This window comes from Amblyomma maculatum, chromosome 3 (genome assembly GCF_055883805.1).
Source record: "Amblyomma maculatum isolate TAMU_Amacu chromosome 3, ASM5588380v1, whole genome shotgun sequence".
Taxonomy (NCBI): domain Eukaryota; kingdom Metazoa; phylum Arthropoda; class Arachnida; order Ixodida; family Ixodidae; genus Amblyomma; species Amblyomma maculatum.
In genome coordinates, this window is record NC_139346.1 from 15,288,621 (window position 1) to 15,432,799 (window position 144,179).

The following is a 144,179-nucleotide window of genomic DNA, read 5'->3' on the forward strand; positions in this document are numbered from 1 at the left end:
ATGTGGGCATAATATGAACAAATGAATCTGCACAAATGAAATGAAACATTTTTTTCTGTATAGATAATAGCTTGCCCCTGAAGGGAATAGAAAATATATTAAGTTACATATTCAAAATATGCATTGCCACAATGCATGCAGGCATAATATGCACTATTGAAGCAGTTGACGTGACAAGCTAGGGAACAAAATGGCCACCAGGATCACAAAAATAAACATCATCAGCACATCTCCACTAATGATTCTGCAGGAAGGTGGCAGATCCGGCATTTTGTCAGATCCGACAAGTCTCATACACAATGAACTTTATTGTGCAGGAAGGTTCATCTGATCACCTGCTAAGACAAAATATGTTGTAACCTTGCGGGCAAACTTTAGCCCCACTGTGCGCTCCGAAACTTTAATGTTTTTAATGCCTTCAAACATCTTAGTGCCTAAAACCTACTTCTGTCCCCATTCGGATTCTGTTTACATACCAGTTTTTTCTAACTGCCTTCATACATTTTATTGAGAACATTTTCCTTGCTACCAGCAAGGAAAATGTTCTCTCGGTGTGTTATAATCAGCGTTCTCCTCATGGTGGGCGGCAGCGGTATCGCTGCCCATCTCCCAGGTCAACCACCCACCTCTTAAAACATCTGCCCAACACTGCCCACATGAGGCTGTTTGCTATAGTCGGGGTTGGGGAGGGTGCAACTTTTTATAACGATGTGGCGCGTCATGCCGTTTCAGACAGCGCGCAGCACTGACCTGACAGACAGACAGACAGACAGACAGACAGACAGACAGACAGACAGACAGACAGACAGACAGACAGACAGACGGACGGACGGACGGACGGACGGACGGACGGACGGACGGACGGACGGACGGACAGACAGACAGACAGACAGACAGACAGACAGACAGACAGACAGACAGACAGACAGACAGACAGACAGACAGACAGACAGACAGACAGACAGACAGACAGACAGACAGACGGACGGACGGACGGACGGACGGACGGACGGACGGACGGACGGACGGACGGACGGACGGACGGACGGACAGACAGACAGACAGACAGACAGACAGACAGACAGACAGACAGACAGACAGACAGACAGACAGACAGACGGACGGACGGACGGACGGACGGACGGACGGACGGGCGGGCGGGCGGGCGGGCGGGCGGGCGGATGGACGGACGGACGGACGGACGGACGGACGGACGGACGGACGGACGGACGGACGGACGGACGGACGGACGGAAGGACGGACGGACGGACGGACGGACGGACGGACGGACGGACGGACAGACAGACAGACAGACAGACAGACAGACAGACAGACAGACAGACAGACAGACAGACAGACAGACAGACAGACAGACAGACAGACAGACAGACAGACAGACAGACAGACAGACAGACAGACAGACAGACAGACGGACGGACGGACGGACGGACGGACGGACGGACGGACGGACGGACGGACGGACGGACGGACGATATGAGGATGGAAGGCAGGGATGTTTACCAGAAAGGCCTCCGGTTGGCTGCCCTACTTTGGGGAAAAAGGATAAGAAGATTGCACATTGGCCAACAGCAGGACACTGATGTCCGCTGCTACAACCATTGCCACCGACAGGTCGACTACAATCATGGGGATCAAGTCTGGGTGTGGACACCTGCCCGTCGGCAAAACGTGTCCGAGAAGCTGCTTTGCCGTTACTTCGGCCCCTATAAAGTGCTGCGACTCGTCATTGCTGTTAACTATGAAGTTCTTCCTAATGGTGCTACGCAATCGCGATGTCGTCGGAACCTAAGCTCAGATATTGTGCAGGTTGCGCGGCTGGCCTTTCATTTGGGGACAGCAACAGGAAACTGAAATGCCTACCAATATTTTTCGCTCTTGCATGCAGGTGCTTCCTCCGCTTTTGAGTACACCAAGTTTAGCGGAACCGTTTCATATTGAGGATGCGTCCTCACACTGGATCCTCAAAATAAAGCAGGGCCACTTGTTAACGAGGCATCACTGCTACTGGGTCGCACTGCGAAGAGGGCCGTGGTGGAACATGCGATTTTGAATGAATTTTCAACGCCCTCGATAGGGCGAGGAAAACAAAGCACTTGAAAAAAACCTTGAAAAGCGTAGTTTTCAATTAGCTTTCATCTCCGATATAAAGAAAACCATGTTCTGGGTGTTAAATTAAAATAGCTGCTATGCAAACTGTTTTTGGCACTGCTTCAAGACCATCAATACCTTGAACTTTTGAATAATTCAATTATTTTTCTTGAAGGTATAATTAACGAGATTTTACTTTATTCACAATATGGCAGCTGGTTTCTTTTTTTAGTTGACGTCATTATTGTTCGTTTTTGAAAAGCTGCATTTATCACTTTATGCAATATATTAACAATAGTGCAGTGCCCTCTTATGTGCCACATTTACACTTTCAGAACGTTTTATTTTCACCATGGTGTAGTGCTACTGAACGACGCGTGCTTGGGTAAGGCCAGCATAAACCTCATGCCCTCTTGCGAATCATTGATGTGTAAACAAAGCAAACACATGATTCGTTACATTGCAGTGAGCTGGAGATAGATATTGAAAGAAAAGCTGTGTAGCCATCTGGTGTGTAGTAATTCGGTTTAATCCTCCCCTCTTCCTGTTTTCAAATGTTCACCTCTCAAATTTGTCTTCAGAGAACCCTGGTTATAATAGCATACAAAGACTTTCAAGAGAGAAAGCAAAATATGCATTTAGTTCCCCCAGTAATGTTGTTAGTGACTTTCAAACAAGCAGCTTTAAGGTGACCAGGCAAAACGCTGCCATTTTCTAAGTGGTTCTTATTGCCTGCAAGCCTTTTGTTGATGCCAATGACAGCAAATTATCCCCGTTCTTGGTCAGCTTGCACGAGCAACAAATCTTTTGTTCCAAAAGCAGTTATATGATTGTCCACAAGCAGTATAGCCCTGTCGTGAGGTATGCGTTGCAGGAGCACTATGGAGGACAGCTGACCACTTTGATATTCTGAAATTTCAGTCACACTATCAGTTTAGACGAGACGCATCACAAGCGTTTTGAAAAATACCTTTGACAGACTTGAACAGTTATCGAGTATAGAAAACTGGGCCAGTTGGATTGGATTCATCTTACAGCAAAAGAACAGGAGACGACACAAGCGCTTGTGTCGTCTTCTGTTATTTTGGTCTTGTTTTGCGCTTCTGTAAGACGAGCAGTTATGTTGCTCGGTGAGTTGGTTGCTTGTTAATACGATTTTGATGTTTTAACCACAAAATCAATATCGAAAGCCGCGGCACAGTCTACCCTTTTAGTTGAAAAACATGGGATAATCTGTGCAACCACAATTTTAACAGAAATGTAACAATGCTTTAAAGTGAGCCCCTTTAAAGTGAAATGCTGTCTTGAACCAGCATCTTTCCCCACATCCTCTGTCTACGATTGAATTGTCCTCGTTCTTGGCTTCAGAACAGCTAGTGTTGATGTGTTCCACTGAGCCCTGTTTCCGAGCATCTGACATTCTGGCCTCACTCCAGTCTGACATACCAGGGGTTCGCCGGCAAGTGCACACCTTGCTGTCGATGAGCCTAGACAAGAAATACAGCATACGAACTTCAAGGAACTAAATACATGCTCACAGTTCATATTTAAGAACAATGAATAGTGCTTTAGGCAGTCATCTACAAAATATGCGCAGGTAATTTTTGCGGCGTTACACAATTTTCTGAACACAAGTTCTGTCTTTTTCTTCACATAGTTCAGGGACAAACCATCCCACCGAAACTGTCTGTGAACAACTACATATTGCGGTGTCGCTTTCATTTCTGTTTTTGTATAAAGCCACAAGCAGTAGGAAAAAAATTATTTCCCTTTTTTTTTAAGTTTTTCGTTTTTCCTGAAGTTTTTGTCTAACGTTTACGCTTGTTGTTGTTTCTCTTGTTTTTCGATGTTAGTACTTTTTACTCTGCTTTTGCTGTGATGGTAACTCAGAACTACTGGTTCTCTTATTTTATTGTTAATTGGCTCCCTCTGACCTTCCTGGGTTGATGACTGTTGTACTGGCAATGATTATTATTGTGTTACTTGTTTCCTGATTACTGGTGTTGTGTGAATTGGAGTATAAAATATGGCCTGTCTTCCAATAAAAATTCAGTTGGTATAGTCTGCCCTATTCCTGCTTTTCCGTGTTTCCTTTGCGCTGTTCATCTCCATGTTTCCTGAATTATTTGACTAGCCTTCCTAATTATTCCAGATAAATGTCTGATGCCTTCCGATTCGACTCACTGCCGCAATATAAGCTGTTTACCAAAAACTTTAGAATGCGTAACCAACAGGTTCCACGGGCCCTTGCGAAAAGTTAGTAAAGTGAACGTCCGTTGCTCGCCGAGTGGCAGATGCATACGTCGAGTCGTACACCTGCACTGAAAGCGCTTCAAACGCGCAGCGCTCACAGAGTGAAATCCAGCACAGGGCTCTAAACCTAGGCCACCTCCTAGCGAGAACGCTGGAGAATAAGGCCCAAAAACTTGGCGTCGTAGACCTCTGTTCAACCAACTGCGGCTCGACGCAATGGGCGGACGAAGCAAGAGATGTGTGCGCATCAACACACGCCTGCAAAATGTAATGAAAAACAAACGCTCGAGGCGCGATGCTTCGTCGGAGCATAGCCACGTGGAGAATAAAAAAAAAGTACAGGGCTTCAGCAGCATACGTGACTTCATGCCTAACTTGGCCTGGCATGCCGGGCTCCAAATGTAACAGTCGTTCGCAAAGTGAAGAGAGCTTATAAAACTGTAATTCCCCGACAGCCAGTCAGTCGATCCGGAGAGCACAGCGTACGAAGTCAGTCTGTGCCTACCGGTGATGAGCGTCACTGTGGGAGAGGTGAAGCGCTACACCGCCTCCTCGGCCTCCATCGGCGCTTTGGCAGAAGTCCACTTCACAGTAATGCGGCATTGCTGATGGGTGGGCACAAGTAGCAACCAAATCAAACGACGAAGTGCGTCCACGCGACAGGAGGCCGACCAACACGCTGTATCGTCACTAGGCTGATAAGGCAACGCAACGCTATCGTCGCGCGTTTCACTTCTACCCCGGCGCCCCTGCAGCGGCCCAGTGAGCATACTACGTCATAGACGCAAGGTGACGTCACGACTTGCATCGTGATGATCATCTCGGTGCCGATGAGTGCGGTACACTGAACATTTCTCCAGGCATGTCAATAAAATCAAATTAAAATAGGTTCCACGTAAAGCCCGCGGATGAAACCCGCAGCAAGCTACCTCGGTTCATTCAGAAGTCGAGTCGCATCGCTACCTCAGCTTCAGTTTGGTGCCTCTATCCTTTTAATAGGTACCGAAATTGCATAACACCACAAGCAGTGCTATTTGAAGTAGGTTGCTTCACAATTTCGACACGCCGGAAAATCTTCCGCCTCACTGAGCTTCGTTGGTTGCGCCGAACGAGGATGGATGGATGGAATTAACTTTGATAGTCTAACAGTACAGAATAATATGAAGCTTAGAACACAAGTGAAGGAAAAAGACTTTGGAAAAAGACTCTCGTGCCGGACGCGCTGCCGTTGACCAGCTGAGTGAGCTCCCTGCCCTATCGTATTGTTGTTCAGAGCTCCGACGTCTTACTCCCGTCGTAACAAATTGGTGGAGGTGCTGGGTGCGACTACCCTCAAGACGCATCCTCAACCGCTGGAGCTTCGTCGGAGCCATCGCCTCGCTGGTCTCCCACCCTTTTCAACAAGAATGCAGCAGACTACCGAGCAGCCCCGAACATCAACACGGGACCCTCTAACACCGTCTCGCGATGTGCCGCCGACCATCACGAATGCGACGCTACCGTTTCGCGAGCCTCGTTCCTTTGCCGGCCAAGCAGGGGAAGATGTTGATGACTAGCTCATTCATTATGAACGTGTGAGCCGCTATAACCGCTGGGATTCAGTGGCTAAACTAGCCAATGTTGTCTTTTTTTGACGCAGACCGTCTTGATGTGGTATGAGAACAACGAGGACTCCCTGACAACTTGGGCAAGTTTTGTCGAAGCAATCAAGGAATGTTTCGGTGACCTGACTCCAAAGAAGAAGCAAGCCGAGCAGACGCTTGCTCAGAGAAACCAGGCAGCCGGAGAAACTTGCACCACCTACACAGAGGCCATACTCAAGTTGTGCAAGACCGTCGACAGCAGGATTACTGAAGACGATAAAGTAGGCCATCTGCTCAAGGGCATTGCGGAAGATGTCTACCACTTCCTCATTGCCAAGGAAAACCTGAGTTCGGTCTCTGACGTTATCCGGCACTGCCGAACATTCGAGGCCCTAAAGACTCCCCGCATTACACCAAAATTTGGACGGCTCGCAAATGTGACTACAGTGGCTAGTATTGAAGAATCGCCATCTCAAAGCCTTCTGTGCGCCATCCGTGAAATTGTTCGAGATGAGATGTCACGACGTGAGCAGCTCGCCTGGCCCAATGGCTTCGGGGGGGGGCGGGGACGTATATGCTCTTCCAACCTATGGGGGTGCGTGCCCGCCGATGTCTGCGAACGTCACTGACGTTTCCTGCCGCCAAGACCTATACACTCCGCGACCAAGACCGGGAGAGAGTTTCCAACAATTCTCTTTCCATCACCGTAAAGATCCTCAGCTTTACACCAATCGTACATCGCGCCCACCGCCGGACAACTACATCGTGCCGGAACCACCATCTAGATATTCGTCGCAGCCTACCATGCAGGAACCAGCCGACACGCCACTTTTTGACCGACCTCTTCCGGTGTGCTACCGGTGTGGATCGCGGGTCACATTTCCCGCTACTGCAATCGGCGCGCAGCGTTTCAGAATTCCCTGACGGCATCGAACCGACGCACCGTCCAGCCCTACATCGACAGCTAACGGCCAGAACCCCCCCCCCCCCCCCCCCCCCCCGGAGGGGCCGCTTTCAAAACGAAGGGCTCCGCAGCCATTCGCCAGCGTGTGACCGTAGTGTGACACCACCGCCGTCATTTCGTGTGCGCCGCTCCCCTTCTCCACGGCGCCGATCTCCTCTACCAATGACGGAAAACTAGCCAGCGCGGGCAATGGATCGGGATGGAGGTCGCTGGACAATGTGGGCTGATACCTATTATTCCTTCGTCTGTGTGTACGTTAAAGAACAAGATCAATGTGATTGTTGATGGTTTGCCAACGATGGCGTTGGTAGACACTGGTGCTACAGTTTCAGTAATGATTTTAGATTTTACGAACTTTTTGAAAAACAAAGTTATGTTTGTTTGTGACAAAGCAGCAAGTTTTTATAGAGTAAGTGGAGAGTTATTGTATCCGGTTGGGATAACCGGCGTTAAAGTTTCTTTGGGGGCACAGTATTTCCGGCGGAGTTTGCAGTACTACACCAATCTACACACGACGTAATCTTTGGAATTGACTTCCTGCGTATGTGCGGCGCTACAGTTGATTGTCGAACGGGAGGGCTACGTGTTAGTGGTTCTCTTCCTCGTGAACGTTTGGAAGAGACGTCAAGTTATAAAGACGCTTTCTGTGTTTGTGATGAAGTCATCATACCGCCACATTCTGCAGTGTGTGTCCAGGTGTCCTGCTCCCGTGCTATTAACGACTCTTTTGAGGCTACTGTGGCGCCACTTAGTTTACAGTGCGTAAAGAAAAATACGTTAGTGTCGCATTGTTTGGTTCGCGTGAAGGAGGGCCGTACCAGACTGTGGACTATAAATTATTCATCGGTAACGGTTATTTTTCCAGCGGGCTCCAAACTATAGCTTCATGTAGCGCAACTCCCCCGAATTGTGTAGCTGTCGTTACTCCTTCCTAGGCAACCCCGCTACTAACTCACCTGCTGACGAAAAGCTTCTTCCGATGATCATGCATTGTTGAACACCTCACAACGACAGATATTAAAGAACCTCTTGTCCCAGCAGCTATTCGTCTTTAATTTCGCGCAGTCCGATGGCTCGCAACGTTTTCCGCTGTCGCGCGCACGCCACAGGATTGACACGGGATCTGCCCATCCGATCCGTTAAAAGCCGTACCGTGTGTCGCCATCAGAGCGTAAGATCATCACCGAGCGAGTCCAAGACATGTTGAACAGGGGCGCAATACAGGAATCCTCCAGTCCTTGGGCTGCTCTCGTGATATTGGTAAATAAAAACGACGGAACATGGAGGTTCTGCCTTGACTATCGTCGCCTCAACTCCATCACTAAATAGGATGTGTATCCTCTCCCGCGCATCGACTATGCCATAGATTGCCTTTTCTCCGCGTCTTATTTCTCTTCAGTTGATTTGCGATCGGGGTACTGGCCGATTCCGACGGACCCTGCTGACAAGGAAAAAACTGCATTTGTTACGCCGGACGGCCTGTTTGAATTTAACGTGATGCCCATCGGCCTACGCAATGCGCCGGCCAAATTTGAAACATTTATGGACACAATACTTTGTGGCCCCTAGTGGGAAATCTGCATGTGCTATTTAGACGATGTTGTTATTTTTGGCCGGACTTTTACTGAACATAACACGTGACTCGCCATTGTTTTAGATTGCCTACAGAAGGCTCGCCTTGTACTGAATTCCAAAAAGTGCCGTTTTGGTGAACGTCAAGCGCTGGTACTCGGACATCTCGTCGACCGCGATGGAGTTCGGCCAGATCCACAGAAGACTGCAGCAGTTGCAGCATTCCAACGACCATAGACGCAAAAGGAGCTCCGCAGTTTTCTGGGGCTGCGTGCCTACTTTCGACTATTCATCCCAAGGTTTGCCAACGTCGCCTAACCTCTGACATCCCCTCTGCAAAAGCACCTCCCTTTCGACTGGACATTCTGACACGTCTTTCCGCCAACTAAAGTTTATGCTTACGTCACATCCCATACAACGGCACTTCAACCCCTCCGCTCCGACTGAAGTCCACACTGATGCAAGTGGGATTGGTGTTGGCGCTGTGCTTGTGCAACGTTCGACAACAGGAGAGCATGTAATTGCGTATGCAAGCCGTTCCCTCAGCAAACCTGAGCGTAACTACACTGTTACGGAGCAGGAGTGCCTCGCTGAGGTTTTCGCTGTTCAACGGTTTCGGTGCTACCTATCTGGACGCCATTTTACGGTTGTGTCGGAGCATCATGCCCTGTGTTGGCCCGTCAACCTTCGTGATCCATCTGGTCGTCTGGCACGCTGGGCCCTTCGTCTGCAGGAGTACGACTTCACTGTTTCGTACAAGAGTGGCCGCAAACACTCCGATGCAGACTGTCTTTCACGTCTTCCTCTTCCTATGACCGAATGTGACTATAGTGATTTGGATCATTACATCGCCTTCGCCGTGCCCGAGTTTCCCGACGCTTCGGCTATGCAGACTGCGCAAGGGACCGATATAAGCCTCGAGCCACTGCTTGCGGAGGCGCGGGAGTCCACAGCTTCCAGCCCATTTTGTCTCCGTGATGGCTTTTTGTACAAAAAGGCCTACTCAAGCACCGGCACGATTTTTCTGCTTGCGGTTCCCGAGAGCTACCGCTCGTGCATCTTACGTGCCATGCACGAAGACCCCACTTCTGATCACCTGGGCTCTGCACGAACGCTCCATTATGCCCGCGGCCGGTTTCATTGGATAAAGATGCGCCAGACGACTGAGCGATATGTGGCGAGCTGCACTGAGTGCCAACGACACAAACGTCCTACGTCCACGCCACAGGGACTGCTGCATCCTGTGACTCCACCACGTGGCGCATTTGAGAAAATCGGAATCGACCTAATGGGTCCCTTCCCGAAGTCATCCGACGGAAATCGTTGGATCGTGGTTTGTGCCGACTATCTTACCCGCGGTACTGCGAAACGGCAGCTCTTCCTTCAGCCACCGCTCACCATGTGTCCCTGTTCTTGCTTCGTTCTGTGATTCTCCGCCATGCACCTGCCCGAGTGATCATCAGTGACCGAGGTCGCCAGTTTATGGCAGATGTTGTGGACGAGCTTCTTCGTTTGTGTGCGTCGCATTTTCAGCATTCCACACCATATCACCTTCAAACCAACGGCTTGACGGAGCGCACAAACCGCGCACTCACAAACATGCTATCTATGCACATCGTATCTGACCACAAGAATTGGGATACTGTACTGTCATTTATAACGTTTGCATTCAACACTGCAGCACATGAGACGACTGGCTACAACCCGTTCTTCCTGCTATATGCCCGTCCACCTCGGTATTTTCTAGACACCATTCTTCCTTACTGCGTCCATGACAAACCGTGCATCGCTGAAACTCTTTGTCGAGCCGAAAAAGCTCGCCGTCTCGCCCGTTTGCGAATTCTCGCATCGCAAGAGCGTTCAAAAGCTCGGTACGACAGCCGGCATAGCCATGTGTCTTACGCCCCTGGAGATTTAGTATGGCTTTGGTGACCTCTCCGAAAGCGTAGTTTAGCCCAGAAAATGTTGGCGCACTACGCTGGCCCTTACGTTGTGCTTGAATGCGTCAGTGAAGTGAACTACCAAATAGCACGTATGACAGCAAGTGGTCGTCGTTCAGTCAGAACAGAAGTTGCCCATGTCGCCCCGGATGAAGCCGTGTCCCTCTCGTGGAAACGAATAACTACCTCGCCCGGGGGCTTCGTCTGCCCAGGGGGAAAATGTAACAGTACAGAAGAAGATGAGCCTTAGAACACAAGTGAAGCAAAACGACGTTGGAAAAAGAATCTCGTGCCGGACGCGCTGCCGTTGACCAGCTGAGCTCCCTGCCCTATCGTATTGTTGTTCAGCGCTCCGTCGTCTTACCCCCGTCGTAACAATAGATAAACAAATGTCTTCTAGGGTGCTTTTCTACTATTCCAGGAGTCCACGGGCTTGTTATTCGCATAGATCCCGATCGACAAGCTCTTTCTGGCGAAAATCAGCAGTGGGGGCCCTATTTTTGACAATTCGCAATTTTGTTCAAATTGTTACGTATGCATGACGTGTGCAGTAGACGGTGCCAGGTTAAGTAGGCACACAATCGGGTTACACATTGTGATGAAACAGAGAAATAAAGTGGTAGAAAAAGCAAGTTGTCATCTGCTGTATATATTGGCGCCAAGTATGAAAAACGACGATGCTCTTGCAGGAACCGATAAGCTGCAGTGCAATCCATGATTCGGAAGCCTCGGGTTGCAGTGAGCCGAGTGATTTTCTTCCGTTGCAGTATCAGTGTGTTATGACATACTTACAGTCGAACATTAGGCATTAACTACGCATGGAAAGGCTGCGCGAGTTTAAGCTGAAGAGCAAGAACGGCAACGGAATATTCGCAGTGGGTTGGTGCGAAATTGCAGCGGAAAGTAGCATTGCTGTTCATAAGCGTCGATGATATCTCACGTTCACTTATCAGCGGCTTTTAAATGCAGGAACTAAAACATTTAAGGACTTGGTGGTAAGCAGTGGAATCGACAGATTTCCAAAGTAGCTCCAGCACTGACGAAGAGGAGCCGGCGAAAAGGACAACGCTCGCAGTCTCTAAGTATCAATTACTGTTAGGTACTGGCTGTGCTATCCACTTTTTTTTGAAAAGCCGCGTTATGACCAGCTACCATCTGGTCACCAAGTCTGCTTATGCTCCTAACACATTGTGTCGGCTCGAGTTGCGTAGAGCGCGGAAAGCAGTGCAGAGAGAGAGATGGAGGGAGAGTTTTCCACACCCACACACATGAAGTGGAAGGCATACGGTAGGCCTTACACCTAGTCGGTAAAAATTTCATGCGCTGGCGTGCGAAAAGCTCTTGCAAAACGCAAAAGGAGTCCTAGCAACAAAAACAGAAGAACGGAATAGCAGGAAGGTTAATTAGACGATGCCCAGGCTTCCATGAAGCTAGGGCATTCGTGGTATGAAGCTAGGGCGGCGCACGCGTATTCCTTACGGTCGAAACTGTAAAATGCAAATAAAAAAATAGAGATTATATTCTTGCTGTATCAGGCAAAGCAATGAACACAAAATGTCGCTAAACTACATCATATGATTAGAGCGTACCGTCATAACGTTCTCCGGAGTACTTATTTTTTCTAAAAAATAAGCAAATGGTGAGCCCGCATGCATATTAAGACAAAGCTTTGTATACAAAACAGATCACATGTTGCAAGCAAACATGTGCCATGTACATGGAACATACATTCCTTTATTTAATAGAAGCTGTGAGAATTTTTGCTTGCTTTTTTCGTCGTGGAAAGGCTGTTCAATTCATTAACGTGGCAGTGAGTGTATAGTGCGAGGAAAAAAAGTCAGTCTTTAGGGCCGACGTTTAAGACAGTCTTTGATGATCCCTCGCGAAGTTCCTGCACAGCCGTCAAACATATGACTCCGTCATGTTGTACTCAGGAACCGACTAGACAAATAATTAGAAAGCATCGTGGTGCTCTCTGAAATTCAAGATGGTTTGGTGGGCGCTGTTTAACACTGAGACAAAGAGAAGAAAACACGGCACTGGCGAATTTATTTCTCTTCTTTTCTCTGTCTCTGCGTTAAAGAGCGCCCACCAAACCATCATGAACAACCTACAACTCGCCCAACTTTCCCTTCTGTTGCTCTCTGAAATGGCTCGTACCGTCTTAACGTGCTCCGGAGTACTTATTTTTTCTAAAATATAAGGAAATGGTGAGCCCGCATGCATATTAAGGCGGAACTATATACGAAATAGATCACATGTGGCAAACAAACTTGTGCCCTGTACATGGAACATACATTCCTTTATTTAATAGAAGCTGTGAGTATTTTTGATTGCTTTTTCCATCGTGGAAAGGATGTTTAATTCACTAACGTTGCATTGAGTGTATAGTGCTAGGAAAAAAAAATAAGTGTTTAGGGCCGACGTTTAAGACAGTCTTTGGTGATCCCTCGCGAAGTTCCTGCCCAGCCCTCAAACATATGACCCCGTCAGGTTGTACTCAGGAACCGATTAGACAGATAATTAGAAAGCATCGTGGTGCTCTCTGAAATTCGAGATGGTTTGGTGGGCGCTGTTTAACACTGAGACAAAGAGAAGAAAACACGGCACTGGGGAATTTATTTCTCTTCTTTTCTCTGTCTCTGTGTTAAAGAGCGCCCACCAAACCGTCATGAACAACCTACAACTCGCCCAACTTTTCCTTCTGTTGTTCTCTGAAATGCCTCGTCTCGCGCAGATTAAAGCGCTTGAGTTAGTAGGCCGCATTGCTGCGCATGGCAACGACGGCGCGGATCGATGGGTTCTTTATGAGAGCAAAGCATTTGCAACGGAAGGGTAGCTACGACCCTCGTGCGGCTGTAAGTTGCTGTAAGATGGCGCAGCTGAAAAGCTCCCTCACGGCGTCGTTTAAGTGCTTTCTGAAATTACACCAAGATGTGTCAGCCTACTTCACTACCCACCAAACTGTCTACCAAGCTGCGGTGAGCTAACAGCCGCCTACACTGCATGTCGAATTCGCCAAATGCGGCGCCCAACTGTGGTCATTTACAGCAATGGCAGAATATCTTTTACGTAATGAAACGTCATTTCGACGCCATCATTATATTTTTATGCATGACGTATTTCCCTGCAGACAACGTCAGCCAATCAGATTTCAGGAGTCGGCACTTGGCAGTGGGCAGTTCATTTCAGCCCATTCGTAATACAAGCTTAATTGCTAACCTTTCTATCATATATACCTCTGTTTGTCCTCCACAATTACTTATAAATACCATCCAGACATCATGAATACCGCTGCTAAAAATCAGTTTTCCCGTTCACGTCATTTTTATGCCACCGCAAAAAGCCATTTCAACAGACCGCTTAGCCCTGCAATAGCTGCTCTGATATCCGCTATCGTATTGTACGCGTTCAGCTCTTCATTTTCCGCTCCTCCATATTCTCGGCCCCTGGCCCGGATAAAATGTCCAATGTCATACTTAGGAACCTAGACGATGACTCGATAGAGGCGATTGCACGATGCATGAACAAAGTATGGAAGGAAGGTAAATTGCCAGAGTAAGGGAAACAGGCAAAGATGGTTCTCATCCCCAAGCCGGGGAAGGAACCAAAATTGGAATATCTAAGACCGATCTCGCTGACGTCGGGCGGGGGGAAAATTATGGAGCACGTAGTGCAGACGAGGTTAACGGAAGATGGAAGATGGAAAAAAGTGGCCGCACGAGATGGTGGGATTTAGACCTAGCTCAGCATGCAGGATGTAATGCTCAGACTAAAACATGACATTATAGAGAAGAAAGGATTAGATGCCAAGGCGATCCTAGGTCTCGACCTGACGAAGGCCTTCGACAACGTCCGACACGAGGTGGTGCTCAGAGGTCTGGAGGAGGTAGACGTCGGCAAGAGAGCATACGAGTATATCAAGGACTTCCTCCGAGATAGGTAGGCGGTGATTAAATTCTAGGACGCAGAGTCCCCCAGCATAAGGCTGGGCAGCGAAGGTACCCCGCCAGGAGCCATCTTATCCCCTTTCCTATTTAACATAGCGATGAGAGGTCTCCCGGCCATGCTAAACAAGATCCCTGATATAAAAATTAGCATGTACGCCTACGACATAAACATTTGGATGAATAGCTGAAGCGACGCGGAAATTGAGTGGAGTCTGCAAAGGGCAGCAGACGTTGTGGTGAAGTATGCGGCCGAAAGAGGCCTGGCGTGTTCACCGCAAATATCAGAGCTTTTTGTATATAATAGCGGCGACAGGAACAAGAGAGAAGTAGAAATTAAAGTGGTTTTGGAAGGCCTTGAAGCGTCCAGGGACGAGGAAATGGGGATCCTAGGCGTGTTTATTAACAAGAAAGGCAACAACACCAACACCATGAAGAAATTACCCACATGTGCAGACCAAGTAGTAGGCACATTCAGGACGGTAGCAGTAAAGAGGACAGGACTAAAAGAAAGGAATCTCCTGAAAATATCACAGGCGTACCAATCACGCTGGATCTGCTACGCGACGCAGTACCTAAACATGAAAAAGATAAAAATAGAGAAGATAGAATATTGAGGAAATGCGTCAAGCCAGGTCTAGCACTACCCATATCCACGTCGATGGAGCGGCTTGAGAAAATGGGAGTTCACAACAGATGAGTTCAGCTTATAGGGAGGTCAGAATATCCAAATTGGAACGGCTCGGCCAGTCTGAAACGGGCAGGACAATATTCGAATGGGTAGGAATCCGGCCAAAAAGTATCACGCACAAGATGGTAAACATCCCGACAGGAATCAGGGCCAGGATACGCGTCCCACCTATGCCGCGAAACATGAACCTTGAGTACAACAAAGAAAGGCGAGAGCATAGGGCTAAAGCCTGCGAGAGGAAGCTAAAGCGCCCGGCAGACCAGGTGGCTTATGTAAACGCGCTGGCGGCTGTATCCGCAGTTGTCGACGGAGCAGGAGCTTCAATGGCAGCGGCTCCGAGCCGAAAAAGAGATGCCAGCGCGGCGGAAGAGCTGGCGATAGCGCTCGCTTGCGTCGGTACCAAGGCCAGGACAATTTTATGTGACAGCAAAAAGGCAGTGAAGAACTTTAGGAAAGGAAGAATCTCGAAAGAGGCCAAACACGTCCTCGAGGTGAGGCCGATAAAACGTAATATAGAAATAATATGGATTCCAGCGCACGAGTCTATTGCAGAAAATGAGGCTGTACACCAGCTTGCCCGAGCTCTCTATCACCCGGCGGCCGTAGAGCAGCCCTCTCGCATAGGCATGAAAGATAGCTTGATTTCATACAACGAGGTCACGGAACATTACAAGCTGAGGAGAAGGGTCTATTCGCCGCCTGACGTTCCCTCGGAAACGAGGAGGCAATGGCGGGGAGTAGATTCATCATCATCATCTTCAGCCTGACTATACCCACTGCAGGGCGAAGGCCTCTCCCATATTTCTCCACTTAACCCGGTTCTGTGCTAGCTGCATCCACTTGACCCCTGCGAACTTCTTAACCTCATCCGCCCGCCTAACTTTCTACCGCCCCTGCTACGTTTTCCTTCGCTTGGAATCCAGTTTTTTACCCTAAGCGACCATCGGTTATCCTCTCTTCGCACTACATGTCGTGCCCATGCCCATTTCTTCTTCTTAATTTCCACTAGTATGTCGGTAACCTGAGTTATTTCTCTGACCCACTCTGCACGCTTCCTATCTCTTAATGTTACCCCTACCAATTTTCGTTCCATAGCCCTCTGGGTTGTCCTCAACTTAAGTATAACACTCTTGGTTAGCCTCCACGTTTCAGACCCATAGGTGAGTACGGTAAGATGCAACTGTTATATACTTTCCTCGTTAGTGATACCGGCAAGCTGCTAGTCATAATCTGTGAATGCTTGCCAAATGCGCTCCAACCCGGTCTGATTCTTCTTGTTTTTTCCTTTTCATGGTCAGGATCTGCGGTTACTACCTGTCCTAAGTAGACATATTCGCCTACTACTACCAGTACTTCGCTACCTAATGTAAACTGCTGTTCCTTTCCGAGGCTGTTGAACATTCCCTTAGTCTTCTGCATATTGATTTTCAAGCCTACCTATGCGCGCGAAAGAAGTGTGCTAGCGGCTTCCTTGAAGCGTTTAGACAAGAGGCCTCTGTCGGAGGAACTGCTGCTGGGCGCTTGGCAGGACAAGGGGAAGGGTGTCCAGGCAGTGCGTGCTCTTTGCCGTTTTTTGTGCTCCACCGGACTTGATTCGCGCTTGTAAAACAAGCTGCCGTGACTGCATATATCTCCATATGCCTTCTCCTACATCGTCACCCATCACGACCTTCTTTCTTCTCTCCTTCCCCTTCCCTGGTGCAGAGTAGCAGGCCAAATTTGAATTATTCTGGCCAACCTCTCTGCCTTTTCCTTTCAATAAACATCTATCTATTTCTACTTTTCCTGTCTAGGTCATCAATCATTATTTGCAGTTCATCCCACGAGTTGCTTAGCAAGGCAATGTCATCAGCAAATCGCAGATTACTGAGGTATTCTCCATCTACCCTTATCCCTAACTGCTCCCATTCCAAGTCTCTGAATACTTCCTCTAAGCAAGCTGTGAATATTACTGAGGAGATCGTGTCTCCTAGCCTAACACCTTTCTTTATGGGAATTTTGTTACTTTCTTTATGCAGAACTATGGTTGCTGTGCAGCCACTATCTATATCTTCCAGCACTTTCAGGTACGGCTCGTCTACCCCCTGATTTCACAATGCCTGCATCACCGCCAAGGTTTCAACTGAGTCAAATGCTTTTTCGTAATCAATGAATGCTATCTATAAGGCCTGGTTATATTCCGAGCATTTTTCTGTCACCTGATTGATGGTATGGCTATGATCGATAGTAGAATACCGTTTCCGAAAACCTGCTTGATATTTTGCTTGATTGCTGTCTAAGGTTGTCCTGATTCTATTAGCGATTACCTTAGTAAATACCTTATACGTAACAGACAGTAAGCTGATTGGTCTGCAATTTTTAAGGTCCTTAGAGTCTCCTTTCTTATGAATGAGGATAACGTTTGCATTCTTACATGGTTCCGGTACCGTCGATGACACCAGGCACTACCTATACAGGGTGGCCAGCTTTTCTAACACGATATCCCCTCCGTCCTTCAGCAAATCTGTAGTTATCTGATTCTCTCCCGCTGATTTCCCCCTTTTCATAGTTTCTAATGCTTTCTTGACCTCGTCCTTCGTAACTGGTGGAACGTCTGACTGTTTTTTCCTACCGTCAATCTCCTTATGGTCCTGACTACTTTGGCTACTGTAGAGATCTGTATAGAACTCCTCGGCTGCTTTGACTATCTTGTCCATATTCGTGATGACGTTGCCCTCCTTGTCTCTTATGGCAAACATCTGGTTTTTGCCTACGCTCAATTTCTTCTTTACCGCTTTAAGGCTTCCCCGTTCTTTACAGCATGCTCATTTTTCTCCATGTTATACTTCGGTATATCGGCCACCTTGCGCTTATTGATTAGCTTTGATATCTCGGCCAATTCAATCTGGTCTGTTGGATTGGAAGCTTTCATACTCTGGCGTTCCTTAATAAAATCTTTCGTCTCCTTAGACAGCTTACCGGTATCCTCTCTAACTCTCCTACCGCCTACTTCTAGTGCACATTCAGTAATGATATCTCTGAAATTATTGTTTATTGCTTCTAGGGTAATGTCGCATATCTCGTTTAGAGCTGAATATCTATTCTGTAGCGAGATCCTGAACTCTTCTGCCCTCCCCCTCACGGCTAATTCGTTGATGGGTTTCTTTGTTACTAATTTGTAGCGTTCCTTCTTCAGATTTAGGCTAATACAAAGGGGAAATCATATAAGCCCCTTCTGGGTATATATGACAATTTCTGAAGAGGAGAAAGACCAGTATTACATAACATGCGGGGAGAGGGGCCCTCTAGACCAGGAGGAGGAGGAAAAACTTTACTTAAAAAAATGTAAACACTCCCAGGAGGACCTCTTAGTCCAGGAGCCCTCTGGCTATCCCTTCTAGCTTAGCCCGCTCGACCAGTCGTAACTGATCTGCAGGCTGCGTGGCTAGAAGGGCAGCCTCCCAGGAGGTGGGGGTGGGGTGTTTGACAGGAGCAACGCGGATGGGATGTGGGCATTCCCATAAGTAATGGTAGAGGGTGGGTGGGGTGGCGTTGCAGGTGGTGCAGTATGGTGGGATGTCCGTGGGGTGAAATATGTGGGCAAATTGATTAGATGGAAACGAATGTTTCTGGAGTTGTCGCCAGTACGTGCTGTCGATGTGAGAAAGCGTGTGATGTGGTGGCGGGTACGTGGCACGGCAACGACGATAGTAGAGAACAATTGTATTTTAGTCAAGAGGTTCGATGGGGATGTATAATGATGGTTTGGGGAGGACATGCACCGGCGCCCGGAAGCTTAGTTCTCGGGCAAACGCATGAGCGCGCTCATTTCCGAGGATGTCCTCGTGCCCAGGAATCCATGTCATGGTAATGGGATCGGGAGGGGTAGGTAGAGTGGATAATATTTTAGCAGATGAGTGTGGGACGGTTCCTCGCACACTCATCTGCTCTGGCCCACGTAATATGGAAATGTGCTGGCAGCCCGGGCGCCGAGCAAAATATAGATAGAGAAGCCTGGAAGACCTTGCTGCGGAGCAAGAACCGCGCTCAGCAGCAACAAGCCATTCGCCTGGTGGCTGAGGCCGTGAAGAAACAATGTGTCTTCGCCAGACCTCAGTTTGCGAGGCTCCTGAGTAGGGCTCCCTTAGGCCTGCGTGGTGGGGGGTCCAAAAAGGAGTCTCTTTTGGGTGAAAATAAAATGTTTCGACGATGATGATGATGATTTCAATAGACCGCAAAATCCCGCCGTAAATTTGAAACACGTGACTTTGCTGACAACTAATAAGAGAAACAACATGGCGCCGAACGGTGGGCCATGTGTATCGAAAATGGGGCCCATGGTTGAGGCCCTGCCATGGTATAATGGTCCACTTCCTACTCGGCGCTCCGACTGCAAAACAATGCCTATTTCATGGTCTAAAAGAACTGGCTCCTTGGCGAGTTGGTTACATAATATTTTTAATATTAAAAGGCGCGAATAATATGGGAGAAACAGTGAATACAACAGTACGAAGCGCCTCCCGCTTGGCACTTCGTCGCATTGTCTTCACTGTGTCCCGTGAATATTAAGTATTTTATGGTAATCTTTATAGGTACAACCGATTGATCGCCTTAAAAAAAACCGGGGTGCTTAATTCAGGATATCGCCTCTTGCTCGCGAGGAATAAATTTAGATATATCCACTTTTCAAATATTTTCTAATTGACAAATATATTTTTCCGCAAATAAATCTATCTTGTAGTAGTTAGATAACAGACTCACTCTTGCCCCTCTGCTTCAATAAAGAGGAACAAAAAGAATTGTAAAACGTCTTATTTCCGGTGCAGGCTGAGAGTACCAGCAGAAAATGCTGCAGTGCAACCTCACAATTATTAGAACAAAAATTGGCAGTCGTTTAGGCCGGCTACGCTAAGATATCGTAGCAAGAGCTACTTTCTTCTGGTTTCGGCATGTTGCCGAGTCTATTATCGAGCTTATTAGAAATGAAGAGACATGATCGCGTCACACTTCATTTTGTTTATTTCACTCAGAGAACGACGACCCGGTAATCAGTATAGTAACACTCAGCCGTTTAAGTTAAATATCTGCAGAATTTTGTACGTACTGACTGGCTGTTTATATTTTGAGAGGGTAACCTTCTCAGCTAGTTGGTTTTCTGACATAATAAGTGGTTTTTCGCGCAACGGGGACACAACACAAGAAAGAGGACAACACGGGCGCTTGTTGTTTTCTTCTTGTGTTGTGTCCCAGATGCGCTAAAAACTTTCGTCATGTCTCTTTCTAATAGCTGGGCGGGTGAGCTGGTGCTGCAAAGTAAACATCTACTTGGGAAAGAAGAGGTGTGCGAGTGCGATTTATGCTATGGGTAGTAGCAGAAGAAGGTGTGGCTGAATGTTGAAGAGGAAGTTCGTGTTCAGATTCATATTACAGTTTGTAGTGTGCGCTTGTGTCCTGCCTCTTTCTTCGTGTTTGTGTAAGTTGTCTCGAAGATCTGGGTAGATTCTGATATATGACATCAGTGGCAGTCTTGTTGAGACGTTGGAATTTGATGCGAAATTAAACGTTCTGTTTCACATGATGACTAAACGAGTCCTCTTCACTGTTGACGCCCCCCAAAGTCACGCACCACTCTGAAACCGTGCCATAGGCTGGGAGACAATTGGCAACCACACTAATCGCATGTTGGCCAGACATCTGCGGCGCACCGTAAACCGCTTGTATGACAATGCCGCTCTCCACAAGTCTAACACAGCACGCTTCTCCATTGTTTACTGCCATCGAAGGCAGATGTGAGACAGCAGTGGCACCTCTTATCAAGCAGATGCAGTTTCACGACGGGTCTTAACATTCTCTTCTGTCGTTGTTGTCGGTTCCCCTTGATCTTCCGAAGACTCCATCGGAGCCTGTTACGCGCTGCATCCTGACGTTTCCGCTTAGCGAGACATTTATCTCTCTGTTCAGGCGTCTCAGCTGCTCGCTTGCCTTTTCCGTGATTATTATCCATCTGCGGATCCTTGGAATTGATCCTATCTTTTCGATACCGCCGCTGAACAGCGGCCCAACTCTACTTCACGCGAAATGACTGCGATGCGGCCGCCGTGTCTGTCCTCCGTTTATACGCGCAGTTGCGCCTGTTCAGTTATGCGCATAACTAGCAAGTGGCACCGGTGTGACAGCGCACCCGGCAGCGATGCTCTTATCTCAAGCCCCTCGCACCTGCTCTTTCTCTCCGCGGCTCATTACACACATTCCAGAGCGATTCCACAGCAAAATGCTCGACTGGCAGCTGATTGTAGCGCTCGCTACAATATTTCTGGATCACAGCGATATCCTGTTAAGTGAAACGTAGCTTGCATATTCTGATCAATGGCCACGTGTTGATTGTAAGGTGAAATCATTAGACAAGTTGAAGCTGTTCTGTCTACGCTTATAGTCGCCTTTATATCTTATTTTCGCAATAAATGAGTACGTTGCAATACGTTCGTTGTTGCTGATAAAATTTCAACCGGATCTTTATGATGAAACGACTTGTAATCGAAGGTATTTTAATGTGTCGCCATTTCGGATTTGAAGGATATTTGCTATAATTTTCTTCTAGTCCCGATGGCGGCAGAAAGGAGTTTCAGGCTACAGAAACAGTGGCTACAGTAAGCTTTCCAATCACTGAAATCATCATCATCATCATCCTGACTATACCCACTGCAGGGCGAAGGCCTCTCCCATATTTCTCCACTTAACCCGGTTCTGTGCTAGCTGCATCCACTTGACCCCTGCGAACTTCTTAACCTCATCCGTCCAGCTAACTTTCTGCCGCCCCCTGCTACGCTTTCCTTCCCATGGTATCCAGTTTGTTACCCTAAGCGACCCCGATTATCCTCTCTTCGCACTACATGTCCTGCCCATGCCCATTTCTTCTTCTTAATTTCCACTAGAATGTTGGAAACTTGAGATATTTCTCTGACCCACTCTGCACGCTTCCTATCTCTTAATGTTACCCCTACCATTTTTCGTTCCATAGCCCTCTGGGGTGTCCTCAACTTATGTAGGACTCTCTTGGTTAGCCTCCACGTTTCAGCCCCATAGGTGAGTACAGGTAAGGTGCAACTGTTGTATACTTTCCTCTTCAGCGGTATCGTTAAGCTGCTAGTCATAATCTTCGAGTGCTTGCCAAATGCGCTCCATCCCAATCTTATTCTTCTTGTTATTTCCTTTTCATGGTCCGGATCTGCGGTTACTACCTGTCCAAAGTAGACATATTCGCCTACTACTTCCAGGGATGCGTAAAAGACGACTGATGTCCAGGCCCCTTTTAGCAGCCTTGACTTTCGAGCTAGCCTGCAAATGCTTGAAGCGCATACAGGACAGAAGAATAAAACAATACGTAATAAGCTCGTGTGCCCTTACGGGCTGCGTGTCATGCTATTCACGAACAGATTTATTTTTCCTTTCATGTTACAGAACGATGAACCGGAGTGATGGTGATGCGTAGCAAAAGTACCGAGAAAAAAGGTAGCAAAACAAAACTGCATTAGGAGGGCCTAAAAGTGTCGTAATGAATTCTGCCCATGACAGCGAAGTATTCTGGCATATCCATATCCACGAAGTGCTGTGACGAATTTGATCATTTGGGAAAGTTTGACAGTCAACCTGTAAAATGTGTTTGTTTTGCGGGGAATAATGTCCTAAAGCGACTCAGGCTACGCGAGACGCCGCAGCGGAGCACTCCGGAAATTTCGACCACCTGGAGTTCTGTAACGTGCACTGACATCGCACACCACACGGGCGCCTTGGTTTTCGCCACCATCGAAAGGCGGCTGCCGAGGCCCGCATTCGATCCCGCACCCTTGGGAACCGGAGTCGAGTGCCCTATCCACTGGGCCATCGCGGCGGGGTATGAATGCGTAAGTACTAAATGTGAGCAGATGGGAGTAAGTAATGCCCGGAAAACTTATTTCGCCTCTGGTAAATGATAGAAGTGGAACTTCCCGCTGCCTTCACACACATGTGTCATTGCCGTAAGTTGTGTGCACTGCGTGTGCGGCTTCGGTTCCCTCAAAGCAATAGCGTTCGTGCGTAGCAAGAACGAAACTGTTTTGTGTGCAGTTCCTCGGAAAGTGGTGGTTCGTGCGAGCAACAGCCGACGTTTTCCACCAGGGAGAGGAGTGCGCTCATTTCGTCGTTAGCCGAAAAACCGAGCGTCTTTTCAACATCACCGCCGAATACGACGTGCTCGGGTGAGTGTCATCTTCTGTCATATTTTCACTCATTGGTGAACCGATAAAGTGCAAATTTGGTTCTAGGGAACGTGGCCCCATTTTCCCCTCTTCCCTTCTCTGTGGACCCTCAGTTTTAGCGCGTGGTTGCAGGACACTGCTCGAAACACTTTTTGGAGGAGGTGTGAAGAACGGCAGTCGCAAATGGGGATTACCACAGGTACCACACACCTGAAACATTCTGCTTACCGACCTTGCTTTATAGAAAAGAGCGGGAGATAACGCGCACTGGAAGAATATGTCTATAGCACTATAGTTTAGGACAGCAGTGACAAAACAACGTTGATACCACATCGGTCATGACCGCTACAGTCAAGGGGTGGGCAGGCCGCTGTGAAGTTCCCACGTACCGCCCTGTGACTGGTGTGAGCCATTGCAACGTGTACGGAGACAGCAGCTGTTCTGCCCGGCTCAGTCTGCTGCTGTATTGCCGTAGTGTTAAATACTTACTGACACCGCCATGTGGGCAAGCTAGGGGGCCACCGCCGATATCTTGACAAGGCCAGCGCATATCAGTAGTCTACGTCACGACTGCGGATGGGAGATGGAGTGCTAGCCAATGGAGCTGCGAGCGCAGACCTGAGTAAAGTCACGTGGTATTCCGTCACTACTTTACCCATGCCCATGCACGCAGATTCATTTAGCGACCCGTTATCACCAATACGCTGCCCTAAACTTTGCTATTGGGAGAGAAGGCCATGCACCGGCCTTGTTAGATTCTCGGTGGTGACGGCTCGGGAGATGCACGCGCGCGTCAAATTCCTTCTGGAGCTCGCTCAAAAGTAGGTTAGCTTAGCCGTATCTACTTTCGCAAGTCATTGTGTGTTGGTGCCCAGTAAAGCTGCTTTATCAGCTATACCGCCCCCAACCTTGCCCTTTCAACAAATTGGGATGGATCTCCTCGGAGCCTTTCCATCTTCATTTGTGGGTAACAAGTGGATCATCGTGGCCACCGACTATCGTACCCGCTCAGTTAAGTTCAGTCGTTCAGTCGTGTCCGACTCTTCGTGACCCTATGGACCATGTCATGCCACGCTTTCCGGTCTCTCACTGTCTTCCTAACATCGCATAACTTCATCTGCAGTGCCTCGAGGACGCCATCTAATCATCGCGTTCGCTGCCTACCCCTTCTCCGGCGACCGTCAAACGCCGAAGCAAAAGCATTGCCCACTGGTACTGCGACAGAAGTCGCTAAGTTTTTTGTCGAGCAATTTCTCTTGCGACACGGCACCGCAGAAGTGTCCATAAAGGACAAGGGTAACGGCGTTTACGGCCGAGTTGACGCAAGTCATCCTGGAATACAGTCATACCAGCCATCGACGAACAAATATCAGGCAAACGGACTTACGGAGTGCGTGAACAAAAATTATCGCGGACATGATCGCCATGTACGTTGACTCTGAACACAAGACCTGGGACGCCATCTTGCCGAACGAGATCTTCGCGTATAACACGGCAGTCCAGGAGACGACCAGAGCGACCCCGTTCAAGCTTGTGTACGGCAGGAAGGCCACGATGACGCTCGATGCTATTTTACCGGCACGTAACCAACGAGGACAACTTTGACGTCGCCGCCTACCTGCAGCGTACAGAGGAAGCCAGACGACTTGCGCGGCTGCGTATTGAAGACCAACAGCGTACCGACGCCCGACGAAACAACTTACGACGACGCACGCAGAGTACAATCTAGGAGACAAAATGTGGATCTGGACTCCAAATCGCCGCCGTGCACTAAGTGAAAGAAATGTTACGGCGTCGATACTTTGGGCCATACAAAATCCTTCGCCGCATAGGACAACTCGACTATGAAGTCATTCCCGATGATACGACAGCATCACAACGGCGGCACGCGCACCTAGAAATCGTTCATGTTGTTCGTCTAAAGACGTATTACTCGCGTTAAAGACTCCGTAGTATTTAACTTTGCAATGTTTATATTTAAGTTGCTTTGTTTATTTAGGAACATCAAGACGATGTTTTTTAAAGGGAGAGTAATTCCGTGAAACCTTCAAAACTGTATTTGTTGTTTTTAGCAGCCGCCGGCATGCGGCCTTATCACTGTGATTCTGGCACGCATGTCAATTCTGTATTCTTTGTTTGTTAATGCTCGATGTCGCGAGACGTACCGTTATCAGTTTCTTTATCGCGCAATATGCGCAGAGATCTGTCTCGAAGATTCCGGCCACTCGCATATGTTTCTACTTTCTACAATGTTCCAGGTTGTGATAGTAACAGCTTGCGACGTTATCTAGATGACTCTTAACCGCCTTAAATTGAGCGTTAACGTGGGCGACAGGTATTCTTTCTGAATAAACAGCGCGAAGGACGAGGATGAAGATGAGAAGGACTCCAACCTTTCGTCCTCGTCCTTCGTGCTGTTATTCCAAATGAGCAACCAACTAGCGCGCAGTTCAGCGCAAGGCATTCTTTTTTCGACGACCGCCGAGCACGCTTGTTGCTATCGCCGCCGCCGAATCACTTAGTTCTTTTGCGGGCGCAAGTCACCCCAATAAAGACTTTCTTCAGTGCACTCATAAACTCTTTATTTGTGTTGTCGACCTTGTCACCACTACGAGACAATCGCATCCATATTACGAAGGTAAATGACTAGGATCTCCAGAAACAAATTTATTATTTTGAATTCTAGAACACTTATGGATATATTCACGTAAGTTTGTGCGAATGAAGTGCCCATGCTGAATTCCAATATGGGCAGATAATCGGACGAATCAAACTCGGAATAATTTAAAGTTAGGATTAGTTCAAGGCGAGGTAGATAAACTTCAGACGCATGCGGGTTGGGGTTGCTGATTAATACCTCAGAGAGGGTATGAATACCTTGGTCAATGGGAGTGCTAGTGCAGAGTATGGTGACGAGAAGTGGTACAAGTATGCATTTATCTGAAAGGTTGGTCATGTTATTAATAAGCTCAATTCGGAGAAAGTGGGATGTGTCCTGCACAAACGAAAGAAGCTGAGCCGGAAGGTCTGCTAGGTGGTTATTTAGGAATATTTCAAGTTTTCTGTTGCCGTATTTTTTTAGAAACAATTAGCCTTCCTTGTATGTCTGTGGTGAACAATGCTTCTGCGGAAACCTTGTAAATCTTAGGCCGTAGGCATAATCGACCTGCTTGTTTGTTTGATGGCTTGAGAAACTTCTAATCAATATCGGCAAATCTTTCCCTGGCGAAGAGATCTTCTATTTTACTCTGGTTGACTCCCCTTAGCTGTTCTGTTGGATTGGTGTTTAAGTCATCATAGTGGCAAGAGTCGTTAACCTATCTGTGAGCTTCGTTTCCGCAATTTTCAATTGGGAGAAAAAGTAGGCTGCCACTACCGCAGTATCTTGACATCTATATCAATTCCAGCGGTTAGGCGTCAAGGGTGGGTCTTTCAGCTGTAGAGAAGGTTTTGGGATTTATAAATAGCTTTGCTGTTTCAATCATTTCTTTTCAGACGGATAAAATATATAGATCCAATTCGCAACTCCCCTTTGCATCGGGAAACCAAGTGCTGGAGGCTCTGAGTAGGTTGGAGGCATCCGGTGCATTATTTGGGTTTTCGGTGAACAATTCCAAACACACATTTTTCTCGCGAATTCAGTCATATCGCGGTGAAGTTCATAATTATTAAAGCTATTGTTCGTTGGATAGAAGACTAGACCTAGTCTTAGAATCTGTTTATCACTACCGTTTATAGATTTAGAAATTTTATTGACGTTGCATTAATCTATGTCCTGTCTAGTAGGAGAAACATGTCGCTGTTTTAGAACTGTAGGAGGTATGCCTGGCTTTCGAGGGGTATCTTTAACTACCGGTAGCTTATCTCTTATCAACTTACTTTGTTTTATAACAAGAACTTTTTGTTTTTCCGTTCTCACAAAATCTTTTATTGCTTGATGCTCGTGCGCGTTTAGCGTTATCTGATCGAATTGGTCGAAGGGCATCTATTTGATCTTGAAAGTGTTGTTTTAAAAATAATTTCAAAGCTAGTGAGGCGTAATTGTAAATTATTTTCAATCGAATGAATAGTCAGAATGTGCGTACAGACAGCGCACAATATAATATTCCTTAGTTCTTTTTGTATCATTGTTTTTGTTAAATAATGCTTGTAAGTATGAATATGCGACATATAGTTAGTGGGTTTTGTAGCTAATTTTCTCGCAACAATAATGTGACAACCTATTTGGTGGCAGATTTCGGTTCTAGTTCTCGGTCATTTCCTCTTGTGTTGACTGGACTTCCTGACAGGTGTTGAGGGTTGTTATGACCGCGCATGGTCCGCACTTGCTCGCTCTATTGTTCGCCTGTGGGCATGGATATGTGCTGTGGATATGTGCTGTTGGTGCAAGGGCTCTAAGTGAGCCTGTTTCCGTGAATCCTTTTGTGTGAGCCTGCTTTGCTTTGTCGAGACCCTGCCAATGCCAAATTGGCCCTGTCAAGGGAACCTCAAGAAAAGTACAAAGAAATGATGCCCTGTGGGAAATAGCCGGAAGTGCTTTGTTCAACTTTTCAACCTTCTCGTCGAGAGGCGCTTTTGTCAAGTGAGGAATGCCTATTGTCCAAAGGAGACGACAGAGTGACACGTCTGCTGACGTACAGGACAAGAAAGGAGCATGACGAATACGGCCATTAGAGGAATTCCCGGGAATGCAGTAAAAGATTTGCAATTGCCGAAAAGGGACAATGCTGGGAGCAGTATGTGGCGCGCACGTGCACTTGGGTTTCTGAGAAGGAAATCCACTTGCCGGAACCACCATATCGGATCTTTGCAGAAGAATAGAAATGTACCTCCTCGCCGTTCCCAAGCTCTACCCGCCAACTTGTGACCACGCCCAACGAAACAATACCGGACCAGTCAGTGCATCAGACCATCAGTGCAGTGATGTGTTCGATTGGATGCCGATATCTGAGGGGCGTGCCCTGGAACTGGTTGGTCAGCATCTTCAGAGAGGGGCTGGACATAGGGGGTTTTAAGGACGTTACAGAGCACGAAATGACGCTCTGAGCCCTGGGTAAACGGCTCATCCAGACGCTTCTCGCTATGAACTCTTAACGCTTGCCATTTTGCTGATATACCCTTCTTTTTCATGTAAATACGTTTTCTAAAAGTGCCATTAAACCTGCTTGTATATATTTTACCAACTTCGAAGATTCAATCCTTCATCAACCCGGAGTCTCTGCACGCTACCAAGTGAAGGCCGGGTCGACTTAGCCCCAGCGTCACGACAACTGGTGACCAGCGTTGGGATCTGAATCTGGTGATTGGCGCTGGATCTGAAGCTACAAGCCACATCTGGTGATCGGAGGTGGCATCTCAAGCAACAAGCAGGAGCAACAATCGGCCAACAAGAAAGCAGCTCGGAACATCGATCGCATGTGTGGGTGAGTGCTTGGCTTTTCTTCTGATGTGGACCAGGTTATAGAACAGGGTTAGATTTTAGAACTGGTAAAGAGTGTTGAAACGCCTTTAGGTTTGGTAGTTTGCACAGTTGTTTTGGAAGTAGCCGACACTCGGAGCGATCATGGACCTACAAAAGCTGCAGAAACCGGAACTGTTGCTATTGTGTGAGGAATTGGGAATTGATGCAAGTGGTTTGGCACGAAAACCCTTGATTTTAAAGGCAATCACTGATTTGGGAACCGATGATGAGGAGCTCAGTGAAGCATGGAACCTCATCGGACAAAAAAAGGAGGAGCAACTCAGACAGCTGAAAGAGCGGGAAAAAGAGGAAAAGAGGCGTGAAATTGAGAACGAAGCAAAAAGGCTGCAGCAAGAAATTGAGCTCCGGAAATTAGAACTAGAGTTGAGCAAGAGGTCGGGCAATTGTCCCCAGCTAGCGGTACCTCTTCTCAACAAGGAGGCAGATTTCATGATGTCAAAGTACATGCAGCCATATGTGATAACAGGGGATATCGGTCTGTATCTGGCTAACTTTGAGCGAACCTGCGCAAAACTGTCCTTCCAGCGAGACACTTGGTCTCAGAGATTATTGACGGTTCTGCCCTGTGAGGCAGCAGAGGTTGTCGCGCGGCTAAGCAAGGAGGAAGCGGACAACTACGAGACGGTCAAAGCTTGCCTTCTGAGAAAGTATAGGCTTAGCGCCGAGGCTTTCAGACAACGTTTTCGGAACGCTACTAAGTCCAGGGACGAGAGTTACCCTGAATTCCTGTACAATTTAAGAGTCAATTTGGGCGAGTGGCTGAAGAGCACAGATTCCTACAGTGATAGGGACGCTGTAGTCGAGCGAATTCTTTTGGAGCAGTTTTATAACTGCCTCCCAGAAAAAGAAAGAAATTGGTTACAGGACCGAGGCGACATTGAGTCGGCAACTGAAGCTGCCGAACTCATTGAGGAGTATGCTTCGCGCCGACAATTCAGCAACCCAGCAGTGGATAGGTCCCGCAATCCCAAGTTGAGTGTGAATAACCGTCAGGAAAGGCATTTTGCTAGAGTTGCAAACGAAGAAGGGAAGGCTTCTTCAGGCAAACGCCCTAGAAAGGACGGCAGTGAGAAAATTGGGGAAGTGACCAACGCGCAGAACACAAAGAACAAGCTTGAGGCTAGGAAGCCGCTCACATGCTTTGGGTGTAATGAGCAGGGTCACATTGCCATCAACTGCCGGAAAGAAAAGATTGCTTTCTCGTATGTCAGTGACTGCGATGAAAATGTGCAGCTTTTGGAACCCTACCTGCATGACCTACTAGTTAACGGGAAGCCTTGCAAGATTCGGCCGCAACGATGGATGTTGTCCATCCGGCGTATGTGTCGCCTTCCGACTATACAGGACAGTGTGCATGGATCCGTCAGGTAGTGGAGGAACAGAGTGTGTGCTTGCCAATCGCGAACGTGGTCCTCGAGGGCCCTTTTGGCGAGTTAACAACCGAGGCTGCCGTTTCAGGAAAGCTTCCTAAGTGCTATCCGTATTTGTTTTCCAACAAATCGGACATGCTACTGCGAAAGAGGGGCATCCTTTTCGGAGACAGAGTTGTGCAAGCCTTAACACGTTCAAAGGCGCCAGAACTAGCTACACTGCTCATTCCAGAAAAATCCACAGCGGAGGAAACGGCAGTTACAACAGTTGTCGATGCGGAAGATAGCGGGTCAGAAAACTTTGAGAGCGAGGCATCTCAGATAAGTCAACTTGAAAGTGAGCTTGATGAGACGCGGAATGAGGACGTTCTTGAGAGTAACCTCTTGCCGCCAGTGTCTAGTAATCTCACGAGACTTCTAAGTGGAACCCGAGAGGACTTAACTATGGAGCAAGCCAATGATCCCAAGATACGGGAGATAAAGGAGCGCCACCGCGACACTAAGACAGCAAAGAATATTTCTTTAGAGATGAGAAAGGGAGTGCTGTATCGCTTATTCAAGGATAAGCGCGGAGTAGAGCGGGACCAATTAGTCGTTCCCTAAAAGTACCGCGAAGACTTACTGCGACTTTCCCATGGCAGCTCGTGGTCATGTCACCTTGGAATAAGGAAAACAAAGCAGAGGCTGTTGCAAGAATACTATTGGCCTGGATGTTTTAAGGACACGGAAAATTTTGTACGGTCATGCGACACGTGCCAGCGGGTTGGAAAGGCGCAAGATAAGTGGAAAGCTCCGATGGTGTTAGTGCCAATCATTACCGAGCCGTTTCACCGGTTAGTAATAGATGTAGTTGGGCCACTTCCTGTGACAGAGTCAGGGTACCGTTATATCCTCACTATGTTATGCCCAGCCACAAAGTTTCCAGAAGCTGTTCCGCTGCGCGAGGTGACGTCCGAGAGTGTGGTGGATTCGCTGCTGTCAGTGTTTGCACGAGTTGGATTCCCTTCCGAGGTCCAAAGTGATCAGGGTAGCGTTTTCACAAGTGTCCTCACCACCTCATTTCTCGAGCGATGCGGCATTAAGGTAGTGCATAGCTCGATCCACCATCCGCAGAGCAACAGCGTAGAAAGATGGCATTCTGTTCTCAAACGAGTCCTGAGGGGACTGTGCTAAGAAAACAAGCGCGAATGGGATACCTGCCTGCCTGCAGCACTTTTCGCTTTGCGGTCAATGCCGCACGAATCCACTGGATTGTACGGAAGGTCACTGCGCTCACCTTTGCGAATGGTGCACGAAGCCTGGGAGGGGCGCGGAGAAGACCCAACAGTAGTAGAATTCATTCTGAACCTCTTGAATCGCTTACATAACACTAAGGAACTCGTTGAGGCCAGCATGAAGTCAGCCCAGGCTCGTTCCAAAGTGTACTATGATAAGTCAGCCCGTCAAAGGACGTTTCGTATCGGGGACCAGGTGATGTTGCTGAGAGGTCCAAGGCAGAATAAGCTCGAAGTACAGTGGGAAGGACCTGCTGAGGTTGTTGCAAAGCTTTCTAACACTAACTACGCAGTGAAAATCCCCGGTAGGTGTAAAGAAGTGCGCATTTATCATTGCAATTTTATGAAGCCTTATGTGCAGAGGGAAGCCGTGGTAAATCTAACGTTAAACCTTCCCGAGGAGATGGGGGACAACTTGATTTGCCTCAGCGGAAAAGTAAGCAACGCTCAGGAGCTTCTCAAAAAGACGGAGCAGAGAGGAGAACTAAAGAAATCCCAGCTGTCCGATCTGTGCGAGATAATAACAGAGTTTGAGGCCTGCTTCGTGGACAGGCCAGGCAGGACTGATTTGACTGAGCACGATATTGAGCTGACTTCAGACGTGCCAGTGCGATCAAGGTGCTACCGATTTTCTCCAAGGCAAAGAGAAATTCTGGATAGGGAAGTAACTCGGGAACAAAGATGTCCCTTTCCCGCACATAGTTGTACAATTTCACAACCGGTCTAAACGCGATGCAGTGTTGGAAAAGGCGCGGAAAATGCGTCTATCTGCTACCGATGTCGGCCTGTCGGAAAAAACGCCCATATACGTTAACGAGCATCTCTGTCCACAACTGAAAAAGCTACTAGGAATGACAGTGGCAAGAAAGAAAGAGATGAGCTGGCGGTATGCCTGGACGAAAGACGGAAAAATATTTGCCCGCAAAACCGAAAAATCCGGAGTGCTTCAGATAACGAGCAGCAGTGATCTTGAAAAGATTGTTTACAGGTTTGTGTGACGCCCTAATCGTTTTGATATATAGTCTGATACCAGATGGCGCCACAAGCATCGCCCTTGCCCCTTGTTCGAGAAAAGTACAACATTTCTTTCTTGCATATAAATGCTCAGTCAGCAAGAAACAAAGAAGACGAAATAACTACACTTTTTGACTGTTTTAGTTTTAAGTTTGATGTAGTGATGGTAACTGAAACGTGGTACCAGGATGATTCAGAAGCACTTCGTGTGCACGGCTATCAAACCTTCCACTTGAATCGCAATGGGAGGATAGGGGGTGGTGTAATGCTGTTAGTGAAAGATGCATTTCAATGCGACATTGTTGACTCTTTTTCTGTTATAGCTGATGATTACGAAATGCTAACTTTGAGATGTAATATGACCATTTTTTCTGTGGCATACCGTCCGCCTAAAGGTAGAAATAGTGTTTTTTTTCCGTTTCTTGAAGCATTTCTAAGTTGGGTTAACGAAAACGACTGCAAACTAATTCTCGGCGGAGACTTGAACATTGACCTTCTGCATTCGTCCCCATAGAGTGAAGAATTGTGCTGCACTTTAGAAACTTATGCGTTCACTAATATCATAGAGCAACCCACTCGTATACAGCATGGTACATCCACACTCATAGACATTTTTATCACAAACACTATAAATGTGCCTATCAGTTCAGGAGTTCTTCAAACACATATTAGTGACCACTTACCTATATATTTAGTGCTTAGTCATAAAAAGTTCCAATTAAAAGACGCGAAGCGGAGTGTTAATACATATCGGCAGATAAATGAAAGCACCCTGGAGGTTTTTTATAACTTACTTTCTAAGATATCCTGGGAGAGCGTTCTTTCGAGCACTGATGCGGAGGGGGCTTACAACACCTTCATACACAAATTTATAAATATTTATAATGATTGCTTTCCCTTCAGAACCCACAAACGGCCACGCAAAGCACGCAAACCCTGGATTACTGCAGAATGTATCAAAGCTATAAAGCTGAAAAATATTCTTTATCAAAAGTTTTTGAAATACAGAAACAAAACCGATTTAGATGAATTCAAAAAGCACAGAAACAGAACAAACAGTCTCTTACGGAAAACTAAAAGAGAGTACTTTGAAAACCTTTTCGTCCAGGACACGAAGCAAACTCCAGAATTCATTTGGAAAAAATTAAATACGCTCCTAAATCGCCACCCTGATTCAAATGATAACCCCAACGAGATAACTGTAAATGGTACAACTCTTACTGGAGAAAACTTAGCTGTAGCTTTTAATGATTTTTTCACATCAGTAGGAAATAGCCATCATGACCCCAGATGTACAGATTTTATGCCCCAACGAACAGAAGATAGTGCATTTTTATCTCCAGTGACTGCAGATAAGGTCGTGTCTACAATCATGTCTTTAAACAATTCTAATTGTACTGATATAGATGGCTTACAGATTCGGCCACTTAAGTATGTTACTATTATTATAGCTCCAGTTTTAGAGTATATCATTAATCAAATATTTTCATGCGGTCAGTTTCCTCGCCGACTCCAAGTGGCTAAAGTTACTACCATTTTTAAAGGTGGTGAGAAATGCAACATGTCTAATTACAGGCCCATTTCAATACTCCCTGTTTTCTCCAAAGTCGTTGAAAAACTGATACACGTTCGAATGAGCTCATTCCTAACCAAGCATCACATCATGACACAATATCAGTTTGGGTTTACAAAAAAACGATCCACAGAAAGCGCCTTGCTGGCGCAAAAAGAAATCATTCTTAATGCTTTTGAGCGTGAATTTTATACACTTGGAATATTTGTAGGCTATTCAAAAGCATTTGAGAAAATCAATCACACCACGTTATTAAAAAAATTGGAATATTATGGTTTCAGAGGCTGTTTTCTATCTCGCATTAAGTCTTACCTACAACACCGCCAACAAAGGGTACACATAAATAAATCTTGCTCCAGTTTCAAACCATTATTACACGGCGTTCCGCAGGGAAGTATTCTCGGGCCGCTGCTTTTCAACCTATATATTAACGACCTTGTTAACATAGATTTAAACACTTCTTTGTTATTTATGCCGACGATACAAGCCTATTTTTCTCACATCACAGTTTACCCCTGCTTGTTAAGAAAGCGAATGAAGTGCTTGATGTACTAAACACTTGGAGTCAAACTAATTCTTTAACTATAAACGTCTCGAAGACAAAATCAGTTCTTTTTCGCCCTAAAAATAAGCCAGTTAATTCCAATATTGTCCTTCGACTAGGTCTTTCGGTCATAGAGTTGGTACCAGTTATAAAAACGTTAGGTGTTCTTTTTCAAGAGAATATGCAGTGGAGCGCGCATGCTGACCTTGTTCACTCCAAACTTTCGCGAACAGTAGGTATTCTTGCACGCTTTCGTTGTTTTTTGCCAAAGCACATTAAATTGCTCTTATACAATTCCCTTTTCATGTCCACGCTATCGTATGGTTATTTGGTATGGGGAACAATGACCTACACAAACCTGTCCAAAATCTATCGACTACAGAAAAAAGCTGTAAGAATCATTTCTAATGAACCTTATGACGCACACACAGAACCTATATTTCATAACCTTAGATTAGAACCATTACCGAACCTGTTCAACGCAGTTCTGCTAAAACGTTATCATACTTATCGCATAAATAGTGACCCTTTCCTTGAAACACTTGCAACGCTGACTCCAGTTGAAAAAACGTATGGCACACGAAGCAGTGAGGTTTGGAAGATTCCCCATACCCGTACCAACTATGGCCGCCAAATGTTGATGTACATGCTACCACAGGCTCTTAATTCCTCTGTTAACAAGTCCAGCTAATCTATACAACAGTATATGTCCTCAAATCAAAATATTGTTAACACACGCAGTTCTGTACCACCCAATATTAGTCCTATCCTCTAAATGTACTTTGTAATATATAAAGCCGTCGTTATGTTTATAAGGGCTTTTTCTTGTTTTGTTGTGTTTTGTCCGCTGCTGTATTGCACTGTAAGCGGGGTGCTAGCCTTTGTCAAGCCATCGCAGGCTTTTTGCTAGCACCCTGCAGCATCACGAGTACTGTATAATCAGTGTTGATGCTAAATAAAGTTATTTGTATTTGTATTTGTATGCTGGAATTGGGAGTAATAAAACCCTCGGAAAGCGATTATGCTTCGCCTATGATCTTAGTAGAAGCTCCAGGTAAAGACCCTAGGCCTGTGGTAGACTACCGAAAGCTAAATGTTCTCACCGGGGATCAAGTGTATCCTATTCCAAATATCGAGGAGAGAGTAGAACAGGTCAGTAGAGCGGCATATGTGACTACGCTGGACCTTACTCGAGGATACTGGCAAGTACCGCTCACTGAACGCGCCAGCAGACACCGGCTTTCGTCACTCCGACGGGCAGCTACCAGCCAACAATGATGAGTTTCGGGCTCAAAAATGCTCCATTTTGTTTTTCCCGACTCATGGATAGGGTTTTAAAGGGGTGTGAAGCATTCGCGGTGTCTTATTTAGATGACATTGCGGTTTTTTCCGACTCATGGGCGGACCATATGGTACATCTAAGAGCTGTACTGAGCCTTTTGCGTCAGGCTGGGCTAACCGTAAAGGCCGAGAAATGTTGCCTGGCAAGGGCGACCGTGGACTACTTGGGTCACAATGTAGGTCAAGGTTTTAGGAAACCCAACGAGATTAAGATTTCTGCGGTAGCAGACTACCCGCGGCCGAGCACGAAGACGGAAATTCGGGCATTCCTGGGGCTGACGGGATACTACAATCACTACATCCCTAACTATTCAGCTTTGGCTAGCCCTCTGACCGACGCTCTCCGCAGGACAGAACCGACAAATGTAGTCAGGGACGAACAAAAGGAAGCCTCCTTCGTAAACCTGAAGGCTGTGCTGATTAGCCGTCCGGTATTGCGAGCTCCAGACTATGACTGAGAACTCACGGTCCAGTGTGATGCAAGTGATCGAGGGCTAGGTGCTGTTCTCTGCCAGAGAGATGACGACGGTGATGAGCACCCCGTCTACTTGAGCAGAAAACTAAGTTCTAGAGAGAGGGCTTATTGCGCGTCAGAGAAAGAGTGCGCTTGCATTGTATGGGCCAGTCAAAAATTGCAGTGCTATCTTGGAGGGGCCAAATTCACCGTAGAGACGGACCATTGTCCCCTGGCTTGGCTGCAAACTGCGACATCGAAGAACAGTCGCCTTCTGAGGTGGAGCTTGATTTTACAGCAGTACAACTTTGAAATAACATACAAAAAAGGAAAGTTAAATGGGAATGCGGACGCACTTAGCCGCTGTTTATAAGCGGTCCGAGGTGCTCCTCACCATGTATCCAAATTGATACTCAGGTTCCTTTTTTTTCCTTGCGCTTGTACAGGGACTTGAATATTTGGGGGCTGGGATTTAAAACATTCCTATGCAAAATCTACTGCTCCCTTCGAGCTGAAATACCGTTCACAAAGTAGCAAAATATAGTCTACGTTATCTGATAAGTCAGTCAACATCGGTACTTGGCTAGATTTTCCGAAATCGAAAAAAAAAACTGCTCTCGGTGGCGTGCACAATTTTCGCAGAAGAGAGTCGAAAAGCTATTTTGACATGGTGCGTCATCTGTCGGGCAGCGAGGCAAGCGCGCCAACGGCCGGGATGGAGCTTGCCTCACTGCTCGACAGATGACGCACCATGTCAAAGCAGCGTTTCGACTCTCTTCTGCGAAAATTGTGCACGCCACCGAGAGCGGTTTTTCCTCGATTTCGGAAAATCTAGGCAAGTAACGATGTTGAATCACTTATCAGATAACGTAGACGATATTTTGATACTTTGTGAACGTTATTTCAGCTCGAATGGGGTAGTAGATTTTGCATAGAATTTTTTTAAATCCCAGCCCCCAAATATTCAAGACGCAGTATATGTGTGACTATGTAAAGCAGCACGTTTGGTTTTCTAGGCATACGTGGGTCCTAAACGTCTTGAGTGCGGGCTTTTCTCGGAAAACGATGGCAGTTTTCCTTTCACCTGTTCTCTGATCTTCAGACGGAAGCCGAGTGCTTGCTTAGACATGTGGTTGTGTTTCAGAGACAGCTCAAGCAATTTGGTCTACGACAATCAAGACAACGCGACAAGCAACAGCGAACTTCAAGCGTTCATGTGCAGGCCATTAAGTCGTTTCTTCATGCAGCAGCTGCTACTGCTGCCCTCCGTGACTCTTCTGGCGGGAGAGGAGGCTGTTATGACCGTGCATGGTCCGCACTTGCGCGCTGTATTGTTCGCCTGTGGGCATGGATATGTGCTGTGGATATGGGCTGTTGGTGCAAGGGCTCTAAGTGAGCCTGTTTCCGTGAATCCTTTTGTGTGAGCCTGCTTTGCTTTGTCGAGACCCTGCAAATGCCAAATTGGCCCTGTCAAGGGAACCTTAAGAAAAGTACAAAGAAATGTTGCCCTGTGGGAAATAGCCGGAAGTGCTTTGTTCAACTCTTCAACCTTCCCGTCGAGAGGCGCTTTTGTCAAGTGAGGAATGCCTATTGTCCAAAGGAGACGACAGAGTGACACGTCCGCTGACGTACAGGACAAGAAAGGAGCATGACGAATACGGCCATTAGAGGAATTCCCGGGAATGCAGTAAAAGATTTGCAATTGCCGAAAAGGGACAATGCTGGGAGCAGTATGTGGCGCGCACGTGCACTTGGGTTTCTGAGAAGGAAATCCACTTGCCGGAACCACCATATCGGATCTTTGCAGAAGAATAGAAATGTACCTCCTCGCCGTTCCCAAGCTCTACCCGCCAACTTGTGACCACGCCCAACGAAACAATACCGGACCCGTCAGTGCATCAGACCATCAGTGCAGTGATGTGTTCGAGTGGATGCCGATATCTGAGGGGCGTGCCCTGGAACTGGTTGGTCAGCATCTTCAGAGAGGGGCTGGACATAGGGGGTTTTAAGGACGTTACAGAGCACGAAATGACGCTCTGAGCCCTGGGTAAACGGCTCATCCAGACGCTTCTCGCTATGAACTCTTAACGCTTGCCATTTTGCTGATATACCCTTCTTTTTCATGTAAATACGTTTTCTCAAAGTGCCATTAAACCTGCTTGTATATATTTTACCAACTTCGAAGATTCAATCCTTCATCAACCCGGAGTCTCTGCACGCTACCAAGTGAGGGCCGGGTCGACTTAGCCCCAGCGTCACGACAGGGTTTAGAGGTGGTTTACTTAGGGCAGGTGTTCGCAGTGAATTCCACGTCGGTGTCCACCTGGCAGCTGATGTTTTTCCTAGAACTTGTGTCTGTGTGAAGGTACTGCGTTGTTTCTTCGGGCGCCTGGGTGCGGGTTGCTCCATTGGTGTTAGTTCCCTGGCCTCAGTTTGTGCCCACATATCGCTGGTCCTGCCAATGGGAGGTCATGGAAGCTCTGGTTCGTTGTCACTTTCGTGTGTGGTCAGTTGTTCTGTGCTGGCCAGAGAGGTGCGTGCGATAGGCTCACATGGTTGCGTCCACCTAAATAAGTCACTCGTTCATACCTGTGCCCCTCATTTTATTTTTCCTGCTTATGAACCAATCCTCACACGATATTTCCCTTATTTAGCGATGTCTACGAGGTATGCCAAATTGAATTATATTTGATTTTCACTCACTTCATTAACCATTTCAGCCCTGGCATCGTCAATTGACACCACAGCACAAATGTTCCACTATCGAATCAGCAACAATCGAAACACTAATGATAATTACAGTAATAATTCCTTCAGGATGCCTATTTTTATCGGTTTACTATTGTCGCATTTGTGCAAACCGGTCCGGTGTGAAGAAGAGGAAGCAACAGAGAGAGCCATTACTAAGGAAGCAACAGTATAGCAAATTAGTAAATTTATATTTCGTTAGAACTATTTATTTTGCACTACTCTCAAAATATTTAGCTCGATACGATCTTAAGCATGCATCCATATCTTAAATATGATTGAATATTTATAGGTCTCGTTAGAAGATGCATAGAACATGTACGATTTCGACACCATCAGGGCACAATGTTTGTCACTGAGGGCCATTGAGTGACGAGGGTTGACAGAAGAGGGGCTTCCTTTGGTTTTTGTGCAGATATTGCAACGAACTATTTAAATCTTTATTTGTCCCTGTTCGACAGCCGCTGGCATGCGGCATGCGGCCATTGTGATTCTGGCGCGCTTATCAAGTCTTTATTCCGTGTCTGTTCATGCTCGTTTTCGCGATATGACGCATTATAATTTCCTTTGTCACGAACGATGCGCCGAGATCTGTCTTGAAGATTCCGATCACTCGCGTGTTTCTAAAATGTTCCAGGTTGTGCTAGTAGCAGTTTGCAGCGTTATCTAGATTGTTCTGAACAGCCTCTAAATTGAGCGCTGACGAGCGCGACGGGAATCCTTTGTTTGACAATCGGCGCGCACGTTTCTTGCTATCGCCGCCGCCGAGTTGCTTAGTTCTTTTGCGGGCGCAAGTCATCCCAATAAAGAGTTTCTTCTGTGCAATCACCAACTCTTCATTTGTGTCACCGATCTTGTCACCACCACATGTTAATCAGGCGTTTGAACGCTTACATCAGTTATAGTTTGCGGTAATCAGAGAACATTGTAAAGTTGCTTTTCAGATATTAAAAAGTAAAATGAGCCAACTATGGTACTGATGGCGCTTCCGATGACCGTCCCTGCGCGGTGTGCAATAATTTTGATAATAATGACGGACACCGTAGGACGGCACTCGTCGACACGGTGCAAACAGACTGACACACTGCTCTTGTTTAGATTAACGGCCTCACGGGCTCAGTCACCTTCGTTGTAATACCAGATTGTTCTCGAGACATTATTCGCGGAATGGATTTTTTGAGCGATTGTGGCGCCGCTTCGTCAACCTCGCATCACCCCGGAGCACCCGAAGTCCTGTACACAGCAGGCGGCTTAGGGGAGCTCGGGACTTTGTCGAGCGTGCTCCTGAGTGTCTGGTCCGACCATGTTGCTTCATAGACGTTCTACTGGAAGGAAATGTTCAGCTGCTCTTGAACGGGCCGTAGCGTTTCTCGAGGCATCACGATGCTAAATATATGTTGTGCGTGCATCCTTGTCACGAGCTTTCGCATCGTTGCCTAGCTCCGTACCACCTTTCTAAAGGTATACCATCGAACATTCCACCGCTCCAGTTGACATTATGACTCTGTCCGATTGTGATTTTTCTCCGTCCACTACCCAGCAAAGAGCTTAGCCATGGGATGCAGGCATAGCACCAATTCTCTGTACGAACTGGTAGCATTGCTTGCAGAATTCGCCGACTGCTTCTCCATGTCATCCGTGTTAGTCAGATGACCATTGCCAACTATAGAATACCGACGACTCTGCTCACCATATTCGTCAGCCACATTACAGGGCTTCTTTCAATGAGCGCGAAGTTGTTCAGAGCCCACTGCCCGGAACACTGGCCGACGATATAGCTTAGACCTCGCACAGCCCGTGGGCAGCTCTGGTGATGCTAGTGAAAAACAAAAAACATTAGTTGTGGCTTAGTTCTGCTTAACCAGAGTTGAATTGCGAAAGCAACGACAGAAGCCTTTCTTGCCTGCTACATTAATCCCCTATCACGCCCTATCAGTGTAAGGTGGTCATCCTTTAAAGGTATGACGCGAGAGCGTAAGCTACCAGCCCACATATAAAGTCACCCAAGCCGTATGAACGTGCCTGCCGTATGTCGTAGTGGTAATGAGAATGCAAACGGTTTCGGCCCTCTGATTGTGATGCCACCCGCCCATATGAAAGCAGCGACCAGAGTTGGCAGCTCCTGACCATGACATAGGGATAACGTGAATTAAAATGTCATAGCAGGCTGTTTTTTTTTTTATGAGGAGACCGTATCTGCGCCTCTTCACGGCATAGCTGCGGCCACCAGACGTCTCGCTTTGGCTGTCGTATTATTGCTTTCGCAATAAAATATGTTACTCGGCGGTTCTCTGTTGGCTATAGGTGCATCAATAACATCACCAACAAGGATGTCTATTCGCTTCGCGCATCGATGATGCGCTTGACCGTCTACTACACGCTCGATAATTTTCGTTCATCGATCTCAAAGGTCGGACAAATAGAGGTCGATGAGTGAGGCCATGAGAGGACAGCGTTTATCACCCGTGATACCCTCTATAAGTTTAAGGTTATGCCTTCCGGCCTCTGAATCACCCCAGAAATCTTTCAGTGCATCATGACGCCGTGCTGGCCGGCCTTAATTGGCAAACATGTCTGGTTTATGGTGGCGATGTCGTGGCGTTCTCAGGCATGTTTACCGACTTTCTTGTCCGCCTGAAAGCAGTCCTAGAGGCTATCAGAAGCACAGGCTTTGCTCTCAAGCCGAAAAAGGGCAAATCAATATACGACGAACTGAAATTTTCATGACCTAATATTTCTGAAAATTTGGTTTTGTGGGTGTCTTTAATTTGACATGTCATGTTATTAAGCTCAGCACTGATCTGTCGCAAGGCTATTATCATAAACAAAATGCAGCTTTTATTGCCGACTTCGACTTAAAACGAACTTAAACCGTTCTTTATACAATACTCCGCGTTTTGCTACGGCGTCCTAATATGGGGAACAACAACAAACTGAAATTACAATAAGCTATTGTTACTTCAAAAAAGAACTTTACGTGTGTGTGAAAACTATCATGGACACTTCAGCAACTTATGCATCAAACCGCTTTTCATTAACTATGCCATGCTCAGGGCCTATCAGCTGTATTATTATAAGTTGCTCCAATTGATCCAGAAATACAGTATTTACAGAGCAGTCTGATATAACTCATAGTAAGGACAAAGATGGAGGAACAGGTAAGACGCACAGGCGCTGAGGCTCAGCGCCCGTGCTTCTTACCTGTTCCTCCATCTTTGTCCTTGTCCGGCTACGCGCTGCAAAAACTATGGATAACCAACTAGCCCGGCAGCTTGTCCTCTTCACGATATAACTCACCTCCATATACAATCAGAAATCCATCACTTAGACAATCACCAATAAGCACCAGGTATAGACGTCATACTTTGAATTTTCGAACAATCAAGATACTGAATAGATCAGACATGAATGTTTGTTTCAACCAGGGGCTTGCTGGTTTCAAAAAAGAGTGCAAAACGTTCTTTCTTTCTAGCCGCGTTTTGTCGCACTTTTGATTTCGCTGTCGTTTCACTTTTAGCGCTTCGTGTGCCCCCCCCCCCTCCCCCCAGACAATGTCTAGAAGATAAAATTAAAAAAAAAAGTTTCTTGGCTGCGTCATCAGTAACAAAGGCGTCCACCCAAATTCTCATAAAACCGCTGCCATCGCGTCCTTCCCCAAGCTATCGGAAAAGAACGCTGAGCGGAGATTCTTAGGCCTTCGTGCATGCTTATTATCCAGGCTTTGTTCATAATTTCTCTCATGTTCCTGCCCACGCACTCTTCTCACCAAGGGGAACGTCGCCTTTCTGTGGTCTGATGAATAGCAGCCAGCATTGAATATTCTTAAACCGATCCATGCAGCCCTCCCCTGTACTTGGCCACTTTGACCAAGACGCCGATAATAAAGTCCACACAGACGCTAGCAACACGTCCACAGAGACGCTAGCTTCTTCATTAACAGAACGGCTCAAAGCTTGTCATTGAGTGCGTGAGGCGGGCGTTATCAAAGGCCGAGACCCACAGTTCGACAACTGAAAAAGAACGATTGGATGTAATTCAGGAATTTACTACGTTCAGACTCTACTTCTAAGGAGATCCATTTCAGATATAGTTAACTAGAATAAAGGAGAGTGTGTTGTCTCCGGGCGTGGAGTGTATCGTTATAGCGATGAAAGCTGTGAGGGGGAGCTGCGTGTAAGACGAGTGTTATGTGTTGAATTCAATTTATGTTCGGTTCTTCATTACAGCGCAGTATTTGGTATGGGTATGAAGACGCTTATTTGAGCATTTTGCGTCTTATATAGGTACCATCCATGAACTTCACCTAATATAACACATTGTGATGGTACGCGCCGAATTATCTATAATTCCTTAGAAGAGTGGTTATTGATACGAAATATGAAGGGCGCGCATTCAGGAAGACAACTGTGACCCGCGTAGTAATATGGAATAGGGGTAAGCTTTTTCTAAATGTATTCTAGGAATTCGATTACTAGCCCAATTTTGGTTGCCGAACATGTTTACCCGAGCGTTTCGCTGACAGGGTAGCTACCTGCGCGTAGGAACCATGTCGGCGTAATTCGTATACTTTGCTTGCTGACACCGCTATGCAAAGAGCATTTTAAGATAAGAAGTAAACCAGCAATCTTTGACAGCTTATATTACAATGAAAAGTTATGAAAATTATGACAAATCAGCGCCCGAATTTATTATGACCAACTATACCACCTAATATTTAGAGTGTATTGAAAAACAAAAGGTGTAATAAGCAGCATAAGCAAGAACCGGCACCGCAATGAATAAAATGTCTTTAAAAAAAGAAAGTAGTAACGAAATACTCAGCTTAAACATAGATGACTGCAAGACTTCTGCACTAAACAGCCTTTCATTGACCCAGTGGTTATATTATATTGCCGCATAGAAGACGACGCCAAAGATGATGACTGGGCCCCACAAGCGCGAGCCTGGAAGAGAAGGAAGTTGGAGCGCAAGACTCGTCCAGGTTGATTTATTAAACCCGTCCTATCTTTGGGTCCTCCTTGGCGTTCAATCGAGACGTGACACTGGTGGAGCGCGCTGGGGTATGCATAAGACTCCTTCCGGCAGTCCACAGCGAATCCCAGACATCGACACGCCTGTACATCGCGCTAGCCGCCGCCTTCTAGGCCTAGCCCCGGAGTACAACCATCTGCCAAGCTACTCTTCAAACGACCAAGTCCATCAGGTCTCCAAAGCCATGGCACATCCCAACCCTACGCCGGTGACTCTTCAGAACACCAAGGTGCCAGAGTGCTTTCGCGGGGAAGCGTTTGAAGATGTCGAGGACTGGCTTGACCAGTTTGAGCGAGTGGCCAAGATTAATCAGTGGAGCGAAGATCACAAGCTTTGCAATGTTTATTTTGCCCTTCAGGATAATGCTAGAACGTGGTTTGAAAACCACGAGGCCAGCTTATCCACATGGAACGACTTCCGCCGCCAGCTTGTAGACACCTTTGCGAGAACTGATCGACGCGACAATGCGCTGCGCCTGCTTGAAGTGCGTGTCCAGAAGCCGAATGAGAGCGTGGCTATGTTTGCGGAAGACATGGCTCGCCTTTTTCGCCGTGCCGACCCTGATATGAGTGAGCCAAAGAAGTTACGGCATCTCATGCACGGTATCAAAGAACAGGTGTTTGCCGGCTTAGTACGCAACCCACCTAAAACCGTGAGTGAGTTCATTAAGGACGCTACGGCTATAGAGCGAGCCCTCCAAGATCGGTGCCGCCAGTACAACCGACCAGCCGGCTGTGCCCCGACGACTGCGGCGGCGCTGACTGCAACAGATCAGACCACTCTTCGAGACATGATTAGAGAAATTGTCCTTGAGGAGTTGCAGCGAATTTCGGTTACGAAAGCTCAGTCGTCAGAGGCCCTCGTGCAGGCTGTAAGGAATGAAATTCGGTGCTCCCTAACACCGTCTGCCCAGTGCAACGAATTTCATCCAGTCGACAACGCGGCAGTCATTTCCGAACCACCATACCGCGTTCCACAACCGGTCAACTACCCGGCCAACATTCCTGCACCTTATCACGAGCCGCAATCTGAGAGCTACGCCGCGGTCCTACGTCGCCCGCCTCCAGACCACGCCTCACCGAGCGCACCAAGCCGTCAGGAGACGCGATTCTTCCAGGGGCCTCAGTGGGCGCCTTCCAGGTGCTCTCAACTACGCCGAACGGACAGGTGGCGCAGTTATGACAGTCGGCCACTCTGTTTCTACTGCGGACAACCTGGCCACGTATATCGGTACTGCCGTTACCGCGAAGAGGGGCAGGCCTTACCGTCTGCTTCTGCTCGCCGCCGCTTCGACGCTGACACTGCCCAAACCGACGACGGCCTTCCGGTCAGCAGGGAAACCGAATCCCCGGGCTTCCGCCGCCGCTCCTCCCCATCGCCACAGCGTTATTCTCCGCCGATGCGTCGTGGCAATGCTGACGTTGGCGGACGGCGGTCCCCTAGCCCTCACCGGGGAAACTAACAGCCGCAACCTCACGAGGGGAGGTTGCACACAGTCTAAAAGTGTCAAAACCCTCACCACCGCCGCAACATCCGACAGCCCGTGCTTCTGACGCTGCCGTTAGTATTGACATTGCCGCACTACCGCCGAAAATGCCGCCTACATTACCACCGAAAATGCCGCATCAGATGAGCAGCCCCGACGACGAAGCTGATACCGCTGACCTTGCCGCACTTCCGCCGAAAATGCCGAAAGAGACGAGCAACCCAGATAACGTTGTTAGCGCTGACCTCGCCGTTTCCATTGATGGGCTGGAGGTACATGCTCTGGTGGATACCGGGGCGGATTTTTCAATTATTAGCCAGAAACTGGCTGACACGCTGCGCAAAGTAAAAACCGAATGGACTGGGCCAGTAATAAGAAGTGCTGGGGGCCAGCTACTGGCACCGACAGGGAAGTGCACTGCCCGGATAGGAATAGGAAACGCGGTGTTTGTTGGCAGCTTCGTTATTCTCCCTGACTGTTGCAAAGATCTCATCTTGGGCATGGACTTTCTGCGTCTTCATGGGGCTGTAATCAGCATTCGTGACAGCGTCGTTGCCTTCACCAACAATCATGAAGACCTTGGTTGTGCGGAAGTACCACTGATGCCCTTACGCGTCGCCAATGAGACAGTGACATTACCTCCGCGATCATGCTCTCTTGTTGAAGTGAAGTGCGACATGGCGCATACCGGCGATGGTATCGCCGAAAGGGCAGTCGCCCTGGTACTAAGCCGAGGTGTATCTATAGCTCGAGGGCTAGTCAACTTGACCAATGGACAGACCGAAGTGCTGCTGACAAACTTCAGCGACGAGCGTCAGCAAATTCCGAAAGGCACAACTGTGGCCTTTTTCGACAGCATCCCAAAGGCGCAGCACTGCTTCTCACTGCAACAGGAAGGATCAATGTGCAAGACGCCCGTAACCATCGTCGATGTGAGTAAAAATTTGTCTTCTTCAGAACGGGACCGTCTTTTGGATCTCATAGATCAATTTCGAGACTGCTTTGCTTCCGAATCGCGGATCGGCCAAACGCCTTTGACAAAACATCGAATCATCACGGATGACTCGATTCGCCCGATTCGACAAAACCCTTACCGTGTAGCTCCGAAAGAACGTGCAGCCATTCAGCGCCAGGTGGCCGAAATGCTTAGAGACGACGTTATCCAGCCGTCACAGAGCCCCTGGGCTTCCCCCGTGGTACTTGTTAAAAAGAAGGACGGCAGCTTACGATTTTGCATAGATTACCGCAAGCTCAACCAAGTAACTAAAAAAGACGTGTACCCTCTTCCTCGCATCGACGATTCCCTTGATCGCCTACGAAATGCACGTTACTTCTCATCAATGGACTTGAAAAGTGGATATTGGCAGATAGAAGTAGACGAGAGAGATCGGGAGAAGACAGCATTCGTCACTCCCGATGGATTGTACGAGTTTAAGGTCCTTCCGTTCGGTTTATGCTCAGCACCAGCAACATTTCAGAGGTTGATGGATACTGTGCTCTCGGGACTTAAGTGGCAAACATGCCTGGTGTATCTTGACGACGTGATTGTGTTTTCTGCCACATTTGAAGAGCATCTACGCCGTCTGCTAGCTGTATTTCAGGCCATACAATCTGCGGGCCTCACACTAAAACCCGAGAAGTGCCACTTCGGGTACGAGGAGCTGCAATTCTTAGGTCACGTCGTTAGCCAAGAAGGTGTCCGGCCTGATCCTGAAAAGCTCTCCGCAGTCGCCAAGTTCCCGACACCTACGGACAAAAAGACATTGCGGCGTTTCCTGGGTCTTTGCGCCTATTACCGCCGGTTTATTGCTGGTTTCTCACGAATTGCCTGGCCATTAACTTCGCTGACGCGTGACAATGCTGTCTTTCACTGGGGTGAAGAACAGGAACAAGCGTTTAATGAGCTGCGGAGACGTTTACAGACACCACCTGTCCTGGCGCACTTTGATGACGACGCCCCTACACTGCTTCATACGGATGCCAGCAACGTGGGCTTAGGTGCTGTGCTGGTGCAGCGCCAGGGTGGTGTAGAAAAAGTAATTGCTTACGCCAGCAGGACCCTATCTAAAGCAGAAGCGAACTACTCGGCAACCGAAAAAGAATGCCTTGCAGTGGTATGGGCGGTTATGAAGTTCCGCCCTTATTTGTACGCTCGCCCCTTTCAAGTCGTTAGCGACCATCACTCGCTCTGTTGGCTGACGAATCTAAAGGACCCTTCAGGGAGACTCGCGCGTTGGAGCCTTCGATTACAAGAATTCGACATGGCAGTTATTTACAAATCTGGGAAAAAGCACGCGGATGCTGACTGCCTTTCGCGAGCGCCGGTCGAACCTTTCACTATGACCGATGAAGACACTGCATTTTTAGGTGTCATAGATGACGCAACGCTTTCCCAACAGCAGCGAGAAGACCAGGAATTGCTCCCTCTTATTGATTTCTTGGAAAAACGAACTACCGTTGTGCCTAAGATTTTCACCCGAGTAATCTCTTCATTCTTTATTCGCAACAACGTGCTTTACAAGAAGAACTTCCGCCCTGGGGGAAACAGTCATCTACTCGTCGTCCCATCTGTTCTCCGCCGTGAAGTTCTGCAAGCGTGTCACGACGAGCCAACCGCCGGTCACCTAGGCTACACCCGCACGTTGGCTAGAGTCCAGCACGGATACTACTGGCCAAAACTGCCTGCGACAGTGAAACACTATGTACGTACGTGCATAGACTGCCAGCGCCGTAAGTCACCCCCTGTAAAACCAGCTGGCCTACTCCATCCTCTTCAAGTGCCAACAACACCTTTTAAGCAAATCGGCATGGACCTCCTGGGACCATTTCCGACGTCGACAGCCGGAAATAAATGGATAATTGTCGCCACCGATTATCTAACCCGCTACGCGGAGACCAAGGCTCTGCCAAGGGGTACCGCCGCCGAAGCAGCTCGGTTCTTCGTGGAGAACATTGTCCTGAGGCATGGCGCTCCGGCGCTCATTATAACTGACCGAGGAACTGCATTTACGGCCGAACTTTTGGAGACCGTTCTCCGCCTCAGTGGTACCAGTCACCGTAAAACTACAGCCTATCACCCCCAAACCAATGGGTTGACGGAACGCCTCAATAAAACCATTGCAGACATGCTTTGCATGTACGTTGACGTGAACCACAAGAATTGGGACGAAATTCTTCCCTACGTCACGTTCGCCTACAATACGGCACGCCAAGACACCACTCGTATGACACCATTCAGCCTCCTTCACGGGCGACCAGTAACAACTATGCTGGATGCAATGTTGCTCCCGAATGCCGACACCGACGATCTCGATCAGGACGCCGAGGAAATCGCTCAGCGTGCAGAGGAAGCCCGCCAACTAGCGCGTGTGCGGATCAAGAATCAGCAAGAGCATGATGCACGACGCTACAATCATAGACGCCGACATGTCATGTACGAACCTGGCGACAAAGTGTGGGTCTGGACGCCTATTCGCCGCCGTGGACTCTCCGAAAAACTATTGCGGCGATATTTCGGGCCATATGTTGTTCAGCGACGTTTAACCGACGTCACTTATGAGGTGGTGCCAGACGGGGTGTCGACCTCGAAGCGACGCCAGCAACAAGCCGACGTCGTCCACGTTGTACGCATGAAGCCGTACAACTCGGACAGACCTTGACCCCCTACTCCCTTTTATGCTCATCGGGACGATGCTTCCTGAGGAGGGGGGCAAATGCCGCATAGAAGACGACGCCAAAGATGATGACTGGGCCCCACAAGCGCGAGCCTGGAAGAGAAGGAAGTTGGAGCGCAAGACTCGTCCAGGTTGATTTATTAAACCCGTCCTATCTTTGGGTCCTCCTTGGCGTTCAATCGAGACGTGACAATATTGAACTACGAATTGCAGACGCACGAAGGTACAACGTACATATAATGCACGTAGTTGGAAACATGGTAAGACAACACACACACACACAATCATATAGACACTTGTAAGGCGAGGGCTATAAACAAAAAAAGAACATTCAACGTTATAAAGCTGATATATAACACGTGCATAAATCGTGGCACCTCAAAAGAGAATCTTGCACCTTTATTTTTCTGTTTTAGAACTCTGCTGTCGGCCCCTTGGTTTTAAAATTTTTTAACAACTTCAATTTTCCAGGAGTGAGGCAACGAATAAAACAGCTAGTGCCATTGGACAACGACAAAAAGGGCACGGACAGGCGATTAAGAGGACTAAAGGCACTGCAATACAACACGCAAAGCTCCTGCAGGAAATTGTAGCTAACGCGGCGTCAGCATTAAAGGAACAGAACACTGGAATTTAGCCACAGAATTTGTTTCTGAGCAGAGAAAAGATTTTTGTCTAAAAGGTTGATTTTTATAGTGGTTTTTCTAGAAACGCTGTAGAAAATGTTTACAGAGAAATTTACGACCAGGGCATGAGCCCGTTTTCATGCAATCCAATTCTGGAAACCATGAGCAGCGACCGCGATGACGACTGGTAGTCGTCAAAAAAGACTCACCAAAAATAAAAATAAATTTCGCTCGCCAGACAGTAATTATACATTTATAGCATAGAGTAGTCTCCTTTCAGTTTTAACACTCAAGGCTGTTGCGGCCCAGTAAAGTGTGTTTGGTCTACGCAAGTTTCAATGGGCACTATCATCGCTTCATCCACGGAATTCAAAGCCAGCGACGCCATCTAGTGGCAAAAGTGGAACGCATGTCTCTAACAATGTAGTAAGAGGGGTGGTTTTTATTTAAGGACGCACTAGACAGAGCTCAAAATATAATAAATTATGACAAGCACGCAAAAAGTAAAAAAGAACAGTATGCACTTAGGAAAATCAGCGATATTTTACTGAGATGTCACATTGAACACTACAGTGAAACTAATGGGCTTTCTGCGCCTCAGTTGTTCGTATCGAAATATCTAGAGTGGAAAATAGACCTTTGTGTTTGTCCTTCTTGGACATAAACGGGGCGTACGACAACGTAAACAGGGAACACCTTTCAAGTATATTAAAAGAATAAGATATCGGTCATGAGAACACAGAGTTTCTACAGGAAATATACCGGGATAAAAAAATTACCGACGATTACGTTACTTCCTAATGCGAAATTTGAGCGCAGCAAATAAGCTGTTTCACCTTTTCGATAGATTGAGGCGTCTCGCTCATGGCTCAGAAAGAACTGGCAGATAATTTCGCAGTGGCGAACGGCAGCGGCAATTTCGGCTCGGGCGGTGCACATATACAGATCCGCCGCCACCGATCTGGCTCTCTGATTGCCACCGCACAGGGGTTGCATTGGAGGAGGAGCGAAGAAAGGAATTAAGTTCGAGCCGGCGCTTTGACAACCGGAGACTCGCAGGAAGAGGGGGGCGGCGTGTACACCCAGCGGCAAACGATGGGGGCAGAAGCGCGCGCAGCAAGCGGACAACGCGATAAAGGGAGGAGGGAAGAGATAGCAGCGACTGACTGATGCTCCTGACGCCGATAGTGAGTCAACCCCAGCTGCGGAGTTGGTTTCAGGGACAACGCCGCCGATGCCGACGCAAACAATATGTTACCCTCGCTTCCGCAGCGCCAAGAACCAGGTCTAGCCATGGGAAGGTGGTCACGTATTCGTCGACGTGCCGGGGCCTACGTAAAATAACCGGCGCGTCGGCAACTGAAGAGCACCCTATCCGCCACACAGAAACAGGGGGGGGGGGGGAACCTCCCCTCCTCTTTCTGCATGGCGGCGACGGTCACGTTATCTTGACTCTCTGGCGGCGTCAGCGGCATCCAGCGGTATCAGTCGGTCGCTGCTAGCGCTGGGGGGATGAATGGGGGGCGGAGCTGGTTACGAGGCCGACGCCGACGCGAAACCCAGGAACGGACGCCAAAGAGCTGCGCTCTAAAAAGTAGAAATTACATGGGAGGGGATAAGAAGTACGGAAGATGTCAAAGTATGCAAAGGATTAAGACAAGGTTGCCCTGCAGCTGTTCATGCTTTATATGATAAATATGAAACGGAGGCTACAAGAACGTAACCTAGGTTTTAACCTGTCGTATAGATTAGGCGGAAAGGTGGTAGAGCAGCGCCTCCCCGATTTAATATATGCAGACGATATTGTGCTGCTAGCAGAGAGTCAGGAAGAACTGCAAACACTAGTTTAGTGTTGCGGAAACAAAGAGGACGCTCTAGGCTACAGGTTTAGAGCAGTTAATTCGGTTCTGAGCATTTTCAACGGCTGAACTCATCAGAGTCTTAATATACAAGGCCACGGAATACCCACAGTGGCAGAATATAAATATCCCAGGGTATGGGCAAACAAAGAATTAGCATACATTGAAAAGCATGAGCAAGCATCTAAGGCAAAAGGGCGAAGAAAATGCCGGGATAATGAAGCATAAGGCATTGAGGGGACCCAACAGGTATGAGGTTTTGAGGGGTATTTGGAAAGGAATTATGGTGCCCGGACTTAATTTCGGAATTGCTGTTTTGTGCCTACAATCAGAGGTACAGTCGACATTGGAAATAAATCAGAGAGACGTTGGACGATTAGCACTGGGCGTCCCCGGCAAAAACCACAAATGAGGCGGTACAGTGAATGAGGCGGTACAGTCAGTGAGCATCTTTCAAATACGGAAAGCTCAGGGTAAAATATTATATGAGGAACGTCTGCGGAAATTGGACAGTAACAGATGGGCAGCTAAAGTATTTAAATACCAATACCTAAAAAGTGTTGACTGACAATGGAGGAAAGAAACTAGGAAACTAACCAGTAAGTACGCTGGTCACAAGGTCGAAGAAATAAAGAGCGTTAAGCAACAGGTGAAAATCGTAGAAGGTAAATATTGAATACAATCGATGGAAAAGATACAGAGTGTGGAATTATACCGGAAGTGGAAAATGCGCATCAGGAAGGAAGCTTTCTTTGATAATTCAAGAGGCAGTGCCCTACTTTTTGAAGCTAGATCAGGGTGCCTTGGAACACGCAGCTACAAAAAGAAATTTAACAGTGTAGATGACACGCGTACACTACAAGCGGCGTCACCACGAGCCCTTTTGCTGTCATATCCGCGCACCGTAACAAGGATTTCGGATTTGTGTAGGATGGTAGCAATGACACGACTCATAAAGCAAAAACCAGCGACGTTGTGTGATAGTTGTCGACGACGAACGGTATCTCAGAGGAAAGGAGCTCATCGTTCACAACGTGTGCCGTATCTTAGGTCGTCGGAGTGGCAGGTCGTTCAGAGAGTAGCATTAAGGCGTCGAAGGAAAGCTTCTGTGATAACCAGGAGGTCGTGGGACTGGTGGACAGCTTCACAGAAGACGTCACAGACAGACATCTCCGAAGACGTCAGAGGACAGCTTCTGTGATCATCGGAAGGCGGTCGGACTGCTGGTGGGAGCATAAGGACACAGGTTGGACTTTCATCGAATCGACGAGCGGAGGATGCTGGTCGTTATTCTTATCGACAGCGGTATGCTTCGAGAGCATCGTCCTCAGTTTTCCCAGCGCGGACTTTGGTATTAACTGAAGAAAGATCGGCGGCTGAGGAAGAGAAGTGTTGAGGGGATAGTGACCTGGACTGACATCGTGGTACAGCTGGGGCGTTGTCGCAGAGATATTGGTCGATGTCCCGTGGTCGTTCGCTATAGCGCGGCTGAGGGGCATCCGGTAATAATCCGTGCAAGCCCATCCGACGGTACGTGCAGTGGCGCCGTACTTGACTGGCTTCGGTCACAGGGGTAGATAGTTCGACGTGCGCCGCGCGTGTGCTTTCCTAACGGGCGGCCGAGCGTCAGGCACTCGAAAATGGATATCGGTGCGGGGCTGCATAATAAGCGAGGCTGTAGGACACCGGTGGTGCCGGGACAGGGGTGTGTAATGTGTCGCTGTAGGTATTGACATACGGCGGAGTCGGATGGGGGGATGGCATTGCAGGCATTGCTTGGCGGAGTTCCTCAAGCACAACATACGAGGTACCTCCAACACGAAGGTGTTCTTCGAGAGAAGGCAGGTTTAGCTGATCTCCGCGCACGATACTTCGGATAAGTTCAGGAAGAGCTTTTTTCTCGTTTCCGGACACCGACGAGTGAAGGTCCAAGAGTGACATACGCAGGACGATCAAGATGCAAAAATCGCTGCAATATTGTAAGCTCCATGTTGGTCACTTGCATCGTAAAATAAGCCACCGTACAAAGAGGTTTAAGTACAAGGCAGATGAACAGCAACTCCTTTACGCCTCGCATAAAAGATACGCACGTTCCTTGCCTCCGAAATGGATTTATCAGTGCGGTTAAACAGCCAAACCATCTCTGCTATGAACATGGCGAGCTCTCATTACGCTGCTACGCTCAGGACTGTAGAAGCAGTTCAGCCAGGTCTTTTATTTTGTTGTTGCCGAAAGTTCCGAGAAGCCGCCGCTAGAAATCTTGCTAGGTGGGGATGGTAGCCTCATGGTTTTCGTACCATATCTTAGTAGCGTCGTCAAGTGCAAAATAAAACTTACCCAGCTTTCGCTACTCGTCGTATGTATTAAACGCAGCTACCCGGTCGCAGCTGGTCAGCTAGTCCTCAATGTCCTCAAATTCATTGCCATATAACGGCTTGGGCATACCCGAAAGTTTGAAGAGCAGCGGCTGGGTACTCACAAGAATTCGTCATGATTCGCCATAGGGAGACAAGGATCCACAGTGGGGATCTTAGTCCCTCAAGCGGCGGCCTGCCGTCTGCGTAGATATCGTGTTCACTGTATGTAGCTGGGCGTTGGAGGTACCCAGAAGCTCTTCGTACATCGGATGACCCAGACCCTCCACCAATATGTCACAGAAGCCACTTGGGCTAGGTAAGTAGATTTACTGGAACCAGCACACAGGCATTAGCGAAAGAACACATGGCTTGGCTAATAGACTCGCGATGGAGCTCCCAGGGTGAATAAAATGAGATTGTGCTAGTCTACTGAACTCAACCAACTGGCGGCACTAGTAAGTATTTAACAAGTCATTTTTGGGAAAGCCTAAAGCGCAAAACCGACAGGGACGCACGTCCCATCTTTGTGCTTCAGGCTTCGTCAAAAATGAACAAAATCTACCATCTAGCCCAAGAAACAGCCTAACAGCTTTACCGAAGTATTTAACAATATCGAGCTCAGTTTTCTTGGAGCATTCAATACATCATACTACTCCTTTGAAAGTTGTTCATGTCCCAATGACGCCTTTCAATCAGCTGCACAGCGCACGAACTTAGTTTGACCTTTGACATGGCGCACTCATTTTCCACGCCAGATGTTGGGTTTAAGTGAACCTGACAACTTAAGAATAGGGCGGCACTAATCCAGTGACTTCCGAACCGCGTTCACCAGTGAAACCAAATTTATCTTAACGATAATGATATAAAGAAAATCAGCAAACTAAAAAAAAAAAAATTTCTGGCTTTGGTCATTGAACAGCCAGCAATGCCAGCAGTTTTTCGATTGGAAAACTATTTAGGAAGTAGCAGGATTATTAGCCACACGCTGCCGATTGGTTCTCAACAGCCATGACACGTTCGAAAGGTCAACACTGCCACTAAATTCCCCGATTGACATAGGTAACGTCACAGCCTGCCTTGACATGCAAGAGCGCTGTTTATTCAGCGGAATGTGTGACTTCAAGTGACCACGTAAACTTTCTCGACTAATGGCGATTTTTTATGGAAAGGGTAAACGGCGCATTTTCTTTCAAGCAAGATCTTTGATGTTTTCTCATTTGTGTTCTGTGTAGGCAAACTTTCGGTAGACTGTGCACATGCCTGGTTCCTTGGTCTTTTCAGTGGCCGAAGGCGTCTCCTGTCAATTGAATTCCAGGATGACTTCGGACAACCAGCGCAATACACGGCTTCCCTGAATGGTATGCAGCGTGTTGTGCATCTTCTTCACACCCAAAAATTTGGTGAAGAGAGCCCCGTTTGAAACTGCCTGTAACCTGCTTTGCTACTCTTAGTGATCAATCTGTGCAAAGCAGAAAAGAGTCAGCAAGGATATATGCCTAATAACAATTGGTTATGCAAACTATGGGCTTCTTGCTTATGAGGAAACTGTAGTTGCGTTTCACGTCGTCCTGGACGTCGCTGTTCTCCTTCGTAACCAGCTCCGCTGCGGGAGCAGCGTGCGCTCCTGCCGCCACCGTTTGCCCCCTCCCTCTTCCTCCTCAGCGGTGACCGCGCGCCTTCTCCAATTGCTGCGAGCGCTCCTGTCGCCACCGTTCGCCGCTGTCCGGTTGCCGAAGCGCCGGCTCGGCATCGGCGGGTCACGGTGCTTGCAACTCAAGCCGAAACGCAGAGCAACGTTGACTTGACTCGCTAGTGGCGTCAGCGGCGTCAGTCGCTGCTATATCTTCGCCGCTAAACTTTCTTATGGGCCCACGCGCTGCCTCCTGCGACCTCCCCATAATTTAATTTCTCTCCTTGCTCTTCCTTGAATGCCACCCCAGTGCAGTGGCAATCAGAGAGCCGGATCGGCGGCGGCGGATCTCGATATGTGCACCGCCTGACCCGAAACGCATGGCAGCCGCCGTTCGCGACTGGGCTGCGCTAAAATTTCGCATTAGAATGTAACGTAATCATCGGCATTTTTTTTGCAATAACCCCCTCCTGAACAACAGCTACACGAAGGGCGCTGTGTAGTCTGCCTGGTTCTTTTTGTCTTCTCATCCCCACTGCAATGCATCTCTGCCAGCTGGCCCAGACTACAATTTTCGCCGTGTATCCCGTCACAATTGTTTTCGGCAGCACGAGCGCTAAGCTGACCAGGAAATTCAAAAAAATAAAAAGACGCAGCCGTTACAGATATGATCTAAAATGTAGCATACATGTACTCGCACTTAGCGTTAACACTAGTTATTTGAGACAAGCAATTTGTCCAGTGCAATTTATACTTTACAGCCTAATTAACAATATAACCCCTGTGGCCATTTACCCGACATGAGCTGTACAGCTGCTGAAGACACTGTACACAAATGCCACAGGCACAGTCCCTACAGTTCCGGCATAAGCCAAGCAATGCCATGCATTACAGATAACCCGCAAACAACTGTCATACCCATCTGACCGCTAAATGCACCTTCAAACCCACGGCACACTCTCCTAAGCATCTGCCCGATACCGGCGCCTAGACGCTGTTAAAGAGCGCACGAAACAGAAAGAGCAAAGAGGCAAGTGTGAAAATCATTCTTCCTCTAAACCACAGCCCTCCGCTATCAAGTGCATTCCCCTCCTCTTGCAACCAGCAGTCTCAACACACTCCTCTTTCCCCCTCGTTAAAAAAAAAAGAAAAAAAAAAGGTAAAAGCCGCCGCCTCGGCTAAACACGGTCGCGCGCTCCAGCTGTATTTTGCGTGACGTCTCCAAGGACGTCATGTCTCCGCTTTCGAGGAGCTACCAATTCCGTGAGCCCTCCGCTGATACGAATAACGTTTCTGATAAGGAAAACAAGAGCAGGAGCATTTCCTCTTCAGTCAAACTAAACCTACTTTATATTACTTTGAAGGCAGAACACTGAACTACATCAAAGTCGGGGAAACATATTATATATTGCTCATTTGCGTAGCAGTCGATGACTCAATAGCGCAAAGTAATGTGTTCTTGAGGGAATTCTCATAGGCTGCATACAACGATATTTCGATTGCCCAGGAAGCCTGTGTCTTTAATCTAGGTAGATAAACGAAACTCCACAAAGCTTGAAAGTAGTCGCGGGAAGTGACCGATAAGTCTTATGCAGTATGGCAGGAGGCGTTTTCAGATGCACGTGAGCCAGAATCATGGGGAGGGCTAGGTCGGCGTGTGTTTCATATGGCCTTGAAGATGGCAAGCGGCGTGCGGCCTCGGCGTCGCCCACTTCATATCGCGCGTAGCCGAAGGTGCTCCTTCTTCCAAGCCTCGCTTCAAACATGGCCAGTTCATAAGAGAAGTAGAACGCCATAGATGGCATTCGGCACGCATTGTACGCCTATGAAATAATGATTTGCACGATGGAGGGTTTGCTGTGTTCCGAGGAGGAGAGCCTACAAACAGCCGCCTGACTGTGTCGACTGCTACGCGTGGGATAGGGAACTGTCATATTCGTTTGGAAAGTCCGTAATTTTCAGAGCTATAGGCCCAGACCTCACGATTGAAGGAAAGCAGGGAAAGCGATCTAACACACCACGCACTTCGGGCTCCGGGGCACGGCGGCATTGCCGGGAGCCTCCAGGCCAACTTCATTACTCGAGGTTACGCAAAGCGAGCGAGGTAAAAGGTCGAAGAGATCGCTTTGACCCATACCTACGTATACGCTTTGCCGCACTACCGAGGTCCGAGACGCCGATATTTCCCGCACCACAAGATGCTAAAAAGGGAGCAGTCGGTCTCATGGAGGAAGCTACAAACAAGGACACATGTCCCTGGTACGGAGAGAAACTCAATCTTTACCATACAGCATGGACCTGTCAGAAAATATACAGAGCGTCCATAATTCATAAAGCCACGCCTGAGACGTGGCGCTCTCCAGCAGAGAATCAGAGGGCCATCTTTGGCTTGCTGTACGGGCCAGCTGGGCAGCAAAGTCCTTGGGAGTCCTGGAATGATTTTCACTTCCTAAAAGCTGAAAACTTCGGTGCACCACAGCAGCCAAAGCTCTCTCAGGTAAATGCGCGATTACAGCTTCTTACAATCTTCTAAGAGTATGAAGCACTACCACGCACCATGGCAGGAGGTCACCCCAAGTCACAACACACAGCAGCCCCCCCCCCCTCTCCCCCTCTGGGATGCAACGGTTTGCCGCCCCCCCCCCCCCCCCTCCCGCCCAAGACATCCTGCCGACGCCCATGTGTACTACTAAACAAGCTGCTTCTTTAAGATTACAAAAAAACCTGCTTTGCTTTAATGTTTTATGAAGTCGGCGCAGGCTTCACGCCGCGCCGAAATAATAAACACGTGCACCGATTTCGCTATACTCCATGCCACTCACCTTAAGATCATTGTCTCACAATATTCTCAAAAACACGAACATCGGGCGCACATGCATGCGGCATGCGCTCACAAACTACATGGGGCAAATGCAAACATAACGTGCATAAAGTGCACAAGTTTCATAAACTGCAATCACAAATCTTACCATTCACACATCACTACAATAATGTTCACAAACAAAACAACTTACTGCTGTCAGGATACCCATAAAAATCAGCAACACATAAGCGCAGTTTTTTTTTTAATGAGGCCGTCAAACTCAAGGCAAACTTTCGCCTATATTTCCACACTCGGGTTGCACCTCCTCCTTGGAGCTTATCAGTTCCTGTCCACATTTCAGGTAAACGAGTTCTAGTTTTTTACTATACTCTGTCGTTTCTTCCTCTCGCGAGTTCGGCTCTTTTTCTTTTACTAAAGAAAATTTTTAATCGTGATTTGTTCTCGCTTCTCTTTCTACTCTTACTCAATTTTGCTTCCCGATCGGAAATTTAGCCCTTGTCTTTGGTGCAACCAGTACGATGCTTGCAGACAACACTGGAGCTAGCATTCTTTGTACTGTTTCCTGTAAGCCGTCTCATTTCTTCTCGGTCTGGACTGCTCTCTTTGGGCTTGCGCTTCAAGTCCTTCAGCAGATTCTTCCCTGTCTTTCTTCGGGCCTCTTCCCGCTTGACTTGACTACATTAGTAGTGGTGAGTTTTCTTTTTTTACTAAATGTCTTCCGCATTGCTGGCCGAGGCATGTTTGACCCGGTTTTACTCGCATAGACAGAACATTCTTTTGATCGGGTATTTCAATGGAAACCGCTTTGTTCTCCCTTAATTCTTTCAATTTTTTTCATTTTCAATACAGCCTTCAGCCGCACCTTCTTAGACCACAGCTCATTTTCAACTGGATATTTATTCTCCTCAATTTCAATAACTTCTTGCTCACTAAACTTTTCCTTGAACTCTTTAATTGTAGTGCAGTCCTCGATTTCCTCCATTTCTGAATGTCCCAGTCTAGGATCTGCAATGAAGCTCTCCTCTGAGTAAAAGGCTTCCTAATCTTTCACAGCGGGATGAACCTCCTGGGTAGTGAAGCCGTCCCTCATAACCGGTTCTTGAATTTCTTGAAGATTGCTGCCTTTAGTTTCTGCTCCATCTAAGCTTTAGGGCTCGCTGTTATTTGACAGCTCTTCCTCTAAGTCACTCATGCACTCAGACAAGGTGCAATTTAATGTGAAGCTAGAATCCTGCCCTTCTTCTTGAGGCGTAAAGCACATTCATGAGCCCTCTGGCTCGACAACTGCCTTCGCAGCTTTTGTGCAACCAGTCGTCTCGGAGGGCACATTCTAACTTTCCCGAGAAATCTTAGCTCCAGTTAAGTCCTCTCCTTCTTAAATTTCGGTTGCAGGAACGGGCTATTCTGCAACCTTACTCTGACTTATGGAGCTAGTTTCCACAACACCTGTGGCTGTCAACGAATCACTCGTTTCGCTGCATCTCCGAATGTAGGGAAAGGTAACCTTCAGAGGCTCGGTGATACCCTTCAACTGCTGAACCTCAGCCAGCTTCTTCAGAAGAATACCTCTCTCTTTTAAGAATTCTTTTTTTTTTTCTCCAATCTACGCTTGTTCCATTATCTCTCTCGTTCTTCTCTTTTCCAGCTTCTTCTGAAATTCTCTCCCCTTTTCTGCTCGTTTTCTGAGCCATTCTTTCTTTTTTTTCCTCTCGTTTCCTCCCGGCGGCCTCGGCTTGTTCCCTGTCATTCTTTCTCTCTTTCTTCTCGTTGTTTCTCTGCCTCACCTTGTTTCCTCTGTCATTCTCTCTCTCTTTCTTCTTTAAACTCTTTTTCTTTTTGGTCCACCCATTCTCGCAGTTCTACTCCTTTTAGACCATTCTTTAGGCCCAATGCAATAATCTTGAGATTCATCTTCAGTCTGAACTTCCCAAATGCTAATATATAGCACTGCTCTTTGGACCCTACACATCCGTTCCGGCGCGGTACCTCTCGTAATCGCTCTGCGGTTACACAGTTTGCGACCTGTTCGCAAACTCTTCCAACTCGTCTCCGTTCTCTGAGCTTCAGTGCACCAAACGTTCTGTACACTTCCAGACAAGCTTAGAGTGAGGGGGGTTGCTGTTACGGTCACAATGGAGATGCCTTCGACTTGCGTGGCAAGCTCAGCCGGAAGTCAACTACCTTGTAGTAACAGTGGCCATTTGGTCCCCAGCGTTCGCCGGTTCAAGCCAGAGTAAGGGTGAGAGAAGTAACAAAGACAAACTTTATACACAGCAAGAGATGATACAGAAGTATACACACTAACACTTAAAATACGCAGACGAGAGGCTCACGGAAAGGTAATGCTAAGCATGCAATACAGAGGCATTCAATAACATAGAGGCTTTACAACACAGAGCAATACACAAGAGAGTCAAATAAAGAAACACCAAATTGTTTACCGGGCACTGTTGCGGACCGATGCCTCGAGAGTCACGATGTGGCCGCCATGGCCATGCAAGACGAGCGTCGCTCCCTCGCATGTCTGGGGGCTTGCCAGAAGCGGGAACCCCAGGAGTCGAGCCGTAGCACTTGCGAACACGCCGCAATACTAGCTCACACACTGATGACTCACATAAGCGACGCGTCAAAGCTGATGCGCACATACACTTCACGTGTTGAAGCGTTTCCTTTTTCTCCCGTGGAGCCGCGCATCATCACTGTTTAGGCGCCGTCGAAAAATCTAGATACGACTAGCGCTTTCCGGCCGGTTGAGTCACCATCGCTGTAGAGTGATGAGAAGGTTATGCCAATGATTTCAAGGCCACGCGCTTCCCTCGCGCGAAGGAAGGAGGCGTTCCTCGAAAGTCGTCTAACCTTCCATGCGGCGCCGCGCGGGCTTCGCGCAGCGCCGAATTAATTAACACGTGCGCCGGTTTCGTGACAACAGTATTACGTTATTTCTACAACTACGATTCTGGAGACCATCGACCATCAGAAGAAGGCTGTCAACAGTGCTTGCAACTCATCAACTTTGGTCGTGTAGTCCGTGACTGTGGTTGAAATAGCATCCATTTTTCTCTCAATGGAATTTAGCTTACCAACCGTTTCGCCTAGGCGAATGTTTGTTGTCGACGCATTTTCCTCAAGTTCTCTCAATTATCCCATTATGTTTTGAAGCATTTCTGCTGTAGAAAGACCCGAATTCGATTCAACATCTCCACATCAGGGCAGTAGATTACCAAATCAATAATAAACACTTTTCGCCCCTTCTAAAACGACCGTGCGCATGGCACAAGCAGCAAACATACATCCTTACTACGATATCCAGACACATGGCTGTAGCTTCTCACCTCGATTAGTAACAAGAACGGGTTCCTAAGGTGCACGCTTCCAATGCTCCAACCATGCCCACTGATAGGTTGCTGTTGTGCTGCTGACTTTATACAGCCCCTCAGTGGTGACGTAACGCTTGAAGGCATCTGATGTCGGTCAATGAGTGCCGTCTACATGTGCATGCCTGATGTGTTGCCGGAAGGATGCTGCGCCGAAGCGTTGAACAAGCACCCGCGCAGGACTGTCATCGTCCACGCAGCCACACCGCATTCAGTAGGTGAAATCGCAATGCTTAAAGTGGCAAAAAAACGGCTTCAATTAAGAACAAGAACGAGATTTTTAGATGCATGTTTCCAATGCTCCCGCCGTGCCCATTGATCAGTTGCCGTTGTTATACAGGCTCAGAGTGGTGACGTAACAATTGAAGGCATCTGGTATCGGTGAAACTGCACGGTCCATGATCACTTGCCTAATGGGTTGCCGGAGGGATGCACCGCCGAAGCGCTGAGCTGGTGCCCGCGCAAGGCTGTCATCGTCATTGCAGTCACACCGCATTCGGTAGGTGAAGCCGCAAGGAAGGAGGAACTTAATACAGCAAGAGGCGAGTGTGTTAAGATCAGATTAAAGCAAACATAAGTCGTTAGTCGCCCTAATCTCTCTGCATATGATGCAATCATCCTCAAATAGATGTATTTTGATTTTATATTATATGGGAGATCATTAATGTAAATTAGGAATAGTAGCCGTGGCTGTCCGGCGCTTTGTGGGACTCCCGATATTACATTGGTGAGCGATGAGTCGCTATCATTTGCGGAAGTGAACTGCTTGTGTCCTGAAAGAAAATTTTCAATCCACCGGATTAGGTTAGTAGGAATTCCTAGTGATGAGAGCGTCTGAAGTAAATGACTGCGGGGAACGCGATCAAATGCTTTGGAGTAATCGAGGAACAGCGTCTATTCGGAGGTTCTAGTAAGTCGTGTATGAACTCAGCAAGCTGTGTTGCGCATGAGAGATGTTTTCAAAATGAGTCGATACATTCGAGGTGTGCCATTAGGTTCATGTTTATAACGTGCTTGTGAAAGTTGGATGGGACACTGGTTAGAGAGATAGGACGGTAGTTGGATCCTGATATGCGGTCTCCTGTTTAAAAGAGTTGAACGATTTGAGCGACTTTCCAATAGGCCAATATTTCATTCGTAGTAAGGACTCGGTGAAGATTAATTGTAATATCTGTGATTAAGCTTCCGACGTGTTTTTTCAGTTCAGTTCAGTCGTTCAGTCTTGTCCGACTCTTCGTGACCCTATGGACCATATCACGCCACGCTTTGCGGTCTCTCACTATCTGCATAACATCACATAACTTCACCTGCAGCACCTCGAGGACGCCATCTAACCATCGCGTTCGCTGCCTACCGCTTCTCCGGTGACCCTCAACCTTTCCCAACATCAAATCTTTCTCCAGCGACTCCTCTCTTCTCATCAGATGACCAAAGTAGCTGAGCTTTAACTTTGGAATTTGACCCTCCAATGAGCGTCAGAGTTTATGGTAGACAATATCGACTGATTTGATCTTCTGGCAGTCCAAGGAACTCTCAAGAGCACCACAATTCAAACGCGTCAATTCTTCGGCCGTCAGCCTTGTTCACAGACGAACTCTCGCATCCATACATCACAACTGGAAAGACCATAGCACGAGTTATACGGATCTTGGTTGACAGACTAATGTCTGCTCTTTACGAGGCGGTCAAGACTAGCCATGGCTTTCATTCCCAGAAGCAGGCGTCTCCTAATTTCATGGCTGCAGTCTCCTTCCGGGGTAATCTTGGAGCCCAAGAACTTCCACTTCTTGTCCCTTGAGGCTCCAGGACTTGATAGGGCAAGACGCTATAATCTTTGTCTATTTAATATTTAGTTTAAGCCCAAACTTCTCTCTCTTCGTGTACGCGCATCAGAAGTCTCTTGAGTTCCACTTCACTTTTTGCCATTAAAGGGGTATCATCCGCATATCTAAGGTTGTCCATATGTTTTCCAGCAATCTTCACTCCAGCTGAAGACTCGTCCAGGCCGGCCTTCCTCATGATGCACTAAGCATATAGGTTAAATAGGCAGGGCGACAGTATGAAGCCTTGGCTCACTCCTTTCTCAATCAGAAACCAATCACCAATACCATGCCCAGTGCTTACTGTGGCCTCTTGCCCTTCATACAGGTTCCTGAGGAGACAGATGAGGTGAACTTGCATTCCCAACTCATGGAAAGTTTGCCACAATCTGCTGTGATGTACGCAGTCAAACGCTTTCGCATAATCATCAAACAGCAGAAGTAGACGGGTTTCTGGAACTCTTGCTTTTTCCATGATCCAGCGAAGGTTGGCAATCTGGTCTCTAGTTCCTCTGCCCTTGCGAAACCCAGCTTCCACGGTCGGAAGCTCCCGATCCAGATACTGCGTTTTAAAACACTAAACAACATACACACAAAAACATAGATACAGCAGCAAACGGTATCAGTAGCCTCAATGATTCTAAAATTGTCTTCATCGGCAGGCTCTGACCATATCAAAAGCAAGCTACTAAAAAACACATACGTGTTTTTAGTAGCTTGCTTTTGATATGGTCAGAGCCTGCTGATGAAGACAATTTTAGAATCACTGAGGCTACTGATAACGTTTGCATCTGTATCTCGGCATCATAACTGGTGGCGACTCTGATGGAGGCTGGGTCATACAGTTGTGTGCGGGGGTAAAAACGAGACGAAATCATAGTTCAAGACGGCGGCACACTGTTCAGGTTCCACTGGTTCACCATCAGTTCCCATGAGAGCTATCTGGTTCGGCAGAGGGCATTGAATAGGCCACAATGTTTTCGGGTTTGTTAGCAAGATTGCAAGTAGATCGACTGATAAGAATTCATACTTTGCCGTAGCTACGCTTTCAATACATGTTTTTGATATCGGTCTGACGTAGCACGGCTGTTAGATGACTTTGCTGATTGATATAGGCGTTTGTTTCCTATTTTTAGACGTTTCAGACTGACGGTAAACCACTCCTTGTTATGATCGGATTTCATATTTATTTTTAGATGTATTTGTTTTATGGATTTATAATTGTTGTTTTATATATTTCCCAGTTATGGTTAACCGTTCTTGATAAGTAGGACTCACGAAAGTACAGCCTTTTTCAAAAAGTGAAGAGCCCAGGGGGTTTGCTCCTGAGCCCTCTAGTGGCACTGATTTAGCATTATGGAGGCCCTTCTGATTGGATAGGGTAAGACAAAAAATCTTCTTACCTTGAAAAGAGTCGGAACACTCGAAATGCATTGCAAACCGCACAAAGTGGCTCAGCAGGGTGTATATACATTTGTCAAAAACTGTATGTGTGAAACTGTGCAAGTTCGTCCTTCATAGCTTCGAAGTTCCCCGTTTTATAGTCGAATATTATCTTTTAGCTGCTGATATAGAAATGTGCGGGAGAGCATAGTCACTAATTCCAGGAAGAATCGTTACGTTTTGAGTGTCATAAGGACTGCTCGTCTTCAAAAAATCAAGAGTGTTATTCCCTCTCGTCGGAAGTGATATGGATTGATGAAGATTGAGGTCAAGAGTTAGATCGAGGAATTTCTTGGGCTCGCTGGATTGTGAACTGCCAGGTACGCTAAGCAGAGGCCAGTTAATCTGGAGAAAATTAGTTGCCTAATATAAAAATAGATGAGTTGGGGAAGTTGTCCTTAACATATATTAGTCTATTGTAGAATCAGTTGCTAAAAGATGGACCATGATCGGGTGGCCTGTAATAAATCACAAATACAGCTTTCACAGTTGAAGTATGGACATAAATCCACGATAGGTCGAGTACGTCGTCGTGAAAACTAAGGATGATGATAGTGTATTTCTTATAGCTATGAGAACGCCACCCCTTCGACGGCCCTTGCGATCTCGACTATGAGTGGTAAAGTTGAGATTAGCGAGAAGCAATTTGTTATCAAGGACTTCTTCAGTTAACCACGCTTCGATTAGGATGATAATGTGGGTTTGAATGTTGTCGACAAAGCTAAGAATATGGTCATGCTTTGAAAAAAAAAAGATTAAACTAACGAAATAAAACGTGAGCTTGCAGTTCTTTATGCCGCCAATATTGATGCAAAAAATAGCATGTGAAGAGACAACTTACTTTTATGTGTTTTCTTATGTTGGTGAATACGATATGGATGTCGAGGTATGATGAAGGACATCTGTTGGGAGCATGATTTGTTACGCGTCATTCGCTACCATCGGCGTTGGGAACACGTGTGGTGCATTCAGCAACCGAGTCAGTAACAGGGTTGTAAGTATAACACTTGTTTCCAACCTATAATTTTATCAAGTCGCAGTTTGAAGGCGGATTTTTGAGGGCGAATAAACTGCAGAAGTATGGAACGCGCAAAAAGTGTTTCAGGGGCAAAATCTTCTCTGATTGCGTGTGACCTTCTTTCCGTTTTGGTCCACATGCCAGAATGTTTGTTTTCCTTGGTCTTAAAATGCGCTAGCTTAATGATGACTGGCCGCTGTTTATTTGTGCAGAATGGTCCTACTCGATGTGCACATTCTATACATCCTGCGTCTAGATGCACATCCAGCTCCGTAGAGCACAGGTCTCCAACTTTTGTTTGTGACTCTTCCCTATTTTCCTTTTCGATGTCTTTAGGGCGAAGAAAAAGTAAGTTGTCTCTTCACATGCTATTTTTTGCATCAATATTGGCGGCATAAAGAACTGCAAGCTCACGTTTTATTTCGTTAGTTTAATCTTATTTCACATCGTTTGAGTCATTTTTGTGAGCGAATTCCAAGAAAGAAATGCGGTTGTTTAGGTCTGATATTAGCTTTTCGTGGTTGTTTTGCGTACCCTTAAGTTCTTTTAGTTCAGTAGATATGACGGCTTGCGCGTCATCGACGCGTTTGATGACGTTTAAAACAGATGAATCGTCGAGTGACGTTGGCGGTTCAGGGTTGAGCTGAGCATCACCTGATAGATACAGCGATATTTGGGATAGCAGGCGGAACGATATACAGCCGCAGCATATTCACACAGCGCTACGCCACTTGATCACATAGGAGCAAGACACCGCTACAACGCAGCAGTTGCTAGTTTTACATTCGCTGAAAATGTTCATATAACCATGCTATTATGTCAGCAGAGGGTTGAGCATGGTGCAGCGTGCAGTGTCGAGCCGGCGTTTTGCAACAGGTAGATATAATGCTTGCTTGTGCTTTGCCTCCCAAGGAGCTCACATTCGATTCAGCATAGGAGGGAGCACCCTAGTTTTACCTCATTGAAGTTCCGTAGTGTATGCGTTTTCATTAAATTAGCGTTATATTGGTGGAGCAGTACGTTCAGCATTTTTGGCATGTACGAAGACGCAAAATATTTGGCCATCGAATCACGCTCAGTTGTTTCATTGTGACATAAAATTGACTCAACAGTTTGAGAATACCACTTGATAATATGCATGCATGCTGTTTTCATATTCCTTTGTAGACAAACCTATCATCTGGGCGACTATCCTTGGCACTGATTACGAACACTGGGCTTTGATGCACATAAGAGAAGGATCGTACGGTGAGTGACCACCCCTGGTTCGTGTCCTTCAGACAGATCTAGAGATGACAGATGGCATTGTCTTATAGTAGTGTGAAGAGCAACTTATCACATTAGAATTACACGGTTCTCAGATTTTATAAGAGCAAAATGATGAAAGCCTACCCTTCCTGAACTGTCATTTGCCCGTCATCATTTGCCTCTTATCGGCGTTCATTACAGTACTACATGTAATTATAATTGATTTACAAGGCAGAAAAGGCGAATTATTTGTCACCTTTTCTCAGGCAGCTGCGGGTTTGGACGATACCCTATCGCTCCTATCGCGTGGCGTTTCTTGGCGTGCGTTCAAGTTTGGGATCGCCGATGGCAGAAATTCTAGACAAGGAGAACACATCTCGCGGAATCTCGCGTACAGATCTAACGCCTCCTAAAAAGAGATGTTGACAGATCTCGCACACAACTCTCGCGCACGGGATTTCGTTCCATGAGCCAAAACAGGCTTTTGTCTTAGGGTCGTTTAACACGGTGCGACAGCACCGAAAATGTTCGGTGGAGGCGGTGATTTGCAGTGCAATTTCTCGCAGTGTTTTCACAAGCAGCGAACCGCCATGCGATTCCGGTCAGAGGTATCCGATGCGCAGGCATGAGTTTTTCCGCTCCCCATCTCTTCACACGGCCGAAGACACGAATCTTCTCAACAACTTTCGGCCGCGCTTAACCAATGAGGACGCGCGGCTCGGCGGGAGGAAGAGAGGACGCTAAATGAGCGAAAGTTACGTGCATGTGCACGCCGACCTTGGTGCGTTGTAACAGACAGACGCGGTGCACCCTATTTATCAAGGTCACGTCGCTTGTGGTAGCCAGCCAGTGTCACAGAAAGTGTTGCTGTGTGTTAGCAAGGGCTACTGCTTGGCTTCCGGAGTCAACCCGCTGTTCGACAAGCCTGCAAGGTCGGCGAGGGAGCGGTACTAGTTTACATGGCGGCCACATGTGACTCTCTAGACGTCGGTCTGCGACAGTGCCCGGTGAAACATTTGGCATTAGTTTGCTTCAATTGAGTTGAGTTCAGTGGTATGCTACAGGTGTGATTAGCCTTTCCTAATCTGCCGGTAATTTCTCCACCGTAGCGTCACTTATGTGCTACAAAAGCCAATATCTGTGAAATAACACCCACTATTTGCACAGTCACTTATATTAGTACATATTTCACTCCTGCAGTCACCATCTATGCGCACATTAACTCACAGTAAAACACAGTCCATTCCAGCTGCCAGCATCTATGCACACATTCACTCCCAGTATAACACAGTCCACTCCAGAAGTCACTATCTACGCACATATTCACTCACAGTAGAACATAGTCCATTCCAGCGATCACCATATAAGGCTAGATCAGTGTCCCGACGAAATTGTAAAAGAGGGGGTGAAGCCCCCTTCTAGACGTCTGGTTTCCACTTGGGTAGACAATGCCCTGAAGTGCACTGTGAAGGGCTCCTATCGTCTTGAAGGAAACGAGCATCGCACACCTTTCCCCGTAGTACTCTGAACAGCACATAATAAATTGTTCTATATCCCCGCACACACCACATATGAAATATAGTGAAGACAATTCCATGCCCGTGTTAGGCATCCAGGCTGGAGTATGAGCAGAATCCGTGTTTATTCGATGTAGTAGAGCGGCCTGATGACTTCTCAGTCCCTTCACACTTGGCTTGTGGGGCGCACTCCACAGAGTACTAAATGGTTCAGTACCGTTTCTCTGAAGAGTCTTTTTATTTTGAGGGACCGTTTTTGAAGAAGTACATGACAGTGGCTTATGGGCGAGACTGCATTGCCTCTGACACCTACAGAAATGTAAAGTAAAGCCTCTGCTGCGCAGAGTCCGCGCCAAGCGTACAGAGCTTATAGACAAGGCATCAGTAGGGAACCTTTTGAAGGGCACATTTTGAATATGTTAGGATGACAACAGGTTGAGCCGGAAAAAGACCCTAGTATCCGTGAAGCCACTTCAATAGCAACCATTTCGGCCGTTGTAAAGGATACCAATCCAATAAAGCGTGCAGAACACGTATAGCACTATAAAAGGAATGTGAACAGCCGCTGAGCGAGATTTTTTTACCTTGTGAAGATGGCGAGCATACTCTCTTTTTCAAGTAGGAGCGAAAGCATCGCCGCTAAAGAAGAACTTGCGCTCACATGGGGGAATCGTGACTACAGTCTAGGGTCGAAAATGACCTGGGTGGTTTGAACCGTTTTCTTTGGCTTCGAACAGTAATGCGTAGAGAAGAAAGAGTATAAGTACAAAGTGAATCATATCTCGAATCAGATCTGTGGCGGTTCCGCTGAAGGAGGGATTGCCCAGCTATCGTCTCTACGAGTCTCTGTGAAGCGACAAGGCTAAGATGTTTCGAAAGTGACTTCAATAGCCACCTGAGGAACCTCAATGGCTCTTCTTAATCCCGTTCTATGAAAAACTTCGAGACGTTCAAGCGGTGATGCTGAGGGGGAAATTAAAGGGCCCCTGAAACGCCATTTAAGGCCGTATTTTGATGCTACATGTGTTTAGAGGTGGTCTTAGTGAGCATCGAGATCACATTCAAAAAGCTCTGCGTGTTAGCTGTAATTTACAAATAATTTTGGAAAATTGCCGCTCGCAGCCGATTTGGGCGACACACCACCGTGCGTTTTCAGCCGCCCAGCCCATGCGACGTCATTGGGGTTAGCGTTATCATTGGCCATGGCCATATGACGTCACGTGTAATTTTTGCAATTATAGATTTTAAAATTAGCACTATTCTTCCTGAAAGAAGTATTTTATTCGTTAGTTATTATTGTACATTAAAGAAAGGTAAGAATTCTGCGCGCATCTTGATAGAAGCGGAACCCTTCCGGCCGAGAGAGATCCGTCTGCTCGCAAAAGCACGTGTTGCCCGGTTGTCAGTCTTGAAATCTCGCGATCTCAACTGCTGCTGCTTTTTTTCTGATCTGCAATGGACCACCATTGCTGTGTAGTTGGCTGTAAAGCCGAGGACAGGAAAGATGTTATAATGCGACATCGTGTCCCTACAAAGCAAGGTGTCACGCGGGAAAGCTGGCTCCAACGCGTCGGGCTGTCATCGTCGGACAAGCGCCAGGAGCTCAGAGTTTGTGGCCGCCACTTTTCCCGTGACGCATACCAGTATAATCCCAGTTTGGCGCAGCAAACTGGCCTCAACATGAGACGTCAACGCCTCAAGTCCGACGCTTTGCCGACGCAGTTTCTCCCTGGAATGGTAAGTTTTCTGGGTTGCGAGTTATTGTGGAAACACGCGTAGCATGGCTCGGAGTCTCGCGAAGTGCATGAAGCCTAGCGCAAGTTTTGCAGGCGCAGATTCCTTGCGCGCAAATCGCTCTTGCGAGAGGACCACTACAAGTTAAGGCGCTGAAAATGTATGAAAGGGAGCTCTCGCCCTGCGGCGCGCGGATAAGGGGAAGAAAAAGAAGATAAGGCGACCTGCGCACATGAATTAACATACACTAACGTGTACGCGATCACAACAATCGCAGTATAATTTGCCTGGGTGGTGCAGTGGGTTAGGGTGGTCGACTCCTGTGCCCAAGGCACAGCGGCCGCTTTTCGACGGAAGCGCAAGCAAGGTGCCCGCGTACCGGTGCGGACAAAAGTAAACGGAGCACGCTTTTTCTTCATTTTTCACTCGGTGCATATTTGAAACTGGTAGTCGTGGGATGCGTGGACCGGTAGTAGACGCAAGTGTCCTTTCACGGACAAATATTTCCTGATCTCCAGTGAGGAAGGCAATTTGACTGAAAAAGCCTAGCTGCTCGGTTTACTTACGTCCGCACCTGTACATGTGCTGTGCGATGTCACTCAGTGCTGTGCGGCGCCTCGTCTGAGTCGAATTTGGGGCGTTGAACCCCATAAACCAAGCCTGACTTGTAATAAAAAAATACCAGCACACTAATAATACAGATCAACTGCATCCCCCCCTCCCCCACCCCCCATCCACCTAAAGATATGCTTATTTTACAGTGCGTTTAGTCTGCTCTTGATCTTTGCCTTTTAACACCTGTATATGCATGTCTTTCTCATTCATGAAGCGGAAAATTGAAGGGGAAATTGGCTCGTTATGATACAATTAATGAAAGGAGCCAACAGTCGAGTCCAAGGTAAGTGTAGGTTTTTTTTAAATACTTTTGTGGTGATATTGATCAGAATTAGTCCTGTAACGATTTTAGGCAGAAAGATGATTAAATACCAAGTGGAAAGAAAAATAACATGTGGTATACAGATAAAAAAAAAAGAAGGTATCCCCTATGACCTTGCACTTGCAGACTTTTGTCTCCTTTCATTCTCATTCATGTGCAGAATAATAAAACTGCCATTAACACAATGTTGATTATGCACAAATTTCCTTTCTTTTCCTAGCATGGCAAACCATCATCGCCAGGAAGCCCGAAAGACCTCAGCACTACACAGGTTTCCTTTGGACAGGTTAGTACTGTTATCATGGTATTAATAACAATGTATATATGCTTTTATATTTATATTTATGAATATTTAGGCCACATATATAACTTTGGAATATGTTGCATGCATATATGATGGCTCTATTGCTAGAAGCTATATAAACTAGCACAACTGTTGCTATGTCATTATGCTTTCATGCAGTTACGTGTTCAACCATTGCTTCAGGCACCTACCGGAGGTGATCCAAATACCACAGCTCTTCCTGTAGAGGTGAGAATATTTTGGATAGTTCATTTTGTCCAGTGGATGACGCAAGTGTTTTGACATATGTACACACTTAATTTTCAACTGTACTGAACAGCTTTGTATTATATTGCATATGATGGCTCTATTGCCCGAGTAAGTAAGCTATGCAAATTAGTGCAAATGTTATGTCTGCTTCCATGCACAAGCTCGATCATCGCTTGAGGCACCTTCTGGAAGCAATTAAAATGTAGCTCTTCCTGTATAGATGAGATTATTTTGGAGTTCAAATAGTTAATTTTGTTTAGTGGATGATGCAAGGCTTTGGTGTGCACTGGCACACCATAAAAAGAAACTCGGAGCACATATATTAACTGGATTAACATGGGAGACCCGACGTTCAAAAATAATGAGCTGCTGGATTGGTTCATGGAACAGTGTATTAGTCGACTGTCCTGCACTGTGTCTTTTGTTTGTGCTGCTAACATGCCTCCAAATTTTTCAGGGCTCTTGAAACTCCACAAACTACAGCTTGTCTGTGCAAATTTTTTAGTCATATCAGTTCTCCACTTTCAGAATATTTGTGTATGTGTAGCAAGTTGACAATGTTTGCATTTTGTTACGGGCAGTTCTCTATACAGCACCTGAAAATGAAAGCATGAAAAATTTCAAATCTGCAACCATCATTATAATTATGAATATCTGTCTGCAGGAAGAATCACCAGCGGGGCCTTCAACTACTCGCACGCATACTGTGGCAACACAATGTGGGAGTGCCATCCTGTTGGTAAGTCATTATTGATAAAGATGTTGTAGTGTTGTGAAAATGTATTAAAGAGCTATATGATTGATTACATTAAACGTAGATGGGGTGCTTGCGAATAATTTTAAATATATGAAATTTTTCCAGGCACACAGGTGTCTATTGGATTTAAATCTCTAGTCAGCACCAAGGTTTAAACAGAGAAGCCTGCCACCAGAGAAGTCGGTGGCAGGCTGCTATCACTGGCCAGTTACTGCTATCACTGGCCGCTCGTTAGAACTTCTTTCATCCACTTTTGTGCATTTGCTGGCTATAGCAGGCAAGAAAATTTGTCATTTAAGCACTGTTCATTAGGCAAAAAAAAAAAAAGAAAACTTGACGAAATACGTCACCTATGTGTCACATATTCACTCATTCAAACCTGCAAATATACCCTCCCTGTGACACAGTCCATTCGAATGACAGCGTTCATAACTCTCATGCATGGCTTGACATGATTAAGGATGTGGTAATACTCACAATGGGTCAACAAATATTGCCTTGATGAGTCTATAGAGACCATGCCTCATACATACCTTGCACACCACTAATCTCGGACGTGGTGTTAGGTTATTCACAGTTGCGTCAGGTAGCAAAAGGGCAATTTTTCCTTACATAATATGGTCATGCTGTGTCTGCCTAGTGTACATTAGTGCTGTCTTTAGAGCTACTACGGAGCCATCACATGCACTTTGAAGTTTAATTTTGCACAAATATTTGAACAAGTCACTAAGATGCACAAGGATATTTGATTCTGTTGTGAAAAAAATATAAGTTGCGTAGCCCTAAAGTGTACCTAATTTGCCATGGCATTTTTCTGTTCCCTGTTGAAAGAATGAAAAAAAAAAATGCATACCGACAATAAACTTTGACAGCAGCTTTATTTAGCACATTTTACAGCCAAGACATTCCGAGATGAACATCCACGGCTGCTACGTATTAGTTCATAATATTAACAATCACACGGCACCAATCGCTGACATCACTGCACTTCTTTTTCAGCGACCATCAGGATGAAACGGCCCAGTCAGCGATTGAGGAACCCCTCTACAAAGAGCGAAAATTCCTTGTGTTCGAGGGTTGCCTGCGGCAGCTTCTTGAGACCTGAACAATGTGCGGGCAAACAAGAACCCTTTACTTTAGCATAGCGGGAAGCCTTGTGACTGTGAAGGGGACATGCTCACTGCAGCATTCTTTCCTCTGAAAAAGCCAACCACTGGTTGAAGGAAAAGCAGCAAGAAATGTCCTCCTGGCTGCAGGCATCTTGTTCTCTGGCTGCGGTATAGCTTCAGTTCTTCGGTTCCTGCAATCCATTGGGGTGCAAGGCATCACAGAGAGGACCTACTACAACTACCAACGGGCATACTTGCTACCTGCCAGAAATGAGGTTTGACAATAAGGATATCTCTCATACAACATTCAAGTCAAAGTATATGTCATTAACTCGATAACTAGATGTCGCATCCTTTCATGACAACAACTTGAAGCTACAATGCAACATATAAAACATATAAAATGCAGCATATATGCAACAGCGGAGGCATTGCAGTGCAATGCACCTGCTACTGCACATCTCTGTTGCCTTTGGCTACATGTTTAATAGACCAGCTGCATGCTCTAGCACTGAAGGCATAATTTTTGCAACATTTTTTTTTTAGTAAATGTGCTGTGAGAAAAGTGAAAAGCAATGCAGCATTTGAAACCTGCCCCCCTCATCCTAATATGCATGAAGGCAATCACATGACTGCAAGTTTGTAGACTCTAAATTGAACATCTCCTTCTTTGCAGCTTTTTCAGCAAAGGCAAGCAGAACTTGCTAGTGAGCTTGTAGGGACAACAACAGACCTGGCAGGGGATGGTCGCTGTGACTCGCCAGGCTACAGCGCAAAGTACATGACTTGCAGTGTACTAGCTGTGCAGAATGGAGCCTGTGCAAATGCGACTCATCCTTTCCGACAACTGAGGTTCCTCCTAACATCACATCCTATCTTACGGCATTTCAACCCTTCTGCTCCAACTTCAGTGCACACGGACGCAAGTGGCATAGGCCTCAGTGCTGTCCTCGTTTAGCGCTATGACGACTGTGAACATGTGATTGCTTACGCCAGTCGGACTCTAAGCAAGACTGAGCACAACTACACCATCACCGAGCAGAAATGTCTCGCGGTTGTTTTCACCGTGCAGCGGTTTTGCTGCTACCTGTACGGAGAGCCTTTCGTAGTAGTAACTGATCACCATTCCCTATGCTGGCTACTCAATCTCTGTGATCCGTCTAGTCGCCTAGCCCGCTGGGCACTTCGCTTGCAAGAATACGACTACAGCATTTCATACAAAAGTGGCCGACGGCACGCAGATGGAGACTGCCTCTCCTGGTTGCCACCTGCCACGACGGAATGCGACGCGGACAACTTTGATCCTTACGTCACTGCTTTATCTCAGAGATTTCCAAATACTTATACCTTTTGAACCGAGGAACACACCGATCAGCATCTGGAGTCGTTCTTAGCTGCTGCTCAAGACCCAACCTCGAACAGCCAGTTTTGCCTATGCCTATGTGATGGCCTGCTATACAAAAACGTTTACTCTCGTGGCTGCTTGCTCCAGGAAAGTGTCTTGTTTTTTTCACTCAGCCCACGACCAACTTGTCGTCCCCACTCCCCGTACGGCCGCCGCTACCGGCCAACTCTGCGATTACGATACTTCATTAGATAAGAAGGCTGTGAGAATCCGTTTTGCTACAGACTGTCGGTTAATTGAATATTCTTTTTGGCTTTGTTTAAACCTTGACCTGGCTTAGTATTTTACGCTGTGTTTTTGTGTAACTCTCGCCCTTACTTACTATCTCTGGAATACTTGCTTTGTTATTTTATAGTCTTCTTTATCGCAGCGTTTGTTCATTGTCGGTTTTTTTCTCTTGTCATTTATTGAGTCGTTTTTTATTACTATCATGTCCTGGTGTTTTATTAATTTTTTTATGCAGTGTAATTTGGACTACTACCTATATATGTTCCCACTGTGTGTTAAAAAGTGACGCATAAACTTATTCCTTGATCACACACCAACACACGCACTTCACTGGTTGACCGGCCTAACTTTTAACTGTGTTCTCAAACCTCATAGAGGGACGACGGGTAACCGTAAAGTGGACCCCGCACCTCTGTTAATCGTTAAGGCGGGGTCTGTGACAATATAAAACAGACCAAAACTGCAGGAAAGGTATTACATATGCTAAAAAATTACAAAAATTACAAATAGGTCAATGAGCTGCAATGATTCATGGGATTTGCCAACTTTGAGAAAAATTTGTGGCACAACCTGCATACTCTAGTGCAGTGAAAAGAACTGCTCCCCCCCCCCACCCCTCCAAAAGAAATTGCACGAGTGCACTCAATTCTGCTTAGGTGCAGTAATGTGAAACCACTGCAAATTATGTCACACTGCTTAAATTGGTCCGACACTACGCAAAGCAAACCTCGGCCGCACTCGTCCAGATGGCGTACGTGTATGCCATATTTACCCAGGTTAAATGAAGGAGTGGTGCAGATGGTACTTCATGAAGATCACAATGTTTGCCGCACAGCTGAACAGTATGTTGTAGTTTGAACTTGATGAAGAGAAGGATGCTTACTGCACAGCATGAGAATGTGTTGCAAAGTGCATTGCTCGTACCGTAGACTGGGAAGCCTCAGCCCACATAACCAAAGTAGAAGCCAGTGGAGGCCGCTTGGAACCGTCAAAGCCGACAGCCCACCATCACACACCCACGTAACTGGTCGGAATGCTCTGCCCCAAAGCAGATGACCTCTTCCCCTTGGATAAGTGCTCCCTTCTTCTCTCCTTGCAAATTTCATCGTGGTCTTTTTCTGCAAAGCTGTAAATTCTTCAGTTCTGCTCCTTCTATCTGGTGCTCTGTTCTATACTGCCTTTCGTTTTCCTTTGACTATCCTGCACAGATGAATAAAATGTAAACACCAACACTGGAAAAAGCGACCATGAAAAGAAGCCACAGAAGAGGAGATATGCAGATAGAAAAGCGACAGTAAAAACTAGAAACATATTCACAGATCTCAAGGAAGCAAGATAACAAGCCAAGCTGTCAACAAAGTTCAGGCCCCAGAAATTGCAAGAGAACAAGTTAAAAACATCCTTATCAACAGTGCCAAATGAATGAATTATGAAAGAAGCTCCTCGCTCTATAAAATGCCAGAGGGATAAATATTAGAACAGGCAATGACAAGGTCTCCCAGCCCAACTAAGTGATTCCTGCGGTACAGGCTACAAAATGAGAAGCAGTGGCTACCTTAGCTGGCAGAATTTGTGTACATATATTCACTGTGAAAGGAGAGCGATGTAATGCACAGTTAGATACAGCTGATAATCAAGAAATAGGGAATTATGTCCAGGCATGACAGCTGGTGATAGCCGAGACAGCTAAAATAAGGCTTTTAGACCATTCGCTCTACTTCTCCTGTGCACAAACCTCAAAGTGAATGCAATGTTGACTTTGAACTCTCACGCTGTGCAGCAAACAATTTCATCTTTATAGCTTAGACATGAGAGCACTATGCTATTGCCACAACCTATCACATCTCGTAGTAAAACTACAACACACTCTCCTCTGTACAGTAAACATCGCCTCCATCAATTTCTAATTGCAAGACATTTTCGTGCGCTACAATGATCATCGTCTTAACGTTTCATCTACTCCTTCTCCTTCATGAAACTTACGGAAATACACCATGCACATACGCCACCTCACTATAGACGGAGGTTGCAACCGTGCCAGACAGCCTGCCGAGACCATTGAACAAAGAGAAGCCAGACTAGCCCATTGCCAAAAAGCTGAGCAAGAGTGCAAGCGAGCCAAGATCGAAGTGGCAGCAGCAGCTGTGACTGCGGCCAATGGCTAACGCTCATGAAATTTGGTTCAAGGACGGTTGAACCTGCACAACGTTTTGAAAATATGCAGTGCTGCCCCTACACTTTGGCAAACACACCTGAAAGGGACCAGCTATTACTGCAGCTTGGAGATAAGAAATGTAACACTCTGCAAGCGTATTAGACTGTAAATAAATTCAAATTAATAATTCAGATCAGCAAATGCAGGAACAAGAGTTGTGGTTTGATCTGTGCTTCACCTGTATTACTCCACTGCTGGAATGGATGTATTCTGCGATCTGTTGTCATGTATTCACGGCTAGGAGTATCAATAAACAAACCTTCAAGCACTCATTTCATTGTGTCAGTATTGAGCACTCACACACTCGGTATCATTCAAAACACAGAATGCTTGTGCTGCCTCAGCATAAGCATTCTGTGTTTCGATTTTAATTTCTTTTTTTCTATAAAATTCCATTCCAAATAAATGAATGTTTACGGTAGATGCTTAGAAGCATGTGCTCAAGCAGACTTGGCGATGCTCGGCATTGTCCTCCATTCTGGATTGTTTTTGGATGTGTATTTTTTTTTTACTAGGATTTGAATTTTCTTCCCAGGCTTTATTTTTCACTAACTAACAGTTCTACACCTTTCTTGCTTAGATATCTACAAGTTCTGGCACTTTAGAGGAACGAGATGTCTGTTCTTAAACAGTGCCACAAAACAGACACTTGACGCAGTGCATAACTTGGCGTTCATAAAATAGCATTCTCTATTTTTCCACCTTAAAAATAAACGCACTTCCATGCACCACTCGAAGCAGTGCGCCTGCACACGTGATAAAGTTTAGAATACAGCATGCAGTGAAGCGACAATCACCTGAGATTAAAGGGGAGGGTGCCTGAATCCCATGTAGCTCGCCGACGGAAATTCACGCCGAACCCGGCAAACGACGCAGGCTGGCAGGACCACCCTGTTGCCTTCGCCCAGCCTGCCCCAAATCCACTTGGTAAACAAGCGGTAGGCTATGAAGCGGTGCTGCCTGAAAATACCACGCTTTACAGTAAACGGATCATACACACACACAAAAAAAAAATAATGCGAATCTGTCACCTGACGCTTCCGCACTACCTACTTGTTTACATCTCCGTCTCCATCGATGTTCGCTCCCTCCTCCTCTCGTGCAATGTGCACAGCCCGAAGGACTTCGGGCGTTAGGCACACGCTTTGGAACGCTGGGTGGATCGTAATGCAGCCGCCGTCCTGCTGGCACACCACCAGCACCTCCGGCATGCTGCGGCAGCACACATCTTCTTCAGGTGTGGGCATGCTTTCGCAGCGGCCGCAGCGGCACCTGCGCATAAGTAAAATGTGAAAAGGCCGCGAAGCAAACACGAAATGGCATTTCGTGAAATAAGAAAGTTGTAATAACTTATGTGCAGTGGCGCGTGCGCCACGGAACGCACCATAGTAGGCCGTCGTCTCCGTTGCCAGCGGGTGGTTCAGAAGGGCCAGTCGATGGCGTGCTGCTGTCGTCGCTGTCTAGCGGATCACGAAACGGAGTATAATCATATGGATCAAAGTCCAGCTCGGCAGCGGCTTCACGCAGCCTCGCTTCGAGCTCGGGATCCATGCGATCCATGGCGACCGACACGCGAACCGCCGCTCCGCAAACACGAAGGGGAAAAAATCGGAGCACTACCGGAAGTAAACAAACCGAGAGTCGGTGGCGTCACTTCGTGACGCATTATGGGCGGGGCGTCGGCCCGGACATTTTCTTTTTTTTTTGGCCGGCGCATCGGCGTGTATGAGTTGAGGGCTACAGTGACGGGAGAGGAGGAGCGTCATTTTAAATATGGAATATCTGCGCTATTAAAGATGTTAGCCTAAAATTTTTTTGCGCTTTGCTGACTAGCGAAGGCACGCCGACCGCTCGTGCGCCTTTCTTAAGCACGGCTTCAAGCTTTTCATGGGCCCTTTAAAGGTAATTTGTACATTATGCGACCGATTACCAGAGCCTCATGAAGTCTGACCTTTGAAGAAGGATGGTTTCCTCTTTGTTCACTTGCAATTCCACAAATAACATTGAGACGCGAAGATCGATATGAGACAATAGCGTCGACAGCTTTTCGCCACTGTAGACGGGAGTCAAATGACATCCAGCAAACGCTTGTGATTGAATTGGCAATTAGAAGAGTTAACCCCGTATGACGTCTTCGTACACCTGGAAAAAGAACAAAGCCAGATTTTTCCACTGACAGAGCCAATCTCACACCTTGAAGGTAAACTAGCTTGTACCCAAAGTAAAGCCTGTCGAGCTATCAGCGCTAATCACTTATGTTGGTAGCCAGTAATCCAAATACAAATATCATCAGCATATATTGACATAGGCACTTGCCTGCAATTTTTGCGCAATGAATTGGGTATCCAGAGATTACGACGTTAAAGAGCGTGGGGGAAAGAACATTTCCTTGAGGCACGCCTTATGATATAGCTCTTTCGGTGCTTATAGTACTTCCTAACCATACTCGACCCGTACGACCACTGACAAACGAGTAAATGAACCTTAGAATTCGGCCCTGTATGTCCACGCCTTGCAATGTGTTCAAAATGGAGCTGTGAAGCACTCTGACATTAGCTTTTTCAACGTCGAGAAAAATGGCTAAGGTAGAAAGGCCGAAAGTGCTCTGGCGTGCCATTTCAGTCACCAAATCTGAGACGCTATCTTGGGCACTCAATCTTCGGCGGAGTGTATTGCCGTTCCCCGAAAACTGCAGCAGCGGAAGTGCCAGGTGCGTCAATTAAAAATAAAACACAACCTTACGTTTTGTTCGAGCATGAAGCGCAGTACGGAAACTGAAATGCAGTAATAATAAAATAGTTTATGGATTAAAATTACTTACTGTAATGAGCGTAATGCATCGGTGTCCGTCGCGCAATCTTTGTAACGTTGAATAACTGAACTTTAACAATCGTCGCGGCGTAAATCTGTAAACAAAAAGACTTTAAAGCATGTTAAAATCGTTTGTTATCTGATAGCTGTCTCTGAACCCAATCTAAAGGTAACATACACTTACTGAAGGCAGGCAGTTTTGCTGTTAAAGTAAATGAATAGTGTAACCGGTTGTCATATCGTCCCATCCTGGCTGCGTTCGTGTCTGGTTTTGCTGCTGTTAAGGACAAAACAAAAAACATGTTATTATGCAACCTAAAAGGGGAACATACACCACTAAATATGGTCGTAATTTATTTGAATGTTGTGAATATAAAAAAATAAAAACCGTCCCTACAGGAATCGAACACATGTCTTACAATCAGGTACGTGTTGTAAATCCATTGCAAAGAACATTGAAGAAAGACTTTATTTTGAATTCCCACAGTGTGCGTTACTTGATAACCACCGAACATGACCACGAACCCTGTGACATGATTTTCCTCCTTGGACTGCACAGCCTGTGGAAAACGCGTATGTTGGACCGGAATGCTGAACCTTTACTCTCCCCCGCTACTCATTTCGGCCAGATGGTACAGCAGCTTAGAGACGCTTACGAAGATAGTGACAATCAACCGGACTGGCTGCCATTGTTGATGTGTTGTCTTTCCTTGCCACCGTTTTAGGGAAGTTGTACTAAGTCGTATTCTAGTTGTGTGGTGTTGTGTTGTATGTTCCAATTGGACTTTTCGCCTACAGGCTGATTACTCTGTAAATAATGTTTATAACTCTACGCTGAATTTAAAAGAATGTAATAAATACCATGCTGAAAAAAAAATTCCATTGCGCCACAGAAGCGATGGGTAGCGTGGTCTTTAAATACGCTCTGATTCGTATTTAATTCAACGCACTAAATATGGCGTGATGGACGCAACTGGCATGATCGGAGGATTACTGTAAGCAATTTTAATCCAGCAAACTATTTTATTGTAAGCATTTTAGTGTATCCACTGCAATGTGTACTAAAGAACATAGCTTTATTGACTTCATTTTTGTTGTCTTTTATTTTTTAGTAACGCCACATGGCACTCCCATTGCTGCAGTTTTCAGGGAATGGCAATACGCTTCGGCGGAATCCTCTCATACAGGTTGGCAGTGCCTTGGTGTCCCCAAGCCACTATTATAAGCGTTCATTTGCCAGCTTCTTCATCAGCTTAGCCACGCAGGAGGTACGTGACAGGGGGTTGCGAGGCAAGGTCCATCAGTATTTGCCAGGCTTTAGCATGGAACTACATATGCCACCTTCCATGAAACAGGAATGTCGCCAATCTCTTAAACTCGATTGGTGACGTTTAGGAACTCCTTACTGTGTTCCAGGGGCAGGTTCTACAGCATTTGGTTGGTGATACGTAAGAGACCTGTTGCACACCGGCATCGCATGCCACTGAACGCAGTCTAAAGCTCCCTAAGCGTAAATGGGGCGTTCATGATAGACGTCGATGAAGCAGATGGTGTACGAGTACGAAATGTCCAGTATTTGCAGACACAATCGCATTTTCAAACTCCTCTGCGAAGCACGCAGTGGGTTTTTCTTGCGCTTTGGACTAGCTTCAAAAGGCTTCAATAGGTGAGGTTCTCCAGCAAGACTGCCAATGACTCGCCATATTCTCGTCAGCGATTAGAATAGTCAAACTAGCACAGAATGAGGCCCACTGCGACCTGTATAGCTTGTTCGTGTGCCGCCGAAAGGCAAAGTTTAGCCTATTGTAGGCCGCTTTTATGTATATGTCGCCCTTCTTCCGTATGAGCTGTTGCTGCGCCCTTCTCGCTGCGCGAAGGTTTTAGAGTCCGGAGCCGGAAAATGATCAGGTAACTTGACCGCCGTAGTTGCTGCCATCTGACTAGAAATAATTTTGTCAGTAACATCACGAGAAAAACGTTCTAGGTGTCCTTTGCAATTGTCCCAGTTGACAACATGGCTGATTTTAGAACCGCCCATACGAAAGTCGGCAGCAAACACAAAACTCTGGTAAGGATCAGTTCCCGTGCGGTCAGGCGCGGTTGACCACTTCACGGGGACATCAGGTGAATGCAAGTTGAGGTCTATAGCTGTCACTGAGGCTGGAGGTCGGAAGAAAGTGTGGCTTCCGTCATTGGCAACGCACAGGTCAAAACTGTCAGCAACCTCTGCACGTTTGCGTCTACGGGATACTGTGTTCCTGCCACCGCAGGGCCGGATTAGCAATGATGATAGCCTGGTTCCAAAAAATTAGGAAGGCAACTATAACACCCCCTCGCCGACCCAGTTACCATGTTTGAGACTCAACGCGTGTGTTCTCTCCACACACACACACACACACACACACACCATATCTATTCGAAGAATCTGTGGACTATTTATGAATATCGCCTGAGCGTATACCTCCCACAAAGCACTCGGACAGGCCAGAGTCTAGACAGCTATTCTATAGGAAATGACATGCCACACAACATCCTCCCTCAAAATTCAGAATCCGCAATCATGGAAAATTAAATTCTCGATTTATTCTTTTTGGCTAATTCAATAGCACAGGCGGATTTCCTGCTTGTGTGCACATACGAACTAGAGATGGGTCCTAATTGTTTATAACCTATTCCCAAATTGTTACCGTAAGTGTGCCACCAATCATATAACCTTTAACTTTAGTAACTTTAATAGGTGAATTCATCCAGCAAGAGTAACTGAAGCACGCAAAAGGCAGCGTTTTACAGGAATCGTGATAATATGTCCTCTATAGTGACGCACAATACGGAAAATAATGTTTATTACTTCAAACGCTGTCGTAATGCGGGAAGCTGAACCTTTTTTTTTCACATAATTTCCATATTTACGAAGCCAGTATATTTACAATTTCGAGATAACTTCCACTTTTAAAACAGAAGGAAGCACATGTATAGCACACATTTTCGGTTTTCAATCAATTCACATTTTACGAGATAGCGTATGCAGCTCACTTGACGGAGAAGCCGCCACTGCTGCTGTAGTGGGAGAAATACAGTGGTGCCGCAAAAGGCTCCAAATTTAAATGCATTATCAGACAGCGTTAATGGTACCTCTTTGCCGCCTCCCCATGCCAATTCTCTTTCGCGCACTTTCTTTTAAAATAGGGTAAAGACTTAAGCCGTGCTATCGCGTCTACAGGATCGCTGAGGCGTCCTCCTATTTTTTACAAGAACATTACATGTTTAAAGAATGAATATTTTTTCATCCCACTTTTCAGAAAGTTAATAGATCTATTGAAGTTTATAAGTGTTTTCGAGCTTTTTTCTTGGAGAGTTTCTTGATGAGATCTTCAGCGTTGAGCCACCTGAGAATCTCGCGTCTCTCTATGCTCACAGTAGCTACAAATTACTAAGGCGGCTGTAATCTATGGGCTATCACAACCGCTAACGAATAAATTTTCGCTTTTGTCAACTTTCACTGCAGCTCAAATTCATAAAACTCGCAACTAACTTCAACAGCAGTAATGACAGAGGTCAGTTGGTGTACCAGATGGTATGAGCTCACTCCCAACTTAAAGCCAGCTCGAACACGTTTGTTGCACTTGAACACCAAGTAGGACCAGCTTATTTCCAGCTGGTAGACACCTGAAACCGGTTAGTGCCAGATGGGCACCAAACGGGACCAATTGAAACCAACTTAAACCAGTTAGAACCAGCTATGAATATTTTTGTATTTTTTTCATCCACCTGGACGAGTACAAAGTTATGTATTTTGAGTGGCAAAATACGAGGCTGGCTTTGGGCTTAAGCGCATGATCCGACTAATAGCTTTTGGAACATTCAATGTTGCAATACCTAAGTTCTAATTTAAACCCTAGAAAATCAGGAAGATGATGATATGGCTATTTTTTATCAGACCTCGAAATCCACCATTCTTTTCCAGCTCTCGGGGGACCCTGAAAACGGCGGGCCCGGTTCATTTGAATTCTTTGAACCCTGGATGACCCGGCCCTGTCCACACTGAATGATGGGCGTTGAAACCACCACAGAGGATTTGAGAAGCTAGGCAGCGGTCGCAGAGCTGCTGCAGAAACAAATCAATTGCTACCTTCTTCTGCGGGGAATCGTACACGGATGCAATAGAAAGAGTTTGAAATCCGAGCTGTATTGTAACAGCCGTTACCTCAATGTCATCCGTGCAAAGATCAGTAACGTTTAAAGAAACCTGTGAAATTTTTCTTCATATGTAAAGCGCGGCACTGCCTGTAGGAAAGTACTTTATGCTGCAGTTATTGTAGGCGACATATCCAGTCAAATATCTCCCCCTTGGCAGGCCACCTTCGGCCAATGTTGGGACACAAGTCTCAAGAATAATTTCATTTCAGCTAACCGGCTTAAAATGCCAGCGCAGTTGTATTGCAATTTAAACGACACTTTTCTATGAATTTTCGGTCCATCAGGTTGAACACAGTCATATTAGGACAAAAGGAAGTTGGCTGCGAAGGCGATAATCATGGACTCCAATAAAAGCACCTGCTGTAGGAAATTCTTCAGGTTACCAGGCGGCATCGCTGGTGGATGGGAACGCAGGGCCCCAAACAAAATAATAGTGAGAGGCGGGCTAGTTGGTGATTCGTATTGGAATGCATCATGAAAGCGCACAAAAAGGCAAGGGACAAGGAAAAAGGCAACAGGAGAAAACGAGGAACTTCAACTAGTTTATTGTAACGGTGCGTCAAATTTCATACAATCATCGCAATCACACTATAACCTAACAAACGAACGGCACGTAACACTTGTGCGCAGGCGTGTACGGGACATCATGCTATCTAGATATGCAAACTTTTTATCTGACAAGTTGACAGAGGTTTTGCTGGCACATGAGCCGGATATCTGATTAATACAGTAGGCCTCGTACACTTCTCTACTAAGTTTAAATGCGAACAGTTTCAAGATTGTTGTCTCGCGGAACCGAGGTGTGCAATCACGGCAGTGGCGACAATGATCAGCCACATGCCCTCTGCCAGTGCGCCAGATCCTACGTGGTGCTCCTCAATTCTGACATTTATACAACGTCCAGATGATAATCTTGAAAAAGGTCACGTCTAAACATAGTAGAGAAGTGTATGAGGCCTACTGTATTAAGAAGGAATCCGGCTCATGTGTCATCAAAAGCTCGTCAACTTGTCAGATAAAGAGTTTGCATATCTAGATAGCATGATGTCCCGTACACGCCTGCGCACCAGTGTTACGTGACGTTCGTTTGTTAGGTTATAGTGTGATTGCGATGATTGTATAAAATGTGACGCACCGTTGTAAAAAACTGAAGTTCCGCGCTTTGACCTGTTGCCTTCTTCCTTGCCCCTTGTCTTTTTGCACAGTTTCATGATGCAAACCAAACAAAACATCGAGAAGGTTGGACACACTTTGAGCTCTTTATTTTGCGCAGCGTACTCACTCACAATGTCGACAAAATATACCGACGGAGACGCACTGTCAGCCACAGCAGCTGGTTTTCTTGTCTCTTGTAAGGCATTGGAAAGTCCTCCCTGCCGTCGAGTCTGGCTATTATCCGGCCGCTCAGAACCGTGGCCACTTTTTACTGGAGGTCGAATATCCGACTCGCACGCAGTGAACCTTGGCATCTTGCTGGGCTCAGGTTTCTTGGGGACACTGCTGGTTGACGCGACAACATCCGCATCCAACGCTAGAAACTCTTCAAACTCTGCACAGGCTTCTCAGTCAGTTGGGTTTTGGCACCAGAAATTAAAGATATTTATAATAAGGGAGAAATTACTCATTGCATCCACCCATGCGCAACCAACGGCTACAAAGGAAAGCTATACAGCTTTCTCAGAAACTTCGTAGTTAAAGAAAAATTCGTCCTGATCCGGGAATCGAACTCGGCACCACCGCCTTTCCGGGGCAGTCGCTCTACCGACTGAGCTAACCATTACTGTCAGCAGATCAGATGGTAGGGCGAGAGCGAATTGATCTATAACTCGAGTTGCGCTTGGGTGGATGCAATGAGTAATTACTCCCTTATTACAAATCTACTCCACCTTGGGGGATTCCCCTAAATATTTGACCAATGAAAGATATTCGACGGTGTAGAGCGCTCACACTAAACGGGGTACCCGCAGAAACTAGCCGAATGATCACCACTGCAGCTTGCAAAAGCGAAATCTGCTTTGCAGGCCTTAAAATTGTGGTCACCACGCACCGCTTACCGCGTCGATCCTTTCTGCAAACTTTGTTGGCATGCGCCAATCGTTGGTGCCTAAAACATCGTGGAGGAGCTTCAACGAAATCGGCGACTGCGTGTTTTGTGAATCCTGGGCCAATTTGTTGGGGGCACTCTGAGGTGAGAGCGAATGGCACACGACAGAGTTGGTAGGTTTCGTAGCCCATTCCTTTTCTTGAGGCTCCACACGACGCATGAGTCGCTTCACGTGGGTAACACCTTGAGGTTTCAAGTAATCATGTAGGTCGCTTTCTGAATATCACTTTGGTACGCCCCTTAATAACACAGGTGTCTTTATGTAGGAATGGGGCAACCGCACATTAAATTTGATGTCACCAATCAGAGAGCCCTGCAGGAGCTTGTCAACCTGCTCTCCCTTGAGGATAACAGCGCGGAACACAGGACGGGAGCACAAGATTAGAGGACGACACAACGAGCGCTGACTTTCAACAATGTTTATTTTGGAATGCCCTCAACTTTGTACGCCATTGCAAGTCATTTGTACGCCACAGACGCGTACAAATGACTTGCACATATTAGCAAAGTTAAAAAAACAAACAAAACATAATATTATATAAATAAATACACGTGCCGCATAACATTTTCTTGCACACAGCGTGGTGCACTCTCTAAACACTCATGGAGACGATTGCACATTCAGCAGTTCGATTTCTTTTTATGTTAACAGCAGGGACGGTTTGCTTACACATCGTTCCTGCAGTCTATCTCAGCGGCTTCAATTATCTCACGAACCAGCGCCTCATTATGTTTTGCTAGAACTTTACATTGGGTGAATTGCACGCAGCAAGTTTTTGACGCGCAGTCTCTTACATGGATCCCCAAATGCCTGCTTTTTTGTTCGACGTTGTTTTTGTGTTCTTTCAGCCTGTCATTTGTGCACCTTCCAGTCTGCCCTACGTATTCCTTCCCACACTTCAAGGGTATGGAATAAAAAACGCCTTCCGCGCACTCCACAAATCGACTTGGTGGTTTGTTACGCACCCCCTCTGCCTTTGCGATCCATCAGCGTTTACACGTCGGCAGAGGCTTTTCAATTTTTCAGGAGCAGTAAGCACAACATTAACGCCTGCTCTACGACCGATCTTTTTTAAGCGATGGGAAATGTTGTGCACATACGGTATGGCCACAATCCTGCGCTTGTTTGTTGTCTCCCTGTTCTCGTCACCTTGTTGAGCACCGACACGCTCGAGTCTCAACTTCTTGTTCAAACGTTCCGCAACAGAAACAAGCAAATGTGATGGGTACCCAGCTCCTGTAAGGCGGTCCACCTGGCGATGAAAACTGGCCTCCATGGTGTGAGGGCATGACTTCTTGAGAGCATTTGGCAAACAAAGGTTTGAAACTGCTCTTTTCACAAGTTTGGAATGAGCCGAGTAGAAAGGGAGTGGCGCCTTGTCACCTCTGGGTTCATAGGCCCAGCAGACCTTCCCTTGCCCGAAATCAAGTCTGAGATCTAGAAATCTCATAGACCCCTGTACCGGGACTTCGTGGGTAATCGTGAGCGGCTGAAGAACGTGGTTAAAGCACGCCACTACTTCCTGAGCTACGTCTTGGGCGTTCGTGCCGCGGCCATCACAGAGCACAAGGTAGTCATCGACGTACCTAAACACTTTGCGGACGCTTGTGCCGGGGAGGGCGTTCAGAAGGATTCTGTCTTTCTGGGCGAGGTACAAGTCACTGAGGATTGGTGCAATACAAGAACCTATGCACACGCCGCTTTTTTGGAGATACATGTTACCCTCCCAGAGGACATGGGTAGCCTTCAAATAGACAGCAAGCAGCTCCAAGAACCCGCCTGTCGACACACCACAGGCATTTTGGAAAGTGATTGCACCGTACGTATCTATGCAAGTTTCTACACATTCTAGGAGATCATCTCGGGGAATCGAATAGTACAGATCTTTTACATCTACCGAACATGCTGCAAAGTCAGTGCTAGAATTGTCATTTAAAAACATTATTAAATCGTCTGATGATTTAACCTGGAAAGGGTCGTCACAGTCTAGTAATTTTAGTTTTTTTTTAGTTTTTTGCATAACCAACATGCCCAAGCTGCTATTCTAGCTGCTCTCCCGTTGAGACAGTCAACTGAAGAGCCCCTTGCATGGTGAACCAGCTACGAATCGGAGCTTATCCGAGCAGTGATTGAATGACCGCGAAAAAGACGGGGTTCTTCTTTCTTAAATCAATCCCTTTCTCAGAGGACAAAATTTCTATCGGGATCCCGACCGTTCTTTGCTTTCGGTGACAGCAACTTGAAGCCCTCGTTGTCCACGTCAGCCATATCGGCCACCGACCCGTTACCATCCACGATCGTTGACTCATCGCCACTGAGACTGAGCGATGAAGTTCATTTTATTTATTTATTTATTTATTTATTTATTTATTTATTTATTTATTTATTTATTTATTTATTTATTTATTTATTTATTTATTTATACAGTACTGGTAGCCTCAAGGTGAGGCTGTAAGCAGGAGTATTAATTAATACATCCGCAAAACAAAACAAGACATAACTAGCCTGTTTCTTCAAATCGACGCGCACAGCTTAGCAGATGCAACCGCGGATAACAGAACAGCATTCTGTTAAAAGCAATGGAAAGAAAAACAGAAATATAGAGAAACAAGTAAGCGACACGCGGCAGAGTTTAAAGCGCCTACCATCACAACTGAAGGCATTTAACAAATGATTCAGTTGTTGGTCTTTCCACAGCACTGGCTAGCAGTCGATTACACTCACATATTGTCCCCCGGCAAGAGTGATTTTGCGAATGTGTTCGAATGGCAGGAATGATCTTGTAGTTTTGTATCATGATGTGATCGGGTAGTTCACCTGCACACTGGCTGAATGTACTCGCGTTTGTTCACACCAGTTTTATCGTGGCAAGTACATGTATTTTAATCGATCACGTTTGCGCCGCTTTTCTGAACACTCTAATCCTGCCTTTCTTACGAAAGCACTGGCGGAAGTACGCCAACCATAAGATCGGTACACAAATCTAGCCGCACATTCTAGCTTTTTTCTGTTGCCCTCTGTGAACGGATCCCAGACGATTGATCCATATTCTATGACAGGACAAACTAAACTTTTGTACGCCACTAATTTCACCTCGCTGGTACACTGTCACAGATTTCTTTTTAAGTAACCAAGTTTCCTTGTGGCTCACTTCCCGACTTCCGATATATGCCCATTCTACCTTAAATCCGAAGTTATGGTTATTCCTAATTATTTATAGCTGTTTACCCTTTCGAGAGCGCTACCACCTACGGAGTGCAAGAAAAGTAATGGTTGTCGCTTCCGTGTCCCTGTCATTGCACCTGATTTTTTTTGTGTTGTCTGTTATTTGCCAAACCGAGCACCACGTTGCAATCTTCGCTAGAGCGCTGTTGAGAAATACCTGGTTTCTGCTATTATGAACTCTCTGATAGATTATACAGCCGTCGCCGTATAATTTTATTTTGACGGACAGGTTGTGAACTATGTCGTTAATGAAGATTAGGAAGAACAATGGACCAAGAACAAATCCCTGTGGCATGCCCAATTTAACAGATGCAGAATCAGAGCACAAGTCATCAATACGAGCACAGTGGCGTCGACCACAAAGATGAGCTTCAATCCACGCAAGGAGCAAATTGTTTTTTAACAGAGGTTGAAGTTTTGACCGAAGCTTAGGGTTTGAAACGCGATCGAACGCTTTTTCAAAATCAATAAATATGAAGTCAATTTGGCTTTGAACATCAATCGCCGCAGAGATGTCATGAATTAGTTCTAAATTTGCGGTTACAGTGGAAAGAACTTTTCGAAACCTATGTTGCCTGCTGTCAATCATGTTGTTATTTTCCAAAAGCGTCGAGATATGACTGTAAATAATAGGCTCAAAAACCTTAAAACATGTACACAATAATGATATCGGCCTATAAGACGAAAGTAATGATGAATTATCTGCTTTTAGTATGGGTATAATATTGCTGCTTTTCCAATCAATGGGAATATCTGCTTCACAAGGACAGGTTGAAAATCATACATAAATGCTTGCTGCACCACTCGGCGTATCTAACGAGAAAGGATTTGGGTATGCCATCAGCACCTGGAGATTTTCTAGTGTCAATATTGAGAAAGCGTGAGAGAAGGCCCTCTTCGGAAAAATTAACATTACTTATGGGCGCACAGTGCTCCGCTTTTTTGAAGTATGGTTTCTTACCGTCATCGTTAGTAAGTCCAGAGCAAAAAAATTGATTAAATGCTGACGCGAGCAGATGAGATGTTATTGTTTCGCCATGTATACAGAGTTTATAGGTTATTTTTTCTTTAGGAGATAAGTGGCAAAAAAACTTTTCTGGTGCCGTGGTGGTTTTTCTTAATGCATTCGTTAACTTTTGTACGTAGTACACAAAGCTTGCTTTTATCAGCTGCTGAAAGGGAAGATCGCGTTTGCTTTCTTACTTTTTTATTTAGCGCTCTGGACGGATAACGTCTTTAGTTATCCAAGGACAAGTATTTTTTACCTGTTTTTTCTTAGTCGGCACAAATCCCTGCATGCTCTTGAGTACTCTCTGCTTGACAAATCACCACAGTGCATCAACGAGCAGTCGGATGATTTACTTAAAGCAACAAAGTCAAAGAACGAGCTGTCCAGCAAATCCAAAATGTCAATATCGCTAGCACGTGTAAAGTTTGGAACTATGTGCGAAATCTTGTCTTTGCGGTGAGTAGAACTGCATGAAATGTTCAACCCTATCATCTTGTGATCTGAAATACCGTTATAGATATATGCGTAACAGGACTTCGGTTAAGAAGACTGCTACTCACGAGGAAAAGGTCTAAAACAGATTGGGCATCGTTTTGAAAGCGGGTAGGTTCTTTCACTAATTGGGTTAAGTTGTGAAAAAAGATTAAATCTGCAAATGACTCAGCAGTGGCAAATAGGGGTTCAGGAAAGTCACTGTTCTCCCTAATAGCAGGTATGTTAAAGTTACCAGCAACACTCCGTTGCAAGAAGAAACATTACTAGTGCACAGGAACTCGTTCAGGGATCCGAAAAAGTTCCAGTCGCTATCTGGTGGGCGGTAAAATATTTCAATACCAAGCTCATTTTCTTTAGAGCTACCCTATAGACCTCCTTCATGTTTGCAAACAAACAAGACGATCGAGGTGGCGCTGCTCCCGTCAGCGATCCCACGGTAGGCAAAAAGCACGACCGCGGCCGCGGCACTGTGGCTAAGCTTGCCAAGGCCGTGTTATTGTGATCTGTAGGCGCCTTCTTGGCAGACGAAATGACCATGTGCTAGTATTTCGTGAGCCTCAGCGGTGAGGACAAATACGATACGTTGAAACGTACACGGCGTGCAGGTACGCACCCGCACGCCGTACCGATGGAGATTGGGTTCAAGGCGCCCAAGAGAAGCGTTGCTGCCAGCCAGAGAAAATGACTGACGTTGACATCTATTTGCTGTTTTCTCCAGAAAATTAGGCGCGGAACGTATAGAGAATTACAAAGCTTCGGATGCTTACAACTACTTTGAGTCGAGTAAGCTGACGGTGATTTTTCTCGCCATAAATAGCGCGCGCAAACCGCGTACGAAATAGTCCGCTCGAAGCATCATTGCGTTATCGGATGATTCTTCACACTGAGCGGCAAATGAGCGTTCTTGATAAGCACGAAGCACCTCGCTAGCGTCGAGTGGCTGTATGGTTAGGATGATTTAGGTCAGCACGGCAACAGTAGCCTTGACACCGCACGGATTTGCGTACCAATTCGTTGAAATCACAAAGCGGCGCTTCTTTTATATCTGCTCTGTTCGTGGGCGGCTGTCGTCATTAATGCTAGCAATTTTATCCCGGGTAGTCACGCTTAAAGCTTCCATTACCATTACGAGCTGCAGCGGCCGCTGTGGTTCCGTGGGTTCCGGCAAAATCGTCCCAGGAAAAAATGGTCCCGGAAAAAATGGCCCCAGATAAAACGTCCCCAAACAGATGTAATCAAACGTACTGCAAAGTCGAGCTTTCGCCTTGCCTGGTGCTTGGCTTATCAGCGATGAATAGCGCTCATTCTAATCAACATTTACTGTTCTTATCTTACATCTGCGTTTGTGATTTTAGCTTGAACATTATTTATATCTTGAACCCCGCCGTTTTATTTATTTATTTTTTTTTTGACGTTTTGTAGTTCTGTTTACTAAAGGCGTAGACTGAGTTTCCTCGTGTCTATAGCCGCAGTAATGTATGCTACAGTGATTCTTTCTACTCGTCCGCTTGAAATTTGCAAAACATGGTACTGATGCCATGCGTTTACAAAAAAAAAAATCATTATGGCGCCGAAATTTGTGCGGTCGAGGACAAGCACGTCTCTCGAATGTGTAATTTTACCCGGGTGATTAGACCTATAATAAAGAGAGATATTTCCCAGCTTGGAAACTGACAACTTATGCACTGCATAATACTCGCTGGATGTTATATAGTGGTGGGGTTCTTTTTTTTTTTTTTTTTTTTCGCAATGCTTTCTCCCCAAGCCTTCTCCAGTTCCTGTAAATGTGTAATGCACCCAGATGACCCAGTGCTCCGACAATGGTTATATCTATTCTGAAAAAAAGGCATCCAATAAGATGTTCAGTTTTTTGCGAAGTGAGTTCCGGGCAGATTTTCAGTCAATTTCTTCGGTGAGATTTTTTCCTAGGGGCCGCTTCCTGAGGGGACTTTTCTGCAGGTTTTTTCCGGGGCCGTATATTCCACGGACCTTCTTTTTCGGGGCTGTATTTTCTGGGGACCTCTTTTCTGGGGTCGTTTTTACTTTCACCCGTGGTTCCGTAGTTAAGGCGGCCCAGTTCGGTCTCAGCCACTGTGGCCGCGTTAATGTAGGATAAGCCCTCCCAACTCGCATTCACAATCAACCGCTGTGAATACAAATAAAAGCACTCAGCATAAATAAAAAAATGCAGCTCCAACCCAATTGATTAGTAGCTGCCAACGTGAAGTGGGAATGTTCATCAGGAAGTAGATTAAAATAATTTGACGTGAACGCGGCCAAGGTTATGCAACATATATATACCACGGATCGAGGAGTGCAACACTGATCTCTCGCGTAGCAGCTCACTGCGCATACATACAATTACCAAAGTAAAAAAAAAGAAAAAAAACAGGCTTGAGGAACAGTTTACATAGGTAAAACATCTATGCATGATCCAACAAAGAAACAGGCCTACGCATTACAACATATATATGATGGCCTCGTCTACATATGTTACCTGCGCACCCGCAGCCGCGCCCGCACCGGCACTAAAACAGTACCAAGATCCCATCACGCGTCGTAAGAAGGCCAAACCCGAGTTATTCGCGACCTTTAATCCGGTAGACCGCTCTAGCGTAAAGGTGAATAAGCTCCAGCTTAGCCGTGACGAAGTGTTTGCCGCATATTCGATGAGCAGGCATCGGTAGCCAGCCTTGGCGCTTCATCGCGGCGGCCCACCACTGTTTACGGCGACCATTGTAGGGCAAGAAACCTGTGCAAGCTTACTAAACTTCCTCTAGTGTGCCTTTCAGCACATGTCACAGCGACGCGATAAGTCGGCATGGTGCTCTGCATTTCCCGGCAGCAGCAAGCCATCGCGTAATCACGGTAGGCGAAGCGACAGAAGTGTTGTTTTGCCTACCAGGCGAAAGTCACTAAAGACGACAGCGCCACCGCATTTTCGTGACGTAGCCGGAGTGAAGGAGGTCTATAGGGACCTTGCGCTGGAGTTTTGAGTAGGGTGGCGCCGCCTCGTGGCAGCCAAGAAAAGCCTGATTGGGTAGTACAGCGGCGACACTGCCTATGCTGCAGCGCATATCTCGCAGGCTTTCTACATCGATTCTTGCTTCTTTTTGCCGCTTCGTGAGCGTTAAAAGAGTCGTCATGTGTCATGGACATCGTTGTGAACCAGTAGTAGCCTAACATTAAAAAAAAAAAGAGAAGAAACGCTGCGGCTGCCTTCCGGCGAAATGTTCTAAGCTTGCGGCACATCTTTCCGTGTACCACCCGTCCCGAAACATCGTCACCGCTGATTTTTTAGTTAACAATTCCATTGTTCAACTCTACTGCCTTGATAGCAGTGAGGCCAGATGAGGAGTTAAAATCAAACTGTTTATTAATACTTAAAAAGAGATTCGGTTGATCTGCAGAGGGTCGCCCGGCTGGATGTGGTGCGCCTCCGTGCGCGTCTGTGCTTCGTCTCGCCTCGACTCTGAATGCCTTCTTCCCGAGGTGTCAGGTCCTTGCGTTTCTTCTCCGAAGTTCGAGGGGAGACATAACTCAGGCGGGGGCGCGGGCCGCGAAGTCTCTGCGCGGTCTAACAGACCGACCGAGCGAACGTGCTCTTCGCGGTATTCGCGCGGTCGTAACGGAGGTGTGGATAGATGAACAGACCGACCGAGCGAATGTGCTCTTCGCTGGGTTCGGCGCGGCGTAAGCACGCCCTCTCGGGTCGCCGCGGTTACAGGAGAGTTGGATCGTCTCGAGCGTGGTCTCGAGTGATGAACTGTGTGCTGACACCTTCTTTCAAGCCTCACGAAACCGGGCTACGGTGCGATTGGTACGGGCGGTCATGTGCCTGCATGCACTGGTTAGAGAAACCGCGTTCGCTCTATGCTGGCCTCTCCGCCGGCTCAGAGCTGAAATATATAGCGTGAAGCTATATATGCGTGTTATTTGTGATCGAGAGCGAAACTGTCCGTTATGCTACAGTTTTCGGCAGCTGTGCAAGTAAGACCTGCTCGTGCGTACGTCAAGCAACGAAAGGTGAGGACGATAAACTAGAGTTTACTGAAAACGTTTACTATCTCGATGAAAGCAGCCATTCACTTTCAAGAGAAGCAGTAATAGACGTTATTTGGAGCATATTTATGATTACTAAACAGCCGAGAATAGCATTTCGGTCATGCACTGCGCGTTCTTGATCTGATAGGGCGTTAATTCCAAAGTCCCCATTGTCCCTAACACAGTTGAGCAGTAAAACGAGGTCAGCGTGCCTTCTAATATCTGCACCTAACGACGAACAGAAGCGCCAGCCGCGGTGTAATTCGAACGTATCTGAAGTCCCAGCTTCAGCTTTCTGGGGGATTTTCCAGTGCGTGAACTGCATTTCCAAACATTACGAGCGTGACTTATCAGCTAAACGGTGCGTAAAAAGCAAAAACCAGCTTAGGATCTACTTACAAGCTGACATGCATGCATTGAACGCAAACCCTAACGGCCCGTGCACGGCCGGCTCATGGTGCCCATCGGAAAGACTTTTTGTGCCTCGGAATGGTTATTTACGCTGCCTATCCGTGTTGTAGTTTCGTGAATTCACTTTCTTAAGCTCAGCTGCGTGTAAAGCTTTCGTAGAGCTCCACGATTTCGCGCGACACTCGCCTGGCTTTATCGACTGGCAGCGCGCCGAGACTTCGCCTCCGATTGCTGCATGCCGTACAATGCCTGACCATTGAATTATTTATCGCCTTTGTTTACGTCGTGACAGCCGTAAAAGAATTTTCAGTGCCTTAAATTCGTTGTAATTCATACATAATAGAAATTAAAGCGGTGGATCCATACTGACACCATGAATTCGAATGTAAACGCCGGGGATTTGTACTACCCAGCAGACGCCTAGGGGGCGCTTTTTAACACCGTTTTCGCGGCGCCCCCAGGGCAGCGCAAGGCTCCTATCCAATATACATTAAACACCAGGTATGTTGGGAAGCATAGTTACTTGCAAGGACTCGTGGAAAACAATCGCTACATCAGCCCCCTTCCCCCCCCCCCCCCCCCCCGAGAATTTCTCTTTTCGGAGCATTCTATACGCGATGCGCAAAACGCTGACAACGCCGCCTGTCGCCAAAGCCGCAAAGCGTAGGCGGCTCGGTCGAGCATTGTTCATGTCAGCCTCTATGCGCGCGCGTCGTGTTTTTGTCTTTCGTCGCGGTTTAACAAATATAAAGCCGCTGTCAACCTTTAGCAATTTCCCGGAAGAATTGCTGCGTAGTTGGTTTTTCGAACAGCTTACCGCAACGACGCTGCCCGCGAAATCGGCCGACGACGACGCTGTGGCCGTGTGCTAGGCCCTAGTCGTCGCTATGCCTAAACGCCTAAATGGTTTCAAATAAAAGCCGTAGCTGGAAGTGCTTTGAAAATAGTAAATTTTCAATTCATAAAACTGCCTTACTATCAGTTCAATTGTCTCACAAATTGTCTTACAGTAAACGGAAGGTGCAACATCGGCTACGCTTTAGTAGCGGAACTAGAGAACGAAATCGGATGAGCTGCGTCACACCGGCGGCAGCAGCTAAAAGCAGAAATTTGCTTGTATCGCTGTTATCACTTCTTCCAAAATCTCATTACATAAAGCGATCCTCAGTAAAGATAATTTTTTAGATTCGTTTCTCAAATTAAGCGCATATTATTTAAGATGAACAGAGCATGCTTTTCTGAAGGTGGCGAAAGAAATCCGCTGTGTCGGCGACTCGCCGTCGATGGACCGCGGCAGCAGGTGCGACCTGTTCCGCCCGCACTGAGAGCGGTGGCTGCGGGTTGGCTGGCAGCAATGGGTGCCAGCTTTATTTTTTTACGATGCTATTTGGCATATTTCACATAGATAACTAGCTGCAAAATTATAGGAGTACGGTAATATTTAATGCAGGTGGCACTTTTGTAGTTTATTTTGGGTGTATCTTCTCACTGAGTCTCCGTTGTCGACATAACACATTTCTTCGTTGATCGCATTCGGATGAGTACCTCAAACTCATTCGATACCTAATGTTATTTTCATCGAATGTCATTATATTTTCTCGTGTAGCAGCAAACAAATATCGTTTTGAACCAGCATCATTCGATGGAAAAGGCATTAAATTTGCCGTGTGGCAGGGCTGAGTGATAACTATGTTTTCAGTGCTTTCTGCTTGTCATTGCACCTTCCGTAAACATTTCTTGTTTAAACTTGGTCGCCTCCGCTAGCCGGGAAGATACAATACGTACTAGATTTGTGAAACGCTTAGCCAGATGTTCTTTAGCGTGCATTGACATTGCACAGCACACGGATGCATTTTGCATTTTGCCTCCACCTAATTAAACGCGGTCGGCGCGGTCGACTTCGGTCCCGATAACTCCGGTCCCGAGTAGCCTGAGCCACTGCGGCGGGTTATTGAACAGATATTTGCCAATATGCGTTTTGAAACTTGCCATGCAATTACTTTGAAGACCAGAGCCAGTGTTGGGCTCTAGAGCTTGTTATAAAGCGCGCTGTAATCCTGCAGTTGGGCGCGAGGGTGATACAAATGAAATGAAGATGAAACGACAATAATAAAATAGGATATAAAATTTAAATCTAATATGCTCTTGGCTAACCTGTGATGCAGCTTTTCAGATATTGCCTCTGCTGATATTTCACTCCTCTCTGAAATTATCTACCCGCTCTGCCCTTTGGACGACGGAATAGGTGAAATCCATCCTGTACAGGCAGTGGTAAAGCGCAGGCATGAAAAATCTGAACTCTTGCTACAGGAGCCCAATATGCGCTATTTTTATGCTGCTCAGAATGCTGGTTTGCAAGCTCGCTGGCTTTTCCTGCGGTCGCACCGGTACGAAACCGGTCGCAGTTTCGACGACGCTGCCTAGTTTCTGTAGCAATATATTGCATGTAAACGAAGCAAGCGTGTACCATTAAGCAAAGAAAGAACATTGGTTCATAGGCCAAGGAATGAACGAATTAGCGTGCCGTTGAAATGAAAGCGGGGCACTCAAATGAGCTCCACTTCAAACGCAACCTTGTTGACGCTCGTCTGCAGCAGACGCTTGATGCATATGGAGGCGATGTAGTTCCAGACGGCCATGATATCGAACACATGTCCACTGTTATAAAGTGCGATCCCCTTGCGCACACTGTCACCGCGGAAGTGCCCGCGAGACGCGCACAAACGGCAGATCGCACGCGCGCACCACGACCGCGCTTGCCGCATGAGGCCCGCCTCGGGTTCCGATGGCCGCCGCTACGCGGCTTTCAGTGGCGGCCCTATAGGCGCTGCACATGGCGTATAGCCTACAGGTACTATGGCATCGCTCTCGATATCAGTGTACAACCAGGTTCCTCTTAAGCATGCAATATGGGGTTTATGGACGAGCAATATACTTTCCAGGTCAACAGTTTTATTAACAAAGCTCCGCGCGTTTAACTGAATGCCTACAAACGACTAATTCTCAGAGGGTGCGGTTCATGGAACATGTTTTTCGTGTCGGACTACTGGAATTCGGCAGTTCCGCTCTTTATCTCATTCGAACAAGTCATTGCCTATCTAGAGCTTATCATACATAAGCTTCACTTTTGGGCCAGTTTTTTTGTTTGCAGCGGCACTGTCCCATAGCAGTTTTCTTTTATTTCTTGTGGCTGCGGAAATATCCTCAGAAATAGACACGTTTGTATTTTTTAGCCTAAAACAGTTTTTTAGAATATTTATTTTCTCGCGATGGTCGTAGAATTTTGTATTTACAGGACGAACTTTTCAGTTTGTTTTCACCGAATTCTATGTATTCGCACGACCGAGTTGGCTGGTGCACCCTGCTTTTCTGGTGAGATACCGTTGTGGACGGATTCCTCAAGATTTTCATGCGTTCCATCTGCATTCTTCTCAATACCAAACACGAAAATATTATTGCGTCAACTGTGGTCCCCTAAATTGGCAAGTTTGTGTTCCAAACTCTCAACCTTCTTCTCTAAGCTGCGAGTTAGCATACTCCAGTAAGAGCTGAAGGAGATTTATCAAATTTCTTAAGCTTTCATTCAATGTCGTTCAGCCTACTTTGTATCTGTGTCTGTCCCTCTAGGCGTTCGCCCAGTAGTTGATCAGTTTTTGGACCGGGGTTAGGCTCAACATCGCCACAGAGCATGAGCAACGAGGAAGCGAAATTGGAAACAACCGTACACAGAGTACATATACACTCGGGGCACATCAGCTGGATCATGAAGTGATTGCTGGATTTAAAAGTAGAAGCAGGTTTACTAAAGTGTACGAAAACATGATCGGATTTGAGACGGTGCTGTCCACCAGTTGACGTGCCCACCCACAGTCTCGCTGGATGACTGGTGATCACTATTGTTTGACTCCCTCTTGTAATGTTCAGTGTTTCGAAGCCTGTGTAGTCATTCAAAGCCTCCTTATATGCATTGCCTTTCTGTGAACCTCGATCTGTTTGTGTATTTTAGGCGTTATTGTGAATTGCACTTTATCGTCTCTTGCTGTGTACAAAGCTTGCTTTTGATCGTTACTTCTGACTCCGGCCCTTCCTCTGGCTTGAACCGGCGAAAGCTGGGTACCAAACGGCCAACCCCTTTGTCACTACTGCTAGGTGACTTCTGGCTCACCTTCCCACGCGCAGTCGACGGCATCTCCTTCAGACCAGTACAGCTACCCCCTACACTCTAAGGGAATCTGGGAGTGTGTGCACCAATAGTCATCATCATCGTCATCAACTTGGCTATACCCACTGCAGGGCGAAGGCCTCTCCCATATTTCTCCAATTAACCCGGTTCTGTGCTAGCTGCATCCACTTGACCCCCGCGAACTTCTTAACCTCACCAACCCAGCTAACTTTCTGCCGCCCCCTGCTACGCTTTCCTTCCCTTGGAATCCAGTTTGTTACCCTAAGCGACCATCGGTTATCCTCTATTCGCACTACATGTCCTGCCCATGCCCATTTCTTCTTAATTTCTACTAGAATGTCAGTAACTTGAGTTATTTCTCTGACCCACTCTGCACGCTTCCCATCTCTTAATGTTACCTCTACCATTTCTCGTTCCATAGCCCTCTGAGTTGTCCTCAACTTAAGTAGAGCCCTCTTGGTTAGCCTCCACGTTTCAGCCTCATAGGTGAGTACAATTTCCTCTTGAGCGATCACGGTACGCTGCTAGTCATAATCTGCGAGTGCTTGCCAAATGCGATCCACCCCAATCTTATTCTTCTCGTTATTTCCTTTGCATGGTCCAGATCTGCGGTTACTACCTGTCCTAAGTAGACATATCCGTCTACTACTTCCAGTGCTTCGCTGCCTAACGTAGACTGCTGTTCCTTCTCGGGGCTGTTTAATATTACCTGAGTCTTCTGCATATCGATTTTTAACCCTACCTTTCAACTTTTCCTGTCTAGGTCATCAACCATTATTTGCAGGTCATCCCCCGAGTTACTTAGCAAGGCAATGTCATCAGCAAATCGCAGATTACTGAGGTATTCTCCATCTACCCTTACTCCTAACTGCTCCCATTCCAAGTCTCTGAATACTTCCTATAAGCAAGCTGTGAATAGTCCCGGAGAGATCGTGTCTCCTTGCCTAACACATTTCTTTATGGGTATTTTGTTACTTCATTTATGCAGAACTATGGTTGCTGTGCAGCGACTACATATATATTTTCCAGCACTTTCACGTACGGCTCGTCTACCCCCTGATTTCGCAATGCCTGCATCACCGCCGAGGTTTCAACTGAGTCAAATGCTTTTCCGTAATCAATGAATGCTATGTATAAGGGCTGGTCATATTCCGAGCACTTTTCTATCACCTGGTTTATGGTATGGATATGATCAATAGTAGAGTACCGTTTCCGAAAACCTGGTTGATCCATTGCTTGATTGCAGTCTAAGGTTGTCCTGATTCTATTAGCGATTGCCTTAGTAAATACCTTATACCTAACAGACAGTAAGCTGATTGGTCTAATGTTTAAGGTCCTTAGAGTCTCCTTTCTTATGAATGAGCATAATGTTTGCATTCTTCCATAGTTCCGGTACCGTCGATGACACCCCGCACTGCGTATACAGGGTGGCTAGTTTTTCTAGCACGTCCTTTAACAAATCTGTAGTTATCTGATCCTCTCCAGCTACTTCCCATTTTTCATAGTTTCTAATGCTTTCTTGACCTCGTCCTTCGTCACTGGTGGAACGTCTGACTGTTTTTCTCTACCGACAATCTCATTACGGTCCTGACTACTTTAGCTACTGTAAAGATCTGTATAGAACTCCTCGTCTACTTCGACTATCTTGTCCATATTCGTGATGACGTTGCCCGCCTTGTCTTTTAAACCATACATCTGGTTTTTGCCTATGCCTAATTTCTTCTTTACCGATTTAAGATTTCCCCCGTTCTTTACAGCATGCTCAATTTTCTCCATATTATACTTCCTTATATCGACCACCTTGCGCTTATTGATTAGTTTTGATATCTCGGCCAATTCTATCTGCTCTGTTGGATTGGAAGCTTTCATACTAAGGCGTTTCTTAATCAAATCTTTTGTCTCGTTAGACAGCTTACCGGTATCCTCTCCTGCCGCATACTTCTACAGCGCACTAAGTAATGATATCTCTGAAATAATTGTTCATTGCTTCTAGGGTAATGTCGTCTTCCTCAGTTATAGCTGAATATCTATTCTGTAGCGAGATCCCGAACTCTTCTGCCCTCCTCCTCACCGCTAATTCGTTGATGGGTTTCTTTCTTACTAATCTGTTTCGTTTCTTCTTCATATTTAGGCTAATTCGGGACCTCACCATCCTTTGGTCACTACATCGCACTTTCCCGATTACCTCTACATCTTCCATAATGGCGGGGGTTGAACATAGTACAAGGTCTATTTCATTTTTAGTCTCCCCGTTAGGACTCTTCCATGTCCATTTCCGGTTATTCCGTTTGCTGAAGAAGGTATTCATGATTCGTAAGTTATTGCGCTCTGCAAACCCAACTAGTAACTCCCCCCTGCTATTCCTAGAACCAATGCCATAGTCACCTACTTCGATGTCTCCTGCCTGGTTTTTCCCTAGCTTGGCATTGAAGTCGCCCGTTAGTACAGTATACTGCGTCTTTACTTTTCGCATTGCCGCTTCTACATCTTCATAGAAGATGGTCATCATAACTACATGTAGGTGCATAGGCCTGTACAACCTTCAGTTTATACCGCTTATTAAGCCTAATTGCGATGCCTGCAACCCTCTCATTAATATTATAGAATTCATCTATATTACCCGCTATATACTTATTGACAAGAAAACCTACTCCTAGTTCCGCCTCTCTGATAAACCTCGATAACACAGTACATGCCCATCCTTCAGTACAGTATATGCCTCATTCGGCCTCCTAACCTCGCTAAGCGCTATGACACCCCACTGAATACCTTCTAGTTCCTCTAACAGAACTGCTAATCTGCAATGGCGCATCGTTAATAATATTATAATGGGTGAGAGTCCGCCACCTCGCTCTTCTAAACCTCATTGAAACCCATTGTACACCATTAAATTTTCTGATTTTTGCTTCATGCTCAGTTGCGCGCCTTCATAGTAGGCACCGTTCACAGGATAGACATTAATGTCGCTCCAAGATGCATGCGCGCCGTTGTTGCAGGAGCGGCAGCTGTGCTACCTTGCCCTGCGAACTTGGCAGTGTGCCAAGTTGCCCTCTCATGACGTGGGTCTGTAACGTCGACGAAAAGCGTTAAGGTAGCTTAGCGCACAAGGTTACAAATTTGGGACACGTGCATTCGTTCGTCGGGCGACTGCATCTGTGGTTCGCACAACCGAGGAAAGATAGAAAAGTGTGCTCATCGGATTCCAGACATTTCTATGATGCCGCCGGCAAGCCCATTTGCGCCGAAATAACTCTTTCGAAGTGGAAAAGTACGCGTACGCCGCATTGCCGCCCAAGCAGAGACGGCAGCTAGCCATTTAAAGCGGGATTAGAGGTCATTTTGGAGTTAAAGGTCTGAACATGACGAAGCGATGGGTATTTAGCAAAAAGCTGAATAGTAAAAGCCCTAAACGAAAGCACAAACGAGGACAGGTCCAGTTTCAAGCAACAATGTCTGATTGTTACAACGGGGGAGGGGGGTGGGGGTGGCACATACTGGTGGCTTATGTGGTTCACTGAGGCAAAATGTTTGTGAACCCTTGATCTGTGCTTTGTGCTGATTAGAGCGCAAAGGTTTCTGAATAGTGGGACCACTTTCTGCAGCACATCGCCAATTACGGCACAAGGTTGCTTAACCTATGTAAGAAGGTTCTTGCTGAGTGACAAAAATTTCTGACGAATAACTCACTTCCTATTGCGAAATTTTAGCGCAGCTCATCAGCTGTTTCGCCATTTCAATAGATTGAGACAAAGGTTTCGGACAAGACATGTAGGTACAATTCCAGACAACTTTTTTTTTCAATTTCTGACACATATTCCTTCAAGAAACCCTCCACTAACAGTTCTTAACTGTCATGAAGGAAGTTTTGAGGTTGGAGAAATGAACAGAGCAATCAAGTTAACGGGAGGTTGCAGGAGGCAGCGCGTGGGCCCATAGTAACGTTCCACGGCGAAGAGATAGCAGTGATTGACTGATGCCGCTGACGCCGCTAGTGAGTCAAGACAAAGTGGCTCTGCGTTTCGGCTTGGAATGCGCGCACCGTGATCCGCTGATGCCCAGCCGGCGCTTCGGCAACCGAAGAACACCGTCGCAAAAAAAGGGGGGGGGATACACACAGCGACGCCGGTGGTGGCAAGAGTGCGCGCAGCAATCGGAGAACAAGCGCGGTCGCCTCCACGGACGAAGAATGGGGCTGAGAGGGGGCAGAGCTGATACGAGGCATGACGTTGACGGCGACGATGACGCAAAACGCAGGAACGGGCGCTAAAGAGCTGCGCTCTAAAACGATTGGAACGCTCTTCTTTGCACATGCACTTTAAAGCGCCGATACTGGACTGTGTGTATACATTTGGTCTCCATATTTCTTAATCTATTTTTGTACGATTTTTCATGCTCTAGTTTCTTGCATCTTTTGCTTACAGGGGACTCTTGCAGATCCGCATAAGCCTGCGGCCAAATATACTTTCTTGTTGGCTGTTTTCATCATTTTTTGTCTCCTAAGTTCAGTGCATAACCATTTAGAAATAAGTGTTACAGACGTTTCAGGGATAACCGCTGAGGATATTTGAAGCTCTTCAATATAAAAAACTGTAAACCTCACACAACAGTCATCCTTGGGCTGTATATATGACTGCAAATAATTATTGAAAAAGCGTTACATGGCTTTGCACGGCGTGGAAGGGGCGCGTCTGCAGCGAGCGACAAAGAAATATCCCATAATGCCTTGCTCGTTGCCATAGCTGCTGCGGCTAAGGATCAGCTGTTCGACAGAACGGCGAAAACAACGCTGACTGTCGGGACAACAAAGAAGAGACACAAACATGCGCTGTGTGTCTGTGCATGTCTTCTTTCCCGTGTCGTCTGTCAACGCTGTATTAAGATGAAACGCTATCTTGGTTCATGGACAGCGGAAACGTTTGGAAGAAATGTTCGCATGATGTTAAACTAAAACAAATCGCTCAAGTTGAAATCAAACAACTATCCTCCGATCCCCAGCTTAATGCGCAAAGTATTACTCTATGCTGGACTGGTGAGAAACCCATCGTAAGTCACCTTGCCTAGAGTGAGGATGATAGCAACGTGGTAGTTGCAAGGCCATGGACACCAACTGAAGAGACTTGCACTTCACCGAAACAAAACCCGCAAAATAACTAAGAAATATGGCGGTGTAGACAGCAGCAATCATGCTCGGCGGTCATCGGATTACGAATGGCCGTTGCATTCAGCAGTGGTAAATTTAGAGTCTGCGCAGAAACATGTAGATAGCCAGTTAAAGAATACTGCAAAATTTCGGAATACTACAGAAACAGCTGCTCTTGCGTGCGATCATTCCAGACTAATTTCGGCGCATCTCGCGTTAGATCGCAAACGATAAAGGCAAGTTTCGCGACACCGAGCGTGAACAAAGAGCGCAAAATCCGTCCCTCTGCCAAAACCACAATGAAAAGCCCGCAGGTCGGCAGCTGTTGAAAGACAACAAAGATAGATAGATAGATAGATAGATGGATTTATTGAAAGGAAAAGCAGAGAGGTTCGCCGGAATAATTCGAATCTGGCGTGCTACTCTGCACTGGAGACAACAAATATGTTTCATTTCATTTTTATTTCCTTAAAGACCCTCTTTTTGGGGGTATTACATAAGGGGTGGGGTTTATTTATTTATTATTTATTTGTTTATCTATTTATTTATTACAGGTTCCTGCAGCGCCCGAAGGCATTATTGCAGGGGGGGAGATGACAAGTAATCTTGCTGGGAACGCCAGTCATAAAATACATAAAAATGAAGAAAATAACACGACACAAGTGATAATGCAGAATGAGAAACATGCATCTAAAGGGGGCAACTGCGCGACGAACAAAGTGATGAAAACACTCAAAAACAAAGTAATGAAGGAAACACACGCAAGAGAACAGGGCGCCACGTCACACATCCGATAAAAAAGCCCGAAATAAATTTTCAGTGCAACACTCAGTGATGCCAGCTGGCAGCCGGTTCCACTCATTGATCGTCAGTGAAAAAAACAAGGTTTTATACACATCTGTCTGGCATTTTATTTCGCGGATCTTCCACTGATGATCAAGTCGTCTAGACAAAAAGTGAGGTTGAAGCAGGTACCGGTCTTTGTCAATGCTGAACTTTCCAAAATAAATGCCATACATGATCTGCAGTCTGAAATGTTTTCTGCGGTGAGCTAAAGATTCCCAACCAAGATGATGTTTAATAGACGTGACACTAGATGAAAAATTATAATTGTTAGACACAAATCTGGCAGCATTATTTTGGACGCGTTCGAGCATGTCTGGTAAGTAAATAAACTGGGGATCCCATACAGGGCATGCATATTTAAGAATTGGCCTTATGTAAGTGAAATACAGGAGCTGCTTGACATTTGACTGCGCTTTGCTGAAATTACGCTTTAAAAAATTAAACATTCTGCAGGCTTTCGATGTAATATGCTCAACTTGTCTCGTCCACGTAAGGTTAGAGGTGAAATATACGCCGAGATACTTATTTCAGAAACTTCTTGCAGGGGAACATTATGTGTTGAGTAGCAGGTCGTTAAAGGGGAACGCTTACGAGTGAACGAGACAAGTTTGCATTTCGAAATGTTCAAAGACATTTGCTATTTTGAGCACCAGTACTGGATAAAATTTAAGTCTCGCTGCAGTTTTAATGCGTCAGAAGAACTTTCCACAACATGGTAAAGCACACAGTCGTCAGCATATAGCCGAACTTGGCAGGTGAGGTCGAGAACAATATCATTAATAAAAATGAGAAAAAGAAGGGGTTCAAGGACAGACCCCTGGGGCACACCTGAGGAGACGTTTACGGAATCGGAGTGACAACCGTTAATTACAACACGCTGCATGCGGTCCTGGAGATATGAATGAAGCCAGTCGAGGATATTGGGATGCAGACCAAGACAACGTAACTTATGTAATAATAGCACATGAGGTACAGAATCAAAGGCTATTTTAAAATCCAGAAATACACAATCAATTTAATACCAGTGGTCAAAAGAGGAAAACAGATCATTAGCTGAACTCAAGTAACTGGGTGGTAGAGGAAAAACCCGTTCTAAAGCCATGCTGATGGCGTAAACAAGTCATGAGAGTCAAGGTGTTTCATGACTGCACTGTAAATTATATGTTCCAATGTTTTACCACACACGCTAGTCAGAGAAATGGGTCGGTAATTAACAACAGACATTTTCGAACCGCTTTTATGCACTGGGACAACATTAGCATTTTTCCAGTCATTTGGCAAACATGCCGAGTTAAGCGATGTTTGGAACAAGGTGACTAAATAATGAGCAATTTCATTCGCACATGATTTTAAAACAAAGGTAGGTACACCATCAGGGCCGCTGGCGGAGGCGGCCCTGATGTTATTAAGCAGTTTTAAAACACTCTGGTAAGTAAAAACAATTTCAGGCATGGTTTCGGTAATAGATTCATGAGTGTTCGGAAGTTCACCGATGTACGCTGGCGCAAAGACAGACTGAAAATATGCATTAAAGCGGCAGGCTTTATCACCATTAGTACTAACAAGGTCACTATCGACGTCTAAGTTTGGGATTCCGACTGGTTCGCGTCCGTTGTGTTTCAGAAACGTCCACAATTCCTTGGGATTACTACGCAGTTTAGAACCCAGATTATTAAAGAAGTTATCCTTATGAGCTTTAATTTCAGTTTTTAGTGTACTGCCAAGGGCCCGAATCGACTGCAATACAGCAGGGCAACGATTCTTTTTATACGATTGAAGAAGGCGATGTTTTTTTTTAGAAGCTGTCTGATTTGTCGCGTGATCCATGGTTTGTCGCGGCGCCGCTTACCAAGTTTTGTTGGGATGTATTTATCAATTAGGCTGCCCAATTTATTTCTGAATACCTCCCAGAGTGAAATGCAGTCTAAACTCTGACTTAGAGTAATAAAATTGGGAAGGAAGGAAGCAAGTTCGTTATTCATTGATGTATAATCGCCCATGGTAAAAACAAAGACTTTCCTAGCGAGATCTTTTGGAATTAAATAAGGAAAATGGCTAACATTAGCAACAACACAACTGTGATCACTTATTCCTGGTATGATAACAGTGCCGCGCACTACCGATGGTCGGTTACAGAAGAGTCAATCTTACACTGAAGATGAGTGCTGAGTTTTCCGAGTAGGCTCAGTGACGTACTGATATAGATCATTAGTAGTAATTAATTCACAAAAAGCCAAAGACAATCAAGATTGATTCGTACGAAGAGGTTTGTAGTCAACCCATTTGAAATCAGGCATATTGAAATCCCCGCCAAACAGAAAGTCATTTTTTAAGCCAAGCAAGAAATCAGACAGTGACCTGAAAATGTCAGGGTTGGTAGCGGAAGGGGGACGGCAGACGGAACAAATAGTCAGGTCCCTTCCATTGCTTAGGCGTAGGTTACACCACACTGATTCGCAGCCAACTAGGGGCGCTGTTATTGCTAAAGAGCGAAAGCATTCCTCAACTAGCAGAAATACCCCTCCACCATGCAAGTGTCGGTCTCGACGATACACGTTATAACCAGTTGGGAAAACTTCCGGGCTCAGAACGGAATCATCCAGCCACGATTCAGTGCCAATTATAACATGAGGCTTAACGGAGGAAACATGGGCAGCAAATTTATCAGTTTTATTTTTTATACTCCTGCAATTCACGATGAGAATTGTCAATTCAAAATTTGATGATGCCGAAGGCGTAGAATGAAGATCAGGCCCATGCTGGTGAGCGGGCAGTTGCCTCCCTTTTTGCTATTCCCTAAGCTCAAATCGGTCATGTTCACAATCATAGACAAAGCACTTTTTATTTACGAAAAGCTTATCAAATTGCAACTTCGAAGGAAAAGCCTGATCACGAGCGTATTGTGAAAGCTTGAAACGTGCCTTTCTAATCGCAGGGGTGAAGTCTTCGCGCAAGGCAAACTTAGTATCCTTGAGCATAAAACCACATGATAAGATATTGTCCTTGACCTTATAACTGCAAAATTTAACGACAATAGGTCGGGTTTTGCCTTCAACAAAGCGACCTATTCGGTGAGCCCTTTCGATACTTTCAGAAGGAACATCTTGGAGAAGAAAAGAGGAAAAGAAAGCGCGCACATTTTTTTCAGACTCAGACCAACTCTCTGTTGCGGAATCTTTTAGACCTAGAATAAGCGGGTTATTTCTGCGGGACCTATTGGATACATCTTCAAAACAAGCCTTAAGATGCGCAATATCGCTGGATAAGGTGTCAAAAGAGGGTAATGCATTCGGAGTACGAGCATTTGCAGTCGGCCGTAAGGAATGCAAGTCGGGCTCTAGTGCAGAAACACTACCCAGGAAGCCTTGCAAAGACGCACTTGTAGCGCTCTGCTGTTGTTTGAGCATGTGGAGTTCCTGAAGAAACTGCGTCTGACGTAGTTCTAGACGTTCCAATACTGCGTAAATCCCAGCAATAGCTTCGCTATCCGAAATAAACTGAGGAGCATCGTAATCGGGACCGGGGTTGCTCTCAACGTCACCAGATAATAACAGTAAAATTTGACACAGGAGACCATTTCCATACTTCCACATAGCAGCACACTTTTTCATACCACAAAGCAGGCCGTCGGGGCACGGCACCGACGGCCTGCTTTTCAGATTGACATTCTGGGAAACTGCTTTTTGAGAGGTTTTTGCCTGTGTCTGCCCGATGGCCATTAAGCATTGTGTTCATTGGTTGCCCTGTCTCTACGATGTACTGTTTATGACAGAAGCAGCATTGTAGAATGTAGAAAACGTTTGAGGATGTGCAATTAAAGCCTGATTTTATATGAAAAATGAAATCGCTTGCATTCATTTTAAACATGGTGACGTTTTGTATATGATCTAGGTCGAGAGAACATTTGTGGTTGTGTTGGATGCTTGTTGTGGAGTTTAGAATGCACTAGAATATATCTGAGGTTTGTGTTACATTTGTATGTTACCCTTGGAACCTCCGGGAAGATTTTCTAGAGGCGCTCATCGCACGCTAGCATGGAGTTGTGTTTTGGCAGAATATTGTCTTTCTCTGGAAGGGCATTGGCCTATTTAGTTGCAAAAGAAGGCTGGCGTTCAGTGTTGACCTTTGGTCGTTTCGTGAGCTCGTCGTTGCGATTTAAAGTGCTTGTTTTTCGAGGGCAAAAAGCAAGCACTCAGATGTAACCACTCACAAGAAAACACTCAAATATCAAGTTGTCTCAGATGAGAAACATTTGTGAAACACATGCTAGTTAAGAAAATCAGTCAATAGTTAGTAGGTGAAAGCGCGTCACCGGACTTAAATAACGGCACCACCTTGCCCAACTTCCAATCGTATGGTAACACTGAAGAATTCAAAGATTGTGCAAAGAGTTTCAGTTCAGTTCAGTCGTTCAGTCTTGTCCGACTCTTCGTGACCCTATGGACAATGTCACGCCACGCTTTCCGGTCTCTCACTATCGTCGTTATATCACATAGCTTCATCTACAGTGCCTCGAGGATGCCATCTAACCATCGCGTTCGCTGCCTACCCCTTCTCCGGCGACCCTCAATCTTTCCCAACATCAAATCTTTCTCCAGGGACTCCTTTCTTCTCATCAGATGACTAAAGTAGCTGAGCTTTATCTTTAGAATTTGACCCTCCAATGAGCAGTCAGGGTTTATGGTCGACAATATCGACTGATTTGATCTTCTGGCCTTCCAGGGAACTCTCAAGAGTCTCCGCCAGCACCACAATTCAAACGCGTCAATTCTTCGGCGGTCAGCCTTTTTCACAGCCCAACTCTCGCATCCATACATCACAACTGGAAAGACCATAGCACGAGTTATACGGATCTTGGTTGGCAGTGTAATGTCTCTGCTCTTTACTAGGCGGTCAAGGCTAGCCATGGCTCTCTTTCCCAGAGGCAGGCGTCTCCTAATTTCATGGCTGCAGTCTCCTTCCGGGGTAATCTTGGAGTCCAAGAAGAGAAAATCTCTCACATCTTCCACTTCTTGTCCCTTGAATCTGCAGGACTTGATAGGGCAAAACGACATGATCTTTGTCTCTAATGTTCAGTTTAAGCCCAAACATCTCACTCTCTTCTTGTACGCACATCAGAGGTCTCTTGAGCTCCACTGCACTTTCTGCCATTAAAGTGGTATAATCCGCATATCTAAGGTTGTTGATACGTTTCCCAGCAATCTTCACTCCAGCTGAAGACTCGTTCAGGCCGGCCTTCCTTATGATGAACTCAGCATATAGGTTAAATAGGCAGGGCGACAGTATGAAGCCTTGTCTCACTCTTTTTCTCAGTCAGAAGCCGATCAGCAAGACCATGCTCAGTTCTGCCGGCGGCCTCTTGCCCTTCATACAGGTTCCTGAGGAGACAGATGAGGTGAATTTGCACTCCCAACTCTTGGAAAGTTTGCCGCAATCTGCTGTGATGTACGCAGTCGAATGCTTTCGCATAATCAATAAAGCAGAAGTAGACGGGTTTCTGGAACTCTTGCTTTTTCCATGATCCAGCGAAGGTTGGCAATCTGGTCTCTAGTTCCTCTGCCCTTGCGAAACCCAGCTTGCACGTGCTGAAGCTCCCGATCGACATACTGCTACAGCCTACCTTGGAGGACCCTCAACATCACCTTGCTGGCATGCGAAATAAGCGCGATCGTGCGGTAGTTGGAACAATCCCTAGCACTGCCTTTCTTTGGAATGGGGATATAAACTGACCTCCTCCAATCCTGTGGCCGCTGCAGCATTGTCCAAATCTTCTGACATAATATATGCAGAATGTTAACAGCGTCATGGTTGAGGTTTTGAAGCAACTCAGCCGGAATACCATCAATTCCGCTCGCTTTGTTCTTAGCAAGGCTGGCTAAGGCCCATTCAACTTCACTCTTCAGGATGCCCGGCTCGAGATCAGCAATCATAACCGTCTTATGTTGGGTTTGCACATTCGGGTACTTCTTCTACAGTTCGTCTGGGTATTTCTGCCACCTCTTCTTTATCTCTGAGGCTTCAGTGAGGTCCTTGCCTCGTTTGTCCTTTATCACAACTAGCTTAGCACAGAAACTTCCTTTTATATCTTTGATTGTCTTATACAGAGCTCTCGTGTTCCTTAATTGGCTGTTGTCCTCAACTGCTTGGCACTGTATGTTCAGGAAGGCATTGTTATCTCTCCTTGCTATTTTTCGAAAATCCGCATTGAGAACCTTGTATCTTTCTCTTTCCCCTATAGCTCTTGCCATCCTCCTTACCTCAGCTGTTTGCAAAGCCTCTTCAGATAACCAGTTTGCTTTCTTGCATTTCTTTTGCTTTGGAACTTTTCTTTTATTATATCACGAACATCAGTCCACATCTCTTCGGGATCTCTGTCTTCTAGATCTAATGCTTGAAATCGATTCCTCACTTCCACAGCATATTCTAATGGAATTTGATCCAGATCATACCTGAAAGGCCTTCTAGTTTTCTGCGTTTTCCTCAATGGAAGCTTAATTTTGGCAACAAGAAGCTGATGATCGGTGCCACAATCGGCCCCAGGCCTTGTTTTTACTGCTTGTATAGCGCTTCTCCATCTCTGCCGGCAAAGAATATAATCGATCTGATTCCTGTACAGACCGTCCGGTGAAGTCCATGTGTACAGCCGCCTCTTGTGCTGTTGAAAAAGAGTATTCGCTATGGGCAGGTTGTTTTCCTGACAAAACTCTACTAGCCTCTGCCCAGCTTCATTTGCCTCATCGAGACCGAACTTGCCTGTAATTCCGGATATTTCTTCACTCCCGACCTTAACATTCCAGTCTCCTATGAGAAAAACGACGTCTGATGTTGAGGTGCGGTCTAAAAGGCATTGTAGGTCTGCATAAAATCTCTCAACGCCAGCTTCTTCAGCAGTAGTGGTCGGTGCATAGACTTGGATAGCTGTTATGTTGAAAGGGTGACCTTGGATCCGAAGTGAAATCATTTGGTTGTTTTTGGGGTTGTACCCAAGCACTGCTTTGCCCATTCTTCTGTTTACTATGAGAGCGACCCCATTCCTTCTTTGGATTCGTGCCCACAATAAAAGACATAATGGTCGCCGGGGTTGAATTCTCCCATTCCGGTCCACTTGAGCTCGCTGATACCCAAGATATCAATGTTAAATCTGCCCATTTCTCGCTTGACGACATCCAGTTTAGCTTGCGTCATAGATCTTACATTCCATGTTGCTATGTGATATATCTCTTTTTTACACAGAGTTTACACAGTATTATAGATGAGTTCATACCAGTACTCTTCACAATTGTGAAATTAATACAGTCTACGCTTGATGATGAAAGCAGTTTTAAACACTTCAAGGAGGTCAACAGTTACAGTGTCCATCTGAGGAAAACACTTGTCGTCAATGTCAGACAGACAAACAGACTGCAGTCGCGAGAAAATATTTAAAAACACCTCATTAAATGCATCACCACATTTTGACTAGGCATGACAACGCCATTTTCATCAGATAACTTTATGTTGGCTTTCGTGCCACTAATAAGGCTCCAGAAGTTTTCAATGTCTATGACCAGGGTCCGGTGAAAAAATACATGTTTAGCACTGTTGATTGCGCTTTTGTACAAAAGGCTAGCTGTCTGATAGGCAAACCAGCGCTCGTGCCTACTGCTATGTTTTACGTCTCGTAACAATAGCTTCTCTTTATTTAGTAACCGTTTTAATCAACTGTTGAATCATGAGGATCGGTAGCTGCCCGATATCATGTAGGGCATAGCGATATTGTAGCGCAAAACAGACAAGACACACGAGAAGGGCGAACAGCGCTCGTGTTGTTCGGTCTTCGCGTTTGTCTCGTCTGTTTTTCGCTACAATATCGCTACGTTCACGCACCAACAAGCCCAAAAAGCTATGCTTTTGATGATGTAGGGGTATGGATTTGTCTACTAGCGAAATGCTGCTTTTTTTAAACAAGGGCCAGGACATATTTTATACGGTAGTGCGCGCAAAAAAAAATGAGAACTAATCATTAGAAAATGTTCTGAGTTCTCTTTTTTTCGAAATAAAGTCTGCTTTGTTCTATTTTCTAATGTATTCGGCGCTGACGTAGAACGATTTACAGTTCCTTCGAGCGAGAACAGGGTAAATATGTGGCCACCTGGACGTGGCAGCAAAATTTAATAAACATCGTCGTGTGATGTAGTCAGAAAACGGTCTAGGAGTTATTGGAACTAGTTGGAGTGGTTCTTGTTGCTTACGTTACGATTTGCGAGAAGTTGAAATCAGCGCACAAGTTTAGAAACGCTGTGGTTTCAGGTAATTGATCCGAGGCAAATAGAATAGAGGCGGACAAATTTATTGTAGTACAAGTAAAATCACCCACTAGGAACATAGTTGAACTTGGGAATCATTCTGATATTGTATTTTCCGCTGCTTTGTCTCCTCGTTTTGTTTTAGTTCATGTTCAAAGTGAGACATTGCAACAAAACTCTGAAAGGGCAGGTTGTCCATTAAATGAATATCGATTGCATAAAAATTTGCCATTTTATTTTTACGTTGCAGAATCATTCGCAGTGGCTTCACGGGAGCCGCGCCTTGACGCTCAGTTTGACGACACCATTCAGCCAGCGCTGAGCAAGAACAAGATAACCGAGGAGCTACACAATATGCCAACAAAATCCTGTCAGGATAGTATTTGATGTTTTTGGAAAAAATATTTCCAACGTATAACTCGCCCTCATAAAGCGAGGAAATAAACTCATCTCAACGCAAATCTTCTTTGTTGAATCTAGACGACGACAGTAGAGGACCCCACCGGGGTGGCGCAGTGGTTACGGCGCTAGACTACTGTGCCCAAGGATGCGGCATCGAATCCCGGCCTCAGCGGCTGCTCTTTGCCGACGGCGAAAGGCAGGCAAGGCGCCCGTGGGCTGTGCGATGTCAGTGCACGTTAAAGAACCCCATGTGGTCGAAATGTCCAGAGTCCTCTTCTACGGCGTGTCTCACACAGACTGAGTCGCTTTCGGACGTTAAACCCTACAAACCAAACAAAACCAAGACGATAGTCAATGAATAAATGATCCCAAGACGTAAGCAGAAAAAGCAGCAAAATGTAGGATCGTTCGTTTCTTTTTTTTTACCCATTTTTTAACGCAAATTTCTATAGGGCTCATTTATTGTGGAACAGAAACCCTACAGTATATAACTTAATGTTTTGGAGAACCCCTGGTCTTTTAACGGAGCCCTCATAACTTAATGATTAGAAAATGACATTTAAACGATGTAGGTTTTTGGCTTTGAACACACTTATACTTTATTGAATAAGCAGGCCGTAAGTATCAAAAAGAATGATTTGCTCTCGACATTTTTTGGAGGTTGTCGGCTCGGAAATAATTTTCTACTAAAATATACGTAAACCCACTGACATTGTAGTAGGAAGAGAATGAGAAAATGTTTACTGGATGCGAATTCAACTGAACCCCTTACCATTTCACCTGTAGACAACTATATAAAATTGACACAAGTTACTTGTATGTTTTTGGCAGGCTACACAAGAAGCAACATATACTTTCTAGATTTCGCCCCTGTAGTACCAGTGCAATACTCGTCTCCATCACGGACCACAATTTTCACCATAGAGCGCTGATCGGCTTGTAAACTATCTTCTACCCCCGAACAAGAACTACCTAGAGGCCTACTTTCTACGCTTGTAGGAGTCATGGGCACCGGTGTGTCTAACCTACACGTCGTTCGCGCACTCTAGCGTGGCCAGTAACAAAATGCGTATGTTCTCACCGTGTTGCGTGCTAGTGTCTTCCATCGAGCACGGCGGGGCTGTTGTGCACGCTCGGGGAATGTACAATCCTTGTATGCATTACGTCTGCACTGCAGGCGCAGCAATACTGCTGGAAGTCTGCAAAGGTCAGACAGATTCTGCAGAGCTGCTAAAAGGATAAGGAGAGAATACTGTCACGTAGTGGTGACGAGGTTGGCGACACAAATGAAGGGGTCGATGATTGCACTAAAGAAACTGTTTATTTGGGCTGACTTGCGCCCGCAAAAGAACTAAGCAACTCGGCGGCGGCGATAGAAACAACCGTGCTCGTCGATCGTCGAACAAAGAATACTCGTCACACTCGGCAACGCTCAATTTAAAGGCTGCACAGAACAATCTAGATAACGTCGCAAACAGCTACCAGCACGGGCTGGAACATTGTGGAAAGACACCCAAGTGGCCGGAACCTTCGAGACAGATCTCGGTGCATCTTGCGCTACAACAAAACTGATAAAGGTGTGACTCGCGACATCGAGCATTAACAAACAAAGATTACGGAACTGATACACGGTCCAGAATCAGAGTGATAAGCCTGTATGCCGGCGGCTGTTAAAAAAAACAACAAATACTGTTTTGAAGGTTTCGCGGCATTACTCCCCCCTTAAAACAAAAACATCGCCTCGATGTTTCAAAACAAAGAAACTTAAACATAAACACTGCAAAGTTTAGACACCACAGATTCTTTAACGCGCGTAATATGGCTTCAGTCGTACAACATGTACAATTTCTGGGCGTGCGCGTCGCCGTTGTGATGCTGATGTTCCGTCGGGAATGACTTCATAGTCCAGTGGTCCGACGCGGCGAAGGATTTTGTATGGCCCAAAGTATCGACGCAACAACTTTTCACTTAATCCGCGACGGCGAATTGGTGTCCAAACCCACACTTGGTCTCCTGGATTGTACTCTGCATGGCGTCGTCGTAAATTGTATCGTCGGCTGTCGGTGCGCTGTTGGTCTTTAATACGCAGCCGTGCGAGTCGTCGGGCTTCCTCTGCACGCTGCAGGTAGGCGGCGACGTCAAGGTTGTCTTCGCTGGTTACGTGCGGCAGCATTGCGTCGAGCGTCGTCGTGAGCTCCCTGCCGTACACAAGCTTAAACGGGGTCGCTCTGGTAGTCTCCTGGACTGCCGTGTTATACGCGAAGATCACGTACGGTAAGATGGCGTCCCAGGTCTTGTGTTCAGCGTCGACGTACATAGCGATCATGTCCGCGATCGTTTTGTTCAGGCGCTCCGTAAGGCCATTGGTCTGGGGATGGTACGCAGTTGTTCGTCGATGGCTTGTGTGACTGTATTCCAGGATGGCTTGCGTCAACTCTGCTGTAAACGCCGTTCCCCTGTCCGTGATGAGCACTTCTGGGGCGCCGTGTCGCAAGAGAATTTGTTCGACAAAAAAAATTTGGCGACTTCTGCCGCGGTACCATTTGGTAGTGCTCTTGCTTCGGCGTAACGGGTAAGGTGGTCAGTGGCCACGATGATCCACTTGTTACCCATAGACGAAGATGGAAAGGGGCCGAGGAGATCCATCCCAATTTGTTGAAAGGGCAGGATTGGGGGCGGAATCGGGTTTAGTAGTCCTGCTGGTCTGTTCGGCGGCGTCTTGCGTCGTTGGCACTCACGACACGTCTTCACGTAGTGGGCAACTTCGGCAGGCAGTCGCGGCCAAGTAATACTTCTCCTGGATTCGACGCAACGTGCGCGCAAATCCGAGGTGGCCTGCTGTGGGCTCATCGTGCAACGCCTGCAGAATTTCTTGCCGAAGGGTTTTAGGCACTACGAGAAGCTGCGCGGTCTTGTTTGGTGCGAAGTTCTTCTTCAGGAGGAGGCCATTGCTTAACGTGAAGGATGATAAATGTCGCCTGAACATACCAGGAGGGGAAGCGGTATCTCCTTCCAAGTAATCGGCTAGCGCTTTTAGCTCAGGGTCTGATCGCTGTTGTTCTGCGAAACTGCTGGCGCTTACCGGTCCCAAAAAGGCGTCGTCGTCATCGTCCTTTGGGGGAGCATCGACCGGAGCGCGGGATAAGCAGTCTGCGTCGGAATGCTTCCGGCCCGACTTATAGACTACAGTCATGTCAAATTCTTGAAGTCGTAGGCTCCATCTGGCAAGGCGTACGGAAGGATCTTTCAAATTAGCCAGCCAGCAGAGCGCGTGATGGTCGCTTACCACCTTGAATGGTCGGCCGTATAGGTATGGAGGAAACTTAGAAGTGGCCCAGATGATTGCAAGGCACTCCTTCTCGGTCGTCGAGTAATTGACTTCGGCTTTTGTGAGGGATCTGCTAGCGTAGGCGATTACTTTCTCCTGTCCGGCACTCTTCTGGACGAGAACAACTCCTAGGCCCACACTGCTCGCGTCGGTGTGAATTTCGGTCTCGGCGTTTTCATCAAAGTGGCCAAGTACGGGAGGGCATTGCAGGCGGCGCTTGAGTTCGTCGAAGGCTTCTCCTTGCGGCGCTTCCCATTTAAAAGGTACGTCAGCCTTTGTAAGCTGCGTCAACGGTTCGGCGATCCGCGAAAAGTTTCTGACAAATCGTCGATAATAAGCGCACAGCCCAAGGAATCGGCGCACAGCTTTCTTGTCGGCAGGCGGTGGGAATTGTGCAATTGCAGCTGTTTTCTCCGGGTATGGGCGAATACCGTCCTTGCTAACGATGTGACCTAGGAACCGGAGTTCTTCGTAGGCGAAGTGACACTTCTCTGCTTTTAGCGTTAGTCCCGATGACTTGATGGCTTCCAGCACTGTCTGTAGTCGTTTTAGGTGGTCTTCAAAGTTTGACGAGAAGACAACAACGTCGTCCAAATATACCAAACAAATTTGCCACTTCAAGCCTGCCAGGACTGTGTCCATTACTCGTTGAAACGTGGCTGGTGCGGAGCAGAGGCCAAATGGCATCACCTTGAACTCATAAAGGCCGTCCGGTGTGATGAATGCGGTCTTCTCCCTATCTCTTTCGTCGACCTCAATTTGCCAATATCCGCTCTTCAGGTCCATCGATGAGAAGTACCTTGCATTGCAGAGCCTGTCGAGAGTATCGTCGATGCGGGGAAGCGGGTAGACATCCTTCTTCGTTATGCTATTCAAGCGGCGGTAATCAACGCAGAAGCGAAGTGTGCTGTCTTTCTTCTTGACCAAAACGACTGGTGCCGCCGGGGCGGGACGGTCAATTCTTCATCGAGGACGTTTAGAGGGATGTGTTGCATCGACGTCGTCGTAGGATGAATGGCTTTGTCTGCAGAGAGCTTGATGAGCTTGGATCGCAGGTCGATGATAGCCCTATGTTCATTTAGGAAGTCCATGCCTAAAATCACGTCGCGGGAGCACTGCTGCAAGACCACAAAGCTGGTGGGTTAAGTACGCCCATTTACGGTTATTCTTGCAGTGCATCGTCCCGATGGAGTAATCAGGTTGCCATCTGCGGTGCGATTCAGCGGGCCATCCCAAGCGGTGGTAACTTTTCTGAGCTGAGAGGCTAACGGTCCACTAATGACTGAATAGTCAGCTCCGGTGTCTACTAGGGCAGTGACTCTGCGACCGTCGATATCAACTTCAAGGTCACTTGTTCGCGTCCTCGCATTGCACGTGGGCCTTAGTGTCCGATCTCGGCTCCGTCGTTTCTTCAGGTCATGGCCGGGGCATACCGTAGTTACTGCGCTGGGCGGCGTTGTCTGCTTGCAGTATGGTCGTGATGTCGTCGATGACGTCGTGTGGAGCGGCGGTGAAATGGTTGCGTCCTCGTTAGTGGTCGTCGGCGGCGGAGGATCTTCGTCTTTTCGCCGTTGAGCAACCTCACCTGCAAAGGTTGCTGCCTTTAGTTTCCCCTACGGGGGCTTGGGGACCTTCCGCGCACACTACCATCATAGTTACGTCCTGGCGACGCAAAGCGGGCCCTGTACGGCGATGGGGACCTGAATCGACGGCTTGGTGGCGCAATCTCACCGCTACGCAGATAGTTGTCGATTTCTTGCGGTCGTTCACCTGGGCGTGGTCGTGGAGCGTCGACTGCAAATCCGCGGAGACCGATTCGTCGGTACGGGCAGTGGCGCAGAATGTGGCCGGCCTCACCGCAGTGGAAGCATAATGGCCGGTTGTTTGCAGTCCTCCAGGCGCCGCACTTCCTGGGGTTTGGGGGTCGTTGGTAGGCTTGGCGGGCGGGGGCCAAGGGGCGGTTTTCAGGAACAGGACGGTTGCGGCGAGGGCTCGGAAAGTCATCACGTCGGGGCGGAGGGCGACGTAATGCACCGGCGTAGTTCATCGCTGTTGCCTCGTGTGCTGGAACAGTCGCAGCCGTCGCTTGAGGAACGCCCAGCGCCTGCTGGACTTCTTCACGGACGACGTCCGCGAGCGTCGCCACCTGCGGTTGTTGCGATGATGGCATCAGTCGGCGGAGCTCCTCTCGCACGATCTCCCGGATGAGGTCCCGAAGGTTTCCTCCACTTGCAGATGCGCTGGGGTAGTGGCTTGAGTAGTCTGGCTGAAGTGGTCGCTCGTAGTGGCGCATCCGGGTGTACAACGTCTTCTCGATGGCAGACGCTTCCGTTTCAAATTCCACCACGGTTTTTGGTGGATTTCGGACAAGATTTGCAAAAAGCGATTCCTTGACGCCTCGCATTAAAAATTTGACTCTCTCACCTTCAGCCATGTTAGGGTCGGCGCGGCGAAAGAGGCTCTTCATCTCTTCAACGTACGCCAGGACAGGCTCGTTAGGAAGTTGAAGTCTTGACTGAAGGAGGGCCTGGGCTCTTTCCTTTCGGACAACGCTTGAAAAGGCAGTCAAAAACGCTTCCTTGAAAATGTCCCAATCCTTCATGGCTGCCTCATGATTTTCGAACCAAACTCGGGCATGTCCTTGAAGAACAAAGTAGACCTGCCTGAGTTTCGCAGCGTCGTTCCAGCCGTTGAATTCTGCCACACGGTCGAAAAGGTCCATCCAGTCACCCGCATCCTCATCCGATCGTCCATGGAAGCAGGGGGGCTCACGGGGTTGGACAAAAACAACCGGTGCTGTAGGCTGGGCCATTGGCAGCGTCGATGCCTTCCGAGATCGACTGGGGTCAAGCAGCAGACCGTGTTCGGGTTGTAGGCCTTGAAGTCGGCGGCTGGTTCGGTGACCTGTAGGCTGGTCTTCCAGGGTGACAGGAACACGGCTTGGGTCTTCGCTTGAAGGATCAAAGGCAGCACCTCCACCAGATGTCACGTAGTGGTGACGAGGTTGGCGACAAAAATGAAGGGGTCGATGATTGCACTAAAGAAACTGTTTATTTGGGCTGACTTGCGCCCGCAGAAGAACTAAGCAACTCGGCGGCGGCGATAGAAACAAACGTGCTCGTCGATCGTCGAACAAAGAATACTCGTCACACTCGGCAACGCTCAATTTAAAGGCTGCACAGAACAATCTAGATAACGTCGCAAACAGCTACCAGCACGGGCTGGAACATTGTGGAAAGACACCCAAGTGGCCGGAACCTTCGAGACAGATCTCGGTGCATCTTGCGCTACAACAAAACTGATAAAGGTGTGACTCGCGACATCGAGCATTAACAAACAAAGATTACGGAACTGATACACGGTCCAGAATCAGAGTGATAAGCCTGTATGCCGGCGGCTGTTTAAAAAAAACAACAAATACTGTTTTGAAGGTTTCGCGGCAATACGCTGGTCGCGAGCGTTACCACGCGCGAGGAAGCAGACCTTTGAAAATCAAGCGTTTTAAACGGAAAAAAAATTGACCAAAAGACGGCGCTACCCGGTCAGTGTTGTGTCTTTGCTTCTTCGATATATTTTTGTATAGTATAGTGATATGCACAGTAACAAAGTTTGCAACCTTAAGGGCGTAAATGACTTGTCATATGGAGAGCACCATGGATATGAATATTTTGACACCCTTCTGCTTTGGGTGCCCAGCGCACACCGTTCTGAACAGGGTGCTGAGTCTGCTGCCTTCAAGGAAGGGTGCTGCACGCGGTAGGCGTGCTTCTATTGCAAATCCCACGCTGTGCTTTCCAGTTGGTTTAAGTACCTCGTAATGCAAGGGCAGGTTTGAGCAGAGTATATGTGTTTGTGTGCAGTGTTGCGAAGAAATCAAGTAAAGAAAAGCATAAGTGGTGTATGGGTAACATGACCTGTACACGTGTAAAATGCTAACAACCTGTTTATATTCTACAAGCTAGAGCATTGGTCAGATATTCTCTGCAGCTTGTAGTATCAATGTGCTTATTCTATTCCATAGCAGACTGAATCTAATAAATGTGCGCAGTAGAAAAAGGATTCCTTAGAATAACCCCCCAGAAAAATAACCCCCTTTTCCTTCCTGACCCCAAAAGAAAGATTGCAGATATTGTACAGCACATGTTTGAAGCTGTGACAACAATGTCCTAAGCCAGAATCTATTTGAAAAACACGGAGCGAAACATGGCATTTGCAGAACCGTCACAAATATATTGACACTTAAAAAATACATCGGCTCGTCTTGCTCCAGTGCCATAAGAAAAAGAGCCATTCGTTTGCATTTACCTAGTTAGGATTCTCGGAGCTAAGTAGTAACCACTACTTTAATATAAACCTGAAAGTACACAAGTATAAATCTTATTCATGAATTTTGTGAATTGTTCCATGTGTAATAAATTCATTTTCAAGAACAACTGCTCTAGCAGAGCAAGCTTATTGAATTGAATGATCGGTGTTCATAACGTATGGTGAACAGGCAGTGTTCTCGTAACAAAATTATGTCCTGTATTGCCCGTAGAAAATAGGCACTTGTGCTCAACTAAAAGGTAGAAACAATCCGTTCCTTGAATGCACTCGCCAAAGCAGACTATGTAATTCGGGACTAGAGCGGTAGTGTCTTTATCCTGCAACAAGAAAAGATAAATTAGCAATATATAGATGCTAATCATTAAAGCCAGAAAATATCCTTCTTACCGCTATATGTAGGTCTGGTCTTATAACAACAAAAAATATCAAAGCCAGCTAGCAAAGGACTTATCTGATGCTATGCAAAACTAATGAAGGACATCACTGTGACACATTCCTACTCTCCAGGAAAGGTCTTCGATCCTAAAGCACAGTCATCATTTTTCTATCTGTGAATAACTGTCAGCTCTGAGATGTGAAGGGGGTGAAAGCGTAACTGGGGCCATCTTCTCTCAAGATTGGTAGGTTTAAAGGTACAAAACAAATTACTAATTTAAAAATACATTCTTAATATTTTTTTAAAGTTTAGAGCACTTATATCATGCGAATTAAGTTGGCAGCACTTCCGACCTTTTGCGTGAAATTGGCTTTGAAATATTCTCTGACGCTCAATGCGATCAACCTCGCAATTGCAATATCCACGAGCTTTGTAAAAAGCAGCAAATATGCACACTTTTGACAACCTCGGAACACTTTAGAGAAATAAATTTTAGCCTTTAAGAAAAGACAACCAAGTTCGGCGAGCAAGACAGTACTCCTGGCACACCAAGTTGCTTTTATTCTGCGCCCGACAATCTAGCCTTTTTCAAGGAATCACTGCTTAATGTGCTATGCTGATAGAAGATTTCTTAGACTATATTTAGCGAAAAAGACATTTAGGGCCTTGGTTGCTACTTAGGAATTGCAGCTAATGCAAGGATATGATGTAGGAATCATGCAAAGCAGATTTATTGCTTTTCAATGAAACTTTCATACAATTAAAGTGAATTCTGCCCAAAAGCTCGCATTTTTATGCAATCACAATCTTTTCTCACAATAACCGAAACCAAATATTTTCTATATCTTTGAGAAGGCCGATGAAGATACCATAATACATTTAGGCATTGTTTATTGTTACATATGTAATAGCAAAATTTAACGTTCTTTTACATTCATTCAGCCCACATGTTGAATTGAAAGAAGCAAACAATAATAAAATTCTGTTCGAGTAGCTTCAAATATTTTTATAGTTTATTTTTTGCTGTAATTAGATTGTTTCCTGTTTCGTGCTCAACGAGGCCTATAGCAACAAGTGCTGGATTGGTTCAGTGCAAGTTCCTCTCTCTTACAATACTAACGCTAGCCTCAACGTTACGGCAAATTCAATCTGGCATATATGATCTTGCGAGGTGTTTGAATTCTTCTGTGACCGAAAGGAATAAAAAATATTCATGCATATTTGTCTTTCGAATAGATTAACCTATAGCCTTATTAGGAAATGAATGCAACTTTGTATTTATTTATTTATTTATTTATACAAATACCTCACAGGTTCCAAACATGGAACATTGTGTGAGGGGGAGGGGTTACAGTGTATCAAAAGGAACAATGGTACATAGTTTAAAATACAAAAGGTAACAGTTATACAGGACTGGAACTGCAAATAAGTATTAGAGCATGCATGGGAAGTAATAAACAGAGGATTATGACATTATACAATAGTTAGCGGCATTGGACGAAATCAACCTGACACAGTGAACGCAATATAAAAAAGTTATTCTGACTGCAAAAAGGTACACAATTCGTTTTTGAATTTTAGTGGGTCAGATATGTTAGCGATGCGTTCGGGAAGACCATTCCAACCCTTTATAGCCCGTGGCAAGGCAGAGAAGTTAAATGCATGTGTTCGGCCGAATAGACGTTGAAAACTTATTTTATTATTCAGGCGGTGGGAGGTGCGAGTCGGTCTAGTAAGTGGCACTGTTGATGCATGGTGGCTGTAGATTAGTTTGTGTAGCAAGCAGATAAGCGCGATATCCCGACGTGATTGTAAACTTGTGAGCGATAAGGACAACTTGATGTTAGTCACGCTGGTATGGCGGCTGTAATCATGGGAAATAAAACGTGCTGCACGGTTTTGAATAGCTTCTAGGGATTTGATTAGATACTCTTGATGTGGTGACCAGATGGCTGATGCATATTCTAGTTGAGGACGAACGAAAGTTAGAAATGCGAGCTTACGAGTAGAAATAGGTGCGCTATGTAGATTTCGCTTTAGATAGCCGAGTGTGCGCGATGCTTTAGCGGTTATATTTTCAATATGCGTCGCCCATGAAAGATTTTCGGTAAGATGAACGCCCAGATATTTATAAGAAGATGGGCGGGTTAGTGAAATCCTGTTGAGTGAATAATTGTGGGTTGAGAGGGAATGCTTCCTACTGACTGTCATTACTTTGCATTTTTCCGTGTTAAGTGTCATTTGCCATGATCTGCACCAGTTAGTTACGTACTCCAAGTCCTGCTGAAGGATGACATGGTCAGTGAGAGAACGGATTTTACGATAAATTATGCAGTCATCAGCGAACAGCCGAACTGATGATCTTATGTGAAATGGGAGGTCATTAATGTATATTAAAAATAATAAAGGACCGAGGACGCTACCTTGAGGAACGCCAGATGTGACGTCGCTAAGGGGAGATGAAAAGTTATTGAAAAGAGTGAACTGCTTGCGAAATGACATAAAGTTTCTAATCCAAGAGAGTGTTAGGTTCTCTAAATTAAGCAGTGACAATTTAGCTATGAGGCGACAGTGGGCGACGCGGTCGAATGCACGAGAGAAATCAATGAATATGCAGTCAGTCTGGCAATTTTCGTCCATGTTCTTAAAGAGGTCAGTAGTAAATTCTAATAATTGTGTATCACAGGAAAACCCTTTTCTGAAACCGTGTTGGTGTGCGAAGAAGAAACCGTTTCGCTCCAGGTGGAAGGCAACGTTAGATGCAATGATGTGTTCTAGTAATTTGCATGGAACACTTGTTAGCGATATGGGGCGGTAGTTACTGACAGAGTGTTTGTTACCAGATTTATACACGGGGATTATTTGACCAATCTTCCAGTCATGCGGAATTTCGCCAGTTTCTAATGACTGTTTGAAAATATGACAGAGGATGAGGCTAGAGGCATCTACAGTGTGTTTTAGAATTTTGGTATTTATTCCGTCTAATCCTGAAGAAGTAGATATTTTGAGACTTTTGATTAGAGATGCAATGCCTTCTATAGTGATGTCTATTGCACTCATGAAAGGGAAATCGGTTTCTTGTGGGCTAGGTAGGTTGGAATGGTCTTCGTTAGTGAAAACAGATGTGAAAAAATCATTAAAAACTGTTGCACAGCTGTCCTGAGGAATGGGACATCCGGTTGCATCCAGTAAAGAAATATTATCGAACGTGCGTGATGGGGGGGAGATGGTTTTCCAAAATTTGGCTGGATTATTTTTCATGAGCGATTGAAGATCATGTGACAGAAATTTGCGCTTCGCCTTACGGACGGCATGGCAGTATGATGCTTCACATAACTTATATTGTGTTTTCGAATACTGCGTGCAAAGTCGCTTCGCTGATTTAAAAAGGCGTTTCTTCTTGTTTTTTAATGTACGAAGTGATTTGTTAAACCAAGGTTTAGATACGTTAACACGAAACGTTATTAGAGGAATGTAATTGCGCACGAGTTCTGTCATTTTTTCCTTGTACAAAGACCAGTTTTTGTTAACAGATCGGGAGGAAAAATCGCGAAGTCAGCCTTGTTATAATTTAGGATTTGTTTAGGTTGAGCGCGACGTGAAAAAAAAGGAGCATTAAGTGATAACTGTAGAAGTTTATGATCGCTGAATCCTTCATCAAAAGTAATGTGCCTGACCCTGTGCGGAGAAGTAGTTAAGATAAGGGCTAAAATATTAGCTTCTCGTGTAGGATGGTCTACCAACTGGACAAAAGAAAAGTTTAGTGTAAGTTGTACGAATTCATTGGAAGCAGAGGAATGACAAGATAAGTTACACCAATCAATGTCAGGGTAATTAAAATCTCCAAACAAAAAGATGTCAGACTTAGGAAACTTATTTCTAATGGCAATGATATTGTCATGAAGGTCGGGCACAAACTTAGGGGGACTGTCCGGAGGTCTGTAGCAGACGCCCAAAATAGAGTTACCCAAACGGGATTCTATTGCTACCCATACGATTTCTACTGCACTAGGGATATCGATAAAAAAAGACTGAATGTTATCTTTAACTGCGATTAATACTCCACCACCTTTTTTGTTCGTCCTATCTTTACGGTAAATTTGAAATTTATTGCTATCTGGCAGAACTTCTTCGCTACTAACGTCAGGGCGCAACCAAGTCTCTGTTAAAAGCAGTACGTCGCAGTGGCTATTATCGAGATATGAACATAGTTCAGTGCGTTTAGGGAAAAGGCTACGTATGTTAGTGAATGACAAATGGAGCGGCGGACATGGAATGATATCGCTAGTTGGCTGGACTGGGGTATTGATAACTCGATTGGTTTTACGTCGTGCCTATCTTGAAACTTCGGTTACTTGGTTAACATCAGTGTCATAAATATAGACTAAATCGCCCATGCGAAGTTTATCAACACTTAACTTGTAGGCGGTTTTTTTGGACTTCGCAAATTCTAGCAGTTTTTTCCTGGCTAGCCGTGTATGAAACGAAAAATCCTCACGTACAGCATAATCGGTGTCCTTAAACTTCTTCCCATTTTCCAGAATGAGATTCTTATCCTTAAAGAAGGTAAATTTAACGATGATTGGGCGGCATTTGCCAGCGTGGAACTGCCCTAGACGGTGTGCTCGTTGAATTTGTGTTGGCTCGAGATTTATTTCAAGTTTATCGCGGCAAAGCTCAATTACTTTGCTTTCTGCAGTTGACCAAGTTTCAGACGACTCGTCCGCCACGCCAAAGAAAAGCAGATTCGATCGCCTTAGCCTGTTTTCGGCGTCTTCGCATCTCGACTCAATTTTGCGAAGCTGCGTGCCAATGGTACCTAGGGTGTTAGGACCGGGCGCATCCTCTGACGTGGTTTCCTTCGTCTTGGATTCAGCAAGGTCTACTTCAACCGCGCGAATTCGGTCAGACAGTTGCTTCAGCTCAACATCAACCGACGCCCGCCAGTGCTTGAGAGCGCTTAATTCATTACGGACCTCGTTTTGTCCAGCTTCTATCCGCTGAACCGTAGCGAGCACAGTTGTCAGTATATCACCATTTTCGCCGTTAGGACCTGGGTTTGTCTCCACATCGCCACAGAGGATCAAAAGAACGTTACTAATACAACGAGCTGCTCTGCTATCAAGCAATCCCATCACAACCAACAAAACCCCTGGGCACGACACCGCGAAGAAACAACGATTGCTGGTTCTAACACAACGGCCATCGTTTAGGTAACTAACCTGGAATAACAGATGAGGTAAGTGCACCATACTAGATGCGGTGTCGTGCCCCGCAGGGGCGGTGTCTGGCTGCTGCTTATATCCCCTTTCGTAGTCGCTGATAGTGGCTGTGCGTACACGTAGTTGCCAGAGCAGGTAGTGATCGACGGTCAAACTTGTCCCTTGCGTCCAATACTCGGGTTGACTTGTCGCCGGCAAGGCACAGGCTCTCGGGGAGACCGTGACAGGCGCTGCAACAGCCACGTTGAGTATAAGGGTAACCTGGAATAACAGATGAGGTAAGTGCACCATACTAGATGCGGTGTCGTGCCCCGCAGGGGCGGTGTCTGGCTGCTGCTTATATCCCCTTTCGTAGTCGCTGATAGTGGCTGTGCGTACACGTAGTTGCCAGAGCAGGTAGTGATCGACGGTCAAACTTGTCCCTTGCGTCCAATACTCGGGTTGACTTGTCGCCGGCAAGGCACAGGCTCTCGGGGAGACCGTGACAGGCGCTGCAACAGCCACGTTGAGTATAAGGGTAACCTGGAATAACAGATGAGGTAAGTACACCATACTAGATGCGGTGTCGTGACCCCCTTCGATATCGAAACCTTTTTTGTGTCCTTGGTGGTAAGTTATGAATTAATTATTTCATTAGTGCAATGCTATAGAGTCCTATTCAATAAAGTAATATCGTGAGAACCTAGTTTTTGCAGATATCACTGTCATTCACCTTGTGTGAACATAAAAGCAATAAAAATGAAATTAAGACTTCGTCTCAACAAAGGCCTAGCGCTAATAGTAACCAGTTTAAGCCAACCATAACAGTTGTTCCCCTTAGATGTTCCGGACGAGCAGAGCTCGTCGAAGCGAAACCGTCGCCAAACTGTTTTGGACAAGCAGAGTTCGTCCTCTCTGAATAGTTTCTCTTCTTGAGTGTTCAGGACGAGAAGCGCTCATCTCCAGCTTATTTCTGGCTTCGGCCACCAGATGGAAGCACAAATTTGATTATTTCGTTTTCTGCTACGGCATGAGCGCGGTTTTTGTGGTAAAACATGGCATCCGGTGGCGGCGACGCATACATTGCTGGTCCATCAGCCCTAAAAAGAAGCTTTTCGTCTTCGTCATCCCCTTTCAATGAAGATAATTCCGATACGGATTTTTATCTTGTGTCCGGGAATGATGAAGACAGCGATTACTCTTAAGTGAGCAGTTCGCCTGATGACGATGAGGACAGCCCTAAAGCGAACATTGCGAAAGCTCGTCGGTGGATGAAGCTTTTCTAGCACGATATCCCCCCTCCCCCGACCTTCAACAAATCTGTGGTTATTTGTTCCTCTCTAGTGTTTCGAGGGCATATCTGTTCGGGGCTGTAGGGTCCGATCCAAGGTTAGAACCGTTCTGCCCGCCCCGGCTCGCCTTAGTGATTCCTAGCTGAGTTGGGCACTGAGATGAGAAGATGTTCTCTAGCTGACACAGTACACGCAAGCGCAAGCGTTAGCAAGCGCAAGAAGTCTGCAGTGTGAAGTACTTAGGTGTTTGGGTAATATAGGGTTTGATCCAAGGTAGGCGTCGAGCTGTCGATGGCGGTTCACCTGAGTAATTCCTCCAGGGGCTGGACAACTTGTGACAAGCCGATGCCCCTGGCTGACGTACTGCCCTTACGCGCGGTTAGCGAGCACACCTTAGAAATAGAGGAATTAGGGAAAGGGTACAGAATTCCTGAGAGTAGTGTACTCGTACCTGCTCGGGCCGGTAGGGTCTGGTCTGGAGTGGGAATCGGGCTTTCGATGTCGGCTCGCCTAAGGTATTCCTCTTTGGGCCGGACTACTCATGACAAGCCAACGCAGCCTGGCTGGCACACTACCCGGACACACAGTTAGCGAACGCACTACCGCTACTCCCAAATCCTACATCCCGACTGTAGTCCTTCCAGGTGCAACACACCGTACGCCCATGGCGTCCCTCTCCCCCGCCGCTGTCTTCAGACAGCCCGGGGCCCCAGACGGACGCATCAACGGCTCAAGTGAAATATGTATGCTCTCCGGGCGCAACGTCTCGCCCTGAGCTACGGACTGCCCTCGCAGGCGCTCGCATTCCAGGAACCACTGCTTTCCACGAGTCGGAAGCCGGACAGTGGGGGATGGGGACGGAACGTTTGAGACAGCGTCCCCGGCGTTGGGTTCAATAGCTGCGTCTGGTGGTCGTAACATGCGCGAATTCTGCTTTATGGTCAAACTTTCCAGATATTGATTGCTCCAAGCTGTATTCGCCTACATCGATGACATTCTAGTTGCGAGTCATACTCCACAAAATCACGAGTGTCACCTCCGGGAACTCTATCAACGCCTCCGAAATTTTGGCATGGTCGTCAACGCCCAGAAATGATATTTCGACTTTTCTCAGCTTGAGGGCCTGGGCCACAATATATCGGCGCAGGGAATTGTTCCATTTCCCTCTCACGTCCCAGTTGTTAGGCTTCCCAGCACCCACTACTCTGCGCAAGCTGGGCGAGTTCCTGGGCCTAGTGATTTTTTTCTTTACGCTTTTTCCCGCACTGCGCTGAGCTTTATCACACCCTGACCGACCTTCTTCGCGCAGCAGAACCCTCCTCCTCCGCGATTTTCTGGTCTCGCCAAGCTCAGGATGCTTTCACGGCTACAAAACAATCCCTCAGCGATTCGATTCCCCTCATCCACCCTAGGACTTCCGCGCCCACTCGCATCGTAGCACTTTCATTTCATTTATTTCATCCTTAAGGGCCCAATGGCATTACATAAGGAGGGGCTACAGTTGGGGTAAATACAATCTTGATGAATGCAGGCACAGTTAACACAAACACTACAAATTGTAAAAGGCAGGAAAAGTAAAATAAATATAGTGCATCAAGGTATCCGTGGGATTATGCAGAAAAGCAACAAATGCACGTGCGGCGGCAAGTAAAGTTGAAAGCCAATGAATGATTGATGGTAACACAGATGAAATCCTTAGACATCTTGGAAATGACTAGCGAGTTTTCTGCGAAATGATTTGCGATCGTCGCATGTAACTATGTTGTTAGGTAGGGCATTCCAAAGAGTAATCGCGTTGGGGAAAAAAGAACTGTTCATAGCTGAAGTGCCGCTCCTGATACCTGCTATGGGGAGGCTGTGGCTTAGGCGATTGAATGTTCTGAGCGGTGCTTGCAGCAAAGGGTGTCTGGAAGCAGGGTGGTAAAAGAAGCTGTGCAGTAGGCAAAGACGGGAGATAATGCGGCGCGACTTTAGAGTGGGCAGGGAGATCGAGCGTTTAAGTGCAGTAATGCTGATTTGTTTGGAGTATTCAGAAGTGATGAAGCGGGTTGCACGATTTTGGATGGCTTCGAGTTCGGCAGTGAGGTAGGCTTGAGATGGGTGCCAGATTGATGATGCAAATTCTAGTTTGGAACGGACGAAAGTTTGATAAGCCAGTTTTTTTCACTTCCGGGGATGCTGATTTGAGGTTTCGCTGTAAATAACCTAGAACACGTGAGACATCAAAGCATATTGTTTGGACGTGATTGATCCAAGATAACGAAGATGAAAGATGTAATCCAAGGTACTTGTAGGATGGTGTTTCGGCAACCAAGGTAGCGTTGATGGTGTATGAATGCTGAATTACTGTTCGTTTGCGAGAGAACGACAAGAGTTGGCATTTGTCCAGGTTCAAATGCATGAGCCAAGTGTCACACCATGTGGCTATTGCATCAACGTCTTTTTGTAGTAGGTGGCTATCAGTGAGGTGACGAATGGGACTGTAGATGACACAGTCGTCCGCAAATAGTCTTAGCTTATTATCTATATTAGCTGGGAGATCATTGATGTAAATGAGGAGGAGTACCGGGGATAAGCCGGCGCCCTGGGGGACACCTGATGTAACGTCAGAAAGGGATGAGCGGTAGCCATTGCTTGATGTGAATTGTCTGCGTCCAAGAAGAAACTGATTGATCCAGGTTATTATGTTGTCAGGGATACCTAGAGAGGAAAGTTTTGCGAGCAAGTATGAGTGCGGAACACGGTCGAAGGCCTTGGAGAAATCTAAAAATATGGCGTCAATTTGAAAGTTTTCGTCCATAAAGTGAAGGATGTCATGAGTGAATTCAGCCAGTTGAGTTTCGCAGGAGTAGTGTTTTCGAAATCCGTGTTGATGGGGATAAAAGAAGTTTATGGAATCAAGGTGGCTCATTAGGCTGGATGATATAACATGTTCAAGTAATTTGGAAGGGATGCTAGTTAAAGAAATAAGGCGGTAGTTGGAAGGATTTGTGCGGTCACCTTTTTTGAAGATCGGGACAATTTCTGCTATTTTCCAGTCGTCAGGGACTGCTTCCAAGCTTGCCAGTGTGGCCATTTGTGCTCATCTCCAGCAAAAAATTGACTTCGAGCGGCACCCACTGGGTTTCTTCTCTTGGCAGCCCCAACCTGCCGAAACTTGCTACAGCGTATTTGGTCGTGAGCTGCTCGCTATCTACTCCACCATACAGCATTAACACCACTTCTTGCAGGGCCAGCCATTTTTACGCTTTTACGGATCATAAGCCTCTGGTGTATGTGTTTCGTATGAACTCTTCCAAGTAAATTGCACGCGACCCTCGTCAGCTGGCCTACATATGAGAGGGGACAACAGATATCCGGCACATTAAAGGCATCGGCAATGAGGCAAGTGATGTACTTTCACGCATTACCTTCACCGGCGTGTCTACATCTGTTGTGGACTGGGAATGTCAGCCCGGACGCTGCTAGAAGACCCTGAGCTTCTCGTGCTTGATCCGCTTGTGACTGGATTGCCCTGGGGCGAAATGTCATCGGCTCTACAGCGTCCATTGACCCCGGAGGCCATTTTCTATTCACTACGCGATGCCTTCCATCCCAGCATAAGAGCCACTCAGCAGTATGTCTGGAGGACGCCAGTGTGACCGCCCGTGCGTTGCTTGCCGCTAAAGTGACCCGTCTTACAAAGACTCCACCCCAGTATTTCCTGCAACTCGGTTGCCGCGTTGACCACGTTAATTTGGACTCGGTTAGACCGCTACCTCCCTCTAATGGCTGCCAGTAAATTCTGACGATGATCGACAGCTTCACTCGCTGACCCGAAGCAGTACCCATTCCGGACATTACTGCGGAAATAGTTGCCGAACCCTTCCTTTCAGCTTGGGTCTCCTGCTTCTGTGGTCCCGGCATTGTTAGCACGGTTCGCGTTCGAAAGTTTAAATGCATTCTCCGTCTGCTCGGAATTGAACAGTACCGCACCACAAAAATTATATTTTTTGTCTATAATTTCATAGCAACGGACCTCTTCCCAAGCTGTCAAGGTTTTCATGTGTGATTTTCTGTGTGTCTTTGTGCCTCCATTTGTTTTGTATGCTCGACACTTTTAATCCTATTTTTTCTAGGCTGTAGTGTGCTTAGCATATTCGATTTAAAGTTATATTTTTGCGTATTGGCTAATCCTTACTGCACAATTTTTGTGTTTCTGTTCTCTTTTCGTTTGCAGTTTCTGGCTACCAACGGAAGTTTTCTTCCGTGCCTCCTTCTTTCCTGGACTTCTTTACCCTTTTGTGCTTTTGTTCTCTCGTTTTTTGTTTGTTTCTTTATCCTTTTTCTTTTTATAGAACTACTTGTTGCAAATAGGTTGTTGTGTCCTTTGTTTACTTTTGTATCTTTAAGTTATTGTGTATAATTATTTTTTTACATCCCTTTTCTTCCTCTAAATTACGTTTTTTTTTAATTTTCGGCGTTTACCTCCTTTTCTTTTATCCTCAATTGGATTAAGCCTGGCAAAGTTTTGCTGGTCCGGGCTCCCTCTCTCTTTGTCTTTCATTTTTTTTTTGTTTTTTTGTCACGTCCTGAGTGGATTAATTAAAAACGGGTGTATTCAGCATCTATGCCCAGTTCCCCCTCGATCATGTGATCGTCAGGTAATCGTGCAGATATACCCTGCGTCCTTGACGCACGTTTTTGTATGGTGGGACGCGGTACAAGCACATCTTACACCCCCCCCCCCCCCCCCCTCCCGGCGTCCTCAACAAGAAGACAAAGTCGGTGGCTATCTTGCTGGGTAGTCGAGAAGAGATCCTCTCCTCAGATTGCCTCAAACCCGCATACACGGAGACACCTCCCAAGGACAAGCCCCGGGATATTTCTGGCTTATCTTGCCGACCTGCCTGCCACCAAGACACCCCCATACCTGCCCCGTCGGCGTGTACATTTCGCCGCTCCGTCTAGGCGGAGGGGGGGGAGGGGGGCGGGCGAGCGGGCCTGTAGCGTACAGCGACGCTGTAAAGCGCAGGCGCTAACATCGGCGTTCCCAGCCGACGGAAGAAAATAAAGTTGAAAGGCACGTGCTCGGTGCGCACACACGGCACTTATGCGGAATCCCAGGCAGTGCTCCTGCCATTACTCGTCCACACCTCGCGAGTCTTGCAATCCTCCCTTTACATGTGTTTTAGAAAACGAGGGTCACGCCCTCCTCGGATGCTACTGCGCATGTCGCGCGTATCTACTCCCTGCGCCGCTAGATAAGCGTGCGCCTGCCCGGAAACCTACACTCCCCCCTCTGAAAGCGGGTCACCGCCTGCTTTGAGCCCAACCGAAAGAAGGAAAAAGGAAAGGATTTAAACACATCGATTAAAAATGTACAAAAAACGGTGTGTTGAAACGCAAAGCACAACGAAAACGCTAGCAATCATCCATATCTAACAGGTGGTACACTTCTGGCGCTAGAACCACTACAGGTCCTTGCGCCCGTGCAGGGATGACAGCTGCAGGCGGAAGTTTAGCCCCGGACATACCAATATGGCTAAGCAGTCGCCAAATTCATTGCTGCGGTGGGCCTTGTGCCAGCTCTTGTTGCAGCGTGCGGTATAAACGCAGGGCCTCCAGGTGTTGCTGGGCCCCATGGGCCGCGGCCCCATGCAGAGACCGTGAAAGCGTCGCACGGTGTAAAACACCTTTGCCTCTCGCTCCAGTGGTCGAAAGTCGTCGATGATGCGCAGGTCCCCTAAATTTTTGCAGCATCGTTAAATGCGGACACTCGCTGGTGGGCAACTTGGACGATGACTTTCAGTTTCAGTTGGCATTGGCAGTTGGCTTATCAAGAATTCCCTAGGCATCTCGCAATGAGATTTTTTTTTTCAATGAAAGCTATGACACTAAAGTATACTTTTACAATGTTACTAAATCAGTGCTTTTTATTGTGTTTCCGCAATAAAAATTGGACCTCTATACTGCAAGCTTGCCTACATTAGAATAATTTTCTTTACCTTTCATGGTTGTCTATGGCCACAATGTCATGGCAAAACAATCTGCAGCGTATCATGCAATGTGAAATGCGTTTTCTTCTAAAAATGCTTTGTTGGTAACTAGCGATGTAAAAGTAGTATTTTAAACTGAATTCAATATTACAGCTTTGCTGGCAAAGTATAGATAGTGAGAAGAAAAAAAATTGAGAAGCGAGAACCAAATTAAACATCCACGCTATTATTACTTGAGTGCAATTACTCGACTATCGCAATTATTCTCCGTTTAATATAAGCAAGTTGCTCAGGTGAAGACCTGTAAATCACTGAAGCCCATTTAAGTAGTAAACAGCCTCCCATCGCTTTTAAAGTGATGCAACATCAGAACAGTAGGAAAAAAATGACAAGGCAACATTAGGATAAGGTTGGAACAACCGCTGTTCTTGTTTGCAAATTGTCCGTCTATATTTGCGGATAAACGTATAAATTTCATCAGCACAATCTGAATACCTTTTCTTGGCGTTCTTTAGCTGTGTAGAGCAGCTCTTTAGCTACAATTGAACTCTTGTCTGGCTATATTGAAGTGATGCAAGACAGAGTCCATTACTGCCTCTCTAAAAGAAAAATACATATATGATGTCATAAAACGCAGTTATCCTGGGCAGAACAGTTTCAGGAAAACGAAATTTGAGCACCATAATCTGAAGATAGTAATTATGCATTTGTGAAGAAGAAGATGGACCTCTTCGCTGGACTCTGACGAAGAAGAAGCAGTTGTGGAATCGCCATCGCGCAGATCGTGCTGTTGTTGATCGCCTCGCTTCCTCGCCGACCACGACGCCGACCTTGACGCCGTCCTCGACGTCCCTCTTCTACATTTGGTGGAGTTGCGGCCTGATATCCTTCCCTCACGCTGGAGCTTCGCAGCCGCACGCTCCCAGTAACTCGTATGGTTGAAGACGAACGCCCACCGGCCGCCCCGATGACCCCGCCGGTTGTCTGCTCTGGCTCCTTACACCAGCCGTACTCTCACGAAAGCCGAAACTAACTACTCAGTAATGGAAAAGGAGTGCTTGGCCATTGTCTGGGCACTCACAAAGTTTCGCCCTTACCTTTACGGCCGTCCTTTTGATGTAGTCACGGACCATCATGCACTCTGCTGGCTCTCATCGCTCAAATACCCCTCCGGCCGGTTGGCACGATGGGTTCTTCGTCTCCAAGAATATGATAACCGTGTCGTTTACCGATCCAGCGTGTCGTTTACCGACCGTGTCGTTTACCGCAACTACAATTCAAGTGGACGGAAATGGCTCCTCGTGATCCGCGCCATCTACGGACCGAAATATGTACAGCTTACCACGCCGATACGCAGTGCGGTTACTCCGGAGTTTTAAAGACGTGTACGCTAGAATCCGTCTTCGATCTCTCGATCGTGCCTGGCTTGCGAACGCCGCAAACCTGCCTCTCACCGTTCGGCTGTTGAGTTACAGCCTCTAATATGTTTAGACCCTTCGACCGCATTGGCATTCACCCTTACGGCCCTCTTCCGTACCCAGCTGACAGCAATCGCTGGATCATTGTCGCGGTCGACCATCTTACGAGATATGCCGAAACCGCCGCGCTCCCCGCTGCAACAGCCCGAGATGTGGTCGGTTTCTTATTGACGTACTTCATTCTCCGTCACGGTGCTCCTCGCGAATTGCTTAGCGACAGAAGCCGCGCTTTCTTATCTGACGTCGTTCAAGCCTTCCTCGCTCAGTGCAAAATCATTCACCGGACTTACACCGCCCACCACCCGCAAATAAACAGCCTTACTAAACGATTTAATCGCCCCCTCGGTGTCATGCTCGCGAAGTACGTCGGATCCAACCACACCAACTGGGACATTGTCCTTCTTTATATCACATACGCAAACAACCATGCTACGCAATCAAGCTCGGGTTTGTCTTTGTTCATTCTGCTTTATGGTCGGCATCCATCTGCTCCCCTTGATACTGTGCTCCCCTACAACCCTGATGAATCTGTATGTACCACTGTTACTGAAGCTGCACAGCACGCCGAAGAATGCCGCCAGTTTGCCCGCTCGTTCACGACCGACTCTCAATGGCGCCAAAAACATCAGCATGACACCAATCAGAAGAAAGCACCACACTTCGAGCCCGGCTCACTCGTGTGGCTATGGGTTCCATCCGGCAACCCCAGCCTCTCAACAAAACTGCTCTCCAAGTACCATGGGCTCTACCGCGTCGTCGAGCGCACTTCGCTAGTCAATTACATTGTTGAGCCACTTATGCCGTCTTCTGATCTTCGGCTCCGTTGCCGAGAAACCATACATGTGCCGTTCTACGAACCCATTGTATCTTCGTGTCATAAAGTCGCCAGGATGGCTCCTTTTTCCCTGGGGGGAATTGTGAAGAAGATTGACCCTTTCGCTGGATTCGATGAAGAAGAAGCAGTTGTGGAATCGCCATCGCCAGATCGTGCTGTTCTTGATCGCCCCGCTTTCTCGCCGACCTCGACACCGACCTTGACGCCATCCTCGATGTCCCTCTTTAGCATAATAAAGAACTTTGTAAGAGTAATGTGTGGTAAGGTAATTTCATAAAGGACCGAATACAAGCTGTGGAAATCCCCCTTCGCCGCGACCGGTCACCACCACCCCGGCGAGCATCGTGGCAGCGCCAGCTGGGAGATGAGGTAAATACATCCCCTTGGGGGAAGGAGAACCAACGATGGATGCGCCACCGAGACGTCTATGCGGGTTCCCGCGAGAAGACGAGAGAGAGAGCTTCTGGATCCAGCCGGCAACGAGAGCGGTCGTCTCCCGCCGCCTCTTTCGGCAAATGCCGGGGGATAGCGGGCACGGAGTACTCAGCGCACACGGGAGGACCCGTCGTGCACGACCACCCGTCTTCTGGTTCCCAACGGCGAAGCGACCGGTAAATACCGCACGCTCTCGCCGCCTTCCGCGGCAAACGCCGTGGTATGGCTTTTTCCGAAGAATGCGGCGCGCACGGGAGATCCCGGCCGCCATATTCACGGCGCGTGCAAATGACCGCCGCCGAAGTCGCACCCCCATTTCCCAGCCGGTGAGTCAAAAGTCCTTCTTACGTAGCCTTGCCCTTCCAAGGAAAACCTTGTTGATGTATAGCTAGCCGGCATGTTCTGTAGTATTTGCAAGTGCAATAAATAGCATTCGAGTATTAACTATGTGTCGCCCCCGTCCTTTGTCCCCTTTGCCCCTCCGCAGGTCGCTAGCAAGAACGTTGCACCTGCGGAGTGTGAGCGGGGTGGAATACCCGTCCCCTCTAAACGCCCACAATGGCGCCTCAACGTGGTTCTCTCGTGAAGAAGCACTTGAGCTAGTTACCCTTCCCTAGGGTCAGTTCGCGGCGTTGAATGCCTGCCCGGACTTTTAACATTAGGCCTCACCAGACATCGCTATACTAGCAAGGCAAATACGTTTTCTTGACGGCGAGGTGGGAGGAGTTACAGCGAGAACAAATGGTCGTGCATGTATTTGTGTGTGTGTGTGTGTGTGTGTGTTTATGTGTGTGCCGAGACCTTTGAGAGGTGCAGCCACGAGGTCCGTACATGGAGCGCGAGACCGAGCCGTCCGCGGAGAACAGCACGCCGGAAGCGAGTGAGTTCTTCAGCCGGGACGGTGGCCCTACTTTTCTTGTATATAGTTGTAACTTGTAAATATTTCCTCTTCTGTCTCTTTGGCTCTGGGAGCCAGGTGCCGCAATCGGCTGACTGGTATTGCAGCCGTGATTGCTGGAAAGGACCGGGGCGCTCCGACACCGCTGGACGCGGTGGGCGCCTTTCGCTCAGAAGTTGCCTTTGGATGGCAGCGAGCGACTAGTGCCACCCTGGGCTCCTTGGCGGAGATTTACGTCCTCGCGGCGTTGCGTTCTAGCTATTGTCCCTAGCGCTAGATCGAGTAGGCTTAAGGCTCTTTTTGGGAGCTGCCTGTCGCACATATTGGAGGACAGTCTAACCGTGGTATACAGCATGCGCAAATGCGTTTTGCTTCTTTTATATCGACCTCACTGTAGCCGAACATCTCGCTGAATTAGAGAAAGCTCACTTCGTTCAAATGAACTTGGTATCTTGGGGCTGAGAAGGCAAATAGGAAGTTTCGCAGAACCAGATTGTTATGCCGGCAAACGAACCGCGGATGCCCGTGCTTCGTTCGGATTAACGCAACACAGTGCGGTGACGGATAAAATTGTTTGGCACTCGCATTGGTCCGCATTTTACCAAATGGTCATTTTGCTCAATTTATTCAACCTTTTTGAAGGTCCGGAGGGTTGTGCAGATATCAAGTGAAGCCGCCTGGACCTGCTCCCATTGTTTACATTCCTGCCTGCTGCCCTGCGGCCGTGAATCGCCGAAGCTCGGAGTCTCACGGAACCAGTCCAGCTTGACGGGAGAGGAGGATAACCCCTACCTGCCAACAAAGGCTCGTCAGCGGGAACAACACCCTCCCGTCACATTGGCTTCTGGGACCTGCCGATGGACAGCGGGGGCCCCCTCACCTTGCTGCTCTTGGATGACACCAACGTTTGGATTGCACTATACTCCGTTTCATACATCAAGTGCAACACTACCAAAGCTACAGCTCTTTTTTGCGCTCTCCGCATCCGCGATATAAAATAATGCCTGCTCTTGACGAGAGAAAATAATAGTTGCTTTGTCTGCAAGCTTAATACATTTTACATTTGCCATCAACTTCATAAAAAGCACCTTTGGTAGGGAGAAAAGGTCGGATTCGGCTAATTTGTATGTTTTTTCATGTCGTTTTTGTTCGTGCCGCGTTTTGCTGCCCCGCAACCTTGCCAGCTGTGCCACCAGATGGCGCTGGCTGTGCCCTCCGCGCTGCGCATCTCTTTTTGAGAAAATGGTTCTTTGGTGCGCTTTTTTTCTATAAGATCCGCTCTGTGAAGATGTCTGAGCATGCTGTTACATTTGGGTCGCGAGTGCCGGGGTAGCGTACCGCTGCGGCGCTCGGCCCCTCGATAGCGTTGGCCTGGCGGCTCCGTGGACGGCGGATGGCATCAAAGGGGCCAGCAAAGAGGAGGCGTCTTTTAACGAAACAAGCTTTATTTTTATTTTATTTTATTTATTTGTACCCTCAGGGCTTACAAGAAGCGTTATGGAGGGGAGGGGCTTTTGCACATCATTATATAAATGAAATACAAACAAGATGAAGAACATAATTGCATCGGCAAAACAGAGACAAATGAGTAATATGGCAACTGAACAAAATAGATAAACAAAAACAGATAGCTTACAGTATGCGAAAGAAAAGGAAGTAAGGAACAAAACCTAAAAAAAAAAGTTTTCATATAGGAATAAACTCACTTTCTGAAATATTTGTTAGTGCTTTGCGAAAATGATCGGTGTCGGTGATAGCAACTAAAGACGCAGGCAGGTGGTTCCAGTCGTGACAGGTCCTTGGCAGGAATGAATATGAGTAGGTGACTGTGCGCTGCGAAGGTACATGAACTTTGAAACGGTGATCCACACGTGGGGAGATATAGGACGCTGGTGTAATGAAACGTGACTTAAGTATCTGGTTATGATAGTAGATTTTGTGAAAAAGGGAAAGACGTGATAGTTTTCTACGGGAAGAAAGAAGGGGAAGGTTAAGCGCAATCTTCATATCAGTAACGCTAGCAGTACGATTATAATTGTTAAGTATAAAACGGACAGAACGATTTTGTACGCTTTCAAGGATTTTTATTAGAGTGGCATATCCTGGGTCCCATATTGAACATGCATATTCGAGGATAGGCCTGACATTTGTGATGTAGAGTTGTTTTTTTAGAGGTGCTGGGGCTAGAGAAAAGTTACGTTTGAGATAGCCAAGAACGCGGTTAGCTTTCGATGTAATGTATTCAATGTGTTGATTCCATGTGAGATTGTTAGTAATATGCGCGCCAAGATATTTGTATGAGTTAACCTGGTCAAGTGGAGTATTATTAAGTACGTAAGTGGAGCAAGTTGACTGATTTCGAGAGATTCTCAAAGTTTTACATTTTGAAGTGTTTAGTTCCATTAGCCAGATCGCGCACCAGTTTACAATGTTATTCAGATCATGCTGGAGTGTTATTGTATCGTTACTGCTTTCGATCTTGTGGTATATGACACAATCGTCAGCAAATAAACAGATGGAACTTGAGATTTGATTAGGAAGGTCATTGATGTAAATTAAGAAAAGCAACGGTGCTAAAACGGATCCTTGAGGTACCCCTGAACCGACTGGTACCTCAGAAGAGTCACTGTCATTAGTGGTAACATACTGCGTGCGGTTAGAAAGAAACTCTCGAATCCAGTTTAAAACCAAAGGGTCAATGTTTAGTCTGCCGAGTTTTAATAAGAGTAGGTGGTGGTTAATTCTGTCAAATGCTTTCGAAAAATCCAGAAATATACAGTCGGTAATAAAGCCAGTGTCCAGAAATGTATTAAGATCATTGCAGAATGTTAATAATTGCGTTTCGCAAGAAAATGACTTTCGGAACCCATGCTGACTGGTATGAAAAAAATTATTTGATTCCAAGAAGTTAGCGAGATGTGAGAAAATGACGTGTTCAAAGATTTTACATGGAACTGATGTCAATGAAATAGGTCTATAGTTGGAGGGGTTATGTTTGTCACCGGACTTGTGAAGAGGAACCACCTTGCCTGTTTTCCAGTCCTTCGGTAAAGAGCTATTGTTAAGGGAGTTCGTGAAAATTATGCTTAGGATAATGGAACTATATTCTGCAGTGCCCTGCAAGAATTTGGACGTAATGCCATCAATGCCGCACGAAGATCTTTTTAGATTGTTAATAATCGAGTGTATACCAGATGAATCAAATATGAACGGGTCCATTGGAAATAAATTAGGGGAATTGAATGGGGGAAAGCTGCTAGAGGATGCGGAGCTAAATGAATGGGTGAAAGCAAGGTTAAGTACAGAAGCACAATGACTGCTTGGTATTACATCACCTGATTCGTTAGTGAGGGTTATAGTTTGATTATCGTGGCTTTTCACGACATTCCAAAAGCGCTTTGGGTTTGTTTTAAGTAACGATGGGAGGGTGGTGTTAAAGAAATTAAATTTTGCTTCCTTCAAAGCTCTGGTGTATTCTTTTGCTGCTATGGCGTAAGCGGACCATTTGTCAGCAGTCGGCGATTTTTTCGCTGCTCGGAAACGCCTACCTTTTGTGTTTGATAAACGGTTAAGGTGTCTTGTGTACCATGGCGCGTTAGATGATTGATAGACTTTCCTTAGGGGAATGTATGCTTTTATTAGGTGTAACGCTTTACTTTTAAAAGATGCCCATAGGTCATGGACTGATGCATTAGGATTTAAAAAGATGCTGTCGAGAAAAGAAGAAAGATCGGCATTGATAGCGGCAAAGTCAGCTCTATTATAATCTCTGATAAGTTTCAGGCGCTTGTTCCTTTTAGAGGCTGGTGCGGAAACAGAAAAATGCAACACGTCATGATCACTGAGTCCGGGCAAGTGGATCACTGGGGATGTAATATCAGGTGATGACGTTAGTATCAAATCAAGTAAAGAAGATGTGGTAGAAGAAACACGTGTAGGATGATGAACCAGTCGAGATAGATTGAAATCTAAGCAAGTGTTAAGAAAGCTAGTAGTTTCAGCGGAAGCCGGCTTTGCAAGCGGACAAAAATGAGTCCATTGAATTGAAGGGAAGTTGAAATCGCCCAGAAGGAAAACTGGTGTACCGGGTAATCGTACCAGTACTTGGTTTAAGCTGTCATGAAGATCTTCGCAAAAACAGCTGTTTGAGTCAGGCGGGCGGTAACAAATCCAAAAACGATCTTTCTAAAACTAATGGTTAAGCAGCACCAAACCATTTCTAAATTGGTTGATATGTTCAAAAGAGCACAGTCAATGCAATCATTCACAGCAATGAGGACACCACCACCTATTCTCTCATTTCGGTCACAACGATACACATTGAATTGTTTCTGGCACTGAAAAAGTTCACTCTTTGCAATTTTATTAGATAACCAAGTTTCAGTTAATAAGATTATATCAGCATCTGTGTCATTGATTAAAGCGCTCAGACTGTCTCTTTTTGGAACGAAACTGCGAATGTTGGTGAACAGAATAGATAGTTCTTACGGTATGCCGCCACCCCTCGCGTGATCCTAGTTCGCGGAAGAGTAGATGCGGCCTGATCTGGTCGCCCTCGAGGAAGCAGCACCGGCATTTGGTGAGACAGTTGGGGGTTGCAAGAAAGTTTCGTAAACAGAATTCTCGGAAGCATTGAACATGTAGCACTTATTATTTGCATACAGCCTTTTGTACCGCAGATTGAAAGTTGTGTTTAAGCTAAGGCCGAATTCCACCAACTTTTTACGAGCGTAGCGAGTTGATGCAGAAAAATTTTCGGTCATGCTTGTGCCACTATCCTTCAGTTCGGATCGTTTAGATAAGAGAAGTTCTTTTGACTTGTAGCTGGAAAATTTGGCAATGAGGGGTCGATCTTTGCCCGGTACATATTTACCTATTCTGTGCGCACGAACTATGTCTTCAGACGTTAAGCTAATGCCCAGTTTGTCACAAGCCATAGCGATAACTTTTTCTTCGGACTGA

The 144,179-nt window shown here is 46.5% G+C and overlaps 2 protein-coding genes across 6 annotated transcripts; one reads left to right on the top strand and one right to left on the bottom strand.

Annotated features, from left to right (window-relative positions):
- The first annotated feature begins 14,172 nt into the window (after positions 1-14,172).
- Positions 14,173-115,055, top strand: LOC146194267 (uncharacterized). Its single transcript, XM_084596519.1, has 6 exons — positions 14,173-14,363; positions 19,020-19,122; positions 23,142-23,272; positions 55,387-55,463; positions 67,382-67,462; positions 114,919-115,055. The coding sequence occupies exons 1-6, from the start codon at positions 14,173-14,175 to the stop codon at positions 115,053-115,055; spliced, it is 720 nt and encodes a 239-aa protein (XP_084452645.1).
- LOC146194268 (uncharacterized) lies at positions 73,820-79,649 on the bottom strand. Of its 5 annotated transcripts, none has more exons than XM_084597311.1 (5): positions 79,302-79,640; positions 78,971-79,189; positions 78,715-78,877; positions 76,475-76,902; positions 74,122-74,260 (listed from the first exon to the last, which is right to left on the bottom strand). In XM_084597311.1, exons 1-3 carry the CDS (start codon positions 79,475-79,477, stop codon positions 78,721-78,723), a joined length of 552 nt encoding a protein of 183 aa, XP_084453437.1. In that variant the 5' UTR covers positions 79,478-79,640; the 3' UTR covers positions 74,122-74,260; positions 76,475-76,902; positions 78,715-78,720. The 5 variants fall into 5 exon arrangements, with proteins under 5 accessions (XP_084453436.1, XP_084453437.1, XP_084453440.1 ...); XM_084597313.1 differs by having other exon boundaries at positions 74,136-74,260; positions 76,586-76,902; XM_084597314.1 differs by lacking the exon at positions 78,715-78,877 and having other exon boundaries at positions 79,302-79,649.
- Positions 115,056-144,179: the final 29,124 nt, after the last annotated feature.

What these genes read in the sequence shown, in the direction of transcription:
- LOC146194268 (XM_084597310.1), bottom strand. Translation starts at nt 79,477, where the DNA reads ATGGATCGCATGGATCCCGAGCTCGAAGCGAGGCTGCGTGAAGCCGCT. An exon ending in GGAGACGACGGCCTACTATG is followed by an intron (nt 79,190 to 79,301) that starts GTGCGTTCCGTG and finishes ACTTATGCGCAG; the next exon opens with GTGCCGCTGCGGCCGCTGCG. An exon ending in GGAGACGGAGATGTAAACAA is followed by an intron (nt 74,261 to 78,970) that starts GTAGGTAGTGCG and finishes AATGGATTGCAG; the next exon opens with GAACCGAAGAACTGAAGCTA.
- LOC146194267 (XM_084596519.1), top strand. Translation starts at nt 14,173, where the DNA reads ATGCAGGATGTAATGCTCAGACTAAAACATGACATTATAGAGAAGAAA. An exon ending in AAGGACTTCCTCCGAGATAG is followed by an intron (nt 14,364 to 19,019) that starts GTAGGCGGTGAT and finishes ATGTGCTGGCAG; the next exon opens with CCCGGGCGCCGAGCAAAATA. An exon ending in ATACACGGCTTCCCTGAATG is followed by an intron (nt 55,464 to 67,381) that starts GTATGCAGCGTG and finishes ATTCCTTTGTAG; the next exon opens with ACAAACCTATCATCTGGGCG.